Below are 144,179 nucleotides of genomic sequence, written 5' to 3' on the forward strand. Positions count from 1 at the left end.
TGCGTATGCATGAGCAGAACGTAACAATCGGCCGATTGCGGGCGTATTAGCAACTGCAATCCAAGCTGAATCAGGCCCTAAGTGCATTATAAATGCATTAAGGCAAAGATAACTGTTGGTAAAAGCAGCACATAGCAGGGCAATTTTGCACCCTGAGCAAGCCCCAACCCTGCACAAGTGACATCATAACATCACAAAGGGGTCAATCCATTTAGGTGCAAGTTTGGACCTGTGAGCCGTTCTCACGGCGAACTTGCATTGCGAATTTCATTTGCAATCCATCTCCAGACGCTTTGATTTTTCAAAGGAAATTCACATTTGTTTTTGTACACATCCCCTTGAGCAAGTGAAAAAGGTAGGGAAGATCTTTATTTTAAGGTAACAATGTCAGGACAACTACAGAATCTCTGGTACACCTGTCCCAATGAATAATCAAGCGCTTGGAGGGGTTTAAGTAGCCTAATTTAGCCAACATGTCAGTTTTCAGGTGACTTTCTAAAAAAAAAAAAAATTCTATAAAAATTATGTGGGACAGGTATGTGGAGATGTTGTATTGCTGGGAGGGGTTTTTAGAACTTGCATATGTGAGGTAAAAGGGTTTATTCCAACTTTTTATGTCAATTTACTGTATACAGACTTTTTTGTACTCCAAAATGCTGGAAAGACTTTAATTTGCTGAAAAAACACTTACTTCCTATAATTTTTCCACCATTAATAAAAAGTGAAAACGTCAGCCATTTGACACCTTTTAAAATCCTAATCCTAGTTCCCCCTCCGTGTAGCCTAACCCTGACCTTCCCAGGGGGGTGCCTAACCCTAAGTCCCCCCAGGGATGCCCAAACCTAAAACCCAGCGGCTAAGACCTAAGAAGGCCCGCTTACCTTTGTTCGGGATGCCGGCTGTCGGGATTTTTTTGTGTGGGGCTAAAGATAGGCATCAGGATTTCTACGCCTATCTTTAGTCCCGGGTCAGGCTTCCACTGTCAGGATTCCGATGGCCGGCATCCCGGCCGCCGGTAATCTAACTGCATCCCATACGTTCCTTACGGCCACTAGTGGGGTACTGATGTGCCCTGGATGATAGACCCGCTTGTACATCCCTAGTTATGGCCCTAGGTAAAAGTACCAAATGATCTCTATGATGTGCCCCTTCTGCTATCTGCACAATGCAGACATGACCAAGGGTACAGGTCGGGTGCTAAGTGTTACCAGTTACATTGCTGCTAGTTACCAGAAGTAAATACCTGACATCTTATACCCAACCCAACCCAACCGTGCTGCTCTGCTGCTGCTATCTCTTGGGACCAACATCATTTTACACAATTTTTTTAGCTGCTAGAACAGAAAATTTACAATATGTAAATCCCTCCAGGCAAAATTCACTCATTCAGCATTTTATAAGCAAAATTTACACAGGAAAAAAAAATGCTCTCTCTGCCAAAATGTAAAGCTTGTATTTTATTTGTTAATAAGGATACGGATGACCATAAAACTTGAGGTGAAAAGACTTAAGAGGATAATTGGCTGAAAATTTTCTCAAGAAATAGAATGTGGGAGAGAGACAATAGATTACCTCACATGTCTTTTGGGGAAAACATACCTAAACAAACAGCAACATGTCCAGTTTAAACTTCTATTGACCTCTTTTCTGGGAGTCCTCAGAACCTGCCACATCCTGGTAATCCCTTGTATATCACAGTTTGGGTACGGAACAGAGTCGCCGCAAGGGCGCGACTCTGGCGGTGACCATCCTGACGGTCACAATACCAGCAGCAGAATCCCGACGGTTTAAAAAGCTGACGAATGTTGTTACATATTCTAACTCTTACCCTACACCTAACCCACCACTCCTGCAACCTATCCCTAACTGCCCCCCTCCCGCAGCCTAACCCTAACCATCCCCTCCTGCAGCCTAATCCTAGCCCTACCCCTAGTGCCTAATTCTAAAGCTAACCCAAATCCCGTGAAGTGGCCTTGCGGAATTCCCTGTCTCAGCATACCGGCTGGGCAGAGTGATGGGGGGCACAGATGCTCGGCCAGGCCTCCGGCCCAGCCCATCGACCCTTCTAGCATTTGCCAGGAGTGCCAAATGGCCATGCCCCCTACTCCTCGGAGGAATAGGGGGCATGGCCATCTGGCACTCCTGGCAAATGCTAGAAGGGTCGATGGGCTGGGCCGGAGGCCTGGCCGAGCATCTGTGCCCCCCATCACTCTGCCCAGCCGGTATGCTGCTCCCTGTGCGATCCATTGTTGCTTTCTTCAAGAAACCATAGCCAGTCTCTCTATCCTATTCTCTTCTCACCTACAACAGTCACCGTGTTTGGTTTTGTAAATTTATTCATAGTTATCCTTTGTACGTTTCTGCAGACACCTTGTGGAGCCCTATAAATAAGTCAATAACACTGCTAGGAACTAATGTATGAATGTATGTATACATATATATATATATATATATATAATTCTGTGTGCTTGTGCAAAACCTAATCTTAAATATAAATATTATAAAACAAACAGTCCTTATATTAAAAGGTACATTTTTCTAAAGCCTTGCCATTTGGCAGTCTCAAAGTCTCTGCAGGTGTCTGTGCTCATTTGTCAAAGATTATTTTATGATCACTAAACATTAATGAATTGATCATTTTCTTATTTAATCTATAACTAACAGTTTTTTTTTTTAAAGGTCATATTTATTGATTTCTTAAGTATTAGTCACAATTTAAACTTTGACTTGCTTAAACAGTATTTCCATAAATGTTAATAGTGTCTTGGAAATTTAAACCAAGAAAAAAGTAACTATATAAAAGTAGAATAAAAAAAACAAAAAAACATTCACTTCTCTCAGCCCAGCATTCCTACCCTTTGTTGTCACACCTGCACTTATTGTATGTCGCTAACTGTGCACTATTGTTACAAAAGTCTGACTGAAAAGCGTGGCAGCTTACAACAAAAACAACAATATTCATAATAATAATAGTGGCTTAATACACAAAAATAATTAAGATATTTTTTTATGTTTGGAAAACTGAATTGCGCTTTCTATTCCACAATTTTACAACAGACCTGCCCTGTGCACATAGAGGGCCTGATTCAGAGATGTACGCTAACCAGATGGTTAGCACTCATCTCCGATCCTTTGGGATCTCGCTCGCAGACCCCCCCCCCCAAGCCGCAGCATAAAATTGACATGCTGAGGCGTTTGGGGGGTGGAACAGGGGCATGGCTAGCCACCGTTCCTGGACATGGGGGGCATGTCACTCCCCTTTTCTGTGGAGGAAGAATTTCCTGGCCTCACAAGTGACCAGGACCCGTTCAAAGGAGCAACCATCGTGACAGACACCTCCTGAAGCATCAGCGTTTAAAATTCCAAATAAGGTGCACTCACCAGACTTGTATATCAGCAGCAGGGTCATTATTCAGAGAAAAACCATCACTGAATCAATGTTCCAGTCCTCACTGGGACTTTTGTCAAGATATAATGGTCAGACAACCGAACCCCAAATATAGACATCTGAGATAATTAGAAAAATACACCCACAAAATTAAAACCGTAAGGCATCATGAAAACATGCATAGGCACAAATAAGACACTGAAGACCAAAGACAATGGCAGAGCTACAGTATACCTGACAAATTTTACCTGAAGACTCTACTCTACATAATCCAGATCGAAGATCTAAGATAATTAGAAGTAAACAGTCGGCGGCCACAGACTGTAACTGGAAGCCTCACACACTGTCAGGGCGTGTGTGGGCCTACACAGTATACAGACACGGACAACATGAAGTAAATTCCACAGCAGTGGAAAGCAAATAGGAAGTAAATAGAGCCATGTACATGAGATATGAATATAGTCACTTAGCGCTAACCAATAACACCATCAACCTTAATATAAGCATGTGATTGTGGTCATAAAGAACAAACATCTAGAACAGTTGTCAATGGATAATATCAGAGTAAGAAAACAGTATATTAGTGAGCAGTCCCACAGAAGACACCTTGATAAAGAATGGTGCATAAGTGGGTATGCTCCATTTCAGAGCTGTAATCGAATACATCAAAGTCTATACAAACAAACAGTGCTTGAAGTGGGGTGGTATACAGCGGTATGACATACCGCCACTTAATTATTGCAGCAGTAGAGAATGTACCAGCACTGGGATCAAGTATGGGATTCCTATGCTGGAACAGCAGCAGCAATGTGTGAAGATGTGTGCTGGGGACTAATCTCTATCGGCGCCGGCGCTGGGATGGAGCCAGGAGTATCATATGTTCTGGGGTGTCTTCACACACACAATTCCCACCCTGGCAACACAATAATTATTTTTAATATTTTTTATTGTTGTAGGGAGCATGGCTACACCCACTCAATTAGACCACACACCCTACAACACCAGGACCAACACCAACACCGGCACCACTCTCCTCTCTACAGCCCTGTCTGAGTTAGGACTGTGTTTGTTACATGAAGAGACAGAGGGAGTATATGTGCCTTTATGAAGAGCTGTGTGTCTGAGTGGAGGGAAACTGTAAGCTCTGAGGGCCATGTTACGAATAAAAAAGTGCCAGTAAAGATAAAATGGAGACCTTGATTGTCCCTACTTTTAATTCACTGACAACATTGTGGATAGCTGTAATATTTCTCTTCAATAAAATGGATGCTCCTGACACCAAACCTTCTCATTGCTTACAAACCAGGTGTGCTGAGGCCTTGTTCGGGTGATCATACTTTATATCCCAACTTGGACTCTGGCTTGCAGGCCGCTGGCAACTTCTGGAAGGTTTCGAGTTGGAGACTTGTCTATGTTCGGGTTTTGGGATTGTATTAGCTGTGTCATTAGTATTAGGATCAAGATCAGGGAGTGTAGTTGTCATAACCCTACAACTAAAGGCGGGTATCTACTAGAATCACGATATGCTCCATGAGCGATATAGTCTAGTGTTTCCCCGGCAGTGATGTGCTCAATGTCATTAACGACATTGAGCACCCACACTGATCGATATATATTGTTCAGTGACGTCACCCTCCCTCAACCCCGTACTTGTAGAACCTGATATAGTCAGGTGGCCCTGAAAGTACAGGCGATGAAAGATGCCATCAATGACCAGCGGGAGCACGCATCACTGGCCGTTGACGGCATATCCACTGGACGATATTGCGGACGATGAACGATATAGTTATTGTTCGAATCGTCCAATTTATCGTCTAGTGGATACGCGGCTTATAGCTAACAATGAAATTTTATTTCAAAGCAAAAAGCACGTGCTGTTGCTTGGAAGGTAGCATGCAGTCTGGAGGGAGAATAATAGGTTGAAGGAAGTAATAATTACTATGCTCTGCAGGTGAGCTGTACTTTAATAAGTCTACATTTCCTGCAAGTCTGCTCAGAATAAATACTAATCAATTGCAGAAGTGCTTTACTAATCTTATTTGCAACAAATGGCAAAAGTGAATACGAAAAAATACTAGCTAGGAATAGCACTGTCTAAATCTGCAGTAAGTACTAGTAGCTCTCTCAATTCCAATTGCTGCATGCAGTGTGCTGTCGGCAGACAGATGACGCTAACACGTGTGTAACAACTGGATTTTATGAACTGTGGTTTACCGGAATTTTAAAAGCACATTACTAAAAGGTTTGGGAAACAACAAAGACGTGTTAAGTTTGGCATAGGAAACGGCTCCACAGCCTTTGGGCTAATATTGTCTACTGCACAATAAATATTTTCTTTTGTAGCCAATTTCCTTAAGGAAAGTTTTTTTTCCACCATTTTTACTGCTTTGTGGTTACAAACAATTCCGCTGCGAGCCTATATCTAACCTGAAAGAATCCCACTATGCATGTTTATTCAAGTTTTCATTTTGCATTTTCATAAGCATTGAATGAGAATCCAATTATACACATCTGAATGACAGTACACTGACAATATATTGTGAAAACAGTTAAACCACAGGGAAAAAAAAAAAAGAAATTGAATAGAAAGTAAATAGCAAACATATCTGTATCCATTGGCGTTCGGTCACTAACCATTGGATAGGATCCAACAACCCAATTTCAGGAATAAACAGACATGGAAAAGTAAGCAACGACAGGAAATGAAAAAACATTGAGTCAATGAAAGTCACTGGATTTTCTCCACTCCAAATCAAGAAACATCAACAAGTTTTAACCAAGGGAACCATAAAAGGTTTAAGCATTTGGAGATTTTTTTTTTTCCAGCAGATATGAAATCTGTTTTTAAAACATCTCTATGGGATTGAATACAAAAGACACCACAACCGTCTTCCAGGACATAGCAGAAACATGCTACAATACGCAAAGGTTTCAGGAGACATTATGTGTAAATAAATGCCTCCTGACAGCTTCAACTGCTGCATCTGGAGACATCACTGAATCACTTGTGTGACCATCGGACATCTGAGTAATCCTAAGGTTATTCAGGATGTCCGGTGTAATCACACTGCAGAGACCAGGAAATCTGTGTCAGAAGATGCAGACCCTGGCCTCGGTACGCCTTAAAAAAAGGGGGCCGTCGCCTCCCTGTTTTCAAGAACAGAGCCCATCACCGCTCCCTCCTCGGCACAGCATGTTAATCATGCTGTGGCTTAGGGGGCACTGTGGCTGTTGGCGCAGATGCAGGTTGGCACATACACAGTACAGATCCTGCGAATGCGCAGATCGGCAAACATCAGAGTTGTACGTAAACCATGGGGGCCATGAATCATGCCCTTAATGTATATCAGGCAAAATTTATGATAATGGAGAATTAAATGATGGCATTCCTGCTCCTTCCAGCTATGCTTACATCTTGGCATATAACAGATAAAGCAAAGTTGTGTTTTTCTCAAGGAATATAAATTGCAGAACTTTAATTGACCCAAACTTGAGTGCTCCTCAATCTGATAATAGATGTTCAAAAAGACCAGCGCAAGTGACAGGAAACAGACATTTTGGATGAACATAACCCTTTTTCCTATACAGCACAACATGATTTGTTTGTGAAACATTCATATTTTTGTATTCATGGCAGAAGCTTTTAATATTCAAGCTCAAGCAGAACAAAAAAGTGAAAAATATACATATACAGTATACTGCTTCAGCATTATATCTTCTAGACTTGACTTTCCTCACTGTAGGTTTATAAAAAAAAAAAAAAAAGTTAAAAGTTTAAATATTTCTTTACATTTTACACAAACAAGTAAAACCCAATCCTTTAGATCTCAGCTGTAGGGCTCAGTTACTACTACTGAAGAGGAAAGGGATCTAGAAGTCACTATTTCAGGTGACTTAAAGGCAAGCAAACAGTGTAACAAAGCAATGAGGAAGGCAAGTCAGATGCTTGGTTGCATAGGGAGAGGAATCAGTAGCAGAAAGAAAGAAGTGATAATACCATTGTATAGGTCATTGGTACGTCCTCATCTCGAATACTGTGTTCAGTTCTGGAGGCCATATCTCCAGAAGGATATTAATACATTAGAGACTGTACAAAGAAGGGCAACTAAAATGGTGCAAGGTCTACACCACAAAACGTACCAGGAAAGACTAAAAGATCTTAATATGTATAGTTTGGAGCAGAGAAGGGATAGGGGGGGATATGATAGAAACGTTCATATATATATATATATAAAGGGTTTTAACAAGGTAGAGAAGTATTAGAACAAGAGGACATGTTCTAAAACTGGAGGGTGGTAGGTTCAGGGGAAATTTGAGGAAAAATTACTTCACAGAAAGGGTAGTAGACAAGTGGAATAGCCTCCCATCAGAGGTGGTAGAGACTAAGACAGTAGAGCAATTTAAACATGCATGGGATAGACATAAGGATATCCTTCAGAAGAAGTAAAGATCAATAAGGGTTGAGGTAATAATATGTTTAAAAATGGGGCAGACTAGATGGGCCAAGTGGTTCTTATCTGCCGTCAAATTCTATGTTTCTAACATTGCATTTATGGCGGGTATCCACTACCCGATTAAACAGAGCGACTGAACGATAACGACATCATTATCGTTCAATCACTTGTTAATCGGGCACAAATCAGGCATGCAAATGTCAGAAACGACCAGCGACGCGCGCTCCCCGCTGGTCATTTCCGACATCAATCATCGCCCAAAAATGCCGGTCAATCTGCCGATAACGACAGATTGGCCATGTTCGGGGATGATGGAGGGTGCCTGCACTGAACAACTGATCGTTCATTGTAGGCACTACAGGGGATGGGGAACGACGGTACGCTTACGATGTCGTAATCGTACTGTCTTTCCCTAGTCGGCATGTGGATGTGCGCCTTTAGATTCAAAATTCGCATTGACCAATAAGCAGTTTGCATTTATCAGTTTGATGCTACAAAAGAAAATGCAAGTGTCTAATTGGTGCAAACTTTGAAACCAAATGTAAAAGGTTTGTGAATTATAAAGCAGCAGCTAAAGAGGATCTGATCTACTGTAAGTAAAAAAAATAAAATGGGAAATACAAGGAATAATTACATTTGGCACCTCCAAAACCAATGTCAGAGTTAGAAAGTTTCCGAATGCTATCAAATAATGTTCCTTCATCCAGAGCCATTTGCTATTTTAGTGTAGACAACTATACCAGTATTTGTCAGCAGTGGTTCTACCTAAATGCATACAAATAATATGAGATATGGTAAGAACTTACCTTTGTTATCTCTATTTCTATGAAGTCCATAGGGTTCCACAGGATACCTTGGGGTATAGGTGATGACGTCAGGCATCGGGCACCATAGAGTTAAGTTTTCAGCCTCCCAGGATGCACTAGGGTCCCCCTCCTATACCCCGCCCTCAAGCCAAGGCATCTCAGTTACGTACCAAGCCATAGGCCGAAGGAGGAGAAGGAAGAGAGAGAAAAAAGATCTGGACACACACAAGAATCACATTCTCACCAGAGGGAGACGGAAAAACCGGTGACCAGAGCAAAGCCCATCTGCATCACAGGTGCGACAGGGCGGGAGTCCTGTGGAACCCTATGGACTTCATAGAAATAGAGATAACAAAGGTAAGTTCTTACCATATCCCATATTTTCTACTTCAGGGTCCATAGGGTATCCACAGGATACCTTGGGGATGTCTCAAAGCAGTATCCTTCAAGGGTGAGGACGCTCCTGTGCTGAAAGGAGAATCCGCCGCCCGAAGGAAGCATCCTGAGAGGCAAAGGTGTCAAACCTGTAATACCTCACAAAGGTATGGACAGAGAACCATGTGGCAGCCTTGCAGATCTGGACTGCAGAGGCACCACATCGAGCAGCCCACGAAGGACCCACAGACCTAGTGGAATGAGCCCTCACAGAGGAAGGAACCGGAAGGCCTTCATGTAGATAAGCTTCTGAAATGGCCATACGAATCCAGCCTGCCAAAGTCTGCTTTGAAGCAGGCCAACCCTTTTTACGGAAGCCATAGAGGACAAACAAGGCGTCCGACTTCCTAAACGAAGAAGTGCGGTCAACATAAATCCTTAAGACCCGCACAACATCCAAAGTGGCCTCACCCACTGAAAGATCAGGTGAGTTAAAAGCCGGCACAACGATTTCCTCGTTGATGTGAAAACTCGAAACAACTTTGAGAAGGAAACCAGGACGAGTGCGCAGCACTGCCCTGTTCCTATGAAAAATCAGAAAAGGGGGTCTACAGGAGAGAGCCCCTAAGTCAGAAACACATCTGGCCGAAGCAATGGCCAGAAGGAAAATAGTTTTAGCTGTCAGCCATTTGAGGTCCACTGAGTGGTTCAAACGGCGGTCCCTGGAGAGCCCTCAGGACCACAGCTAAATCCCAAGGCGCCACCGGTGGAACAAAAGGTGGCTGAATTCTGAGAACACCTTGCATAAAGGTGCGCACATCAGGGATTGCAGCAATCCTACGATGGAACCAGATGGACAAGGCAGACACCTGCACCTTCAGAGACGCAAGGCGAAGCCCATGGTTCAGTCCCGCCTGTAGGAAAGCTAATACTCTAGACAGACGAAACTCCCGAGGAGCATAACCTCTCGGCCGACACCACTGGAAGAACGTATGCCACACACGATGGTATATCCTTGCAGAGGATGGTTTCCGAGCCCTTAGCATTGTCTGCACTACAGAGCTGGAAAACCCCCCTGGACCTTAACATGGCCGTCTCAACAGCCACGCCGTCAAAGACAGCCGAGTCAGGTCCGGGTGAAGACAAGGACCCTGTGACAGGAGGTCCGGACGTAACAGCAACCGCAGAGGAATGTCCACGGACAGTCCCTGGAGGTCTGAGAACCAGTGCCTCCGGGGCCACGCGGGAGCTATCAACAGGAGCGTCCCTCCTTCCTGTTTGAATTTCCGGATTACCCGTGGAAGAAGGGAAAACGGAAGAAACAGATAAGCAAACCGGAACATCCACCGGACGGACAGAGCATCCACCAGAAATGCCTTTTCGTCTCTGGTGGATGCTCCCGTACACCGGCAACTTGTTGTTGTGCCGTGACGCCATGAAGTCGATCTCTGGAAGACCCCACCTGTCCACCAGAAGTTGAAAGACATCCTGGTACAGAGACCATTCCCCCGGATGAACGTCCTGGCGACTGAGAAAGTCCGCCTCCCAGTTTAGGACTCCCGGGATGAAGACTGCTGATATGGCAAGGAGATTGCGCTCCGCACAAACCAGAATTCGGGACACCTCTACGAGAGCCGCCCGACTTCGGGTTCCTCCTTGCCGATTTATGTAGGCCACGGTGGTAGCGTTGTCTGACTGGACCTGCACTGGGTGACCTTGGAGAACCCGATGTGCCTGCTGGAGAGCATTGAATACCGCACGGAGCTCCAAGATGTTTATTGGAAGCTCTGTTTCCGCCCGAGTCCACCTGCTCTGGAACAAGTGTGGACCCGTGACTGCTCCCCAGCCTCGCAGACTGGCGACCGTTGTCAACAGGACCGAATTCGCCACCCAGAACGGACGACCCCTGTTGAGATGGGTCGTCTGCAACCACCAGGCTAGGGACAGGCGAAACTCCGGAGTGAGCACCATGGTCTGGGATTTTAGACTCTGAGGAAGTCCATTACATTTGGACAGGATCAATTGCTGCAGAGGTCTGGAGTGAAACTGGGCATATTCCACCATGTCGAATACCGACACCATGGAGCCCAGTAACCTCATCGCCGAGTGCAGAGACACACGGCGATTCTGCAGACAACTGTGCACCCTCAACTGCAAGGCAGAGATCTTTTCCCCCGTCACAAAGATCCTTTGCTGTCCGGAGTCCAATAAGGCTCCGAGGTGCAGAATCCTCTGAGACGGGATCAGCCGTGCCGTTGCAGTACCGCAATGGTCAGGTCCAAGTGGCGTAGAAGGAGCTCTGGAGATCCTGCCACCAACAGAAGGTCATCCAAGTACGGTAACATGCGGACTCCCTGAAGCCGCCATGACCGCCATCACCTTGGTGAATACACGTGGTGCTGTCGCCAGCCCAAAAGGTAATGCCTGGAACTGAAAGTGGTCGTTGCGGATTGCAAACCTGAGGAACGGTTGATGGCGTAAAAGAATAGGGACATGCAGGTAAGCGTCCTGTAGGTCCAACGACACCATGTAATCCCCAGGTTCCAGCGCCAGAATGATGGACCGTAGGGTCTCCATCCGAAATCTTGGCACCTGCAAAGACTTGTTGAGTGCTTTGAGGTTGAGGATCGGACGATACGACCCATTGGGTTTCCCGCACCAAAAACAGATTGGAATAGAAACCCTGGCCCCTCTGGGAGAATGGAACAGGCACTATAACTCCAGCCTGGGGCATAGTGTGCAAAACCTTCCGCAGTTCCGCGGCTTTGTTCTGGTCTGATGGAAGACCCGTGGTGAAGAATCGAGATGGGGGCCTGTGCCGAAAGGAGAGGGCGTACCCGTGAGAAACCACCTTGAGAACCCAAGTGTCTGTCGTGGTAACCGACCAACACTGAGCGAACTGCAGCAGGCTGCCTCCCACTCTGGGGTCCCCCAAAGGGAGGCCCGGACTGTCAGGCCGCAGGCTTGTCATCGGGCTTAGGGGCCGGACGTCTGGTACTCCAGGCCTGTTTCCGGGGCTTGGCCGATTTTTTGGGGCCAGCCTGTCTGGGAAAAGACTGCGTCTTAGGCCTACCGTGGGCCCTGTAAGGCCGAAAGGATGACGTACCCGAACCAGAAGGAACCGCAGCAGATGGATGACACGCCGATTTGGCTGCCGCCAGCGTGGCTACGATTTTGTCAGGATCCGGACCAAAGAGGACTTCTCCATTGAAAGGTAAAGCTTCCAAGCCCTTCTTGGAATCAGCGTCTGCCTTCCAAGATCGCAACCATAAGGTGCGACGAGCAGCGACAGCCGCCGAAGAAATCCGAGACGCCAGGGTATTGATATCCAAGGCTGCCTCATTGATATAAGTGGCCGAGTCCCGGAGATTGCCTATCAACTCGGTCTGTTCAGCCAAACAGTCGGAATCGAAAGACTCCTCCAAATTATCAGCCCAGCGCTCCATAGCTCTGGCTACCCAACAAATGGCCATAGCCGGCCTAGCTGCCCCCCCCGCAAGGGAATAAACGGACTTTAGGCAAATCTCTACCTTACGGTCCGTAGCATCCTTCAAGGAAGACATGGAGGGCATGGGCAATGTGGCACTGCGAACTAGGCGTGTTACATGGGAATCCACCTGTGGAGGGGATTCCCACTTAGAAAAATAATTGTCCGCAAACGGATAAGCCACCGCCAAGCACCTCTGAGGCTGATACCGTTTGCCCGGATGTTTCCACGCCTCCTCTAAATGGTCCACTAACTGACCCGAAAGAGGAAACACTGTGGCGTCACCCTTATGGAGCGTACACACGGTCAGATTTGTCAGACTTGTCAGATTTGTCAGATGAACGACTGAACGATTAAACGATTTGAACGATTTGGACGATTTGACCAAAGTTTTGAACGATTTGAACGATTGAACGATTTTTGACTGCATTAAAATGAATGGAATCGTCCAAGTCTGACTGCAAACCCATCAGATGTCAGATATCGTTATCTGACAAACGGGAACGCGCATCGTTGATCGTCCATCGTTCAGGCATGTCAGATATAAACGATTTTCCTTCAGATATGAACGACTGAACGATTTTTATATCGTTATCGTCCATATCTGAAGAAAAAATCTGATCGTGTGTATGCACCATTAATATCCTTAAAAAATGCATATTTAGATTTTGACACCGGAGGATTTTCATCCTCAATCACTAAAACTGTGCGGACTGCCCGAATAAGTCCAGGAATATAAACCTTGGACCTAGCATCCGAGTCTTTAGTACGGAGAGGTTCCTGGTCCGAAAGATCCAGAATCTCCCCATCATCAGACATCACGTCGTCATCCTCATAAGGAGCGGACAGAGACGCTACCGACCGCTTATGCGGCCTCAACACAGACTCCCCTTGTAACACGTCCGACAAGTGCTGTACAGAACTAGTCAGAGAATTAACCCACGCAGGCTCCTGAGAGACTTGGGGAGGGGAAATAGGGAGACTGTGTGGTACCATCAATTATCTCGGGAAGCCCTGCATGGGTGACGACACCACCGACTGCTGGGACAAACCCATCTGTGAGAACGCAGGCTGCGGAGCTAACTGGCCCACAAGGGTTGTAAGCGCTTTGGCGGAACAAGCCCAGGGCCGCTCCTGTACCGGGGCCATGACAGTAATTGGCCGCGCCAATAAATAACACTGCCAACATAGCCCCTCCGCTATAGGTACCTTGCACGTAGTACACAAAAACTGGAGAGGAAAGTCACTCTCAGACATGACGGTAAGTATGTGACCCCTCTCACTGATACTCGTAGTATAGTGTGAGACCACCCTCCAATCACCACACTGCAAGGGCTTTAGCAGAAAAAGATCAGGGACAGTGAAAAGGCTGACAGTAGAAAATAAAAGTACAGGCAGCAGCACTAGCAGAAGTCACATACAATGCAAAGAAAATCAATTCCTGCACTAACAGCGCTGATAATGAACTACGCAGACACAGCGCTGCATACACAGACCTGAACCAAACGGAGGAGAGGTATGCCGGGGGACCCAGACCGCGATGCCACAGCTTCCAAGCTTCCAGCAGCGTTCACCATGCGCTTGTAAAGATGGCCAACGAGGAGCATAGTGGAGGCCGGCTTGGGGGAGGAGCGCTGCCACAGGGCCAGTCAGCACAGTGCAGAGAGGGCTGTGTGCAGCGGGGGAGGCGCCGGCTGTGCTACAGGGAAGGCGCGCTCCCCTGGCATGCAATTAACCCCTGGGACGCCGCAGCGCTACCGCTCAACCGCGGTACGCTGTCCCAGGGGGGTAGTGGAAGCACAGGTTAGGTACCTGGCTCCACGCTGCAGCCAGTCCCCAGGGAGCCCCCTGCCTGGGGACTCTGGACCATGTTTCAGGAGGGTCCAACCGCGGGACCCCGCTGCTTACCTGCTGCCCCCTTGGATCCGGCCATGGTCTAAAAACATCTGGGGTCACCGCTAGCTGTGACCCCAGATGCTTACCAGCATCCCCGGATCGGTACCAGCGTTCTGGTACCGGCGGGGGTGTAGGGAAGACAGCATGGACGTCAGCACTGACTGTCCATGCTGTACTTCCAGATGTGCAGCCACAGCTGCATTGAAGAAACTTCAGGGGCTATTCTTAGCCCCCCTCTAACAGGTGCATCCGACTCTGGCCGGGCACCAAACGAAAACTGGGATGCCTTGGCTCGGGGGCAGGGTATAGGAGGGGGACCCTAGTGCATCCTGGGAGGCTGAAAAGTTAACTCTATGGTGCCCGATGCCTGACGTCATCACCTATACCCCAAGGTATCCTGTGGATACCCCAAGGTATCCTGTGGATACCCTATGGACCCTGAAGTAGAAAGTCATTTTTTATTTGTTTAGAACTAGACTCTAAATTAAATATCTATCCACCCACTAAAAAGCAGCAAAAATTAGTCAGCACTCAAACATTTGCCAGCTTTATCAGCCACTGATTGAAGAAGTCTGCTACATACAAAGTCACAGGGGGGGTTCAATTCGCAGTGAATTACCCACGCCAGCCAATTCAATTAGCAGGGTTTACCCCACGTGTTAAAACCCAGATGTGGACTTTTCCTCGCAGCCTCAGGAGCTGCAAGGTAAGGTCAGCAAGAAAAGGCACCTTCTAGGGATAACCCATTGTAAAGTGCAGAATCAATGTTTTTTCCTCGCGCGTTAACCTCTGGTTTACCGTGTGGGGAAAAGGCTAGTGAATTGAATAGCCTTTCCCCGCCTGGGGCAATCAATTCTCTACAAGGCATATCCTGTGGCTAATTGAATACAGAGTCCAGAGTCCTGTCTGCGTCTTGTAGGTATGTCCCATCAGCCTTCTGGTCTGGCTTAGCTGCCACGGCCCAACCTGGGCTGTATCCTTGGGCAGCACATAGGTAGACCACTGCTTTCCCTCACAGCCATTAGACTGCGCCTCATATCAGTCATACTATCCCAACATCAGTTGTAAGACGGCGGGGCTGGCGGACACATGGTCAAACATTGAGGTGCGTAGTGTGATCAGTTTTCTGCGTCTAAAGGGCACATCAGCAGCTGAAATTCATCACCAACTTGTTGAGGTGTACAGTGATAACATGTCACGGAAACAGGTTTGTGTTTGGTGCACGGTCTTTGATATTGGCAGGAGAGATGTTCAAGATGAGCGGCAATCCGGTCAGCCGAGCACGTCCACCACAGATGACAATTTGTGCCGCACTGAAGGACTGATTCAGGAGAAAAAAAAAAAAAGACACATTCGACTTAGTGATATTTCTGATCAACTGAACATCTCAGTGGGTACTGTGCATAACATTGTTCATTGAGCAGCTGGGGTACAGGAAAAAGTGTTCACGCTGGGTACGGAAGCAACTCACAAAACCAATAAGATGGGATTGTCTCTTGTGCACTTGGGGCCTGATTCAGACCCGCTCGCAAGCGGGTCAATGGCCGGGCGTGTGCGCACTGCACAAGCCCCGGAGCGAGCGAGAAATCACTTGCTCCGGGGCACGCAAACAAAACGGGGCGGCTGTCGATGTTAATCAACAGCTCGCCCCGTTTTGTAGGCGGGGAGGGGGGGTGGCTGGCCATACGGAGGCGTTCCCGAAGGAATGCCTGCCGTTTGAGGGCGGCCCTACTGACATCACTCGTTAAGCAGGAAGCTCACTGGGGCTTGCGGGAACGAGGCCCTACCACAAAGGTCTCATCGCAAGCCCGTTGGTCGCAACCATCTCGACCATCACCTGGCCGCAGCTTAGCCAGCGGCCAGGTGGCCGGCTCCCAAAAAAAAAAAAACAACCTGATTCAGAGCGAGCACTCTGAAAGAGTGTTCGGCTCTGAATCAGGGCCTTGGTGCGGTACCATGTAGGACAGAGTGCAGTCCCGGCAGTCTATTGTTACAGACGATGAAACGTAAGTGCATTATGAGACACTGGAGATGAAGCAAACATGCATACTGTCTAAACATAAAAAAACAGAGCCTCTGTATTTTCATATTGTGTGTATGTGTATTTTTCTATTTTCAAACATCTTTCTCTGCATTTTATTGCCTATACATATGGTATTTATTCATTTCCAGATGTTAAGTCTATTTTTTTAACATTGATGGGGAGTTTGAGGAAGGATTAAGGACTCTGAGCAGGAGGCCCAGAAGCCAAGTAGTAGCTGTCTCAGGCCTCATATTCATTGTAATCATTTTTCTTTTTTGGTCTGCTCCCTGGTGATTAGGACATCAGAGGTTAGTCAATAACTGTATTGAGATGTCTCACCAGCCATGGCTTTACCTTCCCTTTGGCATAGGTGAACACTTCATTCTGGTGCTCTGATCCCATGTTATCGGCTGTTTTCCCGTAAATGTTAACATTCTGCTCCTTAGTGACCCACCTATTGTTGATTTGCCTCTTATTTATATGAACACAAAGGGTACATGAGCTCCTGCTTATGAGAGATCTTACAATCTAAAGGGAAGAGGGCAGAGATGAGGAGACTGTGGCTCAGAGTGGACATATGCAAAGCTGTGAGGGGGCTCTAGTACAAGGTAGGTTCTAATAATGAGTTATAAGAGTATTTAGAATGAAAAGTATCTTAGTCTGAGGGAATTCCTTACTGGGTAGAATAGAAAATTCCACAAATGGTACATGGGAGTCATATGCGGTCATCAGAGAGGGGGTGAGGTGCAATCATAGGTAGACTGTAGAGGGCATGAAGACAGCATTTTGATGAGGTTGTGATATATGAAGGGTTTGTGTTTTAGGCCAGGGTGACAATTTTTATTGGACTCTGGAGGATATGGGGAGCCAGTGTAGGGGTTGGCAGTGTGGTGCTGAGAATGTGGAGCATCAAGAGAGGAAGATTTAAGACAGCATGTAGAAGGAATAGATAGGCGAGAGCAAAGTCAGATAGTGGATGCTTGTAATGAAATGGGATCACAATGTCCTTGGCTTAATATGAAAATGTAGCTACACCAATTTGAATTATATGATACACCATCTTCTCATTCATTAGTGAAGTTAGGGCTGCATGTGACAGGATAATAGTGTGAGTTATGGAGAAGTAGAAACCAAAGACTGAATATAAGAAATTGGATTGAGCAGGATCCTACAACAGCACAGAATAGTGATGCAAGGCTCCGGTCTGATACAGAAGCTAGAAGTGCCAAACGCACCTCTATGTGAAACATTGGTCAAACATCCACCTTATCCTTTTCTGCAGTTCTGCTTTTTTTTTTGTTTTGTATCTTTTATCTAAAACTCAGAAAGGATTTAACATTGACAGCTAGGAGTCAGCGGTTGGTCCTAAGTGTGAGGCACATGATAGGATGTAAGGGATATAAGGTCACGTAATGAGCTCACATCCACTCATGTGCCACCCTAGATTAACATGGGATATAAAACTGGTTGCATTTTAATCCCAAAAGCAAAGTGTTTTTTTTATTTTTAATGAACAGATAAAACTTTTGGAGTATAGATGTTTTAGTATTACAAGTATTGGTAAAACTGAAATGACTGTGTAGGATGAAGCCTATTGACAATAGACAAATGGAAGTGTATTATCTTGATGCTAAGGGGTAAATTTACTAAAGTGAGAGTTTTTAGAAGTGGAGATGTTGCCCATAGCAACCAATCAGATCCTAGCTATTATTTTCTAGAAGGTGCTAGTTAAATGTTAAGTAGAATCTGATTGGTTTCTATGGGCAACTTCTCCATTGATAAAAACTCTCACTTTAGTAAATATACCCCTGAGACTTCATAAATTGCCATTATTCACCATTACCAGGTACCTACAGTATATCCAGCTTCATGCCATGTCTTCTCATGAAGTTTAAAATTATATGATTATTCCTGACAAAAAAATTGACTTTTAATAGCATGTATTTATTGTAATACTGCACAAATAAAATAAACAAATCCCAACATTATATGACATATTATATTATATTACATTATATGACACAGTAAGTATACAAGAGCCTGCGAGCCATTTCTATGTTGCCACTGTTCTGGTAAATCAGAGATAAATTGAAGGCAATCTCTCTACGAAGGTCCACTTGGTCCTCATCGATTCCCTTAAAAGAAAAAATAAGTAAAGTACTATAGTAATACAGTTACGCACGTACATTTATTTAATTTTTTTTTTTAAAGCAATTTGCCTTCCTTTTACTTTACATCTCCTTTTTTGCGTTGCCATAGGACTCATAGGAAGAGGTTGTAGAGACCAGCATGTTTTTTTTATGTATAAATATACTTCTGTGCGACATGGGCTACATAAGATGGGAGTTACAAGTGAAAGATATGAGATTTAACACATAAAAGGTGATACTGATAACTAATAGAAATGGTTTGTTTATGGACACCAGTTGTATGTATGTATGTATGTATGTATGTATGTATGTACAGATGTGTCCTTGCTCATCTAGCCTCAATACTCCATACAGTGCGATATGCCTTGCTTGCGTGAGCTGCCAGGTCCCATGCATCGCTGCTAGCATCGTGCCAAAAAAATTAGCCTAAAGCTGGGCATCCACTATACAATTATCTGTCAGATATCTGTCCAATCTGGCTGGTTGGAATGAAAACCTGGTAATGTATGGAAGCAAATGACAATCGTCTATTTGCTCACAAACACTGGAAAATAGCCAAAAATGGTTGTTCAGTCAAATTGGTTAAAACACACAAATGTAACCATTTTTTTTTTCAGTGTTTTAAACCATATGATCGACTGTCATTTGCTCCCATACAGTACCAGGTTTTCATTCTAACCAGCCAGATTGGCCAGATATCTGACAGATAATTGTATAGTGGATGCCCAGCTTAAGTCGCATTGCGATGTAACTAGGAAGCACCAGGAAACTAGAGAGAGATCGGCACTCACATTTACATTCAATCCAACGCCTGGGGTGCAAACTCAGTCGCCCTGCCCTATGTTCAGCAATAAAAATTTATTACCAGATGTACCATCAAGGAAGAGTGTTACAATAGGTTAGTAGTATCAATAAATTCCAGTTTGCAATAATATTTCTGCTGCGAACCATCAACATTCACATTCCGGGAATTAAGTAAATGTACTGTACATTTTATTAATAATATAATGAATAGGTGTCAAGATGGAGAGCTATGGGTTTCAAAAGGAAAGAAAATTGTGTTTGCAATAGATTTGAATATTAAGCTGGGTACACACTACGCGAGCCATTGTACGATATATCATACGGATGAGGATGAATATCATACGGATCGCATAGTGTGCATGTCCGATCACGCGTGCCCGTGGGCCATTTATCGCATCATACCGTCTGCTGAGCAACACAACAGATGGGATGATGATATGAACGATGCCATGCTGCTTAATGCAACATGGAACTACACATTGCGCCATCATCCACTGCATCGTACAGGGTGCACAGACAGCGCGGTGTCGTGCAGTCGCTGGGTACACGCATTGTGTAGTGTGTACCCAGCATACGTTGTGCAAAAGTGTATTGCGGAGGCCCAACATACAATGCATCAACCCTTCCTAATGATCTGCTGCAAAACCCCTATTTATTCTTTCAGAAATAGCAATAAGAGTCAACGTTTACATTATGGTGATATACATTACATTTAGTACCTCTAACTGAAGTGGTGGAAGCTCCAATGCTTGCCGATAATACTGTATGGTAAGGTTTGTTAGACCCATTTGGTGCAATGCGCGTCCAAGGTTGTAGTAGGTCTCCTGGCAAGGGCCTCGTAAGTCAAGGTATCGATTCAAGAATGAAAACCCCTAAAACACAAATAATGTCATGTATATGTTAACATTAAAACAACAAAAGTTTTAATAGAAAACGTACTGCCTTTGGCATTGATCTCAGTATAGTAAATTGGCAAATTATAATGATATTAAAAGTCAGCAAGGAGCTTGATTATGTAGATCAGTGGTGTCAAAGTCCGGCCATCCAGCTGCATGAAACTACGCATCCCAGCATGCACTGCGACAGTTTTGCTCTTAGGGCATGCTGAAACTGTGGCAGGGCATGCTGGGATATGTATTCCCACAGCTGGATGGCCACGATTATGACACCCCTGATGTAGATCATACAGCCCATCTGTGGTTTCTAATGTCCTTGTAAGAAGTAGGTGAGGCATTATTCCTTATAGCACACTACTTTTTATTTGTTGTAGAACGAAACAAGCTTAAAACAAGCCCAAACACACACAAGTGATATAACTACAAAAAAAAATGTAGAAGTCTGCATCATTCAGGTAGCTCTGCCACTGTGTAATAACTTTAGACTGTTCATAAGTAAAGAGTGCAATAATTGAATAATAAAATAGACAAATATAATTATAAGATAACTGCCTTCCTAATCTACTGACACAAACAAACCATTCGCTGTTGAAGCTATTTTGTCAGTTTTTGGGCTGGTCACATTCCAACATCAATATCAGCAGATATTTATGCAGTACCAACATAAATTAGGTCTCATTTTATTCTGAAGACTTATGCTGCGTATCCACTACACAATTAAACAGAGCGATTGAACCATAACGACAGTTATCTTTCAATCGCTTTTCAACCGTCCGCAAATCGGGCAGTTTAATGTAAAAAAACGACCAGTGATGCGCACATCCACTAGTCGTTTTTGACATCTATCATCGCCCGAACATGCTGGTCAACCGGACGACGTTGTCAGGTTGACCATGTTCAGGGATGATTGCTGTGCCTACACTGAACATTCAGTGTAGGCACATCACAGACTGTGAAATGACTGCACGATTACAATGTCGTAATCGTGTTCTCGTTTCACAGTCGCCTAGTGGATGTGTGGCATTAGAAGTTACAGAAACTATCATCAGTGTGCATAATTCTGCTCATATAGTAATATGGTAATCAGCAGCGGCTCCTACCCTCTTACCTGAGGGGGGTTGCCGCTGCTGCTGGCCTGGGTCCCGGCGCCTGCTCAATTAATCGGGCAGGCGCCGGGACCTGCGCATATGCATGAGCGGTGGTGGCGCTGCGCACACCTAACACCAGCTTCTCGGGGCTGCATTGTTTGCAGCCCCGAGAAGTACTGTAGGGCTGCCCGAAAGGCAGAGCAGCGGCTTCCACTGGAAGAAGCTCTCTACTAATCACAGCCCGGACTGGCAGTCCCAGGAGGAGGAGACACCTCCCCCTGGCTGCCTGTCTTCAGTGTGACTGGCAGGTGACGCTTCCAATAGGAAGCCACCTCCCGTCACAGTGAAGTCGCTGAACAGCGGAGGACTTTACTAGGGGGGACTGCAGCCTCGCAGCCCCTAGGTAAGATCCGCCACTTATGGTAATCATATGCAAATCTACCGAAAAAAGTGATTTTTTTTTTTTTTTTATTGTAAGTGCAAGGAAGTGAACTAAATGCAAATGTGTGTGTTCTTTCCATTCATTCTAACCGCCGCCAAGATATACTTGCGGTTCTTGCTTCAGCAATAATCCACTTCTCCATAACAGCAAAGTCACACTCTACGAGGGGTATTCAATATGGGAGCGAAAAGTCTGTGCTGGACTTTTCGCTCCACATCGGAGATTTTCCTGGGATAAATTATCGGGCGCGCACCCGCTTTATCCCCGTATTCAATATAAAACCTACGAAAACGGGAACCTGCGAAGTGGGATCTGCGAAAAAAAACGGAATTTATCTGGAATAAATTGTAGGACCCCCCTAAAACTGTAAAAACATGGGGGATCACTATGGGTACCCCCGTTTTAGCCTGCAAATGAAAGTTGGGGATTTAAATAGCCGCAGCAGGTGTTTTTTTCCCGACATTGAAGTAGTGATGCAGAAGAGCACTTAGGTTATTTTTTTCGTTTTTTTAAGTGGTCCCATCAAATTTGGGGTACATGAAAATGGGTACTAGCATATTTTTATGTCCCTAAAGTAAGTTTTAAAAAATTCTGCAACTATGCACCTGCCGCTAATAATCTATTCTACAAAACTCCTGCCACATACTTACAGAATAGCCCTGAACCTATTTCCCTATTGTTAAACACTTTTTTCCTGTTTTTTTTTCACCCCAATTTTTTTATTAATTTTTTGGGGTGTCCCTATTTTTTTTTTTAAACTTTTTTTGACAGTTATTTTTAAACTGTCATTCCCAGGCAGGGGCGCCATCAGGGGGGGACTGCCGGGACTGGAGTCCCGGGCCCGGACTAGATGGGAGCCCGACCTTGCTGCCAGGATGCCAGACCTGAAGGAGGCACCTATCTTCCATTGTTTCTGCTATGATCGCCCCCCGGCCCGTCCACCAGGCTGCCGTATTGACACTCATGAAGAAGGATAGCTGGGGGCCGGCTTCGGGTGCAGAGGAGTCCTATGCACCCAAAGCCAGCCCCCAGCTATCCTTCTTCATGAGCGTCCATAGGGCAGCCTGGTGGGCGGGCCGGGGGGCAATAATAGCAGTGGGCGGAGATGTGGTGCAGTATCTGCATGTGGGGACGTGCTATGGGAGGAGCGGGAGCCGCGCGTGAGTGCACTACTGTAGACTGGGAGTGGAGGCAGGCGCGGCAGTGATGGATTGCTCTGCCCGCCTCTCCTTCTCCCCAACCAAACATTGCTGACTATCAGGGAGGCAGGACAGCTCAGAACTGACGTGGAGCGCCAATGGAGGTGTCCCCATTCAGAACTCACAAACAGCAGCATCTTGCAGGCAGAGGACCCTGGTCTCAGCTTTCATAGGGAGCGCAGCTCATCCTGTGCACATGCTGCACCCCCTGTGCTGATCTCCTCTGCCATCTGCTCTGCCCTGTTATCTCCAATGTGTTTGTCTGTGCCCCCTCCCAGGTCCCAGTTTTTGTTTCACTATGTCCCCCAACCCAGGTCCCTGTATATGTGTCATCAAATCAACCCCCCCCCCCCCCGAAACTCCAATGTGTATCACAATGTCATACCCCCAGGCCACAGTGTGTCTCTCTCTGACCCCCAAGGCTACAGTGAATATCTCCATGTCCCCCCAGGTGTGCCTCGTCATGGCCCCCCAGGTGTGCCTCACCATGTCCCCCCAGGTGTGCCTCACCATGTCCCCCCAGGTGTGCCTCACCATGTCCCCCCAGGTGTGCCTCACCATGTCCCCCCAGGTGTGCCTCACCATGTCCTTCCAGGCCCCAGTTTGTCTCCCTGACCCCCTAGGCTTCAGTGTATATTTCCATGTGTATATCTCCATGTCCCCCCAGTCCCTAGTGTGTGCATCATCATGTTGTCCCCCCAGGCCCCAGTGTGTCTCTCTGACCCCCCCCCAGTGTATATCTCCATATCCCCCCAGGCCCTAGTGTGTCTCTTTGACCCCCCAGGCTTCAATGTGTGTCTCCATGTCCCACAGGCCCCAGTATGAATGTCACCTCCCAGGCCCCAATGTGTGTCACTATGTCATCCCCCAGGCCTCAGTGTGTATGTCTCATGCAGTCACCAATATAATATATATGCCCCCCCAGGCCCCGTGTCACCATGTCATCCCCCCAGGCCCCAGTGTGTATGTCTCCATGTCCAGGCCCCAATGTGTCTCTTATCATCCTTATGTATGTCTGCCCTTTCCTTTTCCTCTTTTCCCCTGTGTCATCCATTACTACTCCTAATATCTCTCCCCCTCACACACACTTCTACCTTTTACCCACAACCACCCACCGTGTCTTCACAAACTGCTGTTCCTCTTGTCCTGCACCTTGTCTCTCCTCCCTCTTCCTTCATCCACTTTTGCCCACTTTACCCCTTACCTTCCTCCTCTGCCGCTGAAGGTGACAGAGATGGCGTTCTGCTGGCATGCGGTAAGCAGCGACGTGGAGACACCTGAGAATGGAAGGTACCACAACCTTCCCGCAGTGATTCTCAACTATTGTTAAAAACTGTGAACAGTTAAAATTCAATCCTGTCGTGGGGTTTTTTTTTTTGGGGGGGGGGGGCACCAATATCTTTCTTGTCTCCAGTTGATTGGGACGAAGTTATGCAACTGGGGAGGACACTGGCCACTGGGAGAAAACAAGCCTTCCCTGTGCATTGGCCCTCTGGGAATCATCCTGCAGGTCCGCTGCGCTTCACCTATATGTGATGTCACTTGTGAAGTGGTGCAGCGCAATACCACTCCAAGTGAGCGAATATTACATTGCAGAGAAGAGGACAGAAAGACCAGCCAAAGAAGGTAAGTAATAAAAAAGCAGATCACAATCATAAAGAGAAATAGGTTGTTGTAGGGATAAGGTAGCGGCGTGGGAGGGGGGGGGGGGGGCCCTACCTATTTTGTCAGTCCAGGGCCCCACAATTTCTGATGGCAGCCCTGTTCCCAGGGGTGCAGGCTATTTTTTTTTTAAGCCTGCACCCCTAAACCCCAATTCTGCACTTTTTTTCACCACCTACTCAGTGGTGAAAAGTTAACCCCGTTTTTTTTTCAAAAACTTTTCGAACTTGTGAAAAGTCTTTGAAATTGAATACGGTGTAAAACCAAAACCTGCGAAAATGACGTCATCGGTGCGAAAACATCGCAAAAACTGAGTTTTCGCTCCATATTGAATACCCCTATACATGTAGGTTTTCATAATAAATTCTGCAGGTACAATTACACTGTATGTGTTTATTGATGCTAGGTCCGGGGAGATCTGGGAACCCCTCTGTCTCTGTATTTCATAACCCTATCTATTGTATAAAGGTATTCTTGTCTGGTAATCACAAGACAATAACAACTGTATGATTCCCTCAATCCATGATCTGGTAATGACAAAACCGTAAAGTGCCCGCCTCATCTGCTGACTGTACTAGTATTTTGGAAGTGCAGATTGATATCGTCTGATGATAACCTATGATCAGTAATCACTAAGGGTGCCAGAATAATACTCTCCCAAAAATTCTTGAATAGTTATGGTTGAAGGTGCAAGGAATAAAAGACTTCATCTCAACCCCTAACATGGTGACATTATCAAGCCCCCCCTCCCCCATTAGGTTCTGAATGACAGCAACTATTAGGGGAGGGGACACTTAGGTAATTCCGCCTCCACATTTGAACCCCTGCAGATCTTAGGACGAGTCAAACTTGTCCTTAGTAGTGAAAGGTTTGAACTATGTATAGTTTGCCCCCAATTTATACTTTGTCCCAAAAACAAAAGGCTACTCTAGTTTAAAAAGTCCAAATATATGTTCAGTACCTGTACTAGCAGAGCATGTCTTTTTATCACAAACTTCTGTGACGCCATATGAACAAATGTTAATCCAATACAAAGACAGTGCATGGGATCATCAGGTTTAATTCGAAAGGCTTGGACATACTGAGCTACAATGTCAGAAAAAAAGGAATTCAATATAATTAGACACAGTAAGGAAAATTAAAAAACATAATTATGTTCATTTATAGCAAGGCTGCCTCACAGTTCTAATACCATCCCAAAATACTAAGGGGGGGAATTAAATTCAATGCGATAATGAACAGCCGCGGGGAGGGAGCTCCCGCAGCTATTCAATACACTGCGCTGTTTGCCTGGTCGGGAATTGGTTAAGTCAGAGAATGCCGGTTATCGTGACTTAACCTGGGTGTTTAGTCGCAAGAACCGGCATTCTCCAACTGAAGTGCCGTCTGCTAGCGTCGCACTAAGCCGGCAAACAACTGCGCGTCTGGCACTTTTGTCTGAATTCTCCTCCCATCGCCAGGGGGGTGCGAGAAGAAATTCTTTAGCCCACCTAAACAGCGCAGTGAATTGAATAGCTTCGGGAGCTCCCTCCTGCGGCTATTTATCATCGCGTTGAATTGAATTCCCCCCAAAGAATGCCCCAAAATGGGTCAGTTTGGAAAACAGTATGATATTTATCTATGTAAGTAGATGTCTTCTACAAAGAGGCTACAACATAGCTGTAATTGTGGTCAACTTAAAGTTTTTTTCCTTACCGGTTTCCTAGAGAGCAGAAAACCATGTTTTATTATTACCAGCAGGGCCGGCCCGAGGTAAATATTTTTTAGATAAGCAAATTTTTTGGGGGCGCCCCCAGTGTTAACATGGCGGGCGCCGAAAGCACTTGACCGAACTAGATAAGGGGGCGTGGTCTCGTGGGAAAAGCCATACACATACCTAAAAGCATGTTCATATACGTACATATGCAACTAGCTACACAAATGCCTTGTATTGTTCTCCCTCCACTCTTATATTGTCTTCTCACCCTCCATGCATTGTATTGTTCACCTCCCCTCCATTTCTTATATTGTCCTCCCCCGTGTCTCAAATGGTCTTCTCCCCCATCAAACCTTGTATTGTACCTCCCATGCATTTTATTGTTCTCTCCCCGTTTTATATTGTCTTTTACCCCCCACCATGCCTTGTATTGTGTCCCCCGTACCATGTATTGTTCTTCCCCCTCCCTCTGTTTTATATTGTCCTTCCCCATTTCTCATATTGCCCTCTGTCCCCTTCATACCTTGTATTGCCCTTCCCTCCTAATGTCTTTCCCTCCCTCCATATAATTTACCACTGCCTCCAGTCCTCTTGTGCCACTGCTGCTCTGTCTCAATCGGTGCTCTTCAAAGTACTGGCACAGACTGCAGAGCCGCGGCAGCATCATGTCATCACTTGACAGTGCTGCTGCCTGGGTAGTGTCCGACGGGCGCAGCAAATCTGCGCACTGTGGGAGGTCCTGGAGAAGTAGGGGTCAGTCCCAGCCACGGCCTGCCGCCTAGCGCTTTCACTCGCTAGACAGCTCAGCTCAATGCGGCGCATGCTTGCCCTCGGGACGTCCATCGGGACTAGCGAATAACTCACTGTCCGTGACTGCTCCCGCACCCTCCTCAGTCTGGCACTCTACGCGGCCGCGTACAGGTCGGGCCGGCCCTGATTACCAGTCATTTGTACAGCATACACACGTTCCGCAGCACTTTAGAGGATATTTAGTCATTCACATCAGTCCCTATCCCAGTAGAGCTTATAATCTATATTCCCTAGCATATGGACACACACACATACATTAGGGTTCATTTTCATCAGACGCCAATCAAGGAAACAGGAGTACACGAGGGAAACTCGCGTAAACACTGTAAGAACATACAAACTCCAAACAGATGTAACCATAGTGGGAATCAAACCCAAGACTTAAATGCTGTGAGGCAGAAAGCCAACCATTTGCCACCAAACTGCATTATAGCTACATTATTATTAATAATAACAAAGATAAGAGGCACCAGCGACCCCTTATAATGGAGTGAGTGCACATGAGTATAAGCCAGAGTGGTCACAATTGCAGAATAAGAAATCAGAGCAGTTTTAAACAGTGATTTAATGGAAACAGTAATTCTTTAGCTCACATCTACCAATATTGCCTCAAATGCCTTTATTGTACTCCACTTGTGACCGTTATGTACAATATATCTATATTTTGATGACAATTTTGTCTTTAATATACTTTATATTATAGTATAATGTACTTTTGCTCTGATTAATAAAAAAAAAAAAAAAAAAAAAAAAAATTAAAGAGAATGTATGACACAAAATAAAGAAACTCTCTCATAGTAATGTACAATTGAAGGCAATTTTTCAGCGTTTCCTTGGAGTATAAGAAATTATTTTTTGGACATTAAATTCTGTGATTTGATGAACAAATAAAAATATATATATTTACCAAGAGCATGTTTAAAGCTTCCAGATACAAATGCATTGTGACCACTAAGGACGCACAGGGCCAAGTTATCAGGATTTTTGAGCATCAGTCTCAGGCAGAAGCGATGGTGCCTCACATCCTGGGAATGCATTGTGACTTGATTGAAGATATTCCAGAGTTGAGGTTTGTTCACATTTTCCATCAACATTATTCTGGGAAAGGAAACAGACATAATGATTAGTAACACCTACGATTAAAGTAAACTTAAACCAGCCAACAAACTACAGATGTGTCCTCATACACTATGGCTTCAGTTGCGCTAAACTACCCAGATCCCGGGTGACTCGGCCACGCTTATTTTTCGCTGAAAATGTGCGTCTTATACACATAAGCCAAACTGGAAGCGACAAAATTATACTTTTCTATATTGCACTGATTCATCCGATGTGCAACATTTGTACGTGTGAGAAGGAGTCTGAATCTGTGTGAAAAAGGCTCTGATGCAACGGCCACGGCTGTTTCACACACCAAGTTCCTCTGTGCTTCATCTGTGAATTACATGTTTAAATCAAATTCCTATGCCTTTAAAGTTTCAGCCCAGCATCTCAAGCACACGTACACAAATACAGTACGGCACACCTGTCAGAGCAGCTCAGTCACGCCATAGGACCATTCTTGCCGACAATCAGCTCCAGCCTTCCAGGAGGGAGCTGATTGTCGGCTAATAGCGGGGGCGGGGCCGGCCATTGGGGGCGGGGCGGCCATTTTGTGTCACACTGGGGGCGGGGCCGGGGCCGCACGATCGCGTCATCGTGACTCTGCCCCCTCTTCACAATGCCGTGATTTTCGGCATTGTGAAGCAGAGATTGTCCTTCCACAAATTTAAGAACCAGTTGCCTCTGTGTACTGGAAAAACTATGTGGTCACAACTTCATCTAAAACATTTTCAGTTATGGTAAAGATGCCGGAACTTGAATGTATCCAGGAAAGTTATATATAGTTATACACTTATATACGAGTGACCTGTATTTATGGTTTTGGGGTTTTTAAAAAGTAATGTTTACATTCAAAGATGACCCTTCTACAAAGTGTTTCTGTAGACAAACATGGACACATACACTATGTCGATGGTCATTGTATCATATAGAGCAGGGCCAGATTAAGGGCCAGGGGCTGGAAATGATCAAGGGCCTATTGTGAGAAGGGGAGGAGGAGTGACCAGTGCCATGTGGGCGTGCACACCCCGTACACTGACAGCCCCAAATGTCTCCCTAAATATGTAAATGTATAAAAAATTGCATAATTCTGTGAGGAAAATAGAAATACAATTTTAATACTCATGATTTATGACCGACCGTGTGGCCAGTTGCTGGATAGTAATCATCATGCTGCAATGATGATGGGCCTATTTTTATGTGGAGGTCTGGAGCTGGGGCTCCATCTGCCCCATTGTTATTCTGGCCCTGACATAGAGGGGAGATTGCCGACAGTGTTATGTTATTTAAACGTTGTAATGATGTAAGCATTGTAACTTTAAACATGATCATAAAGCATTGTGGATAGAAGCTATAATGCTGTGACCGTTACAATGCTTTACAACACTTTTGTCAGTCTTCCGTCGACACATTGATTGTCAACAGCATGAACATGAACAAAGTAGCTACTTCCCGACAAACAGAAGCCTGTGATCTCGGTTTGGAAACACGGGGCCTAATTCAGACCCGCTCGCGAGCGCTGAGCGCTCACAAGCGGGTCAATGTTGGCCAAGTGCACATGCGCACGACGGAGGTGCGCATGCGCGAGACCCGAATAACGACGGCCAAGCCATCGTTATGGGTCTCGCACCCAAGGGGGCGTGCTGTCGATGGTGAGTGACAGCACGCCCCCTTTGGTGGGCTTGCCGGGAGCGTGGCTGCCCAGACGGAGGCGTTCCCATGGGAACGCCTACCGTCTGGGGCCGGCCCCACTGACATCACTGAGAGAGCCAAAAGCACTCCAGGGCTTGCGGCAATGAGACCATACCGCAAGGGTCTCGTCGCAAGCCCGATGGTCGCGATGGTCTTGACCATCGCGACCATCATTTTGGCCGCTCGCTATAGCTGTGGGTGGTTACCCACAGCTATGCGAGTGGCCAGGAGGCCGCTCTTAAATTCAGAAGGATGACCCTGATTCAGAGCGAGCGCTCTGACAGAGCGTCCGGCTCTGAATCAGGGCCACTGTTCTGTGCAACAGTCAAACAAGGAAAATATGATGAAATACTAGAATCTAAATGACTTATTTTTCAATATAATAATGTACCTTATATAATTATATGCTTTTCTAAAGTTCTTGTCAAGAATAGCTGTGGAAAGTCCAACATACTCCAACTCTTTCCTTTTTTGGCGGTCATCATAAAATGAATAATATTCCAGTGAAGAATCCACAAGCAGCTCTCCCTCTTTATACCGGGCTAGATCACATAAGGTGTAAATTGCCTTTAAAAGGAGATTCCACCAGTCATCCTTTGGCAGAACACTAGTAAGAATAGCAAAAATGGCTGTGGAGTAAGACACATGTATAACATGTAAGTACAAGAAATGCTAAATGTATACGTGCAGTTGAAGAACACAAAAATAAAATAGATATATAAAGCACACAAGTTCTCAGAACACTGCACAAGAACATGCAATTGCATCAAAATAGCCACGTCACTTTCGGTTGATGCTAGATTAGAGTGGGTAGAAGGTCTGTGACGTCAGGGGGAGGGACAAGTCCAGTGAGCTTGCAGTTTTACTATCCACATGGACACATGTCCTAAGACTTTAGCCTTTATCCTAAGACATTTCATGAAGCCATTCAAGTCACATAAAAAATTGGCAATCACTATAATAGAGTATAAAACAGTTTAATGCTCCATTTGTATGAACACAGTTTGCATCTTTGTGGGAGAACATTAGCAGCAAGTGCTTCTTCTGCCTTGTAATGGACTTCTTGGTCTCTGGTGGCTAGCGTACACAGCACACATGCAATCTGAAAATTACTGTTTAAAACAGACCTCCAATATAGTGGCTAATGTAGTGATTCCCAAACTGTGCGCCGTGGCACCCTGGGGTACCTCAGGTTGGTGGTTCAGCACCAAATCAAATTATTTATGGTCAATGTAATGTAAATATGTGGACAAACTGAACCCAAGGATGACAGGTAACCAAAACTTACTTTTTTTTCTCAACAACTACTTTTGGCTTAGGGGTGCCGTGAAAACAATGCTGATACTCTAGGACACCGCAATTCAAAAAAGGTTGGGAACCACTTGGCTAATGTATAAAATAGACCACCAATATTATGACTAATGAATGAATGAGGTGGCTGGTACAAAACAGACTACCAATCTGGTGGCTAATGTATAAAGCAGACTTCCATTCTAGTGGCTAGTGTAAGGCTAGAACGATATTGGGACAATTTGCCGTATTGGCACAGCAAATCATCTACATCGTGTAGTGTGTACGCTCAATTGCGTGCTCCCGCGGACGATATACGACGTACTGCATGGTCAATCAAATGATAGTGTGTGTGTGGCAGTGCATTTTAATGAAGGACGGAACAAGGTATCGTTCATTAAATTGTGTAGTTTGTACCAGCAATCTGTGATGCTCCGGGGCGAAGGGAAATCGCCCCAACTATCTGCATGATTGTCGGCCTTCCTAATGTGCACCCACCTTAAAACACAGACCTTCAACAGAGTTAATAGTATGCAAAGCAAAACATCAACTTTCAACCCTACCTTTGATCACTTCATCTAGTTACTACCAACTACGGGCCATCCTCTGTTGCCTTTTGTTTCTAGATTATTTATGAGGCTCAAAATGGCCCTGGCACAGGGGACAGTTTTAGTCTCCCTGTGCACACTGATTTGCACTCTTTGTGTGCTCAGATTTCTGCAAAGTGTGTAGGTTTACAGAGAAAGAAGGCAGCATTTACGGTGGAGCAAGCCTTTGCCCAGGTTGGGGGTGGAGTTTGGCTGTGCAAGAGCACTGTTTTAGGCATGTTTATTTGTAGGGGTGTACTACCATTACCATCATTTCTCAAAATAATTTTACACCAGATCAGAGCTGGCGGTCTTCGGGTCTCAGTGTATAGGTTTAATAGGACCCATTCTGAAACTTCATGTTGCCTAGTGGTGAAACAGCACGTTTGTAGTACAGTTAACCTCTCCACACACCATGGTCCATTTCCAGATATCTCTTGGGAACCTAATTTATTAAATGTAAGTGAAACTATTCATAATCCCCATGGACATCATTTCTATTTATTTTTATTGATTTTATGGTCACCCTGCAGGCATAATACATGACATTAGGTCATAATCTGAAAATGTATACATAATCTGACTGCTGGTGAAACAACAACAGAATAAATCTATATAATAAAATCAACTGCTGATAAAAAATATTGAATGTATTAGCAGCTGGTCTGACCCCCTAACCCCACCCACCAGTGTCAGTAATGTTACAGGAGAGAGTGAGGGGATGGTGATAGAGACATTCAGTATCTGTGTGAGAGTGGGAGGGGAGTGAAAGAGAGAGAAAGAGGGGGGAGTGGAGCTGTAGATGGAGAGAAAAGAAATAAAAGCAAGGCAATGTTGGGCACTACAGCTAGTAAATAATTTAATAAAAATATGAATAAATATAAATAGGGAACATGCAATGAATCTGCCACTATGCAAGCCGTGTGCACTGTTTATCTATGTCCACATGCCTATGTCTCAAAGGTGACAGTATGACTTGCAAACAACAACTTTAAAAAAAAAATAATACACTTTTTGATAGACTAAGGAGAATATTCATCATATCATGGAGAGAGAAAAAGTACCAACTAATCAGCTTCTGTCATGTGACAGGGTATGATAGAAAAATGACTGTTCGAAGCTGATTGGTTGGTACTACATCTCTATCCACTTTGTCTCTCCAAGATTTGATAACTCTCCCCCTAAAGGAGCAGATGAGAACATTTAAAAAAAAAAAAAAACAAAACAGCTTGTGTGTGAAATCACAACAGTTAAATGATGCTGCTTACTGTACCTTTTGCATCAGAATTTGCCGTCTCCTGCTCATCATTGTCAGATATTTTATCCCTAGAGACTTTAATAAGATACAAATGTCTTTCCCCAGATTTTGAACTGGAAATCAAACAGACCTGTGCGCGATTCATTGCAATCTAAAAAATATAAGGATGAAACATCACCACAAAATTACTGGTCATAACTAACATTTACAAACATGGACAACACTGATGATTGACTATTTAGTTGATATTATCAGACCTTTAAGACCCCAAACACAATCCTACCAAATTTGAGCCACAAATGCAGTAGCTTTTTGGCCTTTAACTTCTGCCAAGAGGTCCCATGCACAAAGTGGAAGAGTCTATTTTGTGAGCTGTACCAGTTTCGAGCCTTTACATTTGATAGGGATCATTGACATCTCAGTGTCACTTTATTAACAATATTCATGAGCCTGACATTTGTTATTCCATATGCACCACTATTAGCTGAGTCCACAAAATAGATGCCTACACTAGATGTAGACGTTCCAATTGTTTAGGCAAGAAACCATAACTCCCCTTTATGTGTCACCTGGATTCCAAATACTATAATGCCGAACGTGTTTTATACACGGTGCTTTGTCTGTGGCTTGTGCAAGCTATTCAACCTTTCTAGCTAGAAAAATGCTGTAACCCCAGTCAGGCACACCTGTGCAGAGAGGCTGGGTACACACTTGGCAATATATAGTTCATTCTATTGACCAGCGATATATCGTCAGTGCATCGGCGGGTGTGTGCACCCGATATGTCTGTGAATGACATTGTTCATAAACATATCAGGTCGGCCTTGCAGCACAGCCGTTGATTATATATCTGAAAGATATATCCGTGCATTTGGCTGTGTGTATGGGCGACCCGCTGGCTGCAGGAACCCGCCTACACGGACATCTCAACTGGGCAGGCAAATTTAAATCCCCGTCCAGTTGTGACGTCAGTCCAGACACAGAGCGACCGATTGGCAAGTGTGTATAGCTTACCAATCGCCTGCTAGGACGGCAGATCAGTTTGCTGGCAGATATGTCGTTCTAGTGTCTACCTAGCATAAGTAGTAAGTGATAACTTCAACTATGGCAGTTCAAGGGCAGTATAGGATTTGAACCCGAAAGTGATATTTTAAAATTAATAAAGTGAATGATCTTTTCTTTAGTAAATCTAAAAGGAACTCAGAGGACTCTGCTAAGCTGCAACCAATGAATTTGTCTACTAGAGAAAATTCAAGAGGCACGCTGCTTGGAAGAATACAACAGCACATTAAAAACATCTGTTCGCAATCAACATCATGTCATCACATTATATTTTATGTTAGCTTGTAAATTCTAATACCTCACACACTGCAATAGCGACAAGCTACCATGATAAGACCATGACTAATGCTGGGTATACAGTTAACTATGTGTACCCAGATGATGTCTCTTGCGGCAGATCCCAGCATCGTAGAGTTTGTACACACTTGCCGATGCCGGGAGCAATGGCACAATAGCGGGGCTCATGCTGCATTTGGCAGCATGGCTCCCGCTGATGATACCGCCTGTCGGACCTGCATGCAAGTCCGACCGCCGATGTCGCTGACGACGCGCGGGAGCGTGCATAGTCAGCGACATAGCGGGTACATACTTGTTCGGACAACATATCATCTGCCCTTAACCGATCGGATCACTTTTGTACACACCCCTAAATTTGATGCCCATGTTCACTGATCTCTCTGGGGGCCCACCTCCTCATTACCACTCCCAACCCCACCACCTTCGACTCTACACCCACAAACCCTCCCCTGCATGTGTGCTATGTGAAGCATGAAAATGTCAACTGAAAGATATGACTTTAAATAAAGTAAAAATACGCTATGGCTTACCACACTGTCTCCGTCACTAACGACACAGGCGGTAGTTCTGGTCTGCCGTCTCTTCCAAGGTCTTCTTGTTGACAGTGCTGTGGATGTCTCAGGGGTAGGAGGGATGGTGTCTGCAGCCAGCCATCCTCAGTCCTCAGCCCCTCATCACCAACCTCAGCCCCATCATCATCTTTGTCAGCCCTCAACTTCTCATCACCATTCTCTGCCCCCATCCTCAGCCAGCCCCCCATCACCATCCTCAGCCTCCAGCTCCCAGCCCTGTCCATAGCCTGCCGAGTCAGCAGGCACACATGCTTCTTCATTGACAGTTGCGTCTGTACCAGATGATGTACGGTGCCAGCGACGTGACGCCACCGCGTTGCCAACTGCAAGGTCGCGACCGTCCCAGGTTGCGCTCCAACCTGACCAGGTTGCGTCTGAGCTCCCAGCGATGCCCGGCCCTCGGCCAGGCTATAAGTGAGATGCACAGCAGCGCTCGGTATGGGTCCTGGTGGCAGCTGCACTGCACCCACTGGAGCAGTGAGCCCGCTGCCCGTGGACCTCGGGGCACCTCTAGACCCGGTACAAGTGTACCCTTATGCCCCCCCCGTGTCGCCGGGCCTGTAGACATACACAACCCCCATCACCTAGTATAAAAATATTTAAATGGCCTTTCATAGAGCAGTCTTTACTTAGAATTTTTTTTTATCTGGGGCAGTATACAAAAAAAATTTTCCTTTAAAAATGTTCTCTCTCCTTTAAGATTTGTTCTCTTTTGAAGTTAGCACTAAACTTCCAATACTTGCGGCTGGTTTTTTAATAGCCGATTTTTGATTGAATTTGCAAAAGCGCCGGGAGCTTGGTGGTTCATTCTACCTTTGTGGTGTCGATTAGTCTTTACGCAGACACAACTTTACATTAAGGCCTCACGTTTTTTTCCAGGGAGCCAGTCCTGCACATGTGGGGCAGATGTATCAAGCACTGAAAAGAGTGGGCAAGTGGAGAAGAACACCAGGCTCTGAAATAAACTGCAACTCATCAAACAGAGTGTTAATTCCATTTTTCCCATCTAGATTGTATGCACTTGTTAGCATGGGCATCCCCCCCTTGCATAGGAGTTGGGAATTCCAGAGCCGTAACTAGACTTTTTGGTGCCCTGTGCCAGATCGATCATTGGCGCCACCCTATTTTTCAAATAGGGACATAACGCACTCGAAAAAGGGGCATGGCCTCATGGGGAAGGGCCAGGGAAGAGATAGGGAGGCCAGGAGATGCTGGGAATGAAATAAGAGGAAGCTACAAGTGAGAATGATAATAAACACAAAATTGACAGGCCCAAACAGCGCCCCCTGTCCTGTGGTGCCCTGTGCCATAGCACAGGTCGCACTACCCTAGTTACGGCCCTGGGGAATTGTATGTCAGTGTTCCAATTTCCTCTGGTCTACAAGACAGATGTGTGTGTGTTTGAAAGTATATAATGTACAGTAACCCACGTACTTACTTTCAGGAGCATGGCAAGCATAGTGAGTAAAGTATCCACATAATCGTACATCTTTCCCTGAGAGAAAAGTAGGGTTGACCGATGGAGTAGCAGTTTAAGTTCCTAGAAGTAAAAATAACATTTCGCTTTTTAAATGTACTAATGCTGTGCACACAATTGTGGTATCAAGTGTAATGGGGCCCATACATCTGCCATGTATTAGCCGTTCTGCCAACAACAGAGTTGGGGAAATTCATCACGTTAAAAATCCTCGATTCACCGATCCCAACCAAAAAAAAAAAAGAACAGGATCAGGGATTTTTAACATGCTGTTTTCTCCAATCCGCCGGTGGATCGCCGATCATCTATGCCCGCCGATCGGAGTGTAGATCAGCAGACCAGGGAATCGCGGGCATTGATGCATGGCCCGCATTACCGATTTATTTTCATAAAGGCTACATTGTACAATAACTGTCACCTCGACATCAGCATTGTGAACTGCAAAAAGACTACACAAAATGCCTTATAGCAGTGGTTCCCAAACTGTGCGCCGTGGCACCCTGGGGTGCCTCAGGACACTTGCAGGGGTGCCTCCGGTTGGTGCCCTAGCACCAGATTAAATTATTTATAGTCAATGTAATGTAAATATGAGGACAAACAGACATTGACAAACTTTTTTGGCTTAGGGGTGCCATGAAAACAATGATGATACTCTAGGGCGCCGTGTTTCAAAAAAAGTTTGGGAAACCTGCCTTATAGTAAACTGAAAAAAGTTATTTAATTATGTGGAGACCAAGAGGGAACTGTTCTATTTTACCTTCCCGTTACCGTCCCAGGACCTCTGGTTTATCAGAACATAATTTAATTACTGTCCTGTTTTACTGACATAATACAAATACTGTAATTGGGGCAACGGCAGAATCTTTTGTAACCTCATTCACAACAAGTTCAAGTGCATTCACCTCATTCACAACAAGTCTTATTCAAACTTTTCTATTTTTTTGTTTGCATCTGCCCTCCGGAGAGTGAGTGATCAATGATGATGAGCAAACATGGACATTTAAAAAGAAAAAAATTAAAATGCTTTCTGTCCTTTTGTATTCACCGCAAACTACCCCTGAGCTATATAAAAGCTGCATTACTGTACCTTTGTGGCTGTACGTTAGACAGAGGATTTGAGTCTGCCATAAGTGATTAAGCTCAGCTGTGTCTGCATGAGACTGACCAAATGGCATGCGTTACAGTGCTAACAAAAAGTGTTGGCTCTGCATTGAAGGCTCTGGCACCAATACAGAACACATCTTCCTCATTGTGATCTATCTGCCCCAGTAATAGAGCCAGTGCCGTAACTAGAGCATTGGCTTCCCCCCTTATTTTCCAAAGAGGGACATAAGACGCACCCCAAAAAAGGGGAATGGCCTCATGGGGAAAGTCCACTGCCAAATAGAGTGTGAATCCAATGGCTGCAGTGATGATACACAATAATTATACAGCACAAATACACCAGCTCTAGATGTAGGATAGCACTGGTGATGCTGCATCTGCATCAGGATTTGTCCATCAGAACAGCCATGCACAAGCCTGGAGCCGGTAGTGTAGATCACAGACTGAAGGTATAGAAAGGACTAAAGGTATAGAAAGAGTGCTACTTGTAGTGTATATGCAGCAAATATCAGCGGTGGGGAGATGTGTACAGATGGGCCCAGCTAGTTTGTTGCTCATAGCGTGCCATTCAGGCCTCTGTGTCGCGCCATGGAACATTACGTGATGGATGGACTTTGGTGTACCGTGGTATTCTTCAATGAAAGATACGCTATGGCATGTAATACAGCGCTTAACCGCTGGGTGGCGAGTGCTCCACTGATGTAATTTATACTGAATTTGTACTGTTAGATTGGATGGATATCACATTCACGCACTGTATTTGCATGTTCGCACAACCAATCTTTTTAATATCACATAAGCTCTTAGAACGGGATGCAAAACTGTACAGTAGTGTAGTTGCCGTGTTGTTATGACGGTATAACCAATACTGTAGGATTAATAAGATGCATGCACAGCTTTCAATGAGATGGGATAAATTATTCTCTAATGGTGGGGTACTGTGTATATATGTACTAGTATAATATTTAGAAAGGAAGACATTTTTTATTATTGAAAACAGCAGCAGGTGGGTGGAGTGCACAAGGATGAGCCCGCTATGTGCGGTTCTTGATATAGCTGGTGTGTGGGCTAGAGGTTAGGTGATCGCTTTGCAACAGTGCTCGTCCCGGGTTCGAGCCCTGGAATAAGAATCATTTCTTTTGGCACTGTCCCAGACGTACACACTATAGTGAGGCGGTTTAAAAGTGAACCATTGCACACTGATTGTGCGTTTTAAAAGGCACACTTGCGGTACATCGGTGCTGTGGTGGCTGTCAGATCTGGGGGTTGCAATGGGATCTCTGGCGCATGCCCAGTGGAGCCGCTCCATACGCCAGTCGCGCTATGCCATGGCATATAGAGGATCATAGTACTGCGCATGCCCAGTGTGTCGGGGGTCACACACAGTGCATCCCAGACTTACAGTAAACACTATAGTGATTGAATGACTTTAGGAACTACTGTAGTAGTAGGCTGTTTGGAAGAGGGATCTTTGTATTACAAACTGACTGTGCGGTTGAAGTTGCACACTTACGGCACTGTCGGCGCTGTCCCAGACTTAGACACTATAGTGATTTCATGACTTCAGAAACTAGTAGTGGGCTGTTTAAAAGTGAGGTCTCTGTATTACAAACTGATTGTGCGATTTACTGCAGTTTTTAGCATCTATGGCTCAGCCAGTTAAGTAACATCTCCTACTGTATTCCTGCTGCATCTACACCAGGTACTTGCCTGGGGAGCGAGTAGCTTTTGCTACCTACAGTATGCAAAGTTGTGTCTGCAGCGATATCAGAATAGGCAACAATAGACAACAGTACTTGTCGGTTAAATTATATATGTGTAAATCCTTTGTTTAAAAAGGAGGCAACTGTGGTAAAGGAACAGTGATGGACAGTGGATAAGTAAAAGCAGGGTAGGTAGAAAATCAGACCACTGTTCAACAATTAAACAATGTTGCAATATCCTGTGCTAACATTGTATTTTATTTTGTTGAACTATCCAACCTCTTAACCTGCTGAAACTATATGCACTTTACCTATACTAAAAGAACAAAGATCTATACTTAAAAATATCTTATTTGTGTCTAATTATCATATTATTAAATCTTACTCAGGAGACAAAATAAACATATTCCTGGATGATTCTGATTATATATCCAATTATATTACTATGTGACACACACACAATAATATCAGTAACCATCTGTCTCTCACTAATTCTTGAATGAGCAGTTCCTGACTTGGAGCAGCACTTATGGTGCATACACACGATCAGATTTTTTCTTCAGATATGGACGATAACGATTTAAAAATCGTTCAGTCGTTCATATCTGATGGAAAATCGTTCATATCTGACATGCCTGAACGATGGACGATCAACGATGCGCGTTCCCGTTTGTCAGATAACGATATCTGACATCTGATGGGTTTGCAGTCAGACTTGGACGATTCCATTCATTTTAATGCAGTCAAAAATCGTTCAATCGTTCAAAACTTTGGACAAATCGTCCAAATCGTTTAATCGTTCATCTGACAAATCTGACAAGTCTGACAAATCTGACCGTGTGTATGCTCCATTAGGATTAAAGTATACGATTATAGTTCTTATTATAAAAGCTGTTTTGCAACCATAGTGTGTGGTCATACAATAGTGATTCTGACATCTGGTTCTAAATCAGTAATCATAGATAATCCTGAATGTGTGTATCCAATCCAGGTAAATGACAATGGTTGTTTCAACATAACATAATATACACCAGCTTATTCGTGTTACCAACATAATAACAGCCTAAGTGGAAAGTATCATAAAGTTCCCTCCGTCCAGTATATGATGACGGAGGGAACTTTATGATACACTTTTAATTCTAACCTCCTACTTACAGTATGTAGGACTTAACACATAGGCGATTTTTTATTATAAGGGCACAGTCGTGCCCTTATATTAAGGCTGAATCTAAAAAAACTGATTTCTCCATAGATAATTCCGGAGGGGGGGCAGGGTGTGCAAGGGGCTACACCTCAAAAGCTATTAGAGGTACGGATCTGAAATTTGGTATGGCCGGGTAGAACCGTCACTGGGTGCTGCATGCCAAATTTCAAGGCAAAAACATAAAAAATGAGGATTTGGGAGTAATCTAATGTTCCAACTGTCACTTTTTTCTGACACTCAATTAGGAACACTTTTCTGCTGTAGTCTATGGGGTTTTTTTTGGGAAGGCAAAACTCAGGGTAGGGGGCGAATTTAGACTTGGGGTTTGTTTTATTAGGTAGCTATTGTGCCAGGGTACGTGCTTTTGGGGTTCAGGTAAATTAGAAAGTTGCAGTTTTTAAACTATTACCTCAAGAATGCACCATTGTAGCGATATGACTTTTCAACGTGCTGCGCAGCCGCAGTAGGAGCCTCCAGCAGGTGTAATAACTGTGGCTTCACTTGGGTGCACAAAGATGGCCATCGTTTGCGGGCTTTAGCGGTGGTGGGCTCGGGGGAAAGAAGCTGGCGTCAGCTGCAGCGGGAGCCAGCGGAAAGACGTGGTGGGGTAGCTGCGGCCAGAACCCGAAGACAGTAGCGGGCTTTAGCGGCGGTGGTGCGGGTGGCAGTGGGGCAGGCGCTAGGACCCAGGGAAGGCCGCAGCACACAGAATGCAGGCTCGGATCTGGTAGATCCAGGATACCTGCTTCTGTTTTTAATAAAAAAAAATAAAAAAATGGAGTGGCACCCACAGAAAACAACCAGCCCCGGGCTTTGGAGCCCCAGTACTGGTTGTGCTAAATAAAAGGGGACAAACTACGTAGGGGTCCCCCATATTAAGCACAACCAGCACCAGGCTTTTCAGAACCTGTCCTGGTAGCCAAAATACGGGGTACAAATGACGTAGGGGTCCCCCTTATTTAGTACAACCAGCACAGGGCTCTGAGCCGGTCCTGGTTCTGGAAATACAGAGGTAAAAAATGCATAGGGTCCCCCTGTATTTACCAGAACCGGACTCCTCCTAGCAGGGGGGGGGGGGGGTGATGCCACAGCCAGGGGAGTCCTTTCACCGGGCCCCCCAGCTGCAGCTTCACCCCTGACTGCTAGTCAGCCCACGCCGGGGATCCCTGGGGAGTTGGGGATCCCCCCAAATAAAAGGGTTCCCCTCCCCAGGGCACCCCAGGCCCAGGCTGATAGCCCGGGGCTATCCCCAGCACCCCAGGGCGGTGGGTGCCAGGTTGATTATGTAAAGTGTGGTGCATATGAATATAAAAAATTGGCTTTTGCAGTGGAACTACAGTTCCCAGCAAGCCTCCCCCCTGCATGCTGGTACTTGGAGAACCACAAGCATCAGCATGCGGGGCATTAGGGGCTTGCTGGTACTTTTAGTTCCACAGCAAAAGCAATATTAAAAAAAAAACACACAACACACACCGCAGAAAAGTACAATTTTATTAAAACATACATGAATACACACATGCACACACTATCTTGCATACTCACCTATGTATCCATGAAGCCATTCTGTCGTCTTCTCCAGTAGATAATCCAATGGGGAGTATCTGTAATAAAAATTCAATACTCACCTCCTCCTATGTGTGAATCAGGTCCTCTTCACACAATCCAGGGTCTTGGCAAAAAAAAAAAAAAAAAGAAGATACCCAGACCCTCACACATTAGTAGTGTTTTCTAAGAACACTACTACCCGAATGACAGCTCCGCCCGGGATTTCAGTACAGAAATCCCGGTGCAGAGCGCTCATTGGTTGAGAGAGGCGAGCCTACCGCCTCTCAGCCAATGAGCTGTTCTCACCATTGACTTCAATGGTGAGAACCAAGCGTGCCCTTGTCAAAAATGGCCATTTTTGAAGTTCAAAGATGACCGCCATGCGCCAATCACGGCTCGAGACGTCATCGCCCCGTCCCCTTGGCTGGCTTACATACAGCCAGTGTGAGGCCCCGTCCATTTAGTCGTCGGCCGGGGAGATGGAGAGACCCGCTGAAGCATGAAGACGCCGCGGAAGTCCTGGATGAGTGGCAGCCGTGCAAAAGAGCTTAATGGCCGACGCGCTCCAGGTGAAGACGCTGTAGAAGTCCTGGGGGAGCAGCAGCCATGTAAAAGAGCTTAAAAGGCTGCTGCTCCAAAGGTGAAGGTGCGGCATAATAAAATACTTTAAAAAACGGTGTCTGCTTGTTTTCTTTTATTAGTTCTTTTGCAGGGGTACTATAGGTGCCAGCAGGCCCTTAGTGCCCCGCCTGCTGGTACTTGTGGTTCTCAAAGTACCGGTATGCGGGGATGCCTGCTGGGACCTGTAGTACTACTGCAAAAGACTTTTTTTTCATATGCACCACACTTTACATAATGAAACTAGCACCCACCGCCCAGGGGTGCTGGGATAGCCCCAGGTTATCAGCCTGTGCCTGGGGTACCCATCTGCACTGCTCTCTTCCAATGTCCATGCCGCTCTCTTGCACCATCCACATCGTTGTCCCCCCAAACCGTGCTACTCTATTTCCCCCCATCCGCACCACTGTTTTCCACCCCATCTGCATTACTTTGGCTACCCCCCCTCCCTCTGTACTGCTTAATTTTCCCTCCTATACACGCTGTTGTGTCTCACCTATCCACGCTGCTGTCTCCTCCCCCCATCCACACCACTTTTATCCCATCTGCACAGCTCTATTTTCTGCTTTGACCTCAGTTGTGTGTATTCCAATGAGCACACAATTCTGTGAATTAGCAGCTCCACCATTTTGTGAGTGACAGCAATCTCCTTCTGTGAGAGGGCTGAATCTGCAGTTAACCACAGGGTGTGATGGCATACCATACCTGTATTGCGCAAGTAACTCTTCCATTAAGGTGTCAGCCTTAATGATCATAATTTCATTTGCTTTTTGAAGTTTGAATGGCAGAAAATCAATAGGTTTTGTGAATTTTCAGATCATGTCTAAGCAGCCTTAATGGGACATGTGAAACCGTAAGGTTTTTTGTCTATGGAATTATTCTTTAACCTCCACTTTAAATCACACACTAGCGTGATGCCATGGGGCGGTTCTGCTGGGTTGGCTTGGGGGGTCTTGTGCCCTGTGTATTTGTTCCATAGGAGTGTTAGGGTCCTGCCTGAAAGAGGTCATCTGGATATGGTGGGCAGGCCCATAATTATAGCCATCATTATGCTAAGAACCTCTTGGATGCAATTTAGCAGTATTATTATTAAGTTCAGCATGGTTAGAGTGTACATCTGCATTTGTTTCGTTTTCTGCTTGCAGCACTACAAGTCTCAGCAGGTAGCACCTCACATTGTGCTTAGGGTGTGCAATCTAGGGCCCCTCTCCCTATGTAAGAGGTTGGACAGTTCAACAAAATAAAAAACAAACAATGTTAGCACAGGATATTGCAACATTGTTTAATTGTTGAACAGTTGCCAGAAATAGTTGCCAAATATAATATGAAATATCCAGACAGAATTAAATAGGAAAATTTGGACTCTACATATATATTGGCATACTAAACCATTAAATCCCTTATTTAAAGAACACACAATCTTCAACACAAATTTTATTAAAAAATAAAAATAAATATTTCACCATTCTTTTTGAATAAATTCATTTTATATGTAATTAATAAAAGTTACATTTTAATTATATACAACATTTATATGATTTGTGCACATTTACATTATACTTTTTTGCTCATTTTTAGATGTTTGCTTATAGTGGGTAGCACTTCTCCCATAAGGATGATATATATGTGAATTAATATTGGAGATTATATCATATATGAAACTGGTGCGGTTGTATCTCTAAACTTCTACATAGGTAGAAAATCACTCTATTGTAAACATCATCGTGCATAATGCACTAAAGACAATAGAAGTAGTATGTATAAAATTTGTATCATACATAGGCGCATTTTACACCACAATATTTCTGCATTACTGCTCTGTGCCATCAGGGAATCTTCCATTTCAATAGCTCAGCTGATTTCCCGCAGCTTCACACAAGGTCATTCCTGCCACATGCAGCTGTGACCTCATTTACACAATCGCACCAGTGGACGGGTCACTGCATCCCAAAAATCATCACCTCATCTCCTGGTTTTGTAAACATTCCACTGATCTACACAAGCAGAAACTGTCTAATAAAATAAGAGCACTTTGTAATCCTGCTATGCAAAAGGGAATGAGGAAAGTGCAGCATCTCCCGCTTGATACTTATGACCAGTATTCAATTAGAGGCGAAAATCCTCTACAGATGTTGGGATGGGTCCAGCAAATTATATAATAGATATATGTACAGGTACTGTTTTTGTTTTATAACCTCATCATTTGGTCTACATACTTGTTGGGCAGCGTTCGCATCCTGTGCCAGTGTGTCTGGATCATACATAGGTTCCAATGCCTCCAATGCTTTTTCTGGATGCCCAAGTTGCTGCTGAAGTGTAGAGAGAGAGATCCTAGCGTCCAAGTGCAGGGGAGCCATATCCACTACCTTACAGTAACTCTCTGCAGCACTCTCCATGTGTCCCAAAGCTTTTAAACAGTCTGTAAGATGAGATAAATAGCCTGTAAGGATGCATTCAGGTCTTGAAAACATTATTGGGCCGTTTAGTTTAATTGTATACTATTCAAACAATACAAAAATAGGTACAATCTAATTTTTAACACCCCGCCCCCTCCCCCCACAGGAAAATAATAATAATATTGTAATGTAAAAATCAGTTGTACAAGGGTTGTATTTCATGCACCTCTTTGGGCCCTATACTTTCAGGGATTTTAGAAACCTTGTATTGTTTAGCAACTTGGACAAAAAAGATTCCTCAGGTCACAAACAAGAAGGTCAAAACAGCCCATGTTTAATTATAAATCTCTCGTGCCATGCATGCAAAAATTCTCTACCAGTTTAACAGTGCAGGAGATCTCACTAATGTCTTTTCAGAAAGGGTTGAAGAAAGAGTTAACAAAGGTTTTACCATAACTCTCATTTTTTCTTTCTAAGTCCAAAGGGATACCATGGGGTGTAGGTGGTGGACAAGGACTAAACAGTTAAGCTTTCAACTGCCAGGATGCAACGCTCCCTCCCCTCTGAATCCCCGCCTCTGAGCCAAATCAGTTTGTTAACTAGCCCAAGGCAGGAGGAGGAGAGGATAGAAGGAAGACTGGTATACAGAAGAATCACACTCTCACATCAAAGAGATTGAAAACCGGTGACCCGAAAAACCAACCCAGAAAAGCCAGAGGGGTCAGGGCGGGTGCCCTGTGGACCCTATGGACTTCGAAGAAAGAGAGTTAACAGATAAGTTTTACCATAACTCACATTTTCTTCTTCAGGGTCCATAGGGATACCATGGGGATGTCCCATAGCAGTATTCAAAGGTGGGGACGCTCCCGAGCTGAAAGGAATATTCTGCGTCTAATTGAAGCATCGTGAGAGGCAAAGGTATCGAAGGCATAAAACCTAAGAAATGTGTGGACAGAAGACCACGTGGCCGCATTGCAAGCTGTTCAGCTGAGGCGCTACGGTGAGCTGCCCACGAGGGTCCCACAGAGCGAGTGGAATGAGAAGAGACGGTAGCCGGCACAGGAAGGCTCGTCTGTGTGTAAGCCTGTGAGATAGGAAAGCACCCCTAAATTGACACCCTATGGGCGGATGCAAGAGCAAGAAGAAAGAGCCACTTGAGTTCCACAGACTCCAGGGATTCAAACAGAGGGCCCTTAAGGGCCTGGAGAACCACTGACAAATCCCACGGTGCCACGGACAAAGGGAGCTTGAATACGGAGGACACCCTGAAGAAAAGGTGTGAACATCCGGCATTGGAGCAATTCTGCCCAGGAATCAGATGAACAGAGCTGAGACATGCACTTTCAGCAAGGCCAGGCGGAGTCCAAGGTCCAATCCTGCTTGAAGGAAGGCCAGGACTCTAGAGACCCTAAAAACTCGGTGATAGTTCCGGGCATAGGTCGGCTTACGCACCCTGAGCATTGTCTGGGCCACCGAGCTAGAAAATCCTTTGGACTTTAAGAGCCAAACACAGATGGGCCAGGGCCGGATGTAGACATGGACCCTGAGACAATAGGTCCGGACGCTGAGAAAGTAGGAGAGGAGAGTCTATGGAGAGGCTGTGAAGATCGGCGTACTGTCGTCTAGGCCAGGCCGGAGTCACCAGCAGGACAGTGCCTCTTTCTTGCTTGAACTTCTGAAGGACTCGAGTAAGAAGGTAGACTGGAGGGAATAGGTACGCCAGATGGAAGGTCCACTTCACTGAAAGGCGTCTACAAAGGCTGCTTCGGCGTCCCTTGTTCTGGACCCGTACACTGGGAGCTTGCGATTGTGTCGGGAGGCCATGAGGTCCACCTCTGGCAGGCCCCACTTGTCCACTAGGAGTTGAAAGACCTCTGGGTGGAGAGACCATTCCGCAGCATGCACGTCGTGATGGCTGAGGAAGTCCACTTCCCAGTTGAGAACTCCCGAAATGAACACCGCGGAGATGGCCATGGGGGTGACCTTCGGCCCATGCATGAATGCGTAACACTTCTGCCATTGCTGACCGACTTTGAGTGCCTCCTTGGTGATTGATATAGGCCACTTCTGTGGCGTTGTCAGACTGCCCTTGTACAGGCTTGCCCTGAAGAATGTCCTGAGCCAGAGTGAGGGCTCTGTAGATGGCTCGGAGTTCCAATACATTTATTGGCAGAGTCGACTCGACCAATGTCCAACGGCCCTGGAAGGAGTGTTGACCGGTCACTGCGCCCCAGCCCTGGAGGCTTGCATCCATTGTAAGGAGTACCCACTCCGGGATCCAAAAAGGGCGACCCTTGGTTAGGTTGGATGTCTGTACGCACCAGGAGAGGGACAGACGAACCTCTGGAGAGAGAATCATTGTCTGGGATCCAATGGGGCAACTCGTTCCATCTGGAGAGGATTAGGTGTTGCAGAGACCTGGAATGGAACTAAGAGTACTCCACCATGTTGTAGGTGGATACCATGGATCCCAGAATCTGCATTGCTGAGTGCACTGAGGCTCGGCGACTGCGGAGTAAACTGCGCACTTGTTGTTGTGTGGAGATCTTGTCCGTTGTCAGGAAGATTCTCTGAGCTTGAGAATCCAAAAGAGCCCCCAGATGGACCATCCTTTGTGAAGGGTTCAGGGAGGACTTTTTCGAGTTGATTAACTAGCCGTGTCTTGTAGGAAGGCAATGGTTATCTGAAGATGGCATTGAAGAACCTCTGGGGAGCATGCTAAGAGCCAGAGGTCATCCAGGTATGGTAGCAGCCTGACTCCCTGACAACGCAGATAGGCTGCCATTACGCCATCATTTTGGTAAAGACCCGTGGAGCTGTAGTAAGTCCAAAGGGCAGAGTCTGAAATTGGAAATGTTGCTGTAGTACAGCAAACCGTAGATATCACTGATGAGAGGGCATTATAGGTACATGTAGGTAAGCGTCCTGAATATCCAGAGATACCATAAAGTCCCCCGGCTCCATAGCTAGTACAATAGAGCGCAGGGTTTCTATCTGAAATCTGGGCACCGTGATGAATTTATTCAGGGATTTGAGGTTGTGGATAGGCTAAGACAAGACCCATTTGGTTTCTAACAGTTCCCTTGCTGCGGTAGCGGAACTGGAACAATTACCCCCGCTTGTGGCAAAGACTGAATGGCTTTCTGGATAAGCCGGACACTGCTCGGGTCTGATGGAGGGCCTGTGTAGAAAAACTGGTGGGGTAGCCTTCTTAGGAATGAGAGGGCGCACCAGTGAGAGACCACTTCTTGCACCCAAGCATCTGTGGTGGTTTGACGCCAGAACTGGACAAATTGTCGGCCTCCTACTCTGGGGTCCCCAAGGGGTGGCCTCAGATTTGAAAGCAGGACGTCGGGTGGCCCAGGTCTGTCCTGGGCTTGGCGGCCCTTGTGGAAGCAGATTGCTGAGGAAAAGATCGGCCCTTAGGCTTTCCCTGGGGATGAAAGGACCTGAAGGACGTTGTCTGTGGCTTGGCAGTAGTTTTTGAGAGCGGAAAAGCATTTTTTGATGCTGCCAAAGTGGCTACAATCTTGTCTAGATCTGGGTCAAACAGGATCTCACTTGTGTAAGGTAATGATTCTAAGGCCTTCTTAGAGTCTCACTCGCCTTCCATGACCATAGCCAAAGAGTACGGTGGGCAGACACGGACGTAGCCGATGCTCTAGAGGCCAGGAGACTAGCATCCAAGGTTGCTTCTCTGATAGAGGAAGATGCATCTCTTATGTGAGCTATATAAGACATCTGATCCCTAGAGGCTTCTAGGGAGAAAGACTCTTCTTGGGCATCTGCCCAGCTCTCAGTTGCTTTTGCTACCCAGACAATAGCCATGGTTGGGCGAGCAATGGCTCCTAAAAGGGAATACACAGATTTAAGGCCAGTTTCAATCTTTCTATCCGTAGAGTCCTTTAATGAGGAAGACACAGGGATAGGTAATGTGGAGCTTTTAATCAATTGCGTAACATGGGAACCTACTGCTGGCGGAGCCTCCCATTTTGTGCAATGAGCTGCAGGAAAAGGGTAACAATAGGTCAGGCATTTTTGGAGCTGAAACCTCTCACCAGGCATCTGCCAAGCTGCTGCCATGTGTTCGGCTAGCTAATCAGATAGAGGAAACTCTGATGAAGCCACTTTTTGTCTTTTAAATAGTGGGTGCTTTGATTTGGGGACAGGCTCATCGTCTTCTATTTGGAGGATAGATCTGACAGCTCGCACCTAACAAGGTATATTAATTTTAGATTGATGCTCTCCTTCCCCTGAGAGAGATTCAGTATCAGAGAGTTCGTCAGCGTCTTCTGCCTCAGATGATATCTAAGATTCTGAAAGTGGTGTAGACTGAGAAGACAACACAGTACGCTTGGTAGGTTTACTGGATAGGGGCTTCTCACCTTGCAATATATTTTGAAAAGCTGTAGAGGAAGCTGCTAGACTCTGTACTGAAGTAGAGAGAGGAGAGAGAAGGACATCTACCCATAGAGGTACCGGTACTGCCTGTACCTGTTAAGGCACTCCCATAGGGGTAATTATTGCCGGGATTGTCAGGTGGTTCGCAATAGTAGCTAGCACCTGAGTCAGGGATACCCAAGGAGGCTCCTGGGCAAGGACAGAAGACGTACCCGGTGCAATATAACACGTTGTACATAGTCTGTCCTGGAAAACATCCTCCTCTTTCAAGCTTCCTGCACAGGATTTGCATGACAGCAATGTAGATGCAGTCACTTGCTTGCTACTTTTGCCTTTGTTAGACATAGTCGCAGAGTATACACTAATATGCAACAGAATACACCAAATACAAATGGGTATGCAGACGCTATTATGCTACAGTGTATACAAATGGGTATTCACTATAGTGATCCTGCCTATGCTTAAATAAGCTGCCGGAGAGCACAGAACAGAACATGGTACTGTGTAGAGTGCAACCAACAGTATATAACAGCCTTCACATTTATAAGTAAAAGTGAAGTATAGTAGACCCTGAATACACTGGTATGATAGGGTTATAGTGAGAGGAAAGGGAAAGGCAGATTAGAAAAATCATACAGACAGGCAGCGCTAGCAAAAGTCACAGATTATGCAGAAAAACACTAACTGCAAAAGGGCGCTACATTCAACTACTCAGACACAATGCCTGGTAGGCTATAGCGCTACATAACCGGACTCCTGGGAAAGGAATGTAGGGGGACCGGAAACAGCGTTTTCCAGAGAGCTGTGGCTGAGCCTGCAGAAAATGGCCACCTGGAGACCTCTTAGGGGGCGGGGTCCAAGGAAGAGAGCAGCTCAGAGTGTCCAGACTGAGGTGGAATGGCGCCTTGAGCTGGGGATAGGGGTCGCTGTAATAGGGAAAGCTGACCTCCCCTGGCTGATTTTTGACCATCGGGATGCTGGATTCCCGGACCATATTTACCCTGGTGGTCTAGTGGATCACGTGGTCAAGGCCGGTGTTCACTCTCAGCACCTCCGGTCTGTCCCGAGACCGGTGCTAAGACTGCCCAGCCGTGAGCTACTGCAAGCGGTAACCCGCCTTACCTGTCCCCTGCATCCGAGTTGCTATCTGGGGTCCTCCGCTGGGCCAGCTAGCAAAGTCATGGGAGCCCCGCCGAAAGTACCAAGCAATGCTATGGAGTTGCGGCGCCTGGAGGGGTGATGGAGTGGAAGCACAGACGACCTAAGGACAGTCTGATGCTGCACACTCAGTAATAAAGATCAATAAAATTAGAAATCATAAAAATAAAGCTTTGGGCTGTATAAAGCTGCCACTGTTATAAAGGTTATCCGAGCTCTTGCCGGACACCAAGCAAACTGATTTGCCTCGGGCTCAGGGGCGGGGTTTAGGGGGGAGGGACCGTTGCATCCTGGCAGTTGAAAGCTTAACTGTATGGTGTCCGGTCCTTATGCACCACTACACCCCCCATGGTATCCCTGTGGATCCTATGGACCCTGAAGAAAAAATTGTATCAATGAATGACCAAGTTTGATGTTCATATAAAGTCATGTTTGTCTCATGTATTTTGTTGCGGTTTATTTAATTTAAAAAAAAATTAAGTTTATTGAATAAGTAGACCTTATAACCTTATAATTGCCCCCAACACATGCTTGTAGGGACCTGGATAAAAATTGTAGAGACCTTACAATTTCATGTCGACCATCTCCAGAATTAAGTATTTAAACCTGCATCACGTTGTCATGTAACAAATACACGTTGGCGTATAACAAATACATACCCAATTTTACAGGTGCCATACAGTATTTACCACGCAATGCATATAGTAGATGACTGGATTTTTTATTTGTTGGTAAAGATTTTTGAACATAACTGCTTGAAAGTTCAATTCACTTATTAGATGTTACAAGTCTACATTGCATCTGCCCGGTGGATTTCAGAGACTACCCTCTCTTTACATCTCCTTAGAAGAATGGTTGCCGTGTAAAAGTTTTCTTTTCTTATTAAGGTGCACACCCCCCCTCCCCCTCTCCGTAATACATAACCAGCAAATCGGTTTCATTCTCTAGCTGTAAATGGCAGAAGAGGTGTGAGTGGGAGGACCAATCACAAACCGTGTGGAGCAGCCCCTTGGACCTTGATTGGGGGAGTGGCAATTTCATTAAATATTTTACTAGGTAATAGAGCAGCTTTAAATGCATCAAAAACATTATAACATTTACTATGTGAAGACACCTAAATATTTGTTTGCTGGAATGGACAGCCTTTTCGTTATCTATTAAGAGCATGACCAAACCGTGTGTATACACACACACAGATGCTAAGGGGTCAATCCAATTAGCAGTGATGATCTCCAAAGCGCAAGTTATCGCGGCAATAGCTGCACTTGACGGGCTGCAAGCAAAATTCTGCGAGTTATGCTCAGAACAGGCCACGAGAGGTGCGAGATGAAATGCCATTACCGGCGTTTTAAAGCTGTGGCAATGGCAACTCGCACCCAACACAGACAATTGGATTGACCTTTAAAGTCAGAATATGAATTCCACCATCACAAGCAGAGTATACAGATAATGCAACTGTGTTTAAGACTAAATGGCCATCCTCACATTGCATCATTGTCACTATCAGGTTAGGAATATATGGCCATCCTCACATTGCATCATTGTCTCCATCAGGTTAGGAATAGATGGCCATCCTCACATTGCATCATTGTCACTATCAGGTTAAGAATAGATGGCCATCCTCACATTGCATCATTGTCACTATCAGGTTAGGAATAGATGGCCATCCTCACATTGCATCATTGTCACTATCAGGTTAGGAATAGATGGCCATCCTCACATTGCATCATTGTCTCCATCAGGTTAGGAATAGATGGCCATCCTCACATTGCATCATTGTCACTATCAGGTTAAGAATAGATGGCCATCCTCACATTGCATCATTGTCACTATCAGGTTAGGAATAGATGGCCATCCTCACATTGCATCATTGTCACTATCAGGTTAGGAATATATGGCCATCCTCACATTGCATCATTGTCTCCATCAGGTTAGGAATAGATGGCCATCCTCACATTGCATCATTGTCACTATCAGGTTAGGAATAGATGGCCATCCTCACATTGCATCATTGTCACTATCAGGTTAGGAATAGATGGCCATCCTCACATTGCATTATTGTCACTATCAGGTTAGGAATATATGGCCATCCTCACATTGCATCATTGTCACTATCAGGTTAGGAATAGATGGCCATCCTCACATTGCATCATTGTCACTATCAGGTTAGGAATAGATGGCCATCCTCACATTGCATCATTGTTACTATCAGGTTAGGAATAGATGGTCATCCTCACATTGCATCATTGTTACTATCAGGTTAGGAATAGATGGTCATCCTCACATTGCATCATTGTCACTATCAGGTTAAGAATAGCTCTTACCTGCATGTCGTAGCCAAACAACAGCCAGATTGTATTTTTCAGAGCAAACCAGTGCACTAAGGAGAGGCAATGCAGAGTTATATTCTCCAACGTCCAGAAAAGCTTCTGCCACATCTAGATACAAATCACCCATTTCTTCTGGATTCTGCTCCATTAAGGATGTCAACATGGGCTAAAAAAACAAAACAAAAATAAATCATATTTACATAACAAAATGTAGCTCAACTTACTCACATTGTAAGTGAACCCAATGATGGCCCATATAATAGTCACTAGAAGAAACATATATAATTTAGGGGCTGATTCGCAGTCGCATGTGAAGTGGCTGTAGTTGCAGGCAGCCAGATTTACTACATTATACTAATGCGCGATTCCATACAGCAAATGCGAGTATGATCCGTGCGCCTGCAGGCAGGAGGCAGTGCTGCCCATTGATTTTACACCAACCACCGGCACCTGCCCAAGCCCCATACTATAGGTGCAAGAGATCCCCCAGAAACAGGCTTCCCTTTACCGTATGCACGAATCACACGGAGCATTAGATACAGTACACTCCTATGACACTCACATAAGTCAGGGCAGTTACGTGCCCCACCCCAAAATACCCAATTTAACAGAAACAGAAAGACTGATCCGACCAGGTGTTGTCCAATTCAGAATAGGACAAGCATATGCAAAAATGTGTAAATGCAAATCTGTACACACTCTGTATGCAGAAACTCGCCATTTCCATCCGTACACAGAGATCAGCCCCCATAGTATTTGATGAGGCAAAGAACCTCAAATAGGCATCTTGCTTTATCATTACGATTATTATTACTTACACCGACTGGCTCCAGAATATTTAGATGGATCAAACAAAGCATCATCTTTACTGTAATATCTATTGGGACGCCATCTGGTACATGACACAGAGCACTCTCTACAGAGACAAAACATACAAAAAATAGGTCTTACCATACACAGTAGAATGAGTACATACACTGTACCTCCCTGGTGTGTCTCCCTATGGGGGAGATTTAGCAAACTTTCTAAAGAGGAAAAGTGGATGGTTTGCCCATATCAGCCAATCAGATTGTATCTATCATTTATCTAGTACATGATGTAAAATAGCAGCTAGAATCTGATGGTTTGCTCCCCACATACATTTCGTAATTTTCCCTATCATGTCAATTTAATTTGCAGTCCTGAACTTTGCATCAGGGTTTATCAACTTCTAATCACATCTCAATTTATATAAATGTTTAACACGTACCTCTCTAAACATTTATACCAAGTACATCTTCATGTTTGTAAGTGGGTCATTCCATGTCAAGTGACAGTTGCACCTACCCCTGGTCCACTTGACATGGAACAACCCAAACATTTAACAACTACATTGTCATTATGTAATAATAGTCCACTTGTTAAAAAATCAGCTTACTACAGAATACTCTAAGTTTGACTAAAAGGTATGCAAGAATATACTGTTTGAGAAAAACAGAAATGGACAGAGATTATATATATATATATATATATATATATATATATATATATATATACACACACACACACACACACACAGTATAACAAAACAACATAGATAATTCCAGCACAACCACCTAACAAAAATTAGCACCTGTACCCGGTGCCTTCACGAGCATTGCTCACGCTAATTTAAATTCATCCAAATAGGTGCGGCACTCAGAATAAATAATGGCTCACAGCAGCACGATCATAATGTTTCAGTACTATTTATGTCAGTACTGTTATCAGAACAATACATAACAAATGATTTACTGACCTTGAATACCCAAAGAAGCCCGCTGTGCAATCCCCTGCCAGAAACAAAGCTCCGATGCTAACCACCGTCCCCAAGCAGTGACGTCAAAACTCATCGCCCGTCAAACATATTACGGACCAAACGAAAACTATCTCCATAGAAACCCTAAACAATCACTCTAAGATCTTAAATAAAGCCATGAATAAATATGCACATACAGGGATATTACCATAATATTGACATAACATAAATTGCATATTGCGAGAAAGCTCAAAGCATGTAAATACATATATAAATTGCAATGCTAAAAATACCATACTTTATAAAAAGCAGTGTAATCCTAATGTCTCATTGAGACCATAGGGGGCCAGGGTATTCATGCGATGTATTCATCGCGATTCGCATTGTAGCAACTTTTTTGCTCCATTACCCCCCCATATTGAGTATGGGATGTGGTCATCAATAATACTGTAATTAATTGATGCCAAACCATGCCCAGTCTGCTTAAAATGGCGTGCAACAGGTTCACATGTACCACCATTTAATGCCAATCGGTTGGCCGAGCGATGAAGGGCCATCCGCTCCTTAAACATCCTTTCCGTTTTGCCTATGTACGACATATCAAATGGGCAAATGATCTGATAAATTACTAACTTGGTGTTACATGTCAGGTGATGTTCATAAACAAAAAGAAAAAAGAAGAAAGAGAATAGAATATTTTCATATCGTGCACTCTTTATCACCCAACTATTCCACACATTATGATAATTCAATAACTATTAAAATAACAAATCTTTATTGGTATTATATTAAAACTTATATACAAGGGACACCAATACGGCGAAATATAAAAACGATAGAATTATTCCTAAACCGGAATATAAATAGTAGTGTTGTGAATGATATCAATGAATAAAGTGAATTAAAAATTATCCAATTACCACTGTTATGTTATCTTTATTATATATTGTAAAGTGAATTAAATCTCTGAGCATGGTATATCTCTATTCATAAAGACCTTTCAGAACATTGTTACAGTGTCAGTTGCTATCTAAACACCGTAGTATGTATAATACTAGAAACAACTAAGGTCTATGCTTCCCTATTAACTTCAATCCACAATATTGTGACCACTAGTGCTATTATGCAAACTATATCCACCTGTCTCTTTAACTTGTTACTATTACAACAGAGGGAAATTGACAGATAGATTGTATAATTTTATTGCAACAATTTGTTGCCTATATCCAGATTCTCCAACTCAGAGGGAATTTGTAAATACTATCTGCGAGTTATAGATATGTTTAGTGCATTAGTACAATCAGTTCTCCACTTAAATTATAAAGGGAGAAAGAAAAACGACAAAGTGCAATTCTGTTTTATATAGTATATATTGTGAACAACATATCCATTTTTTATATATATATTTAAACCATTAAATTCACAATTTTTACAGAATGCAATCATTCACCCATTTATGGAGTATAATAAGGAAAAGTTCAAGAGAAATATTCAATTTAATCTCTGAGTTATAAATCTGATTGTAATGTAATCAATCAGTCATATCTGTGTCATTATATATCGTGTATACATTTCTCCATCCACGTACTTATTGCGGAAAAAAATATGCAGTATATCCAGAATAACACTATGGCCAGTTTTAAAGCTCAGTATGCTGTGGATGGTCCATCAATCATATTTATATCATTATATACCATGCATACACTTCTCAGTCTACATGTTTGTTGCGGAAGAAGTACACATTATCCCCAGAATAAAGCTATGGTCAGTTTCAGTATACTACGAATAACAAATATGATTGTAATGCAGTCAATCAGTCACATCTGTGTCATTATGTATCGTGCATATATTTCTCCGTCCACACACTTATTGCGGAGAAAATATACAGAATATCTAGAGTGAAGCTGTGGTTAGCTTTAAAACTCAGTATGCTACGGATAATCAATCAGTTGTATCTGGAGGTACGCAGCCAATAGAATATAGAATGGCTAATGATTTTTGAATTGACCAATAGGAGCCAGACTAAGGGGATAAATGAGAACGGAAACGAGCGCTCTGCTTGATCTGCCTTGACAAAGCAGCCCGTAGGCGAAACGTGCGTCGGCGTTTCCAATTATGCCACTGTTTTTAAAATGTTATTAGTTAACTTGTGATTTGTAGTACACTGAGTTCTAAAAGCTGACCATAGCTTTACTCTGGGTATACTGTGCATTTCCGCCGTAACAAGCACATAGACGGAGAAATGTATGCACGATATGTAATGATACAGATACAACTGATTATCTGTAGCATACTGAGTTTTAAAGCTAACCACAGCTTCACTCTAGGTATACTGTATATTTTCTCCGCAATAAGTGTGTGGACAGAGAAATATATGCATGATACAGATGTGACTGATTGACTGCATTACAATCCCATACTCAAACCCCATGGACAGAAACACTATACTGAGAACGCAAAGTTGTCATCCAAAACCTTAAAATATGGGCTTACCATACTCACAGATGTTACGGGTAAGTCGAATTAATAGTGACGATAACGTAGCAATCAAGCAATTTGATGAGATGACACAAATTTCTGCTAAGGGGCTATGATCTAACATTGCTTCTGAAAACCAAAGAGAAGGTCTTAGCTATGGATAGAGCTACATTGTGGTGTAATGTTGGTGAAAGTAAAAAGAAAAAAGGATAACCCTGTAGTACCATGGGTCAAGAAATAAAACAAAAAAAGTAAATTGATCAATTATGGCTGATAATACAATCAGATTCGGTCTTAAACTAAACTAAAAGATACCAAAATTATTGTATGGTGTGGAAGGGGTAGAAATCTGAGGGACATACTTGTCAAACCAGATGTGGCCAAAATGGGTAAAATAAGCAGTACACATTTTATTTAACAAAAGAAAAGTCTGTTTTGGTTGTTCTTGCACTACATGTAGGTATATAATAACGGGACAATCCTTTAACCATCCCTATTCGGGTAAAAAATTATTTCTCAAACATCACCTGACATGTAACACCAAGTTCATAATTTATCAGATCATCTGCCCATGTGGTATGTCGTACATAGGCAAAACGAAAGGATGTTTAAGGAGCGGATGGCCCTTCATCGCTCGGCCAACCGGTTTGCATTAAATGGTGGTACATGTGAACAACCTGTTGCACGCCATTTTAAGCAGGCTGGGCAATGGCATCAATTAAGTACCGTATTGACCACATACCATACTCAATACAGGGGGGTGGGCAATAGAGCAAAACAATTGCTACAATGCGAATCGCGATGGACACATCGCAGGAATACCCTGGCCCCCTATGGTCTCAATGAGACATTGGAATTACACTGCTTTTTATAACGTATGGTATTTTTATCATTGCAATCTATATATGTATTTACATGCTTTGAGCTTTCTCGCAATATGCAATTTATGTTATGTCAATAATAGGGTAATATCCCTGTACGTGTATATTTATTGATGGCTTTATCTAAGATCTTCAAGTGATTGTTTAGGGTTTCTATGGTGATAGTTTTCGTTTGGTCCGTATATGTTTGACGTCACTGCTGGGGGACGGTGGTTAGCACCGGAACTTTGTTTCTGGTGGGAGATGCACAGCGAGCTTCTTTGGGTATTTAAGGGCAGTAAATCATTTGTATTGTTCTGATGACATCACTGAAATAAATAGTACTAAAACATTATGATCGTGCTATTTACCTATTTGGATGAAAATTATATATATATGTATACAAACACACACACTATATATATATATATATATATATATATATACACATACACACACATATACACACACACACTATATATAATTTTTTTAAGCTTTCCCAACAATGAGGCCCAGAGAATCCATAACACAGTCAATCACATCATAAGTCATTGACGATTCAAGGGTTAGCTAGTCTTCGTGTTTATAACACATTGCAGGAAAACAGTATAACTCTCTTAAACAATTTTTTATTTTAAAAGACATACATTTGCATCATAAGTCAGCCATATTTTTCAAGAGGGCATCCGAAAATTACCTGCACTATCTTCAGGGCTGGAGTTGTCCTTTTTATTCAGAGTAATCCCTGAGAACTGTGTAATAACCTTAACAAATAAAATTAACAAACAATTTTCTTATGAAGAATAGATCTAGGAAACTTCACCTTAATGTATAAACAAACATGAACACAGATCTATTTTCCAAATAACAAGGTAATGTAATGTAGTGTGGTGTTTTTTCCTTGCCACACAGCTGCTCAGTTTTTAATAGGGTAAAAAAACAAAAAGACAAAAATCCCATAACAGCTGTAACTTGCTGTCAATATGGATAAAGAACTGCGCTTGTGCTATATTTTCATATACTTGTTGGCATGTCCTGGTCATAGTCCATGTTACATGCATATAAATATACGTATAACTGAGTTACAAGGAACAACTGAAGCGGTTAATATGCTTAAGCGATACTAGTAAATGACTATACAGGTTGAGTCTCCCATATCCAAATATTCCGAAATACGGAATAATTTTAGCATGACTGAGATAATGAAACCTTTGATTTTTGATGGTTCAATGTACACAAACTTTGTCTAAGGCACAAATTATTAAAAATATTGTATAAAATTACCTTCAGGTTGTGTGTATAAGGTGTATATGAAACATAAATGAATTTAATTCATAGTTACCTACTTTCAACAATCTCTTCCCGGGAGAAGCCCGGGTATGAGAAGCAGCAAGGGGCTGATGGGGGCGGGGCCTAACGATTCGCATCATTAAGCCCCGCCCCCTCGCGGCAAAACTGCCGCGATTGGGTAAAATTTACATAGGGGGCAGGGCCTAATGCTGTGATTCATGCAGAATCACATCCTAAGCCCCGCCCCTTCATGGAGACCCGCGATCGCCGCGGTTATTCTCCTCATTCTGCCCACTTCACTAGGAAGTGGGCAGAATGCGGGAGAAATGCCTACCCTTCCGGGGGTGCGGGGGGTTACCCGAAAAATCGGGAGCCTCCCGCGAAAACCGGGAGGGTAGGCATGTATGATTTAATTTCTGTACACAAACTTTGCTTGAGCCACAAAATTATTGAAAATAATTTATAAAATGACCTGCAGGCTGTGCATATAAGGTGTATATAACACATACATGCATTCTGTGTGTATATTGGGCTCCCATTCCCAAGATATTTAATTATGATACGAAAATATTACAAAATACGGAATATTCCGTTTTCCAAAATACCCCTTGTCCCAAGCATTTTGGATATGGGAGACTCAACCTGTACTACACATTTCAATACTATCACTGTACACACTGCTAAATATATATCAAGATGAATAATGATGGATATTTAATGCTATGGGCATAACACTGAGTCACCACCATGTCCATCTTGTCTCTAACACATATACAGGGGTATTCAATATGGGTGCGATAACATTGTTTTTGCGTTAATATCGGAGGTATGACGTCATTATCGCAGGTTTTACTTTTACACCGTATTCAATTTCAAAGACTTATCGCAGTTTTGAAAAGTCTTTACACCATTGAATAGGTGTCGAAAAAAAGTGCAGAATTGGGGTTTAGGGGTGCAGGCTTAAAAAAATAGCCTGCACCCCTGGGAATGACATTTAAAAAAGAACTGTGTCAAAAAAAAGTAAAAAAAAAAAATAGGGACACTCTAAAATATTTAAAAATTGGGGTGAAAAAAAAAAAATGGGAAAAAATTGTTTAACAATAGGGAAATAGGTTCAGGGCTATTCTGCAAGTATGCGGCAGATGTTTTCTAGAATAGAATTATAGTGGCAGGTGCACAAATGCAGAATTTTTAAAAACTTACTTTAGTAACTTCAAAATATGCTAGTACCCATTTTCATGTACCCCAAATTTGATGGGACCACTTAAAAAAACGAAAAAAATAACCTAAATGCTCTTCTGCATCACTTATTCAATGTCGGGGGAAAAAACACCTGCTGCGGCTATTTAAATCCGACTTTCAATTAAAGGCTAAAACAGGGGTACCCATAGTGTTCCCCCATGTTTTTACTACTTTAGGGGGGGTCTTACAATTATTTTAAGGAAAAATTCGTAACTTTACGCAAATCCAACTTCGGAGTTTCCAGTTTTCGTTAATTTTATATTGAATACGGGGATAAGCGGGCGCGCGCACCATACCTTAACGCAGAAAAAAACTCCGATATGAAACGTTAACTTCGACAGTGAAGTTAACGTTTCATATTGAATACCCCTCATAGCCTAGTAACTGTACTTCGATTAAAGACAACATATGGTTGATTGAAATGTATTAATGATTTTTTGTCCTACTAAATATCAGAGTGCCTAGTGAACCTCTCCTCCCTCACTTCTGTCTTGTTTTTAGGAGAATATATCAGCAAGGAGGCGGTATTCCACATGCAGCCATCGGCTGCTGTGGAACTAAACATCCCAGCATGCCCTGACAGTTTTTACAATAACTTACCTGCTCAGTAATGTCCAGAGGTGTCTCCCTGCCTGGTGGTGCCCTATGCTAAGCTTGCCTACAAATGCTGGCAACGGGCTGCCGATTAATGCGAATGCACAAAGGCCATCTGCACATGCGTACAATAATGCAATCCGCTTGGAATCTTCTAAGCCTTGTAGACTTCACTGAAGCAGGAAAGGCTTTGTCAGATCCCCACGGTCGGCAATGGGGACCATATGCTAATGCAATCTATAGATGGCGTAAGCTATACAGTCATAAACAGCAGTGAGCTAAGCTTACAGCCATTTGCTAAATACAGAACAGATGTCATAACCCCTTTATCGAGTGCTAAAGGGGTTACGGCTCATTCTCAACCTAAACATTCTAGGGTTTCTTGAATTAAGTAATAAGCATAGTTGCTGACATTGGCAAATCCCTCTCCAGAAGGTCCATGGAGAGGAGGTACAGGTGGGTGGGTCACCACAATCACATGACTGCGGCCCCACCGCCATGACAGTTTCCCACAATTCCCAGCTTTGCGTCGCTGGCCCACCACCTAAGAAGCGGTGGCAGAGTGTTGCCTACTTTTCCGGGAACCAGACAAATCTCCCCAAACATGGGAGTCTCCCAGCAGTTTTGGGAGAGTGGACAAGTATGGTATTAAGACTTTTATTGTCTATGAGATATGGAACATGATATTGCAGAAACTAACGAGTTATTTCCAAAGTTCCAATTTTCACAATGCAGTAACCCACAGATTACATATTAACGTTTATTGCTAAATGGCTGAGATATTACTAAATACCTCTAATATTACAGTTAGTAGGGATTCTTTTTGACCTCGTTAATTTTTCATAATAAATAATATACACATAATAGTAACCCAGATCGAAGTGGGCAATAAGCTGAGACATAAATTAATTATTATCATCATGTATATATATACTAGTAACATATTCCGCTGTGCTTTACAATTGGTAATAAAAACAAGACTAGGCAGTAACAGTCAGACAGAACAGTAAGAGGGCCCTGCTCGCCATTTTATAATCCAAGTAGCAATTTGATACAAAAGGTACATATAATAAGTGTTTAGTGGGCTGTATGAGCTTATCTTGTCCTGTATCTGCATAAACATGAATATTAAAGAAATATATACAACTCTGTCAATTCTGAAGCAAAAACATTAGTTAAAATAAAAATACCTCCAGTGCTTTATCGTATTGGTTGTTAGAGATGTAAAGTTCAGCAGCAATATTGACGTCCTCTATTGCAACAAGATTCTTGTGTTTGGAAAACGCTTCTTCAATAATAACGATGGCAGAGGAAACATCATTGGCTTCATAGTAACTCCTAGGAAAAAATTTAAGAATAAGGAATTTAGGGACTTATTTACCACGGATTGCTATATCGATCGTAGCTGCAATTACGCACGAAATTCAACTGCGATAGTATGTTAATCGATTGCGATGTCCTCGCAGCACAACATAAGGTCGGCCACTTTATTTACCACACATCCGTAATGTTTACAAGGACTGCGAAACCATCGGTACAATTGAGTACCAACGCAGCCTCTCGGACACTTGCACGACCTCTGACCTTACTCAAGAAATTGCTAACAAACACGCACGCTATGAGACCTCAGACTGCGTAGGCCACCGCAGTGGATAATTTCTGCACGCTAGTGCAATGCCATTGAAACACGCTGGATTGCCTGCGTTCGCCAGACCACCTCCGTCACCACCCACAAACGGCACACTTCCTGTCAATCATTCTGCTATGGGTCTGCGTAGCCTATGTGATCGCAGTCCTGATCGCAATAGCTAGTTCGCGCACTGGGATGCATACACAGAACGAAACAATCGGCCGATTGCGTGCGTAATCACAGTTGCGAGTTAGAACATTAATCTGCGTGGCCCTTTAAGCCTGCCCGATTTCCCTATACATGAAAACTTGTTTATTTTAAGGAAGGAATAATACACATCCTACTGTAAATTATGGATATCAGAAATCCCTTATATATATATATATATACACACACACACACACACACACTACCCATATATCTGTCTGTTATTACCCAGTTTTGTTCTATTAATGTTTACAATTGAAAAGCGCAACGGAATATGCTGCTCTATATAAGAAACTGTTAATAAATAAACATGGAAAAGGTGAATCAACACATGGTTCACCTTAAGGGAGCGCTTAAATGTAAACTTCAAGATCAGATATATTTAATATCACAATTTATTATGGTCAATTAAAGAACATGTAAAATACATGTAATCAGCAATTATAAAACTATATTGAGTATCCCACACAATTCATTACATTCATGACATATGATTAAAAGATGATTCACTTCATTAAGATATCAGCTCAGAGTAATATTGTATCCAAAAGGACTGAAAGCCTCAGGTTCAATATATCAATAACGATGTTTGCAAAGTCATGATAGCTCCTCCTGAGAGTAAAGATTATATATCAATGTTCCACTCCAGTGGTAATTATTAGTACGAGCCACAGTCTATTCCAATGTAACAATCAGCAGCAGCCAGTTGAAAAATAATACTTTAACAGTCAATAAATCCCGGTATATTTACCCAGCTCCCTCTTTGTTTATAGATGTTTAAAGGAGAGATGCCGGTCCGGAAATAGCGTTGGTCACACTTGTAAGGTGTTTCCTTGTGAGTGTGTTACTGTACAAAAAGGACAGTATTGTTCAGTGCAGTCTCACTGCGCGCTGAAGGAAGCTCTTATTTCAAAAGCCGGAGAGGTCTGGCTGCATGCTGTGGTGGCTCGACATCAGAGCCGGAGGTTTAGTATGCAGTAACGTAGTTGCGTGGACTGGATTCAAAGTATCAATATTCTCTTGACGCGTTTCTCTGTCATGTGACAAGTTTCCTCAAAAGGGCAGTATGATAGAGTCTCTATTGTGGTGCTTTATATACCACTCCTCTTTGCTTTTTAATAATACTGCTAATTGTTTAAATGAAAGCAGATGTATCTTGAATCCATGTTTTCCACATTTGTTTAAACCAATTCATTTATATTTCATACACTTGTTAAAAACAAGAAAACATTCATTAAATTAAAAATGTATTAAATATATAACTTATTGCTCATTGAAGAGTTTATCCATTCACATATTAATGATTTCAGAGACAGATGTGTCAAAACTCAATGAGGTTCATACACAATAAGTATATCACATAATCCCCCCTAGGTGTAAAAAAGTGGCTCATGTATTTTCTATGATATGGCATATTAGCTAGATGGCTTTCAATGGAGTTGGTTAGAGCTATCGAAGATTGAAAAGTCCCTACGACTTGTTTTGGTGCCAATTATCAGCAGTTTATTTGTTCCTCTATTATTGCTGCTCCATTGACTTCAAATGATAAAGAAGAGAGAAGACCCCAATAATACTATCTTGGTAGTTGTAGAAAGGTTTAGTAAGATTTCTCACTTTAACACCCTGTCAGGGGTTCCTTCTGCCAGGGAATCTGCATCTTTGTTCAAACAACATATTTCATTACATAGAATCCCTTCTAATAGAGTTTGAGACCGGGAGTTGCCCATTTTTGGTGGTCTTTTTGTGCCATGTTGGATATTAACTTAAGTTACTAGTCAGCATACCTTCCTTACACTAACTGTTAAATCAGTCCTTAGGGGTCTATTTACTAAGCAGTTTTAGGAGACAGAGTGAAAAGTGATAAGAAAGTGATAAGGTGGCAGCCAATCAGCTCCTATCACTTTTCACTCTGTCTCCTAATACTGCTTAGTAAATAGACCCCTTAGTGCAGTATCTCAGAAGTTACATTTTACATTTGAATGAGAACTGGACAGAATCAGTTCCACATGTGGACTTTGCACACAATAGTGCTCCATCTTCGTTACCAAACACCTCTCCATTAATTTGTGTGTAAGGTCAACACCCAAGCAACTTCCTTTACGGATTTTGGACAGACAAGGGCTTCTGGTGGTAGGGGAACTTCGGTGTGTTGGAGGATAATGTAGAGCAAGGTTCGGCCGACCCTTGAGCAACATTTCATGCCATTAATTTTTCTTTTTGCAGAAAAAAAAAGTTGGAAGCAGAGCTTTGTTGTTTAAATTAAATTTTTCAAGTTGACAACTTTTTGCGAAATTTGGTCCTAAGTATATTGGGCCAATCCTGTATGCTATCAGATACATCTAAGTTTGTCCCTGAGAATTCCAAAAACTATCCACTGTTACTTAAACCAGAAGTGTGTTTCATAGTTGGTTTGAGGCCAGGGTTCCTTCTAAAGCACCTGCAGTTTTTCAGAATTTGAAGTGGAAATGAATCCTAAAAAGTGCAAGTGACTTCCTGCTCCCAACACTTGCATCCTTTCGTCCTGTGGTTTTGGTTGCTAGGCAGCCTCTTCCCCTCCTACACATTGCCTGTTGTAACCAATCAGGACCCCCACCCCCCTTCCACATTACTTGCATTCAGGTGCTGCAGATTTAAATGGGAGGAGGCTGGTTCTTCAAGCCATTGGTCTACACAAATAGCCTCCTTTCTCTCCTGCCGGTTCTGGTGATAGGTTGTGCAGCATAGTTTGTGCTTTACTACAGTACATCTGAACCTGCAACTCTGCAGGTTCAGATGTAGCAAAGCACAAGCTATGTTTTTCTTTTTGGATTCTGATGACTTTTCCTCTCCTGACCTGACCTGTTCCAGACTACGTTTGTCTGCCAACAGCCCTGACCCACTACTGCCAAACCATTACTCCCTGTCTGCCGCCAGCCTTAAATACGGTATGCAGTCGGGAAGCCGGCGGACCTAATCCCGACAGCTGGCTTCCTGACTGCTTTATCCCGGCGAGGGTTAAATGACTGGTGTCTAAATGTAGACACCTGTCATTTTACCGACGCCGGGAGACCGGCGCCTGGCATCCCGATCGAAGTGACGGCAGGAGACTTAGGGTTAGGTACCCGCCCAGGAGGTTAGGGTTAGGCTAGGGGGAGGGAGGGTTAGGCACCCCACAGGGGGGAAGGTTAGGGTTAGGCACCCTAAAGGAGGGTTTGGGGGTTAGCAATAGGTTAGCTAATGCTTACCTTCGACGATCGGGATTTCCTCCTCTGCCGGCCTCCTGGTGTCGGGATTCCAACCGCTGGGCAAGGGTCCGACGGTAAATCATACCGCTTCCCTAAATACAGCAGTATTTAATCATTACTGCCTGTACACCGCCAGGCCTGACCCTGCAGTATCTAATAAATCCTGTACGAAGTATCAGACCGATCAGCCATGGAACAATATATAGTATGATGGATCGTATAGTGTGATAAACTTCAAACAAAGGGCATGGAGACCGTAAAGCAGTGTTTCCCAACTCCAGTCCTCAGGGACCCCTAAAGCTGGCCACACACTAGACCAACTTACATCCAACCATCCAACTAGTTGATTGGTTGGAATGAAAATCTGGTAAGGGATGAAAGCAAATGACAATCAGCAATTTGCTCCCAAACGCCGGAAAATGGACAAAAACTTTTGTTTGAACAAATTGTTTAGATCAAACATTTAACAAATTTGTCTGACCGACCAGTTTCATCTGTTTTCTAGCATTTAGGAGAAAATTGCTGATCATCATTTACTCCCATACGTTACCAGATTTTCATTCCAACCAATCAACAAGTTGGATGAAAGTTGGTCTAGTGTGTGGCCAGCTTTACAATGCATGGTTTTACAGATCTCCTAGGTAAAGCTGGCCACACACTAGACCAACTTTCATCCAACTTGTTGATTGGTTGAAATGAAAATCTGGTAAGGGATGAAAGCAAATGACAATCAGCAATTTGCTCCCAAAGGCTGGAAAAGAGACAAAAACTGTTTGTTAAATGTTTGATCTAAACAATTTGTTCAAACTTGTCTGAACGTCCATTTTCATCTGTTTTCTGGCATTTAGGAGCAAATTGCTGATCATCAGTTACTCCCATACTGTACCAGATTTTCATTCCAACCAATCAACTAGTTGGATGGTTGGATGCAAGTTGGTCTAGTGTGTGGCCAGCTTAATGCTCAAGTGAACTCATTACCCACTGACATTTTAAAAGATCCACAGCTGGTGCTAATAATTTCACTCAGTGATAGTGGGGAGACCTGTATAACATGTAATGTAATGGTTCTCTGAAGACTGGATTTGGGAAACACTGCCTTAAATTAGACTCTTTAGTAGTCACAATTCTTAAGATCAACCACTAGAGACTGGGGATACCAGGGGCATGGTATGATTGGCATGAGCAGAGACAGTGGAGGGTGAAGGCATGAAAAATGAACTAGTCTTTGTAGCAATATAAAAAAAAGCCAGTTGCTGGCAACCATGATCATCACTCATGTACTGGTGTGACATTTATTTTCTACGTAATATATTCCCTTAGGAACTGGCTAACAGCTGCTTAAGAGCATTTATTTCATGGTTTACTAGATTGTTACAAGTGTTAAGTACTACAATGCAAAAGGTTACAGTTATCCTACTTGGCACAGGAAAACAGGGATAAAGTATATGATATTTTATTACAATTAAGGTATTTTATATTATTCTATTTGTATGTTCATTTTGCTTTTTGATTGATATATTATTTACCAATTTCAGCAGTGCCACCTGTTCTCTGTCATTAAATTGCTTGGATGCCAACATTGTGTTCTCCAGATAGAGCATCTGGTGATGCCATAAACCGTATCTGAACGTACTTAGGCTACAAAAGAAATACTAGATCTTCTAGCATCTGTGGACCTGTGCAATAAACCTAGATGACAATCTTATCGGTATCCTGTAGCTGGATTCCCCCACTTCTCTAGCTAAATAAATGACCATCTTCTGTTAGATTCAGCATTAACCACTAATTCACCTGCACACAGTGGTGCTGATGCAGAATAATATATGCCTGGTACATGACGTGTAATAAACCAGGAGCATATACTGCTGATGTAGAGACGTACGTATGTCAAGAGATTCAGTCAATCAGTGTCTTCTTCCCTCCATTACCCTCTTAATATCAAAGGCACTGTCTGTGTCACTTCCTGACAAACTAGTGAACAGGTAATTGCCACCCACAACAAGATCAGTGCAGATTATTTTACCCCTAGTAATGATAAGTTACCATGCTGCCATACCAGGCAAGAAATGACTCCTCAGTTCTAGGGGTAAATTTACTAAGATGGGAGTTCTATTAAAAAGGGATCTTGCCATAGCAAACCCAACAAGAATTCTACAGTCGCACAAGAATCATTAATGGAGTAGAATAAATGGAACCCTCATATTGTATATATATATATATAGGCAATCAGACAATTCTTAAATTGAGGGGTGCTACCACTGACACCAATATCAAATACACAGAAAAAGAAAGATAGACACGAAATGTCATATGTGGTGCACTATTGTTAAAACGTAACTTTTATTAATGTCACAGGTTAATATCCTATTGGGAAAGAGGAACAGCGAAAATAGTTTAAAAATTATTAGGTGTAATAAAGAAAGAAAAATGTGATTAAAAGATAATACGTGACATGTGTGTCCCGACCTACTACGTTGTAATAAAGATTAATTGTAGATGTTTGTGACCGTGTGTCTGATTACTTCAATAGGACCATATACTTAATTCAATTCGTGAGAATAGCACACATAAGTCACACATAATCCATTCAGTATCAAATGCTTTCAAAATTCAATTAATTATTGATCAAGTGTGTTGGAAATTGTTTCTGAGGGATATTAGCATATTATATAATCATGTATCCACATAAATATAAGCTCTCTAGTTAATTGTCAGTCCACCAAATAGCGTGGCTCATTGTGTGTTACCACATTACAAGATATTATCATATTATACAATCACTCCTATGGGGAATTCCTACATGGGCTTATGAATGCCCATTCATCAAATAGCGTGGTTCGTTTGTACATCAACACAGTAATATGCACCTCTGTATTCATACAATTCTGTTCTTCACAATTAAATTGAAATTAACATCTGGGAGTAGTTATGCTCATACACAATTAAAATCAAGGTGTATGGAATTCCTAATTGCTAGTTGGATAATATCCGCCAGAATATTATGTGCAAAAAGATCGTTTATTGATCACACTATTTGGATGGAATCACCCTTCAATAAGCTTGCTATTGGTCTCAAATTGTCCAGAACGGAGATCTCTCCTTTTACAGCTAATGCTTCTGGGAAATATGCAGAAACAATATAACACTATCAGCGTCCCTCATTTTTCATGTATATGATTGCCCATGAGAGTTCTCATGTATTGTGGCTCATGCTATTCAGTTGCTAAGACGGTCTTTCATCAAGCACATATCATAACACACTTAATTCATTGATTCTGCAGCATTGTTAACATTAGGTCGGATCACACATGCCGCTGCCAACGCAGCGTTTCGCTAACCAGCTTTATCAAGGCAAGCCAAATCACACGTCAGGGCATCCTTATGTACCCGGACGTACTATCCCGCACCAATCATGAGTCGTCCCAAAACAGACTGTCCAATCGCAGTCAGCCCTGTTCCGGCCAGCTCCGCCCATCTCTCGATGATTGACTGCCGGGAACTCCCAGGGAGAACACTGACGTCAAGTCCAGTCATCCATTAGTTAGGATAAAACAGACTCAACCAAAGGATCACTGATCCGCATCTCCGATTAGCACCATAACAAGACATAGAGACAGGCAAATAATCCCCATGTCCTTTGTTTCAAATACGCAGATCATGAGAACCTAGTTGACCCATATGAATGGTTAATTGTTAAACTGGAAATATGATTAAATATCCAACCATTCAGGTCACGTGACCCCCCCATAGTAATATCTATAGGGAGTTATACAGACCAACTTAATGGATGCCTCATTGAATTGATCATTTCAATCTTTCATATACCAATCCCTCTAGTATTCTATCCAAAATAGATGACACTCTTAAACATATATAGATTGACAATCATATAAATATATATACTTATACATTCTTATAATTCCTGTCTAATTCATATCCAAATAATCATAGTGTGTCAAAATTGAAGTGCTGAATTATAAAGTTAAAGTGTATATATGAAATTCATATATGTACAAATATTATTGAAAAAAAGAAAATTATGAAGTGATAAGATAAGTGCAAAAGAGCATTAGTGGACCAAAAAACAGTAAACAATAATATAAAAGAGGCCATAGGGGGCTCATATAAATAATATATATGAACAAATATATATATATTATATACATATATATAAATTAAATTATTATAAAAATACCAAAAGTGAAAAGGTGATCAAAAATAATGTAAGAGAGGCCGTAGGGGTCTCATGCAAATAGTGAGTATAAACGAAAAAATTAAATAATAAAAATATTAATATATATGAATAAAAATTGTAAAAATATAAAAATAACATAAAAGAAAAAAATAAAAATAAAATATATATAAATATCGTACAATAGAATATGATTATATCAAACATAAAAAGTGGTATAAAAAATACATGTAGAATAAAATGTATACATAATTCAAATCAAAAAATGTGCATCCATTATAGAGAGAATCGTAGAAAAAGAGTATACAATGATATCTAAATGTCTTCAGGAAACTCTGTTCCCTTATTATAGTCCAATTCTATATATTACTCATGTAAATTATAAGCCCATCACTAAGGGTCTTCATATTCATATTGAAAACTTTTAATCAAAAAAGAAGGATTAATAAAAGGAGATCATCCTCGTCTACCATGGAATGGAAAAGAAATTAGATATTAATATCCGCACTGCACAATATGTAATGATATCTAAAGATACTTAGGAAACTTGGTTCCCTTATTATAGTTCAATTCTATATGTTACTCATATAAATTATAAGTCCATTGCTAAGGATCTTCATACTTGTATTCAAAAATAACTTATTAATCAAAAAGGACTAATAGAAGAAGATCATCCTTATCTACCATAGAATGGAAAAGAAAAAGAAAAAAAGAGGCAGATAACTTCATAGCTATTTATGTAAGTATGTTGAGCCTATGATCTTATCTCAGAAAAGCCATGTAACTATTCTCTTCATTTAACCCTTTTGGTGTTAGGGTATCCATAAGGAAAATAAATCTAGTCTCCTGCTTCAGAAGTTCACAATCCATGTCACCACCCCTGATGTTAGTTTTAATCTTCCTCATTCCATAAGCTCTCAAACCTACAGACTTTCCTTCATGATGTTTCAAAAAATGCTTTGCTACTGATGTCAATGGTTTAAAAAGCAACTGATCACGTTTGGCGTTTCTTATATCTCCCAGATGTTCTAAAATTCTTTTTTTTTGAGAGGTCTGATCGTTTTGCCAATGTATTCCTTATCACAGGGACACCTCAGATTATAGATTACAGCCGTGGTATTGCAATCAATATAATCGCCTCTAACAACATCTATAGGTGGAACCGCACGAACAAAGATACTTCAAACAATCGTTTGAATTATACCACCTCTGATGTTGATTCATCAGATGAGTTCATGCATGAAAGAACACCAATTGGCAAACAAGAAAAGGATTTTTTAGGGGTAACTCCCAGAGAAACCAGGGACAATATAGGACAATCTTTAATAGGATCAGAAGGGGAAAGAAGAGGAAAACGAAGATTCAAGGATTGGAGGGAAGAACCCAGGGATTACAGACGATACAGGAAATAGAAGAATCTGATTCCCTGAGGGTTGTCAATTTTACGGATAGAATACTTACAACATCTCAGATAGAAGTCCTTAACAAGGGACTATCCTTCTCACCTATGCAGACATTTGACAGGTTTGAATATGAGAAGGATATTAACCTTTTTGCAAGGAAGCTCCTTCTAAAAAACTTTTTTAGAAATACGAGAAATTTTGATGAATTAATATCGATCCCCATGATCCTCTCAGAGGAAGAGTCAACAGCTGTCTCGATATTAGAGGAGTTAGGTGGGACACAAATGTCTTTGGAACAAACTAAAACACCAGTCCCATATGAACCATTAGGAATTAAAGCCACCTCATTGAAAAAGAAATCCACTTTTTGTCCTGATCCATCAATCTGTCCCCAAGTTAAAATATTTGTTGATCTTGTAAGCAAGGATTTGGACGTTTTGGAGGTTAATAAGAAGATCATGAAGAATGATTATAACTTGGGAAGAGAAGAACGAAAGGCACTAAAAGAAATACAGACATGGAAGGATACTATAATTAAACCATCTGATAAAGGTGGTAATGTGGTTCTATGGTCTAAGGAAAAATATGTAAAAGAATTAAATCGACAATTGGAGGATGTCTCTTGTTATAGGCGTTTGATTTTCAATCCCATCAATGACTTCATGGAACTATACAATAGGATCATATTGAGAGCTAGAAATGAAGGTGTCACAACGAAGAAGGATTATGATTTTTTGAAAACAGAACACCCAAGGATACCGACCCTATACTTACTACCAAAGATTCATAAAAATGAGACTAACCCACCCGGGAGACCGATTGTCTCTGGGATGGGTAGCCTCACAGAAAATGCCAGTAAATTCTTGGACTTTCATCTAAGGGATTATGTCTTGGGATTACCATCTTTCATTAGAGATACGTCTGATGTATTGAATAAAATCCAAGATGTGATTTTAAACGAGAGTACTTGGCTAATAACTTGTGATGTAGAGAGTCTGTACACGAGTATTAATCATGAACATGGGATCAAGGCGGTGGAATACTTTTTAAGCATGGATCAAAATACAGCTCTCAATAATTTTCTTATTTCTCTACTACGATTTGTACTTTCTAAAAATTTCTGTGTGTGTGATAAGAACTTCTACCTCCAGGTACGAGGTACTGCAATGGGGACCACATGTGCCCCCACGTATGCTAACCTCTACCTGGGGTGGTGGGAGAGAGAACATGTGTTTAATGAGGAAAATGATATCTACACAAAACACATTACTCTTTGGCTAAGATATATTGACGATCTTCTGATAATTTGGGAAGGAGAGGTGAAATACTTTGAGGAATTCCTAATGAAGTTAAATACCAACAAACTTAACTTAAAATTAACACATGAAGCAAGCAAAGAGAGTATAAATTTTTTGGACATCTCCCTCACCATTGAAAGGGATGGACACATATCAACGGATTTGTATTGTAAGAAGACTTCGACTAACAGTCTTTTGAATAGCAAGAGCTCTCATTTTCCTCCGGTTATGAAAGGATTACCTAAGGGCGAATTCTTACGTATGAAGCGAAATTGCTCAGAAGATCATACATTTCGGAAAAGATCAGATCAACTGAGTGGAAGATTAAAATCTCGTGGTTATAGTAACAGAATGATAAAGAGAGCCTGTGAGGAGACTGTCAAATATACAAGAGATAAACTATTGACACCTAAGACAAGAAAGGAAGAACCAGAATGTGTGAGGTTTATAGGGACCTTCTGTCATGAATGGAGACAGATACAAGAGATGCTTCAGAGACATCTGAATGTGTCGAAAACAGATCGAGACCTTACAGAATGTGTTGGAGATAAGATCAATATAAGTTGGAGACGGTCTAAGAACTTGAAGGATATCCTAGTCCGGAGCCATTTTGAGGAACCTAGAAAGCCATTGTACTCTAGGAAGGGATCCAGGAAATGTGGAACTTGCAAGGCATGTTGGACAATGATTACGACTGAAACTTACAGAGACAAATTTAACAAGACCTGGCAAATTCCCGATTATATTGATTACAATACCACGGCTGTAATCTATAATCTGAGGTGTCCCTGTGATAAGGAATACATTGGCAAAATGATCAGACCTCTCAAAAAAAAAGAATTTTAGAACATCTGGGAGATATAAGAAACGCCAAACGTGATCAGTTGCTTTTTAAACCGTTGACATCAGTAGCAAAGCATTTTTTGAAACATCATGAAGGAAAGTCTGTAGGTTTGAGAGCTTATGGAATGAGGAAGATTAAAACTAACATCAGGGGTGGTGACATGGATTGTGAACTTCTGAAGCAGGAGACTAGATTTATTTTCCTTATGGATACCCTAACACCAAAAGGGTTAAATGAAGAGAATAGTTACATGGCTTTTCTGAGATAAGATCATAGGTTCAACATACTTACATAAATAGCTATGAAGTTATCTGCCTCTTTTTTCTTTTTCTTTTCCATTCTATGGTAGATAAGGATGATCTTCTTCTATTAGTCCTTTTTGATTAATAAGTTATTTTTGAATACAAGTATGAAGATCCTTAGCAATGGATTTATAATTTATATGAGTAACATATAGAATTGAACTATAATAAGGGAACCAAGTTTCCTAAGTATCTTTAGATATCATTACATATTGTGCAGTGCGGATATTAATATCTAATTTCTTTTCCATTCCATGGTAGACGAGGATGATCTCCTTTTATTAATCCTTCTTTTTTGATTAAAAGTTTTCAATATGAATATGAAGACCCTTAGTGATGGGCTTATAATTTACATGAGTAATATATAGAATTGGACTGTAATAAGGGAACAGAGTTTCCTGAAGACATTTAGATATCATTGTATACTCTTTTTCTACGATTCTCTCTATAATGGATGCACATTTTTTGATTTGAATTATGTATACATTTTATTCTACATGTATTTTTTATACCACTTTTTATGTTTGATATAATCATATTCTATTGTACGATATTTCTATATATTTTATTTTTATTTTTTTCTTTTATGTTATTTTTATATTTTTACAGTTTTTATTCATATATATTAATATTTTTATTATTTAATTTTTTCGTTTATACTCACTATTTGCATGAGACCCCTACGGCCTCTCTTACATTATTTTTGATCACCTTTTCACTTTTGGTATTTTTATAATAATTTTATTTATATATATGTATATAATATATATATATTTGTTCATATATATTATTTATATGAGCCCCCTATGGCCTCTTTTATATTATTGTTTACTGTTTTTTGGTCCACTAATGATCTTTTGCACTTATCTTATCACTTCATAATTTTCAATAATATTTGTACATATATGAATTTCATATATACACTTTAACTTTATAATTCAGCACTTCAATTTTGACACACTATGATTATTTGGATATGAATTAGACAGGAATTATAAGAATGTATAAGTATATATATTTATATGATTGTCAATCTATATATGTTTAAGAGTGTCATCTATTTTGGATAGAATACTAGAGGGATTGGTATATGAAAGATTGAAATGATCAATTCAACGAGGCATCCATTAAGTTGGTCTGTATAACTCCCTATAGATATTACTATGGGGGGGTCACGTGACCTGAATGGTTGGATATTTAATCATATTTCCAGTTTAACAATTAACCATTCATATGGGTCAACTAGGTTCTCATGATCTGCGTATTTGAAACAAAGGACATGGAGATTATTTGCCTGTCTCTATGTCTTGTTATGGTGCTAATCGGAGATGCGGATCAGTGATCCTTTGGTTGAGTCAATTTTATCCTAACTAATGGATGACTGGACTTGACGTCAGTGTTCTCCCTGGGAGTTCCCGGCAGTCAATCATCGAGAGATGGGCGGAGCTGGCCGGAACAGGGCTGACTGCGATTGGACAGTCTGTTTTGGGACGACTCATGATTGGTGCGGGATAGTACGTTCGGGTACATAAGGATGCCCCGACGTGTGATTCAGCTTGCCTTGATAAAGCTGTTTAGCGAAACGCTGCGTTGGCAGCGGCATGTGTGATCCGACCTAATGTTAACAATGCTGCAGAATCAATGAATTAAGTGTGTTATGATATGTGCTTGATGAAAGACCGTCTTAGCAACTGAACAGAATGAGCCACAATACATGAGAACTCTCATGGGCAATCATATACATGAAAAATGAGGGACGCTGATAGTGTTATACTGTATCTGCATATTTCCCAGAAGCATTAGCTGTAAAAGGAGAGATCTCCGTTCTGGACAATTTGAGACCAATAGCAAGCTTATTGAAGGGTGATTCCATCCAAATAGTGTGATCAATAAACGATCTTTTTGCACATAATATTCTGGCGGATATTGTCCAACTAGCAATTAGGAATTCCATACACCTTGATTTTAATGGTGTATGAGCATAACTACTCCCAGATGTTAATTTCAATTTAATTGTGAAGAACAGAATTGTATGAATACAGAGGTGCATATTACTGTGTTGATGTACAAACGAACCACGCTATTTGATGAATGGGCATTCATAAGCCCATGTAGGAATTCCCCATAGGAGTGATTGTATAATATGATAATATCTTGTAATGTGGTAACACACAATGAGCTACGCTATTTGGTGGACTGACAATTAACTAGAGAGCTTATATTTATGTGGATACATGATTATATAATATGCTAATATCCCTCAGAAACAATTTCCAACACACTTGATCAATAATTAATTGAATTTTGAAAGCATTTGATACTGAATGGATTATGTGTGACTTATGTGTGCTATTCTCACGAATTGAATTAAGTATATGGTCTTATTGAAGTAATCAGACACACGGTCACAAACATCTACAATTAATCTTATTACAACGTAGTAGGTCGGGACACACATGTCGCGTATTATCTTTTAAACACATTTTTCTTTCTTTATTACACCTAATAATTTTTAAACTATTTTCGCTGTTCCTCTTTTCCAATAGGATATTAACCTGTGACATTAATAAAAGATACGTTTTAACAATAGTGCACCACATATGACATTTCGTGTCTATCTTTCTTTTTCTGTGTATGTTGCCATAGCAACCAATCAGATTCTACTTCTCAGTTCTCTAGCACCTTCTAGAAGAGAATATCTGGAATCTGATTGGTTGCTATGGGCAACATCCGTTTTTAATAGAACTCCCATCTTAGTAAATTTACCTCCTAATGTCTAAAAGTGAAACTATATCTTAATGTAGCATGAAACTTAGGGCCTCATTCAGGGATGTGCTAAAACCCGATGGTTTGCGTATATCTCCAATGTTATAAGATCGGCGCAGTCACAGGATCTGTACTGCACATGTGCCGGTCTTTTACTGTGAGATCTCACGCAGTTCCCCAAAGTTGCAGCCTATTCAGTTTGTGGGCGGGGAGATGCAGGGCTTCCTGACCCTGGCTGAGCAGATCCATTGCCCATCCTAAGTAATATTAATTATATTGACCGATTTAGTTATAAATATATATTCAAACTTCAAAAAGCTGTGCAATTAAAAATAGCCATTATTTTTAATAAAACAGTAAAACGTACACATATGTGCCAGTATCCCTGTAAAGGTAAAGCTTATTCAGATGAGCGATTACGGAGACGGTCACAATGGTAATCTGCTGTTGCGTGTTCAGACGCAGCACTTGGATCGCAGACGCCTCCTTCTGCATTACCATTTTAGTATCGATCATGCGTCCAAAAATGAAGTAGCGTTGCTAATTGCGTCCATCGCTGATTCACGCCCTAATGCAAGAGCATGTTTATCAGGATAGAAATCCCGGAGGCACATATGGTATATAACCAATAATGCAGTGGATTCCAGCAAGGCTAAAGTCCCATGTCCTCTTTGTGCAGCCATGTTATGAACTTGGCAATGGTAGAAAAGTAACCACAATAATTACACATGTTCAAAACTGATGAAACTGTGAAAGAACTTACTTGGCCATATCCCTCGCCAGCTGCATAAAGCGATCGCCATCAGCAGGAGACAACAGATTGAGGATACGACGATATCCATCCATGGCCATCTTATGGTCTCCCACCTGCTCATACAGGCTGGACCTTTCCCACAAGTATCGAACGTTGGTGGGATTATATTTCAGTGCTGGAAAACATGAAAGATAATTATCTTTTTGTTCCTTACTTATATTACATTGTGGATATAAATATATAATAATTTGCCTGATGTGTCCTTGAAAAAAAAAAAAAAAAAATGGAAAAACACAGAGCCTGATGCTGATTCACACACAATCCACGCGCAATGCCGCCTGTTACTGTAGTAGCGTGATTACTTGCAACTGCGCATGCGCAACAATTTCTGAAAATCCCTACAGCGACAAAGTGTACATCAGACAGGCAACGGCCAATACAGATTGCTGCGTTCACTTTTGTGTCCAACTAAAAAATCAGGCGCATAGTGCCAGCAAATCTATAGTGCATTTTTTCAAGATTTTGCATAAGCAGAACAAACTAAAAAAAACAACACGTAAGAATATACATAAAAAGGTTTTTAGAGAAAAGTTAAATAAAATTAGCAAATTCCCCATTCAAAATTATAGAAGGAAAAAAAAAACAAGTATGCACTGAAAACAGAGCAGACACGTGATATCATGCTGGTCACTCTGTTCTATTGTAACATGCAACAAATAAGCCACCGAGGAGAAATGTATGACATCTTCTCAAGAGTGGACTTGTGGAGAAGTTGCCCATAGCGAACCAATCAGCTTTGAAGTAGTCGAGTACATTCTATTAAATGACAGTCAGAAGCTGATTGGTTCTGTGGGTAACTTCTCCACTCTTAAGACGACTGGATACATTTTCCCCCAGGTGTATTACGGAAGAAGCCACTAGGAGCATTACATACACCTATACCCTTCCCTGTCCACTGTATTGTAATGCAAGTCTGTATTTTAACACAGACAAAGATCAAACTGCATTGTTAGTAGTTGGGTACACACTGTACAATAATTTGTCAGATCAGGTGATTTTCGGCTGCTTTGTCCAATAAGTGTACGCAGCCACCCAGGGCCAAGCAGAATGACCTGCTGCACAAAATTTCTCAAACAATGAGCAGACGTTGTGCACATTTCATAGTGTGTCTTTCCCAACATCTGTCCAACAGTTCTCTTAATTTTAAGACGTCACCTTTGTGATGATCTTAGGATAGATAATCATTCGGACTGGAACGATAAATCACTGGTGTGTGCGCTGTGCACTCAAATCAGATGTTCAAGATTGTTTTAATCCCTCTGAAAATCATAAATTCGGCCGAATCATTCAGTTGTGTAACTATGTTCAATCAGATTAGCTTTTCTCAAGATGACCATACACACACAAAGATTTTTCCATGCAATCTGACAAAAGGTACAACGGGCTGAGGGATGTAAAAGATCTTTAACTCCATACATTGAGAGAACGATTGTCTGACAGATGGTGCATGCACAAAAGATTAAATCAAAAGATCACTATCGGTTTTGCGAGTTTTTGATTGTTGGCAGATTATTTTTCAAATACATACACTGAACGATAATCGTTAGCATGCCGGATTGCCTGTAAATATCTCTAGTGTATGGCCCGCTTTAGAATATTATATACCTTTAGAGTAGCAAAATATGGCCTGCTTAATGTTGTCTTGTTCTAAAGACATCTCTGCTAGTCGGACCCATTCTTCTGTGTCGCTGGGGTTCAGATGAGCAGCAATCAGCTCAAACTGCAGCGATTTTTCCATGTCCCCCTGGTCCTCATAGATCATTGCGAGCGTTGAGAAAGGTTCATAAGCCAGTGGAGCTGTTACAATGAAAACAGAAAGCTATGATAGGCAATATATTAAACATAGATGACTGTACTGGTATAGGATTTAAACATTCAATTTGGCCTATGTTTATATTTGTAATAATTGTAAAATAGACCACAAAATGTATTCAGCTACTTCCACAATTATATGGTAGCAAATATGTGGACTGTACTTCTGATCTAGTTATTGGGTCTGGGAACAATGAGATGCATTTACAGTAGCATGACTGCATACCTTGTCTAATGATTTCCATGCACATTATTATGGCTTCCTCTCCCTCTCCACGGGCAAACCGAATGTTGGCCTCTCCCATGAGCCCTCGGAGAGCTCTCGGAAGCTTGCTGCGAGGTCTTTTTGCCTAACCAAGAAAGTCAAAGTGACATTAATCCACAAGCCTATGATCATAGAAAAATGTATTTCTTTTAAAACTATTTACTATTGCTGTACGGTCAGCTTCCTTCCTAAATGAGTGCTCTACTGCAGCGTTAAAGGACCCCATCAGTGGAATATGGATTAGATGTTATTTACAACATGTGTCAACTCTGTAAGGACCAGAGATGCTACCTTTTGGAGAAAGTTTAATTACATAGATAGATTTGGACTAGGAGTGCCAGTTCTTGTGGTTTGAAGTATATACTGTATATATATTTATTAAATTACAGTTCATCCAACAACAGATCGTCTCCTAATCTTGAGATTCATTCCATTCAAGATTGGATTTTATTTAACACTCTTGAGATTTTCATGTACACCCCTGAAGAAGACCCCTTTATGGGAAGAAACGCTGTATCTACTTGCCACGGTCGAGGTTCCTGTCATCAAGCTCACACCTGGAAGGGTTTTAGCAGGATATTACACACCCTTTAATTAATTAATATAAGCAATTTTATATAATTGACAAATACTCTATCAAGAATAAAAGATATTCTGATATCTACTAATGAGTGCCTATTGGCCTTCTTATTGGGTTATTTTTGGTGAGTGGGTATAATTCCCGACGACATTGGATTCCCAAAAGATTTAAGAAAAATATTTGGTGACTCAAGAAAGAACAAACAACACTAAGAAACATTTGGGTTTGCAACCGTTTTATTTATAGACACACTGATGGACATGTGGGATCATCATTAATCAATATTAAAAAACATTATGTGCGATTCTAGCGCCCTCTAGTGTTGGTTTTTAGAATACATACACATATACAGTATAATTATATATATATATATATATATATATATTATACACACACACACAGTATATATTACATAGACGCACACACTTACCAGATTGAACAAATGACAACACAATTCCTCAACCCCGACATCCGTTTCAAACATACCATGTGACGGGCATAACATACCTTTCCAGTAGCAGAATAATGACATCCGATAACTAGATTATAACACAGGTATAATACTTGCATGACTCACAGTGGTGGATATACCGCTCGGCACATGAGTTATAGGCGGGAGGAGGGGGGGGGGTGAGCATGGGACAGACTTGGCTGTCTGGACGGAGGCATCAGGACGAGCCCTGACATAAATACGGCAGAGCAGATAGTGACGTGATGTGTATGTGACAGGTAGCCTGCTGCTGTTACTGCTATTATACTGCCTGCAGCACTCTTTAAATAAAAGCTGTTCTGTGAGGCATCTGAAATCCCATAATGAAACTTTCAGGTAAGTTCTGTAATATATATTACATTTAAAGATGAGTGGTTTTACTCAGTTATGTTGGATCTCAAAAACGGCATCTTATTTGCTATCCTGCGTCCGAAATGTTTTGGATAGCCAATAAGATAAATCTGAACTTGCGCCAATTGCCAAAAAGAACCAAGTTGCTAATCTTTAATTAAATTATACAGATCTCAAAGTTAATTCTGCACCAATTTTTCCAGTTTTCTATAGTCATAAGTGACGCTGCTAATTTTTTATTTATTTCCAAATTACTTTTTATTGTTTTTGCTAGTAGGTTTGTTGCCTGTAGATGTTTTCACCATTTTCCAACGTCTAATAATGGTCGGATTGTCAAGTACAAAATAACATAACATCCAAAACAGTAAACGGAATTTGATGAGGCACTCATTAAGAACAGAGTACACTATGCTATGGGGGAGGGGCGGCCAGACCCCTAAATCTGCCCCTGACAACACAATGATATTAAAATGTGTATGAAGCATTTCTTAGACAACGAAATAGCAACCTAATCTGCACCCTTAGGAATTCTGTGTACAGACAATCATGCCACTGTTGGAAATAGTCTGCACAAAAGTGTAATATAATGTACTACCGAAGCAAAGAGAATGAACAAGAGCACCCAAGCTGCTTGCAAACACCATTTGCTGAATGTGCACTCTTTGGATGCTAAACCAGCAATAATATTCCTTCTGAATGTACAACTTATACACAGCTACTAAAGGAGAGTTTACATACAACTTTCTCTGAATGTTCTTTCCAGCAGGAGTATAATTCATACTGGTATTCCAATGCATTACTTATGCGATTTGAATATAATAGTTTTCAGTGGCGGCTCCAGAGGTGTGGCTGCAGCACAGTCCAAAATTCAAATAGTGAAACCACACCAACTGCCTTTTCAAATGCTGCCAAACATAGGGTGGTATTCAATTAGATTCGAGTCCGCGATGAAGTTTTGCCTACCCGACTTTCTGAACCCCCCAAAAAGATACACTAACATTGGAGATCAATATAGAGGAGTACTAATATCCCTAATAAATATATTTTGGGTACTTAAGTTTTGACAATTGCTTGCGTCCTTATAAAAGTGGTGAAGAATGGCATTAAGCAGTATTTTTTGGTAAAAATAAGTAGTCCTGTCAAATTTGGGGTACTTGAAAATTAGAGATGCCCGGGCTCGGATTAGTTCGGATTTTCATGCCAAGTTCGGATTTTTCCCGACAAAAATCGGGTCTCAGAAAGAAGCAAAACATCATCTTTCATAGACATACATCATCATTCCTGGACTTTTGTCCAGGAATGATTATGTTTGTCCATGAAAGATGACGTTTTGCCTCTTTCGGAGACCCAATTTTTAGCCGGAAAAATCAGAACTAATCCGAGCCCGCACATCTCTATTGAAAATGGGTGCTAGCATATTTTAAAGTCTCTGAAGTGAAGTTTAAAAAAAACGTGAAAAACGCACCTGTTGCAAGCACCTGCAATCAAAAAAACACCTGCAACAGGCTCGCACAACATCCAAAGTGGCCTCACCCACTGAAAGGCCAGGTGAGTTAAAAGCCGGTACAGCTATTTCCTCGTTAACATGAAACCGGGAAACAACTTTGGGAAGAAATTCAGGACGAGTGCGTAGCACTGCCCTGTTCCCATGAAAAATCAAGAAAGGGGGTCTACAAGAGAGAGCCCCTAAATCAGAAACCCGTCTGGCCGAAGCTATGGCCAGAAGGAAAACAGTCTTAGCTGTTAGCAATTTAAGATCCACTGAGCCCAGTGGTTCAAACGGCGGTCCTTGGAGAGCCCTCAGGACCACATCCAAGTCCCAAGGCGCCACAGGTGGAACAAACGGCAGCTGAATTAGAAGAACGCCCTGCATAAAGGTGCGCACATAAGGGATTGTAGCAAACCTACGATGAAACCAGACAGACAGGGCAGAAACCTGCACCTTCAAAAAAGCAAGGCGAAGCCCACGGTCTAGTCCCGCTTGTAGGAATGCTAGTACTCTAGACAGACGAAACTCCCGCGGTGCATAACCTCTCGGTCGACACCACTGGAAGAACGTATGCCACACGCGATGGTATATTCTCGCGGAAGACGGTTTCCGAGCTCTTGGTTCGCACTACAGAGCTGGAAAATCCCCTGGACCTCAACATGGCCATCTCAACAACCACGTGCCGGAAGGAGAGGGCATACCCGTGTGAGACCACCTCGAGGACCCAAGTGTCTGTCGTGGTGACCGACCAACACCGGGCGAACTGCAGCAGGCGGCCTCCCACCTTGGGATCCCCCAAAGGGAGGCCCGGACCGTCAGGCCGCAAGCTTGTCATCTGGCTTAGGGGCCGGACGTCTGGTACTCCACGCCTGCTTCCGGGGCTTGGCCGATTTTTTGGGGCCAGCCTGTCGGGGAAAGAACTGTGCTTTAGGCCTACCCTGGGCCCTATAAGGCCGAAAGGACGACGTACTTGAACCGGAAGGAACTGCAGCAGACGGGAGACATGCCGATTTGGCTGCCTCCAGCGTGGCTACAATTTTGTCCAGGTCCGGACCAAAGAGAACTTCTCCGTTAAAAGGCAACACTTCCAAACCCTTTTTGGAATCAGCGTCCGCCTTCCAAGATCGCAACCACAAGGTGCGACGAGCAGCTACAGCTGCCGAAGAAATTCGAGACGCCAGGGTACTAATATCCAAGGCCGCTTCGTTGATATAAGTGGCCGAATCCCGGGGATTTCCGATCAACTCCGTCTGTTCAGCCGAACAGTCGGATTCGAAGGACGCCTCCAACGTATCCGCCCAGCGCTCCATAGCTCTGGCAACCCAGCAAATGGCCATAGCTGGCCGCGCTGCCCCCCCCCGCAAGGGAATAAACGGACTTTAGGCAGATCTCCACCTTGCAGTCCGTAGCATCCTTAAGGGAGGACATGGATGGCATGGGTAAAGTGGCACTACGTACGAGGCGTATCACATGAGAATCCACCTGTGGAGGGGATTCCCACTTAGAAAAATAATTATCCGCGAACAGATAAGCCACTGCCAAACGCCTCTGCGGCTGGTATCGTTTGCCAGGCTGTTTCCACGCCTCCTCTAAATGGTCCACCAACTGACCCGAAAAAGGAAAGACTGTGGCGTCACCCTTAACATCCTTAAAAAAGGCATATTTGGATTTAGACGCCAGAGGAACTTCGTCCTCAATTACCAAAGCTGTGCGGACTGCCCGAATAAGTCCAGGAATATATACCTTGGACCTAGCGTCTGCCACCTTAGTACGGGGAAGTTCCTGGTCGGAAAGATCCAGAATCTCCCCATCATCAGTCGTCACTTCGTCATCCTCATAAGGAGCAGACAGAGACGCCACCGGCCGCTTATGTGGCCGCAACACAGACTCCCCTTGTAACACCTCCGACAAGTGCCGTACAGAACTAGTCAGGGAATTAACCCATGCCGGCTCCTCAGAGAGCGGGAGAGGGGAAATAGGGAGACTGCGGGGTACCACCAATTGCCTCGGGAAACCCTGCATGGGTGACGACCCCACTGATTGCTGGGACAATCCCATCTGCGAGAACGTGGGCTGCGGAGCTAACTAGCCCACCAAGGTTGTAAGCGCCTGAGCGAAACAAGCCCAGGGCGGCTCCTGTACCGGTACTGTGACCGTAATTGGCCGCGCCAATAAAAAACACTTCCGGCATAGGCCCTCCGCACTACCCTCCCCCTCCACTATAGGTACTTTACACGTAGTACACTGAAGCTGGAGAGGAAAGTCACTCTCAGACATAACGGTGGAAAGTATGTGACCCCTCTCACCAATACTTTAAGTATAGCGAGAGACCACCCTGCAGCACCGCACCGCAAGGGCTTTAGCAGAAAGAACAGGGACAGTGATAAGGCTGACAGTTAGAAAATAAAAGTACAGGCAGCAGCGCTAGCACAGTCACATACAATGCAAAGAAAATCAATTCCTGCACTAACAGCGCTGATAAATCAACTACACAGACACAGAGTCTGGTAGGACACAGCGCTGCATAAACAGACCTGACCACAGCGGAGGAGAGGTATGCGGGGGGACCCAAACCACGATGCCTCCGATCATAGGCTTCCAGCAGCGTTCACCATGCCTTGGGAAAGATGGCCACAGAGGAGCATAGAGGAGGCTGGCCTGGGAGAGGAGCGCTGCCACAGGGCCAGTCGGCGTGGGCAGAGAGAGCTGTGTGCAGCGGGGGAGGCGCCGGCTGTGAGACAGGGAAGGCGCGCTCCCCTGGCATGCATTTAACCCCTGGGACGCCGCAGCACCACCGCTCTGCCGCGGTCCTGCTGTCCCAGGAGGGTAGTGGAGGCGCAGGTTAGTACCTGGCTCCACGCTGCAGCCAGTCCCCAGGGAGCCCCCTGCCTGGGGACTCTGGACCATGTATCAGCGGGGGACCCACCGCGGGACCCTGCTGCTTACCTGCTGACCCCCTTAAATCCGGCCATGGTCCTAAACATCTGGGGTCACCGCTAGCTGTGACCCCAGATGCCTACCAGCATCCCCGGATCGGTACCGGCGTTCTGACTGTCCATGCTGTACTTCCAGATGTGCAGCCACAGCTGCATAGAAGAAAACTTCAGGGGCTCTTCATGGCCCCCCTCTAACAGGTGCAACCGACTCCGGCTGGGCACCAAAGATGCCTGGGCTCGGGGGCGGGGTATAGGAGGGGGACCCTAGTGCATCCTGGGAGGCTGAAAACTTAACTCTATGGTGCCCGATGCCTGACGTCATCACCTATATCCCAAGGTATCCTGCGGATACCCTATGGACCCTGAAGTAGAAATAAAAAAATTGCACCTCATTTCTCCTTCTATTCAGAGGCGAATCTTTTTCGCCTATTACATTACATTGACCGTCCGCGTAAGCGAAAAGCAGCTGAAACTGAATACAGAGATAAGTTCCGACCACACGAAAAGCCAAGATCGGCTATACTTTTCGCGTCTAATTGAATACGGGTCATAGATGGCTGGGACTCACTGGCAGTTGGTGTGGCTGCCCTATATGAATTTTGGACTGTGCTGCAGCCCCACCATTGGAGCCGCCTCTGATCGTTTTGATTATTCATGTTTCACATGTTAGAATACATTGACTCTATATACATCTTTCCGGTCTGTATAACAATTTATTCATTTTCTATTCAATTTGGCTAATTAATTATGATAGATGCAAACAATCCAGCGCCGTTTTCTTTATTTCTTAACAAGGGACCTCTTTATACATATATCTTTATAAATGTTATTTTGGAAATTTTACCAGTTAGCCAATAGGTCGAGCTCTTTATGTAAATATCCTATAGCAGAGCTGCTGCAGCCATCTTTGGGAATGGCCACCTGCAGGACCTTTGGTGCCTGGCTTATTGTATTTCTGACCACTGAGACCAGTATCTTTACCAATATTTAGATAAAGCATAACATCTGGGGACTTCAAATAAAAACAAAAATGTTCAGGTGATGTTTAGCAGAAAGAAATTGACTGAAAATGACGCAGTTTTAAATCACATTCAGTAATGCTTTTAAGTTTCAGCTTTAAGTCTGTCCTGTGCAGCTTTGTGTGTAGCTTAACCGGACCTGTAAAATACCTTCATCATCTTTTTGTTTTCTCTATCAAGTTCCATTTCCAAGGCAAAGACATCCCCAGCAGATGGTTGCTGACCGGTATCTTCTCCATCCTCCTCCTCCTCATCTTCATCCTCTCCATCATCCTCCCCAAGCATTGATGCAAATGCACGTTGAACGGACTTGCTGACACCATCTGCTGTGTCCTCTTTGAAAAATTCACAAAGAAACATATATTACAGGGGCAAATTAAATTTTAGAGACAATAGTATGAGAACTTCAATTAGATATATCCTGCATAACATCACACTCACCAACTTTTCTTTTTCCTGGGAGAAACCTGCAGGGGAGATGAAGGGGGACAGCTGATGGGGACGGGGCTGAGTGTTGTACAAATTTAGTCCCATCCCCCCTCACAGAATAATGTCACTTATTGACGGTCTATGAAGGGGAGATGGGACCAAAATGATGCGATTCTCATAGAATCACACCGCTCTCTCCCTTATGGAACCCCCGATTCATGGCATTATGCTCCCGTCTTGCCCCCTCACTAGGAAGGGGGCAGGATTTGGGAGGACAACATGCTATTGGGGTCTGGGGGAGTCTCCCGTACATTTCGGAGTAGAGAAGTTAAAGTTAAACTCTGAAAATGTAAACCTACATTAAACTGCAAAGTGCACAATCTAAAGACACTTGCATCTTTAATCTTTATGACGAGGATCTGCATGGCATCCTAGCACTCCTCGGATTAGCTACAACAAACCCACCACTTACACACAGTTTTATTGCCCGCAGCCAGCACTGTGTGCATCACAATTCTATAGAGCGGAGGACCAAGGTGCACAAAGGTTCCATATCATACTAGCCTAAAGAGGTTACAACAAGCCGGCTATCTCTTTATTACAGCAGAAGATTTAGACAAGAAATACCCGTTCTCCAAGCCACAAAAAAAACAAAACACCATAAAATAGCAAACAAAAAAAGGTTGTTTGAAGTAGATGATCCTAATATCTAGATTTGTTTTTGATTTACAGACATTCTGCATGGCTTCATCAAAACTTTTCAAAATGTATTACTGTACCACACTATCGTGGTGTGAGTTTATGTAATAAGTTCGGAATTGGGTCTTATTGGCCAAGTATAAAAATACAAGGAATTAATTTTGGCAGCTGCTCCTCCCATAACATAAAACAACAGCAACCATAACCATACTTGCGTACCCTCCCGATTTGGTCGGGAGCCTCCCGAAAATCGTGTGCCACTCCCGACCTCCCAGGAAAGCAGGCAAGCCTCCCGCTATCAGCGACACGCCCCCCCCCCCCGCACTTACTATAAAAATCCCGGCAACGGAGGGGCCAGTGACGCGGTGCGCTGAATCGCGTCATCACGGCCCCGCCCCCTGCCTCACAATGCCTTTAAAACCGGCATTGTAAAGAGGGGGCGGAGCCGCGATCGCGATGACACGCCCCCATGCTCCGCCTCAAAATGCACGTCACCCCTGGGCCACGCCCCCTTTTCGCCGTGACCCGCCCCCCGCCGAGAAAGCCCAACAGCTCCCTCCCGGAAGGAGGGAGTGAAACATCGGCATGTATGACCATAACACACCCATAAAATAAAGAACACTCATATGCTAATAATATGAGATATGGTAAGAACTTACCCTTGTTATCTCTATTTCTACGAAGTCCATAGGGTTCCACAGGATACCTTGGGGTATAGGCGATGGCGGCAGACGTGGAGCACCTCAGAGTTAAAGTTTTCAGCCTCCCAGGATGCACTGGGGTCCCTCTCCTATACCCCGCCCCCGAGCCACGGTAAATCAGTTACGTAACAAGCCATAGGCCGGAGGAGGAGAAGAAAGAGAGAGAAGAAAGACTGGAACACACAAGAATCACATTCTCACCAGAAGGAGACAGAAAAACCGGTGACCAGATCAAAGCCCATCTGCAGTACAGGTGCGACAGGGCGGGAGTCCTGTGGAACCCTATGGACTTCGTAGAAATAGAGATAACAAGGGTAAGTTCTTACCATATCTCATATTTTCAGGGTCCATAGGGTATCCACAGGATACCTTGGGGATGTCCCAAAGCAGTATGTTTTAAGGGTGGGGACGCTCATGTGCTGAAAGGAGAATCCGCTGCCCGAAGGAAGCATCCTGAGAGGCAAAGGTATTAAAAGCATAATACCTCACAAAGGTATGGACAGAAGACCACGTGACTGCCTTGCAAAGCTGAACAGCCGAGGCACCACGGCGAGCTGGCCACGGAGGCCCCACAGACAGAGTTGAATAAGCTTTAACAGAGGATGGAAGACCCTCATGAATGTAAGCCTCAGAAATCGCCATGCGAATCCATCCTGCCAAAGTTTGCTTAGTGGCAGGCCAACCCTTCTTACGGAAACCAGAGGACAAACCAGGAGTCCGACTTCCGAAATGAATTGGTATGGTCAACATAAATCCTTAGAGCCCGTACTACAACCAAGGAGGCCTCACCAGTTGCGAGGTCTGGGGAAATAAAGGCTGGTACTATAATTTCTGTATTAGTGTGGAAACCAGATACCACCTTAGACAGGAAAGGGCGAATGCGAAAAAAGAGGGCGACATGAGAGAGCCCCCAAATCGGACACCCTTCTGGCCGAAGCAATGGCCAGAAGAAACACAGTCTTAGCTGTAAGCCATGTTAAATCCACTGAGCCCAGTAGTTCAAATGGCGGTCCTTGGAGAGCCCTTAGGACCACAGCCAAATCCCAAGAAGCCACTGGTGGAACAAAGGGAGACTGAATACGAAGTACACCTTGCATAAAGGTGCGGACATCAGGAAGAGTAGCAAGCCTACGCTGAAATCACACTGAGAGGGCAGAAACCTGCACCTTCAGGGAAGCAAGGCAAAGACCGTGATCTAAGCCCATCTGTAGGAAAGCCAAAACCCTGGATATCCTAAACACCTGAGGATCATAGCCTCTAGTGCGACACCATTCAAAGAAAGTATGCCACACTTTGTGGTAAATTCTTGCAGAAGCAGGCTTCCAAGCTCTGAGCATGGTGAAAAAACACAGAGCTAGAGAAACCCCTGGACCTTGAACGGGCTGTCTGAACAGCCACACCGTCAAAGACAGACGACCCAGGTCCGGGTAATGGCAAGGACCTTAAGATAATAGGCCAGGACGTTGAGTCAACAGCATTTGAGTGTCTATGGAGAGACTCCGAAGATCTGAGTACCAGTGACGTCTGGGCCACGCTGGAGCCATCACCAGGAGCGCGCCTCCTTCTTACTTGAACTTCCGAAGTACTCGAGGAAGAAGGGAGAACGGAGGGAGAGGTATGCAAACTGGAAGGTCCACTGGACCAACAGAGCGTCTACCAGAAGAGCCTCCTCGTTTCTTGTTGTTGACCAGTACACCGTAAGGAGACCATGAGGCTTATCTCTGGAAGGCCCCACTTGTTCACTAGGAATTATAACACCTCCTGGTGAAGAGATCATTCCCCTGGATGCACGGCCTGATGGCTGAGGAAGTCTACTTCCCAGTTGAGGACTCCTGGTATGAACACTGCCAAGACAGCTGGGAGACTGCCTTCCGCCCAAGCCACAACGCAGGCTGAGGGCCCAGTCTGAGATCCAAAAGGGGCGTCCCTTGATGAGGTGGGACGTCTGTAGCCACCAGGCCAGAGACAGCCGTACCTCTGGAGAAAGCACCATTGCCAGTGTCTTTATCTGATTGGGCAACGCGTTTCATCAGAAGATCAACTTCTGCAGAGGTCTGCTCATTGCTGAATGAACACTCGCCGACTCTGAAGACAAATATAAATCTTTGCCTGTAACGCAGAGATCTTTTCCTCTGTCACAAAGATCCTTTGTTGTGTGAGGAACCACTTTCAGGTTATCAGCCACTGAGAGTAAGTGAGCTAGTTTCCGTTACCAGAAGTGACGCTTGGATGCATTATGATTGATGGGAGGTGATTGAAAAAATGCTCAAGGGGTGTGTACAATCAACACTAGGATAAAAGAGACAGTTGTGTCAAGGTAAGCTATACCCTTGTATCCTTTGTTGTAGATGCTGATTTGTTTATAATCTGTGTTGCTACTCCTGAATAAGGTCACAGATTGTGACCGAAACGTTGAGTGAGGTATTTGTGAATTAAAACTGGATTAACTTTTTTCAAGCCTGGTGAGTGCCCCTCTTTATATATATATATATATATATATATATATATATACACACACACACACACTATAGGAGCAAAGCACAACGCTAGTCCTGTCTGATGCTTGTCTAGCCTCAGGTACTTACTGCATGAATATGGCAGAGTGCAATACCAATTTCCACAAATACATATGTCATATAAATGTGAGAAAACCCGCAGTGCCCACATCACCCTCCGCTAACAGTACTGAGCATGTGGTACGTTTTAGCTGAGAAGAATAATCACGTTCACTCACAGACAAGATGAGTGTAAACGATGTGTATGTGACGCACCACACGGAAAAACAGTTTTCATTTTAACTGTGAGGTAATAAGCACCCTGCAGCAGCGCACCGCAAGGGAGAGAAAGACAGGGATAGTAAAATGGCTGACAGTCAGAAGTGCAATTACAGTCAGACAGCGCTAGCATATAGTCACATACAATGCAGAAATAAACCTGCACTTCAGGCACTATGATCAACTATGCAGACACAGAGCCTGGTAGGAAACAGTGCTGCATACACTGACCTCATCGGAGGACAGGTATGCGGGGGACCCAGACCGCACTGTCCCCTGTATCAGAATACAGCAGCGTTCGTCACTTGTATAAAATGGACACCGAGGAGCTGATAGGAGACAGGCCCGGGGGAGGAACGCTGCCACAGCTGAGGAAAGGTATGTGCAGCGGGGGAGGCACCGCTTGTGAGACAGGGTAAGCACATACCCCTGGCATGCTATTAAACCCTGGGACGCTGGAGCACTTTCCATACTGCTGCAGCCCACTGTCCCTGGTGGTCTAGTGGAAGCGGAGGATCAGTACCTTGCTCCACGCGCAGCCTGTCCCCAGGGAGCCCCCTGCCTAGGGACAAATAAGACTGTGAATCGGCAGTAACCCACCACGGGTTCCCGCCGCTTACCTGAATCCCCCGTGAATCTGGTCACAGTCTGGAATACGGGAGTCCCCGCTAGCTGAGACCCTGGTACCCGCCAGCATCCCCGGATCAGTACCGGCGTTCTGGCCCGGCGGGGTGGAGGAGCGGCAGCATGGACCTCTAATTAGCTTGTCCATGCTGCCCGCTCATATTCATCGCAGCAACGCTGCTGGAAGAAACTTCAGGGCTGTTACAACAGCCCCACTCTGAAGAGGTGATCTGACTCCGTGCCGGGCACCTACGAAACTGATTGATTTGCCTTGGCTGGGGGCGGGGTATAGGACAGGGACCCCAGTGCATCCTGGGAGGCTGCAAACTTTAACTGTAGTGCCCGATGTCTGCCGCCATCGCCTATACCCCAAGGTATCCTGTGGATACCCTATGGACCCTGAAGTAGAAAATACAATACATCGCAGATGCCATAGACCTACTATTCTCTAGACTAATCCTTGATTATTCAGCAAAATAAGTTGATGAGCCTTGTCCATTTTAAAACACACTAAAGGTGACCCAAGAATGCAAGGAGAGCATAAATGTACTATGCACCAAATGCAAGCTAATGGTCTAGACACAGAGCCCTCAGGCAATGTACTTACATACACACTGTGCTGAAACAGAGTTAACAACCACTAAATAAGCATTCCCTTAGGACTTTTGTAATCTATAGTTATAGTTAGATCAATAGACAAAGAGCCCTCCGAACCTTATATCTCACATCTATCCTTGCCTGTCTAACTGCATGATCATTACATAATTTGCATGTTTGGAATTGTATCGTCATACCTGTCATAATAACTTACACACGTTGCACAAATGTTCTCTTATGACTTATACAGTCATGTCTGCATTTCCTTAATATATGGTGCTGCAGAAATTTTGTGAGGTCTTATAAATAAACTTTGATGACGACCATAGTCCAAACCATAGTCACATTACAATCCAAGCATGTTAATAATGAGCTAAAGAAAAACTTTCAAAGCTCCAGTGTGGTCAACCATGAGTCAGTGCATCCTGACAAGCGACTGCTAAGCAGTTAGTGAGCGTGTTCCAACAGACCCCAATTGTATTTTGACCTCACACAACACTTCTGAAGGCAATGCTGTAATAGATTCCATGACAAAGTCAGTATGTCAGAAACTGGGTATGCAACCCTGTTCACGACATATCGCATTGGCTGTGCTGCACACCCGATGGACAGATAACACCGCCAACCCGGGACCAGAGGGTCCAAGCAGATGATGGCCGTTCAGTGTGTACGAATGACCATCATCTGCAGATATTATCTGTCAGTTGTGTACCCACCTTTAGGACACCGGGGGCTCAGTTACTCCTTTGGTCCCAGCAGCCCTGCTCTATCATTATGTCATCATGGTGACACATGTTTGGTAAGGGGGAAGGGGGCAGTGGGCACAGGACGCATTATCGCCCTGCACAAGGTTGTTATGTTAAGGGAATATTTACATTTGAGGCTTCAGTGACCCTTTGCATTGTCAGTTGTTTTCAGTATTTAAATCAGAGGGGTCCAGTCCTGCTTTAAAGTCTGCTGGTGATTAGAATGCCCCAGCTTTACTTCATCAGAGGGTCAAGTTACTTACATTGTCGCTTTCATTTACTAACATATCAATAATCAAAATAGATCAGTAAAGAAATTGAATACTCTTTAATGTTACCAGTGGCACATGCACTGCATTTTAAGCTCTGTAGCATAGGAATAGGCAACCAGTTATAAAGATATAATAGAAGAAAACAAATAAAAAAGGTAAACAAATCTGTAAACATGTTGAAAAAAAAATACCTTTGTCCTCATTGTACACTGCACATTTTGATGTGGAAGGACCACTAGGCTCATTAGAGTCACCAGCTGTAGTGTCTGTAGGTATTACACTTGAAACATCCTAAATACAACAAAATAGTGTGTTAATCTATTAAACATAGACTTCGGTACTTACCAGTTAAATCCCTTTCTCCGATTCCACTGGGGACACTGGAGGATAAAGACACTGGGGTATAGACGGGTGGATGAGTGGAGCTGGCACAATAAATCTTTAAGTGTGAGTAATTCCTCCCTCTCTATCCCCAGCCCCAGTTAGAGAAATGGAGGCCGAGGAGACGGAAACAGAATCAGAAGACAAACTGAGGAGAAGGAATCAAACAAGACGGCAAAAGCCGAACAGAAAACACACACACAACACGAATGTAAAACAGAACACAATGGCAGTGTCGGAGAAAGTGCTTTTACTGGTAAGTACCAAACTCCTATTTCCTCCTTGATCCACCAGGGGATACTGGTGATCAAGACATTGGGGACGTCCCAAAGTTTTGTACCATGTGACCGCACGGCATAACAGAGTTGCTGAGGCTCCACGACGGGTAGCCCAAGAAGCACCCACCGCACGAGTGGACTGCGCAGGAAGAGAAAACGGCGGAAGCCAGGCACGTAACATCATACGCCTATCGGCCAAACTGATCCATCTGGCCCTCGTCCTGCGTAGAAGCAGGCCAACCACGTTAGCAGAATCCTAAAGGACAACAAGGAAACTGGGCCACAATGCTGCGGTATGGGCCACATAAATCCGAAGAACCCGCACCACATCCAAGGAGAGGGACGACAGAGAGCCATCCGACCACACCGGAACACAATCGGCTGGGTGATGTGGAAGGCTGAAATCACCGTAGGCAGGAAAGACAGCAAGGTATGGAGTTCTTTACAGACATCATGAAAAATGAGATAAAGGAAGCCGAAAAAAGATGGCTCCCAACTCTGAAACCCGCCTGGCCAAAGCCAAGACCAATAAGAGAGCCCTCTTCCGAGAGAGGAGTTTCAGCTTCACATCCTAGAAAAACTTGCACAGAGAAGACTAGAGGAACAACAGAGATGTAGGCGGGACAAACGGAAGCTGTATTCAGAGAACTTCCCTGAAGGAAAGTTTTAACCTGAGGGAACAAAGCCAGGTGGCGCTTAAAAATGTTGACAATGCCAAAACCTGAACCTAGAGAGAACCGAGGCGTAACCCAGCGTCCAAGCCCCGAAGTAGAGGAGACGGGACAACAGAGGAAGTGTTGGGAAACACCAGGTCACATAAGATTACCAGATGCGATGATAATGAGCTGACGTAATGGCGCGCTAGCCTATTGCATGGTAGGAACCATAGAGTCCGTGAACCCCGCTACAACTAAAGATAGCAGCCTCAACAGCCACGCCATTAATGCAGCCGCTGTAAGTCTGGGTAAAACAAACTAACTTAAAAGCAGGAGGTCCGGGCGAAGTGGTAGTAGCCAGGGATCCTCGACGAGGAGCAGTTGGAGATCTAAGAACCAGTCCCAACCGGACTAGTTCGGAGCCACCACGATGACCATGGCCATTCTAGCTTGAAACACTTGAGGACTCGCGGAAGAAATGGAAAAGGAGGAACACAAGATCGTAGCTCCAAGGCGCTGTCAGAGCGCCTACCGCCTCTGCACTTGGATCCTGAGTACTGAAGCAGTATCCACTGTGAAACCATGCCAGATATAATATATATGAAACACATATACGCATGTATACATATATACACATATTACATTACATTTACCAACCTGTCATAGGAAGAAAACCTGTGACAGAATCGCAGTGAAGCTATAGCACCAGTTTTCTATATATAGTGGGGGCAGAGCCAGAAGGACTCCTAATAACTCACTGCCCTTGAGAAGACCTGGCTCCAAACAGCGGTGGATACAGCCAGCGATGCAGCAAACCAGCGCCTTGTAGGACAGTTTGATGTCTTAGGTGTGATCTGAATAAAATGGCGCCAGTCTGTTGTACTGCGCGCCAACTGAGGGAGAGGCTGTGAAGAGGGCGGCGCCTGCTCCTACTCCCAGGAGCAGTAATGGTCGTCGGACCTAAGCCCCTCCACCTCACCGCCAGGAACAGAGCCCCGGCGCAAACCCCGGCCGGTCTGAACAGGCAAACAAACTACCACCGCTGCTCACCACCAGGCATTAGACCGCGGCCATGTGAAGGAAGTAGAGTCGCTCCCCGCTGGCTTTCTGTCACTCCTAATGACAGCCGTGGCAAGGCACCGCGCTGTCACAGTGTAAACACTCAGACCATCGTGCAGGGGTGCTGAGTACATACAGCACAGAGGGTGCAGGGATCACCTGCACACTAAAGACATGGCAACTGCCGTACAGTCTCCCCTTAATGGGAGACACTGGCGGAACTTGGGGACCTGCGACTACGTGCGGTAGCTCCGCCTCCTTTAGTTCACGCTGGCATCACACATGGAGCATTTCAAGCGGGTGGGGGAAGATCTCTCTCAGTCCTCCGCTACACATTATACTTGCCACTGCCGGTGAACAGGTCTGCGGCGAAGCATGGGGTAGCACGGACGCAGCTTCTGCAGTAAGCTATGGCGTGTCCCTCCCTGATCTACTCCCAGATTGCCTGGGACCCGGACATCCACTCTAGCGGAGGCGGGTCCCTCCAAGTGGTAGGCTGACAGATGCAGCTCTCTTTTCGCCTGTCCTCAATGCTGTGGGAAGCTCGAAAATAAATAAAGTTAAAATAAAGATAAAAAATATTAAGTATGGGCTGAGCTCCGCCCCAAGTGCTCGGCTCCCTCTGGGGATAGAGGGGGAGGAGTCACTAGACAATTAAAGATTTAAAGTGCCAGCTCCTCTCATCCACCCGTCTATACCCCAATGTCTTGATCTTCAGTGTCTCCTGGTGGATGAAAGAGAAAAAAATATTCATATCATTACAGATTTGTTAGATTTCCAGCACTGCAGAAAACTCACGGTATGACTAACACACATATTCAAATAATGAAACTAGTGTAAAGCTGCTCTCTTTTTTTTTTTTTATCTTGAGTAAAAACACACCACTCCAATTACTGTATACACTAAAAAAATAACACTCTCTATGTCTACATTATTAGGTAATACACCATGACTTTAAATGACTGTGCATCAATAAAGATCTGTTGGCTAGAACAAACCCAAGGTTCAGAGCAAATAAAATGGACATGTCTTAAAACTTTGCCCTTGACTGCCAGGAGTGATTTGCATCAGGTTTGTGTAGCAGATGTAACCTCACACAAGATTAGGCAATTGCTGAATATACACTGATAAGCCATAACATTAAAACCACCTTCCTAATATTGTGTAGGTCACCCTCGTGCCGCCAAAACAGCTCTGACCAGTCGAGGCATGGACTCCACAAGACATCTGAACGTGTACTGCAGTATATGGCACCAAAACGTTAGCAGCAGACCCATTAAGTCCTGTAAATTGCGAGTTTAGAACCTCCATGGCTCAGACTTGTTTTTCCAGCAAATCCCACAAATGCTCGATCAGATTGAGATCCGGGGAAATTGGAGGCCAAGTCAAAGCATTCCAGATTAATTTTTGCAGTGTGGCAGGGCGCATAATCCTGCAGAAAGAGGCCACTGCCATCAGAGAATACCAGTGCAATGAAGTCGTTTACTTTACTGCAACAATGTTTACGTATATGGTACATGTCAAAGTAAAGCCTGGTACACACCATACGATTTCTTGAACGATATGCCAGATTCCAACGGATCAGAACGACATATCGTCAAAATCGTCTAGTGTGTACCCACTATGTCAGCTGTTGTGCACTCCCGTTGCATCGTCAGATTGTCCCTACATGCAGCTCAACCTGACGATGACTGATGACCCCATGCAGTGGGATGCGGTAGGGGCCAACATACTGGGCGGTCGAGCACCAGATAGTGAAATGTGTACCGCCCGCCCGATAGGTTGGCCTGTCGGCGAGGGGAGGGTGTCTCCCGTCGTATCGCTGGGTACACATATCGTATTGTGTGTACCCAGCTTCATCCACATGAATGGCAGGACCCAAGGTTTTCCAGCACAACATTGCCTAGAGAATCACACTGCCTCCGCCGTCTTGCCTTCTTCCATCCTGGAGACATTTCTTACCCAGGTAAATAACGCATGGGCATTCTGACCGGCATTCTACGCAGCAAGCAGTGCGTTCTGACTGGAGATGAGTAGGTTCGGATCTCAGAGATCCGAACCCACCCGAATTTTGAGATCAGGGGCGAGAACCGAACGTGCGTTCGGTTCCCCCGCCGGCCCCAGATCTCAAACAGAGGCAAAACCATAGAGACAAAATCTTGCGGCTCGCAAGCTTTCGTCTCTATGTATATAAGGGACCACGCGGCGGCCGCCATTTCACTCCGTCTGTGGAGACTGAACAGGGAGGGTGGGTAGTGTAGGGCTGGGAGAAGTAGTACTTACCTGTGCTGGTGCTGTGTCCTGGGCTGGTGCACTGCTGATCCATCTGGTGCTGTCACTGCTGTGCTGTCTGCTGTGTTCATCTGGGCTGATGCTGATCCATCTGGTGCTGTCACTGCTGTGCTGTCTGCTGTGTTCATCTGGGCTGGTGCTGATCCATCTGGGCTGGAGTTCCGGACCCGAAAAAAAAGTGTCTTTTGTCTATTTTTTTTTCTGTGTGTGCAGGTTAGGCTTAGCCACACGAGATACAGCAACGCAAGTTGCAACCTAGTGCTACCCGACTCCAGTCGTCATCAATCTGTGCTCTGGGCCCAAGTTCTGGACACGAAAAAAAAAAAATATATAGTGTCTTTTGTCTATTTTTTTTCTGAGTGCGCACGACTGCACGTGTGTGACTTTTGTAACCGCACCTTGGCTACACTATTGGAGCTTGTGACACTGCTTCATGACCACAGAAAATATGGAAGGCTGTCAGATGAGAGGAGAGCAAGGCCAAGAACCACATGTTGTAGCTGCCGCCAGCAGTCATCATGATGATGCAAGGCCGCCAACTTCCTCGTCCTCTATGAAAGCCCATGCCCCAGGGCTTAAGTCACGCCATGGATATGGTAAAGCTACTTTTACTGTAGTAAAGAAAAAAAAAAAACTAAAGGCAAGTTGCCTTTAGATAAACAAAAAATTGGCAATATGCCATTCACTACACAAAGTGGCAAGGAAAGGATAAGGCCTTGGCCTTTATTTATGATGACTGCTGGTTCTGAAAGCCCTTTTGTTTGTAGTGGTGGTGGTACCATTAAAAAATTGTTAAGATGAGTAAGACAGCTACGGAAAAACCAAGTGTGTGCCCTGAGAAATCCTAATCACAAATCCTCGAGGAGAGTGCAAGTGTGTCCGCGGTTGCCATGTGTGAGCCAGACCTAAATACTAGTGTACTGGAGGATCATCCAAGTTCCAACATTTGTGTGCCATCTGTAAATGTGGGGAAGGGCAGTCAACATCTTGCAGACGTAGTCAGTGAGGATGCTTCTGTGGAATTTCACATGGAGGAGGAAGATATTTTGGTAGTTGAAGGCGCTAAGGATGATGAGGATGTTGATGATGAAGATGTTGGTGATGAGGATGTTGATGCCGAGGATGTCCTTTGTGTAAGTAAGGCAACAGCTGTTGCCCATGGATTGAAAAAGCCAAAGCCCATTGTTGTCATGCCGGGGCAAAAGACAAAAAATCCACTTCTCGCGTGTGGAATTATTTCCACCCAATCCGGACAACAGTTGTAAAGCCATATGTATCATTGCCAAGCAAGAGTGAGTAGAAGGAGGGACCCAAACCACCTAGGAACCTCCTCCTTGTTACGTCACTTGGAGCACATTCAAATATCAAAGTGTATGTCGCCAAGTTCCAAAACTCAACAAGTCCAGTGTCACCTACCTGCTCCCTCTCTGTGGGATCCAAGCGCCTTCGATCTCCACCATCAACATCCTCATTCTTCATCGGGAGTAGTCCTGCTGCATCCAATGTTGTTATTCAAAGCATGATTGACTCCTCTCCTATCCGCGATTCCTCAGAAGGATCCTTGATAACTACGCCTGTTGCTGCTGCTGTGAGTGGATCTTCATTCCAGAAGGGGACCAAGAGGAAGACTACTTGAAGTGTATCCTCCAAATAACAATTAACTGTCAAACAATTGTTTGCAAGGGCAAATAAGTATGACAGCAATCACCCAGTTGCACAGCGGATTACCGATGTCATAACAGCTATGCTGATATTAGATGTGCGTCCAGCATCCGCCATTACTGCAGTGGGTTTTCAACAGTTAATTGAGGTCCTGTGTCCTCGCTACCAGATCCCTTCTAGAATTCACTTCGCTAGAACAGCCATTACAAGTCTGTACAAGGATATTAAAAAAAACCTTATTAATGTCCTCAGAAATGCCGTTGTACCCACTGTCCACTGATATGTGGACAAGTGGGACAGGGCAAACTAAGGATTACATGACTGTGACAGCCCACTGGGTAGGTGATTTGCCTACAACAGCAACATCTACCAAAAGACAGCTGATACAGAGGCAGGCTACTCTTTGTATAACTGGTTTCACTAAGAGGCATACAGCTGAGAACCTCTTAGAAAAACTCAGGGAAATCATTGCTAAATGGCTTACCCCACTTGGATTCTCCTCGGGATTTGTGATTTCGGCCAATGCCACCAATATTGTGAGAGCATTACATGTGGGCGAATTCCAACATGTCCCATGTGTTGCTCACACAATTAATTTGGTGGTGCAACATTTTAAAAAAAATGACAGGGGCGTGCAGGAGATGCTCTCGGTGGCCAGCAAAATATCCGGACATTTTAGACATTCAGCAACCGCTTGTCAAAGATTGCATGACCAGCAGGTACTGTTAAGTTTGCCCTGCCAGCAGCTGAATCAAGAGGTAGTAACTCGGTGGAATTCTAGCCTCTATATGCTTCAGCGGATGGAGGAACTGCAAAAGGCCATCCAGAGCTATACAACAGACTATGACATAGGCCGTGGAGGGGGAATGCACCTTACTCAAGCGCAGCGGAGAATAATTTCTGTGTTGTGCAAGGTTCTCAAACCCTTTGAACTTGCCACATGTGAAGTTAGTTCAGACACTGCCAGCTTGAGTCAGGTCATTCCCCTCATCAGACTTTTGCAAAAACATCTGGAGAAACTGAAGGAGGAGCTGAAACGGAGTGATTGCGCAAGGTATGTCGGACTGGTGGATCAAGCCCTTGATTCACTTCACCAGGATCCAAGAGTCGTCAATCTATTGAAATCTGAAAAATATACTTTGGCCACCATTCTGGATCCTAGGTTTAAGTCCTACCTTATGAGTTTTTTTTCCAACAGACTGAAATCTAAAACTATGCAAAGAGCTGTTGGTAAAAGAAATTGTCAGCTGCAGCCGCAAGTGAAACGCCATCATCTCCTCCTTCAGTTTCTATAGCTGCCATGAAAAAAACTAAATTTTCCTTACAGAATGCCTGCTGGTCATGCAGATGTTCACCAAAAAATGACATCTGGTCGGGCTTGAGAGAACTCCCTACTAGTGACATGTCTACAGTGATTATGTGTGATACAGTCTCTATTCACAGAATGGTGGAGGACTATTTCAGAGATAACATCCTAATAGGCATGTCAGATTGCCTCTTTTTCCTGCCAGTACTGAAAGGGACTATTTGGAGTCCCATACACAAACTGGCTTTGCATTACTTAAGTTGCCCACCCTCCAGTGTGTACTCCAAAAGAGTTTTCAATGCAGCTGGCAACCTTGTCAGTGATCGGCGTAGGAGGTTACTTCCTCAAAATGTGGAAAAGATGATGTTCATTAAAATGAAATACAAATTCCACGAGGAAGACCTCTACCAACAATTACATAAAAAAATTACAGAGGTGCCTATGGTGGATTACAGCGGGGACAAATTAATATTATGTGAAGAAGAGGATGACGAGGACGACGACAACTTGTAATGTAAAGCCAATTTGTGTATGGGATCATTTTCATTTCCATATCCAATGCACATTGGCAGCTTGTTTTATGGGGGTCCAAACAAACCAATAATTTCAGCCACAATTGGCAGTCCTTGTCGCTGCAATGATCGGTTTGTTAAACTGTGAATGTCCTGTTTCGTATACATCATAAGGGCGGGTGGGAGGTCCCAAGGACTATTCCATCTTACACCTTTTTCCTTTCCATTATGTGATGGTTGGGGTATTGCTGACTGACATTTTAAATTAATGTTATGGTTGGTTCAGGAACCAATGATTTGTTTTTAAATTAATTTATTATCAATTTTACAGTCAGGGGCTACACCCAATTAATTGTTTTTTTACTTCTTTAATTCAATTATTATTCATTATTCAGCCCGGGGCTGCACCAATGAATTGTTATTTAATTTATTTACTATCAATTTTACAGCCAGGGGCTGCACCAATAATTGTTTATTAATTAATGTATTATCAATTTTACAGCCAGGGGCTGCACCAACTATCAATTTTTCAATCCTCAAGGGTATCACAACCATCATCTTTGCACAGTCCTCAACTCTATTAATAATTATATCAATCAGTTTTGAGCCAGCAAGCTGGATGCAACCTTTTGGCCCTTTAACTAGATGAAAAAAAAATCAATATTGTGAGTTGTGAGGTGGTCAAAATTTACTGGAAACGAGTGGAAATAAATATTATTGAGGTTATTAATACCTTAGGAACAAAAAAAAAGCCAATTTTATGTGATTTTAGCTGTTTTTTTGATTTTATAAGAAAAAAATCCAGATCCAAAACCAAAAAACACAGAGGTGAGGTTTTGGCAAAACCAATCCAGATCCAAAACCAAAACACGGGGGTCGGCGCACATCCCTAGTTCTGACACCTCTCTGTCATAGCAAGCATTAGGACCAGAAGAGCTAGCCTTCGCTCGCCACACGCATCAGTGAGCCTTGGGTTCTCATGAGCCTGTTGCCAATTCACAGGTTGTCCTTCCTTGGGCCATTTTTGGTAGGAACTAACCACTGCATACCGGGAACACCTAACAAGACCTACTGTTTTGGAGAGTCTCTGACCCTGAATTGAATGCAGGGCGATGTGGTCTTCAGATCTCTACAAGGTTCAAGAAAGGTAACGTCATTTAGTAATCTTCAAATGAAAAGATAAAAACAAACCACCCCTATGAAACAAACAAATTAAAAATAGGAAACTATTTGGAATAGCATAAATGCTGTCTTTGAGGAGAAAAATGTTAAGGCTGAAGTTCATTCACTACTGTATGCCATTTCTAGGTGCTATGTTATTTTTATTATGTGAATACAATTCACATTTTTTAAAGGTTATGAGAAATCAATTTACTCCTGAAACAAAGGAGAGGGACGTCAGACACATACATGCTAATTACATGTTCACCCTGCGACATGTCTCTATGACAAAGATGACAAACAAGATCCACATGAGCCAAGATATACCTGCAAAGCCAATTGGAGAGGACTGGTTCCTACAGATGTGTCCTCATACACTATTGATGCAATCAAGCCAAACAGATCTTCTCAGCGTGCCAGGTCCTGTGTGACTTGACTTGCGCTGAGCGTCTTTTTTACCAGAAAATTGTGTCTAATTTGAAATGTGACACTGAGATATCCATATGGGACTGAGGACCTCATTCAGAGTCGGTCGTTGCGGCCGCATGGTCGTACGCCACCGATATTCGCTGAACTGCGCATGCGTAAAGTTCGCAATGCGCGTGCGCAAACTAGCTGCTACGATCAGAAATTTCTCTCTCCTTGAACACAGCCAGGTCGGTAGTTTGAGTGACAGAATGAGGCGTTTGTGGGTGGTAACAGGGGAAGGTGCTTGAAAACGGGGGAGTGGAGATCCGAACGCAGGCGTGCCTAATTATGCGAACGGCGTTTTATGGGAGTGCATAATTAACAAAGTAGTGTCATGGCACACGTGACATGGGTGGTTTGTACACTGACCTGATCGTAGTGTTTAAGAGAGGGTATGGTCAACCTTAAAGCTCTACGACCAGTTTCGATGGTTCCCGATGGTCTCGATTAATCCTTATATGCCCGGAGATGACGTGTAATGCCTACGAGAAGGGAGCGTATTTTTTGTCTTCCGGCCGCTTCCTCCCCTTGGTCGGCCAGCTAACGATCCGATCTTAAGAACGCAACATGCGAGTGCATCATTTGCATATCCGGCCCCTTTTCCCGTACGACTGTGCGGCCGCAACGACCGACTCTGAATGAGGTCCTGAGTCTGCACCTGTATACGAAATGCTATGATGCCGCTGTGTTTATTCTATTGTGTGTTGTACACAGACTCAGACGCACACAGATATAGAAGTGTCGCATATCAAATTAATAAGTGCTGTCTCATGAAGCGGTTATGTTGCATCAGATTTTCGGGCGAAATACATGAAAAAAATAAAGACACTCAGCACAAGTAAAATGGCACCAGAAGAGGAGGCTCACTCACACAATACTAAACTAAACAATTATCGGGTCGTTCAGCCAAAAATTGTATGATAGATGTAATAATTGTATAGTGTAAACATTGACTTTTGAAATTCATATGGGTTATATTGCGCTATACAGTGCCTATACCTTACAGCTGAAGACATCCATTTAGCCCAGCTGAATTTCTGGGCTCCACATGCTGCATGGGCCTGGGGGCACCATACTGTATGTTGTGGCATTAGTGGGATTCTCATAACTGACTAACATGACTGTCATACAGCCACTTGTGGTGCTGGACAGGTCGCGGTCTTCAGTATGGGATCATCTATACGTCCAGGAAAATAGTGTCTTCCCATTACGGACCACCTGGAAGTTTCACTAATTGCTATATCATTCAGAATTTGGATATTATCTTGATTTACAGTGTTTATTCTGCAGTGGTATCTAATACCTTTCTTCATATTACATCAGCTGAAGGTTATCATCAAATGGGTAAATTACCTCTCCTTGGAGGAACTCTATATATTGTGTATCTTTTGATACTTAATAAGACATTTTGATATATAAATTCTGCACAAGGTTTTTTCTTTGCATTACCGAGCTAAAAATTGCTCTGTCAGTTCCCAGAGTTTATCAGATCTGCAGAATTTATTTGCCAGGTGTACCCAGCTTTAGAACAATGTATTGCAGAAGTCAGAATTTCTCTGTTTTACCATAAACTTGGGGACATTTATGAAAACTGTTCCATAGATGCAGAAAATATGGTGCTTCCATCACCCCTCCACTGACCTGTCCAAAACATGTACCCTAAATTGCCGTCCATTATTTCTATGCAAGAGACAAGTCGATGTTTAACTTTTGCTTGTTTTTACTACCATACCTTTTTATCACGAGTCTGTCTTTCTTCTCGTCGCTTCTCAAACTCCTCAAAGGAAATTTTACCTTCCAGGTAATCTATGAGCTCAGGACTAAAACCAGACATTTTTATTTGCTGTACATACAGTATTCATCTGCAAAGAAAAACAAAAACACATTCAATAAAAAAAGTTCTAAAGAATAAACATACAAAACACTGGATGTAAATCAGTAGCTGCAATTGAGGCTAGAGAACTGTAATGCTGGTTACACTAAAGACGATATACTGGACGATTTGTCATTATGGGACCATCAGAACGACAATTCAGCCAGTGTGTAAAGCTGGCCACACACTAGACCAACTTACATCCAACCAGCCAGCTTGTTGATTGGTTGGAATGAAAATCTGGTAAGGGATGAAAGCAAATGACAATCAGCAATTTGCTCCCAAATGCCGGAAAATGGACAAAACCTGTTGTTTGAACAAATTTTTAGATCAAACATTTAACAAACTTGTCTGACGACCATTTTCATCTGTTTTCTGGCATTTAGAAGCAAATTGCTGATCATCATGTATTCCCATACCTTACTAGATTTTCATTCCAACCAATCAACTAGTTGGATGGTTGGATGAAAGTTGGTCTAGTGTGTGGCCAGCTTTAGAGGGGAATTCAATATGAAACGTAAACTTCGCTGTCGAAGTTTACGTTTCATATCGGAGATTTTACCTGCGTTAAAGTATCGGGGGCGCGCGCGCCCGCTTATCCCTGTATTCAATATGAAATTAACGAAAACGGGAGCCTGCGAAGTTGGATTTGCGTAAAGTTACGAATTTTTCCTTAAAAAAATTGTAGGACCCCCCTAAAGTTGTAAAAACATGGGGGATCACTATGGGTACCCCTGTTTTAGCCTTTAAATGAAAGTCGGGGATTTAAATAGCCGCAGCAGGTGTTTTTTCCCGACATTGAAGAAGTGATGTAGAAGAGCACTTAGGTTATTTTTTTCGTTTTTTTTTAAGTGGTCCCATCAAATTTGGGGTACATGAAAATGGGTACTAGCATATTTTTAAGTCCCTAAAGTAAGTTTTTTAAAATTCTGCAATTGTGCACCTGCTGCTATAAATCTATTGTAGAAAACACCTGCCGCATACTTGCAGAATAGCCCTATTGTTTAACAATTTTTTCCCATTTTTTTTTTTTTCACCCAATTTTAAAATAACATTTTTTGGGGTGTCCCTATTTTTTTTTTTATAAACTTTTTTAAATGTCATTCCCAGGGGTGCAGGCTATTTTTTTTAAGCCTGCACTCCTAAACCCCAATTCTGCACTTTTTTTTGACACCTATTCAATGATGAAATGTTATCCCCGTTTTTTATCAAAGACTTTTCGAACCTGCGATAAGTCTTTGAAATTGAATACGGTGTAAAAGTAAAACCTGTGATAATGACATCATAGGTACGATATTAACGCAAAAACGATGTTTTCGCTCCCATATTGAATACCCCTATTAGTGTTAATGCGAGCTCCAGCGCATCATGTGTCACATCTTCAGATCTGCCTGCAGTGCAGGCCAATCTAAAGATCTGACGGCCGACACCATGGTTCTAGAATGCGGCAGGGGAACGAAATTAGGCAGTTCGTACACCAGATTGTGCAGTGTGTACGGACACTGCGGCCCGCGTGTGGGACAGTCCAAAAAAAACGGGAGGTATGGGTACACAATGCTCTGCCCCTGGATTTCCCACCTAATTTATTATTGCCGTCACCTGTGTTAAAACACTCTTCTCATCAATTAACTAGCTCACCACAGGTGGCGGCAATCATAAATTAGGTGGAAAGTCCAGGAGCAGAGCATTTTGTACCTGATGGAAGGGGTCATATCGGAGGGTAGGAGTCTAGTGTGTACCCATCTTAACAAAATAAGGACTGAAAAATCCATTCCTGCTTAATCCAATGCAATTAACACATTGCTTAATATACTGTAAAGTTATTATTCTGAAATATACAAAAATGCAACTTGGTTTCCCCTTATGTACAAGAGTATGTCTATTATTATTATTATTATTATATTACTAGACAATGCTAATACAATTTATGAGTTACAAAATTGAATAACCACACAATAGCCTTCCCTTTATGTATATAAGTAGCTCAGTACTGAGCCATTCTTGTCAATTTTATTTTGACACAATGAAAGATTTGCATGAACAAAACACACATAAAACAGACCATGCTCTGATAACTGCCATTATGTATTAGAGAGCAACTAAATAAAACAAGTCTTCAGAGACTCACCATGCATATCAGTTCCTCTATTAGCTGAAACTACGATATGCACAAAACAGATTGACACAATCTTACCCCGCTGTGACAATAACACAATTTGCAGCATAGAACATAAGCAGCACCAGTTCCTGTACACAGTGGAGCTCTGCAGAGTAGCCTGCACCATCACGTGATGCTCCCGGGTGTGACGTCACTGCCCATGATGCTGTCCCGCCCGCCCTGTTATTAAAGTGATAGTACATACTGTGTAGTGTACATAAATACATGATACATCATGAACTACGTAGGTATTGGGGCTGTGTGAGATGCTGAGTAATTTACAGGATAAATGTAGACGCTAAACAATGTGAAGCAAGTTTATTTAGCTGTTGGATTTACAGGGGAACTAAGTAACATACGTAATTCCTGGTGCTAGATCAATTTCTTTAGCTTTGTGTGCTAAATGTTTACGACCCCGAGTATCACTATGCAAGAGCTTAATAAAATGTCACAGATGTGTCAGACATATTTGCTCTAATCGCACCAAGCAGGCACGTCACAGACTTTGCAATATAGCTGCGCCAAGCTTCTCACAGAGTCTATTTACTAAGCCTTGGATGGGAATAAAGGGCCTTATTCAGCAAGGATTGCAAGTTCTAAGACACACGCATGCGAGTCATTGATAGGAAGTGCTGTTTCTGGGTGGTGACGGGGGAGTGGGCGAGCAAACGCAGGCGTGTCAGTGCGTTTGAACGCTGTTACAGGGGCGTGCATGAATTATCCACTGCGAACCCATACGCAGCCTGAGCACTCACTGCATGCAGGAAGTTTATCAATTCCTGAGTGAGGTCAGGTCAACCAATATATTGTGTATGTGTCCGATGGTACTCGATTGTACCAATGTTTTCGCAATCTTGCTAAGTATGTAAGATGTGAGTAAACCATTGAGATCGTATTCATTTGCATATTTTCGCAGTGGCCGGGTGCGTGTGATCCTTGCTGAATCAGGCCAAAAGTACCAACCAACCAGCTCCTAACTCATTTTTCAAACAGCCTGTGACATGGCAGTTAGGAATTGATTGGCTGATACTTTATCTCCGTCTAAGGCTTAGTAAATAGACTTCAGACACTTTTTAGAAATATGTTTCTTATTCGCATCACTAATGTGACAAATGCATGGTTACCCTGACTACTTGCACTAGCAATTCATGTACTTCTGTGCGTAATTCAGTCTCTAGTCTGGGGTACAAAAGGTTCCGATATGAGTGACTGCGCCATGGCTCGCACACAACGCTTCACTTTTTCCACATTTTGTTATGTTACAGCCTTATTCAAAAATGGAATAAATTCATTTTTGTCCTCAAAATTCTACACACAATACCCCATAATGACATTGTGTAAAAAGTTTTTGAGATTTTTGCAAATTTAATTAAAAAAAAACACTAAGAAATCACATGTACATAAGTATTCACGGCCTTTGTCATGAAGCTCAAAATTGAGCTCAGGTGCATCCTGTTTCCACTGATCATCCTTAAGATGTTCCTACAGCTTAATTGGAGTCCACCTGTGGCAAATTCAGTTGATTGGACATGATTTTGAAAGGCATACAGCTGTCTATATAAGGTCCCACACTAGACAGTGCATGTCAGAGCACAAACCAAGAATGAAGTCCAAGGAATTGTCTGTAGACCTCCGAGACAGGATTGTCTCGAGGCACAAATCTGGGGAAGGGTACAGAAAAATATCTGCTGCTTTGAAGGTCCCAATAAGCACAGTGGCCTCCATCATCCGTAAATGGAAGAGGTTCGGAACTACCAGGAATCTTCCTAGAGTTGGCCGGCCGTCTAAACTGAGCGATCGGAGGAGAAGGGCCTTAGTCATGGAGGTGACTAAGAACCCGATGGTCACTCTTGTCAGAGCTACAGCATTCCTCTGTGGAGAGAGGATAACCTTCCAGAAGGACAACAAAGCAATTCACCAGTCAGGCCTGTATATTAGAGTGGCCAGACAGAAGCCACTCCTTAGTAAAAAGCACATGGCAGACCACCTGGACTTTGCCAAAACCAAAACGCACCTGAAGGATTCTCTGGTCTGATGAGACAAAGATTGAACTCTTTGGTGTGAATGCCAGGCGTTATGTTTGGAGGAAACCAGGCACCGTTCATCACCAGGCCAATACCATCCCTACAGTGAAGCATGGTGGTGGCAGCATCATGCTGTGGGGATGTTTTTCAGCAGCAGGAACTGGGAGACTAGTCAGGATAGAGAGAAAGATGAATGCAGCAATTTACAGAGACATCCTCGATGAAAACCTGCTCCAGAGCGCTCTTGACCTCAGACTGGGGCGACGGTTCATCTTTCAGCAGAACAACGGCCCTAAGCACACAGCCAAGATATCAAAGGAGTGGCTTCAGGACAACTGTGAATGTCCTTGAGTGGCCCAGCCAGAGCCCAGACTTGAATCTGATTGAACATCTCTGGAGAGATCTGAAAATGGCTGTGCACCGACGCTTCCAATCCAACCTGAAGGAGCTTGAGGGGTGCAGCAAAGATGAATGGGCAATACTGCCCAAAGATAGGTGTGCCAAGCTTGTGGCATCATATTAAAAAAACTTGAGGCTCTAATTGCTGTCAAAGGTACATCAACAAAGTATTGAATAAAGGTTGCGAATACTTATGTACGTGCGATTTCTTTTTTTTTTTAATGAAATTTGCAAATAAACTTTTTACACGTCAGTATAGGGTATTGTGTGTACAATTTTGAGGACAAAAATGTATTTATTCCATTTTGGAATAAGGCTATACTGTACAATAACAAAATGTGGAAAAAGTGAAGCGTTGTGAATACTTTCCGGATGCACTGTATATTTTCCATGCTGATAGGGTGCAAATAAGATGCAAAACTTAGGAAAAAGTACAAAGCAAGACACATTACTTCTAAGTCGCTCTAAGGGCTTGATTCAGCAAGAAACGCAGTTGCTAATACAAACACAATCAGCCGATTGTTGCGTACTGTGCATGCATATGCGCGCAAACTAGCCATTGCGATCGGGACTGCGATCGCAGTGATTACACAGACTCATCACAGAGTGATTGACAGGAAGTGCCGTTTGTGGGTGGTAATGGGGGGGGGTCGGCTGAACGCAGGCGTGCCGGTGCGTTTGATCGCCGTTGCAGGGGCATTCATAAATTATCCAGTGTGATGCGGTACGCAGCCTGAGGCCTCATAGCGTACGTTGAAGTTAGCAATTTCTGAGTAAGGTCTGACTTTGTGCAAGTGTGCGTGAGGCTGCGATGGTACTCGATTGCACCGATGTTTTCGCAATCCTGCTAAACATTACGGATGTGTGTAAGGTAAAGTGGGCTTCCTTATGTTGTGCTGAGATTGTATTGCGTTCGCAATGGATTAGCATACATTCTCAGTTGAACTGCGTGCATAATCGCTATTGCATTCGCATCTGCGTTCCTTGCTGACTTAGGGCCTAATTCAGACCAGTTCGCGAGCGCTGTGCGCTCGCAAGCGGGTCGATGTTGCCCAAGTGTGCGTGCGCACGACGGAGGCGGCTTCGTCGTGCGCATGCGCGAGACCAGAATAACGACATGGGTCTCGCACCAAAGGGGGCGTGCTGTCGATGGTGATTTACAGCACGCCCCCTTTGGTGGGCAGGCCGGGGGCGTGGCTGCCCAGACGGAGGCGTTCCCATTGGAACGCCTACCGTCTGGGCCGGCCCCACTGACATCACTAGTGATGTCAGTGGGAGTGCTTTTGGCTCTGATAGAGCCAAAAGTACTCCAGGGCTTGCGGCAGCGAGACCCTACCGCAGGATCTCGACGCAAGCCCGATGGTCGCGATGGTCTTGACCATCGCGACCATCATTTTGGCCGCTCGCTATAGCTGTGGGTGGACACCCACAGCTATGCGAGCGGCCAGGAGGCCGCTCCAAAAACTGGGAGGGACGGCCCTGATTCAGAGCGAGCTCTCTGCCAGAGTGACCGGCTCTGAATCAGGGCCTTAAAACCTAAGGGCCAAATGTAATAGGGTGAGAGTTTAGAAAATGTGAGAGTAGCAGTAATCTCTCACATTGTTCGAGTTTTCCTTGTCATACTCCCTCCCCTTTCATACTCCCTGTCATGCTCCAGAATTTTGATATAAAAAAAATGTGTTTTTATACATGTGTGCCTCCCCAGCCATTGATCTCACCGCACGTCGCTGGTGTCTTGTGCCATATAGCACAAAAATGCTAGGTGAATGAGGACACATTTGTATAGAGGTGTCCCTAAAATAGATTCTGAGGATCCAATTAGGATCCACTTCTGAACTAAGGCCCTCATTCAGAGCCGTACGCTCTGAGCAGAGCGCACGCTCTGAATGAGGGCCGGGCTCCATGAAAATGGAGCGTCCTCCTGGACGCTCGTATAGCTGTGGGTCACCACCCACCCACAGGCTATACGAGCGTGCATTGTGATGGCCGCGATGGTCGTGACCATCGCGACCATCGAAATTGCGAGCCGGAGCCTGCGGTTGAGGTTTTCAACCGCAAGCTCCGGAGTTATTTTGGCTCTATCAGAGCCAAAATCACTCCCACTGACATCACTAGTGATGTCAGTGGGCCAGCTTTTGACGGGAGGCGTTCCCGTGGGAACGCCCCCGTCAGGGAGGCACGCCCACCAAAGGGGGCGTGCTGTCAATCAACATTGACAGCACGCCCCCTTTGATCGGACACAACGAGCGAAGGACTTTCCTTCGCTCGTCGCGTCTGGCGCATGCGCACGACGGAGCTCCCTCCGTCGTGCGTATGCTCAGTCCATAACATCGACCCACTTGCGAGCGGACAGCCGCTCGCGAGTGGGTCTGAATCAGGCCCTAAATGTTTAGCATTGCTTTAACGTTTCCTATTTATTTTCAAGCTGTAAGAAACTTGGAATTCTTTAATGTTATAAATACCTTTAACTCTAGCTAATTTGTTGGGAAAAGCAGAAATAGACTATCATCACCACATTGTGGAAAATAGGTTTGCTAACTCTGTATTATAAGCCTTGGGGGTTAATTCATTTGCAGATGATGTGCCTCGCTCGACTGTGCACATAGATTCTGCAAGTTTTATTGCGTTTCTTTATAGGCTTTATGTGGATTCAATTACACATGAGCTGCACATTTTGCAGCCCTTACAGTAGGTTGATCCTGCTTGCACCTCCATAGGCTGCGAGCAGAATCAGCGTGACTTGTTATGCCAGCTTCCGCACCTAATGTGAGGGAAAACTTGTGATGGGGATGAAAGCGATGGGCCCATGGCTGTTATCTTCATGATTCTGGTCGGGGCAGGGGGCTTCTGCCACGATCGGTGGCGTGGGTTTCGAGACGGAGAAGTTTTCGACAATGCGACGGCCAATTTTCTACTAAAATATTTGGGGAGGGGGGCAGAGAGGGCAGGCTCGTACAGGAGATGTGTGCACTTTCCATTATATATGCCCCCGTAATTAATAACACATTTCATACATCCACACACTACATAAAGAGTGGTTTTACACTGACAATTGCAACTAACTTAAGGGGCATACACACTAGACTATAAAGTGAACGATATGGACGATAACGATATCGTTATCGTTCATATTGTTCAGGATTGTCCAGTGTGTATGCAGAATATCGTTAACGATGCGCACTCCCGTGGATCATTAACGATATCTTCCATCGCCTGAACTTGCAGGCCAATCTGACTATATCGTCAGATTCTGCAAGTTCGGGGATGTGACGTCACTGAACGATATCGTTCAGTGTGTATGCTGAAATTGTTTGCCCGGGACAGCCCGGGAGTTCAAGGCCAAACACTAGACCAGCGTTTTTCAACCGCAGTGCTGCGGTTGTTTATTGTGCCGCACGGTCAGATCCACCGGTCAGAGCTGCCGGTCAGATCTGCCGTACTGCGGAACGGGCAGCGCTGCGCTCTTCTGGGAGTCTGAGACTTGGCCCGGGCCATCACCTATGCAGACGCGGCGGCATGACATCACAGGTCACGCACGCTGCGTTTCTAGACAGTCAGCCCACCTGCCCGCCAGCTCCGCAGCCCCTAGAGATGCCCTGCATGAAGGCCACCACCACCCACAGTCAGTCTGCCTGCCTCACCAGTCAGCCCCGCGGCCACCAGCACCGCCAGCCAGCCTGCCTGGCTCACCAGCCAGGCAGCCCTCCCCATGCCCACCAGCATACCCTCGGCCACCAGCACCCCCAGCCAGCCCTCGGCCACCAGCCAGCAAGCCTGCCTGCCTGCCGTACTCTGCTGACAACTCTGCCGATGAGGGAACAGTTAGGGGCAGAAAGATGTAAATTTATATATTATGTGTACTTTGTTTTTTTTGAAGGGAGCAATGTGGGTTTTTTTTTCTTTGGGATCTAGCCAATGTTATTTTGTTTCTGTGGGGGTCAATGTATGTGTTTTATTCCTGTGGGGGCCAATGTATTGCGTTTTATTCCTGTGGGGGCCAATGTATTGCGTTTTATTCCTGTGGGGGCCAATGTATGTGCGTTTTATTCCTGTGGGGGCCAATGTAAGTGGTTTTTATGTCTTTGGGGCCAATGTATATGTGTTTTATTCCTGTGGAGGCCAATGTGTGTGTGTTTTTTTTATGTGGGAGCCAATATGTATGTTTAGGTTGCGCAAGCCGCATCACCAAAAGGTGTGCCTTGGCAATTTTAAGATCTTGCGTAGTGTGTCTTGAGTTAAAAAAAGGTTGAAAATCACTGCACCATATGATATTGCTCATGGAGCATATCGTCTAGTGTGTATGAGCCTTTAGAATTACTAAGCTTCCTATGCAGAAGCAAATAGTTCATGTGTAAGGTGGGCGACTGCGGTGTATGAGGTTGTAAGTCCTGGGTATGACATGGTGAGAAATTAATCTTTCAAATACAGGGGGTTGTAACTAAATGACAAAATTCACACTATTGAATTTAAATGTATGAATATGGTATTGGTGTTCTGAAAATAAGTTTGTTATAAATGTGATTTTTATTTTATTGTGTTTTCATTTATGGTTATGGTTCTTTTGTCATGCATCACAAGTTGTGCTTGACGTGGAGGATGTGATGATGTCACTTTACAGCACTGCCGGATGGGTAGGGAAAGCCATCGACCATCGACTCATAATCATCGTTGTTTTATGGTCGATGTCGAATGTTTTTGCCATCGATGGGGAGAACCAGATGGTTACCCTCCATCGATGTCTAAGCATAACCGGGCCAGTCAGTCTTAAAACAGGGATGACCATTGGTGAAAACATCGACGGTCATCCATTGCATAGTTGATAACCATAGATTGTTACTTTCTATTTTGACATCGATGATACTTAAGTGTATCATTTATATTTTTAATTAAAAACTGTGATGATGAGCTAATTATTATAAAGGGATTAATTATGTTAAATGGGATTATTACTATGATGCTGTAGGAGTTAATGATGATACCATATTGTTCACGCAAGAATGTGCTTTATATGGTAGTCACTAGCATGTTATCCTTTTTGTATTGTGATTACTGGGATGGTGTATATATTGTATAGCAGTCACTGATGCTCTCTGTGTTGTATGGTGGTCATTGTGATGCTCTCTGTATTGTATGACAGTCACTGGGGTGCTTTCTGTATTGTATGGTGGTCACTGGGATCCTCTTGGTATTGTGTGGCAGTCACTGGGGTGGTGTTGGTATTGTATGATGGTCATTGCGATTGTGTCTATATTGTATGGTGGCACTGGGATGGTGTGTATTGTATGGCAGTCACTGGGATGGTTCTCAATTGTATGTGTGGCCTGGGAAAGTGCCTGTATTATATGGCAGCACTGGCATAGTGTCTGTATTTTAAGGCGGTCACTGGGATGCTGCCTCTATTTATATAGGTTCCTAAAATGACTACCATTGCGCATCACATAGGTCTTTCCCACCAGCAATGTGGATACACATAGCTACGTGTAGCTGTGCCTACTTTTGTGTTGAGCCCACCTACAGTTGATTTGGTTCTGCCTATGGGCCTAATTCAGAGCCGCTCGCAAGCGGCTCTATGTTTGGACCCTGCGCATGCTCCGTGTCCGGCGTGTGCATGCGCAAGCCCCGATGAGCGACTGAGCTTCAGTCGCTGCGGGGCTCGCTACAAGACGGGGTGGCTGTCGATTGTGAGTGACAGCTTGCTCCATTTTGTAGGTGGGTAGGGGGGGTGGCTGCACAAAAGCAGGTGTTCCCTTAGGAATGCCTGGCGTATGTGGGAGAACCTACTGACATCACTAGTGATGTCAGTAGGTCCTTCCACATATGCCAGGCGTTCCTAAGAGCAGGGAGTCCACTCGGGCTTGTGGCAGCTGAGACCCTACCCAAGTGTCTCGTCGCAAGCCCGATGGTTGCGATAGTCGCGATGGTCTCCAGCCCGCTTGCACAAGCTGTGGATGGACACCCACAGCTTTGCAAGCGGCCTGGAGAAGAAAAAAAACGCCCACAGTCCCTGCGAGCTGCCTGCGGCAGCGAGCGGGTCTGAATCAGAGACTGGTAAAAGCTGGGTAAGGCGCGCTCTCTATATGGTGGGGCAGTGTGTAAAGTGCTTGGGTAAGAGTGATCTGTATGACAGAGAGACGTAGACGGTGGTGTTGGGTCAAGGTAATTTTATTGGTTTAAGGTAGGTAGGCACAATGCTACTAGAGGGTAATTGACCCAGGAGCAGTCTTAAGACTGTCGACCAAAGGTCCAGCAGGGACAACGTGCTGGTCCAGAACTGCACGGAAAAGGAGCCCCCTAAAAGGGTCTACCCACCTTCCCCCCCGTGCACCCATCCTGCTCTTCCCCCCACTGCTCCTGGGTCAATTACCCTCTAGTAGCATTGTGCCTACCTACCTTAAACCAATAAAATTACCTTGACCCAACACCACCGTCTACGTCTCTCTGTCATACAGATCACTCTTACCCAAGCACTTTACACACTGCCCCACCATATAGAGAGCGCGCCTTACCCAGCTTTTACCAGTCTCTAAACTAGGTAGGAACAGGTACTCCTACCACAGGCGCAGCACTCTTACACCCCCTACCCCCATACCTCCAGATACACGCACATCCCCTCCCCCCATCTCTCTTCCCCCCCATTACTCTTTCCCTCTCCCTCCTGCCTCAATCCACCCCCACAGCCATATCAGTGAGCGCGGTTCACCACCTTTTATTCGGGTCTGAATCAGAGCCTATGTGAGGCCACTTTCAGATTTTTTTCCAGGGCCACTTTAAGTTTCCAATCCGCCCCTGTGCACAACACAGTATGTCAGAAAATAAGGGTTGCTAGAGGTGAAGATCTCATCAAGTGAAAATGCTGTAAAGTAGATGAGGGTGGGCTGTGCAAATAGTATGGATACCTACTTAAAACCTTCTAAAATCCTGCCTATACCTTATAAACTTGTTGCTATTTAGCGTAATGAGTCGCACAGTAAATAAATGCTTTTAGACTTTGAGTGTGGTTCCAAAGCACAAAAAGTTATTATTCAATATAAAAAAAACAGATGGTTACACGCTGTGATCTAAAGACAATTAGCGCAAATAAATCATACAGACCCAAGGAACAGTTGTTATATACGCACGCGCTCTGGGCCCAGATACCAGCATCAGCATAGAAAACTCTGTCAACAGCACAGCAAGAAGACTCTCGACTGGGGTCAGAGAGCGCACATATATACTCTTACAGGGATAGGCAATACAATAGACAAGTTTGGCATGATTTCATTGGTTCTTCTTAAAGGTGCTTCTGTTACAGGATAGTTCATAGGTCAATTTGAATGGACACAAACAGCCTCTAACAACCCTTTGTGTCCTTTTTCCTGCTGCATGCTAATCTAAGCTGCTAACATTACAGAGTACATTTTAATGTTTTAACTCTCTGTAGTCCATAGTTTGCAGATGCATGTTGCGATCTTCTCACGATGATACCGGAAATCTGTGGAGACACAGTGGATCAGTACAACACCAAACACGATCTTCTTACCATGTAGTAAACGTTCGATATCAAATAACCTTTATTACACAACATTAATAATTACTGCATAAACATTGGATATTACACATTAATGCTAGGGAACCTTTTATGTAAGTGTGCAGTGTGTAAGTATGGGGAATTGGGAAAATACGCTAGTTAGCGCTATGCGACTATCTGTTTTGTGGAGTACACCATGGTACGTGTTTTGCAGGGATAATCATTTTATATGTATTAATGACTGTCTGTATTTATGTGGTGAGGACTTTTAACCTCTTTCTATTGCGTGGGAATCGCATGACGCTAAATAATAGCATCGCCGTATGTACTTATAATGGCGAGTTTCACTAAAATGGCGCTGGGCGGCCAGTCGCAAAATGGCATCTCATTGCCATTCGCAAGATGGCGTCGCCCCGATCTAATTTTAAACCGATCCTGTCTCAGCCAATTATCCGGCTTCGACAATAGTCGACTGAACAGCTAGGTAGGGACATGTTGAACTGTAAAACGCATTGGAATATGCAGGTGGAAATGGAGAGAAGGACACAAGGAGTAAAATGGAGAGACAGAAAAGTCAGCAGGAGAGGTAGATTTTGATTTGCCGTCTGCATAGAAATGATACTGGAGGCTGAAGACCTGAAAAAGATAAATGCATCGGGACAACAACATAGCATTGGGGAACTCCAACAGAGGGAGTATGGGATAGTAGAGAGAATACAACCCAAATGCTTAGCTCTCTTTTATGTACACTGGGCTTGATTCAGCATGGATTGATATCGTGATAGCATTCGCAGACGGCCAATTGTTGTGTACTGTGCATGCGTGTGCATCACAGAGCACGTGCGCAAGTTAGCATTGCGATCGCTCTGCGTTCACCTACGCAGATACAAAGCAATCACAGACAGAGGGACGGGACGTCAGCGTTTGGGGGTGGCAATGGGGGAGTGGTCAAAGAAACGCAGGCGTGGCTGTCCGTTGAACCCCGTTGCATGGGCGTGCATAAAGTAGCCACTGCAATGGCATACGCAGCTTGAGTACTCACTGCGTGCGATGAGGCTAGCAATTTCTGAGTAAGGTCAGACCTGGTAATTGTGCGTGAGAGGTCGATGTAACTCGATGTTCCCGATGTATACGCAGGACTGCAAGGTATTACAGATGTGCGAAAGCGTTAGCGAGTGTCTCTATGCTTAGGAGGTTCAGAGAGCGTTAGTTGGACAGATGAGGGATGACGCTTCCTATATTGGGGAAGCATCTTTGGATGCCAGTCTTCTGACTTCCAGGGTTTTGGCGGCAGCAGTCTCTGCTCATCGGTCTTTGTGGCTTCGTTCTTGGAGAGCAGATGTGGATTCCAAGAAGGGCCTGGAGGCCTTACACTTTAATGGGGAGATTTTGTTCGGTCCTGACCTAGACAAAATTGTTGATACCTTGGCAAAATCTAAGTCGGCATTTCTGCCGTCAGCAACTGTGCCTTCTAAATCTAGGACCTCAGCCTTTCGGTCCTTTCATACTCAGGGTCCAAGGGTCAGTCCAAGGGTCAGTCTTTCCCCAGGCAGTCAAACAAGGCTGCCCCTAAACCAAAGAAGCAGGCCTGGAGCACTAGACGCCCTGCTTCCAAGCCAGACGATAAGCCTTCAGCCTGATGGGACGGGCCTCTCTTTGGGGGATCCCAGAGTGGGGGGCCGACTTCTTCATTTCGCTCAGTGTTGGTGCAGTACCACCACGGATGCTTGGGTACGAGAAGTGGTCTCTCAGGGGTACGCCCTGTCCTTCCGTCACAGACCCCCCCAACAGTTCTTCTGCACGAGTCTTTCTCAGGACAAGATCAAGGCCTTGCAGATCCAGGAAGCCATAGAGTCCTTGCTGAAAGCAGGGGTTGTTGTTCCCATTCCGCTTTCTCAACGCGGGATGGGTTACTACTCCTCTCTGTTTCTGGTTCCGAAACTAAAATGGGTCTCATCGGCCTATTCTCAACCTGAAATCGTTGAACAAGTTCCTCAGAGTGCCCACTTTCAGGATGGAAACTTTGTGTTCCATCATTCTGGCTATGGAACCGGGGGATTATATGGTCTCCCTGGACATCCATGACGCCTACCTCCATGTTCATATAGCCCCTTCACTCCAGCGGTATCTGAGGTTTGCTTTACACCAGCTTCACTTTCAGTTTCAGGCTCTGCCCTTTGGTCTTTCCACGGCTCCAAGGGTGTTCACCAAAGTTATGGCTGTCATGGCTGCCCATCTGCGCAGCCAGGGAATACGCCTTATGCAGTATCTAGACTACCTCCTTTTGCTTCTCTACAACTACGAGCAGCAGTTGTCTAAAGAGTTCCCGGGTGTCGTTCACGCGGCAATGGAGGGTTCTGGGGTCCATGGTGTCAACATTCAACATGGTGGAGCATGCCCACTTTCATTCAAGGCCCCTGCAGTGGCTGATTCTATCCAAATGGAACGGGTTACCACACCGGATCAGGATTCAGATGCTGGTGTTGTCTCTGGAGGTGCACCTGTCGCTGGCTTGGTGGCTTCAGACATCTCATCTCACCAAGGGCCGCCCCTTTTGGATCCCGGACTGGGTTCTGCTCACAACAGATGCCAGTCTCCGGGGTTGGGGGACAGTGTCGGTTCCACTTTCACTTCAGGGCCTTTGGACAACGGAGGAAGCAGTTCTTCCCCTCAATATTCTGGAACTTCGGGCCATGTACAGGGCCTTCCAGTTGTCCAGTCATGCTCTTCAAGGAAGGGCAGTGCAATTTCAATCCGACAACGCCACCACGGTGGCGTACATCAACCGTCAAGGGGAGACTCGCAGTCGAGCAGCAATGTCGGAAGTGTCACGCATCCTATCTTGGGCGGAGTGCCACCTTCCGGTCATCTCGGCAGTCTTCATTCCAGGAGTTCTCAACTGGGAAGCGGACTTCCTCAGCCATCACGACGTGCATCCCGGGGAATGGTCCCCTCACCCAGAGGTATTTCAACTACTCGTGAACAGGTGGGGACTGCCGGAGGTGGACCTCATGGCCTCCCATCACAATCGCAAAATGCCTGTGTACGGGTCCAGGACAAGAGACGCCGGCGCGAGCCTGGTGGACGCGCTTTCAGTGAAATGGACATTTCAGCTGGCTTATCTATTCCCTCCGATATCACTGCTGCCTTGGGTCCTTCGGAAATTCAAGCAGGACGGCGGCACGTTTCTGCTGGTGGCTCCGGCTTGGCCCAGGTGTCCCTGGTACACCGATCTTCGGGGCCTATCCATCGACGTTCCGTTTCTTCTGTTGTCTCAGGGGCCCTGCCTTTACTCGGATCTGGGATGTCTGTCTTTGACGGCGTGGCTCTTGTGACATCCGTCTTAAAGTCCCGCGGTTTTTCCAGCTCAGTTATAGCACAATGCTACAGGCGCGCAAGCCTGCTACCGCCAGAATTTACCACAGAGTGTGGCATACTTATTATCAGCACAATGCTACAGGCGCGCAAGCCTGCTACCGCCAGAATTTACCACAGAGTGTGGCATACTTATTTTCAATGGTGTGAGTCCAGAAAAAATGTTTCGGGTTTCTAGGATTTTGGCGTTCCTTCAGTCTGGATCTGGATTGGTGTACGCCTCATGTCTTTGAAAGTTCATGTGTCTGCAGTTTCTATGTGGTTTCAGTGTAGGATTGCTACTCTGTATGATTTCCGCACCTTTTTCCAGGATGTTCTCAGGATTCAGCCAAGGGCCGCCCCTTTTGGATCCCGGACTGGGTTCTGCTCACAACAGATGCCAGTCTCCGGGGTTGGGGGACAGTGTCGGGTCCACTTTCACTTCAGGGCCATTGGACAACGGAGGAAGCAGTTCTTCCCTTCAATATTCTGGAACTTCGGGCCATGTACAGGGCCTTCCAGTTGTCCAGTCATGCTCTTCAAGGAAGGGCAGTGCAATTTCAATCCGACAACGCCACCACGGTGGCGTACATCAACCGTCAAGGGGGGACTCGCAGTCGAGCAGCAATGTCGGAAGTGTCACGCATCCTATCTTGGGCGGAGTGCCACCTTCCGGTCATCTCGGCAGTCTTCATTCCAGGAGTTCTCAACTGGGAAGCGGACTTCCTCAGCCATCACGACGTGCATCCCGGGGAATGGTCCCCTCACCCAGAGGTATTTCAACTACTCGTGAACAGGTGGGGACTGCCGGAGGTGGACCTCATGGCCTCCCATCACAATCGCAAAATGCCTGTGTACGGGTCCAGGACAAGAGACGCCGGCGCGAGCCTGGTGGACGCGCTTTCAGTGAAATGGACATTTCAGCTGGCTTATCTATTCCCTCCGATATCACTGCTGCCTTGGGTCCTTCGGAAATTCAAGCAGGACGGCGGCACGTTTCTGCTGGTGGTTCCGGCTTGGCCCAGGTGTCCCTGGTACACCGATCTTCGGGGCCTATCCATCGACGTTCCGTTTCTTCTGTTGTCTCAGGGGCCCTGCCTTTACTCGGATCTGGGATGTCTGTCTTTGACGGCGTGGCTCTTGTGACATCCGTCTTAAGGTCCCGCGGTTTTTCCAGCTCAGTTATAGCACAATGCTACAGGCGCGCAAGCCTGCTACCGCCAGAATTTACCACAGAGTGTGGCATACTTATTATCAGCACAATGCTACAGGCGCGCAAGCCTGCTACCGCCAGAATTTACCACAGAGTGTGGCATACTTATTTTCAATGGTGTGAGTCCAGAAAAAATGTTTCGGGTTTCTAGGATTTTGGCGTTCCTTCAGTCTGGATCTGGATTGGTGTACGCCTCATGTCTTTGAAAGTTCATGTGTCTGCAGTTTCTATGTGGTTTCAGTGTAGGATTGCTACTCTGTATGATTTCCGCACCTTTTTCCAGGATGTTCTCAGGATTCAGCCTACCTTTGTTCCACCAGTGGCTCCTTGGGATTTGGCAGTGGTGCTTCGGACCCTACTGGGTCCTCCATTTGAACCTCTTGAGTCGGTGGAGCTCAAGTGGATGACAGTTAAGACTGTTTTTCTACTGGCGATTGCTTCGGGCAGAAGAGTGTCAGAATTGGATGCGCTTTCTTGCCGTTCCCATTTTCTGATTTTTCACCAGGACAGGGCAGTGCTTCGCACCCTTCCGGGTTTTCTTCCTAAGGTGGTCTCTAAGTTCCACATTAATCAGGAAATAGTTGTGCCAGCATTTCAGTCACCTGATCTCTCGGCTGGTGAGGCTTCCTTAGATGTTGTCCGTGCTCTCAAAGTTTGTACGGACCGGACTAGTTCCTTTCGGAAGTCTGATTCTTTGTTTGTCCTCTTTGGTTTTCACAAGGGGGTTGGCCTGCCAACAAACAAACTTTGGCTCATTGGCTTCGTTTGGTTATTATTCACAGGAGGGTTTACCTGTTCCGGCCTCTGTTAAAGCTCATTCCACTCGGTCTGTGGGTCCCTCTTGGGCTGCTGGCCGTGGCGCCTCGGCTGTTCAGCTGTGTAAGGCGGCCACCTGGTCTTCCATACAGACTTTTCTAAAGTTCTATGTATTTGACACCTTTCGCCGCTCAGGATGCATCCTTCGGGCGCCGGATTCTCCTTTCAGCGCAGGAGCCCTTAGTTGTACTGCTTTGGGACATTCCCAAGGTCAACCCTGTGGACCCCTATGGGACCTGAAGTAAAAACAAGAGCTCTGGTAAGAACTTACCTTTGTTATCTCTGTTTCTACGAGGTCCATAGGGTCTACAGGGCGCCCACCCTGATGCACCTGGCTTCATATGGGCTATGTGGCTGGTCACCGATTTTCCGTCTCCCATTTCTGTGAGTATGGTTCTTGTGTGTTCCAGTCTTCCTTTTCTCGTTTTTTTTTTCTCCTCTGGGCTTGGCTACTTACCAACTGATGTGCCTGTGGCTGGGGCAGGGTATAGAGGAGGATGGACCCAGTGCATCCTGGGAGCAACAAAAGCTTTAACTGCATGGTGCCCATGGATCCAGATCCAGCTATACCCCAAGGTCAACCCTGTGGACCCTATGGACCTCGTAGAAACAGAGATAACAAAAGGTAAGTTCTTATCATATCTCTTGTTTTACTAACAGACAATTTTTTGACTTTTAAAGTATTCATAAATATGTGATTTAGCCCCAGAAACACAACATCAATGTTGATCGATTTTCATTGATTTTTTTAAATAGATTAAAGTCAACTTTTAGTAAATATACCCTACTAACCATCAAAGAAAAACAAACATGTTTTTGACATACATACCGACTTTGCAGCCCCCTACTCCCGCCATTTTCGGGAGAGTAGGCAAGTACGGTTTATGAGCACAGCCATGCTCACTCAATTAGGGATGGCCTGTGCTTGGATGATTATTTTCTCACTAAACAAGTAAGAATATTGAAATAATCCAATAATGTCCTCATCTGTTTTGCCCGTTTCCTGTAATTTCCATTTTAGTCTGGTTGCTATAGTAGCAACCTGTCAAACATTTCCTTGTTGGATACTCTGACACTGAGGGCCTGATTCAGACCCACTGGCAAACCGTCGCTCTGGGTCTCGTACCAAAGGGGGCGTGCTGTCGATGTTGAGTGACAGCACGCCCCCTTTGGTGGGTGGGCCGGGGGCATGGCCATGGGAACGCCTACCGTCTGGGGCCGGCCCCACTGACATCACAAGTGATGTTAGTGGGAGTGCTTTCGGCTCTGTTAGAGCCGAAAGCACTCGAGCTTGCGGCAACCAGACCCTATCACAAGGGTCTCGTCGCAAGCCCAATGGTCGCGATGGTCTTGACCATCGCGACCATCTTCCTGGCCACTCGCTATAGCTGTGGGTGGTCACCCACAGCTATGCGAGCGGCCAGGAGGCCGCTCAAAAAAAACTGAGGGCCGGCCCTGATTCAGAGCGAGCACTCTGTCAGAGCGTCCGGCTCTGAATCAGGCCCAGAGTTGCATTCCTGACTTGCATCAGTGCTTCGTCATTGCTGTCTTGAGTGCTCTTATTAATGTCTGATGGGGTTATTACATGTGTTATAAATATAGACATGCCCATCCATGCGGCTGCTATAGAGATAGGTGTCCAGAAAAACATGTTCGTAGAGCCTCCTCAGTCTAGTTGCATTTTACTTCAATCAACAATTGGAAGTAACAGTTATAAAGGAATATGTGTTGGAGTGAGTGCGCTCCTGTGCTGCCTCCCTCCAGCATCCTGTAGGTGGAACTAAGCTGACGGTCACTAGGACCCGATGCAGCTTAGTCAGGAGTACTCCGGCCTCTGACAAGCGCTACTGCATGGAGATTACTAAAGATCAATGGGTCTATTTAGTAAAAACAGCTATAGACAGCTGAACATTTGACATTTCGGCAATTGCTTTGTGCCGTATTTGTATAAGACTACCTGCCGGGAACATTCCATGCCAAAGCGACCTGTCCAGGCGAGAAGAATACTGCCCTGCGTTTGCGAAAGACGGCAACATATACATTTCTCTTTCATCCACTAGAGGACACTGGAGGTGCTTACGCTGGGGTATAGAGGTGTGGATAACTGGAGCTGGCACTTTAAATAATTTAGAAGTGTGAAGCTCCTCCCCCTCTATGCCCCATCAGCCCTCAGTTTAGAAAATGCGCCTACGGAGCTGGTCACAACCTGCTGTGCTCCAGCAAGACACAATTTATTTATTTTATTTAACATATTTATTTATTTTTTCTTTATTATTTTAATAACATCTTTTACATTTTTTTTAAGTACCCTTCAAGACCTCTCTAAAGGTGGGGTCCGGGTAACTGGCGCCCTGTATACCTTCCTGGGTTAACGGAAGGAGTGTGCAATGCTTAACTAAAAGCAACTGACAGCTCCTTAACGCCACACACACACACACACACACACACTGCAGACTGCCTTCAGGAAGAATCTGTGAGGAAGTGCTGTTCAGAGGGGAGCGCAGTGAGTACAATCACATGCACATCCACCATCTCCTGCCCCGCGGCCAGTGCTGTCTTTAGAGGGCGCTATAGCGCTGCTCTTCAAGATCATAATCTCCTCTTTCCCCGCTGATGAGCGCGGCTAGCGGCTCCTACTCAGCGGGGCTAGCACAAGCGGGAGGTGATTACTGCAGCATGGCTGCCATAGTAGAGTCCTTTGGGCTTGAGGAAGGGGGTGCAGAGCCTAACAGCACAGGTTCCCTGTCTCAATTAATGCGGCAGCAGCTGTGAGAACAGCATGGCTACCGTGTTGAACCTGTTGTTTGCCTGCATCTCTCCACTACAGGTAGTGTGCAGCACACACAGAAGGCTGATTCTCCTTACTACATCCCTGGCAAGAGGCTGTGAGTAACACTGGGGCGTAAGTGCAGGGAATCTAATCTGTGGGAAGAGAGTGGTGGGTACCTCTTCCTCTGTGTCCCAAACCAGCCTTCTGTTTTATTTCTAATTCACTTCTGTTTCTACTGTGTCTGGGTGACTGTGTGTATCTATGTCAAACAGAAGAAAAGCTTCTCAAAAGCTTTCCCCTCTAGAACAGAAGTGGCCCATAAATGTGTGGAAGCTCAGAGCGATTTACAATGCTCTGATAGAAACAAAAAAATATATGTACATAAACCCAGCGCTATATCTAATAGAAATAATAATAAATATATATATATATATATATATATTAATGATCGACATTAATCAATTAAAATATACACATTTATTAAACATCTAAAATAAAAAATAATATAACATGTCTAAAAACTGACAAATGAGCCACAGGGATGTGGAAAAATAGGTATGAACACACAGTAAAAGTCTGCTCCTGGGACAATGAGAAATGTGAAGAAATGAACGATATAATATTCTTGATAGTGGCCCTGATTCAGAGCCGGACGCTCTGACCAGGGCCGTCCTATTTAAATGTGGAGCGGCCTTTTGGACGCTCGCATAGCTGTGGGTTACTACCCACAGTTTATGCGAGCGTCCATGATGATGGTCGCGATGGTCTTGACCCTGCAGTAGGGTCTCGTGGCCGCAAGCCCTGGAGTGATTTTGGCTCTATCAGAGCCAAAATCACTCCCACTGACATCACTTGTGATGTAAGTGGGGCCGGACCCAGACGGTAGGCGTTCCCATGGGAACGCCTCCGTCTGGCAGCTACGCCCCCGGCACGCCCACCAAAGGGGGCGTGCTGTCAGTCACCATCGACAGCACGCCCCCTTTGGTGCGAGACCCGGAGCGACAGCTTGACTGTCGCTGTCCGGGTCTCGCGCATGCACACGACGGAGCTCCCTCCGTCATGCGCATTGGGGTAACATCGACCCGCTTGCGAGCGTCCTGCGCTCGCGAGCGGGTCTGAATGAGACCCAGTGTCCCAATTGAAACGTTAATTAGCAGCAGAATAAGCTTTACCAAATTGATGGCTGAAATGGTTTGAAGGGAAATCCTCTGGCATCCAGCAAGTCCGCAGGGAGAGCTGAAGCACAATCCACAAAGAGAAATCCACTACCGCAATGATATTGTCAGAAGGGCACAAAGAATCTGAAAGTATTAGTCCAAGCAATCCCAGGAGTCCGGATACTGGGCCTGATTCAGAGCCACTCGTAAGCGGCTGCTCGTTTGCTCCGAGCGATGTTTGCACATCTGCGCATGCGTATGGGTCGTAATAATGCGCATGCGCCAACCAGTCATTGCGGTCGGAAATCGAGCGCTCGCAAAATAGCGAGTGCCTGCTAATGTGAGTGACAGGATGAGGTGTTTGTGGGTGGTAACGGTAAGGTGCTTGAAAACGGGGAGTGGTGATCCGAACGCAGGCGTGCCAAAAGGTCAAAACGGGCGTTTTAAGGGTGTGCATAATTAACAAAGCAGCGTCATCGACCACGTCACTTGGTTGTTTCTTAGCCTGAACTGTTCGCATGATTGCGGTAGGAAAATCCTACCACAAGCACTGCGATGTACTCGATTAATCAAATAAATAGCGGAGATGACGTAGGATGCGAGCGGCCAGGGGGCGTCTTTACAAAATAGCGAGCGCATGTTTCGTTCGCTCACTCAGACATAGAGGCGTCAACAGACCGCAAAGAGCGAGCGCTCAATTTAAATAGCCGGCCCCTTTTTCTGAACGAGCGAGCGCAAATAGCGTCTGGCTCTGAATCAGGCCCACGGTGTTTAAAATGTCAACACGTTTCCCTGAGCTATGGACGCTCAGCTTCCTCAGGAGATAGAAGCAACAGAGTTTCTAAAGGCTCGTCTGGTAAGAGTTCAGTCTGACAACGCGATGTCCATCGCTTACATCAACGCCAAGGAGGGACTCGGAGTCGCAGGGCCATGCGAGAAGTAACTCACATCGACCGGTGGGCCGAAAACCAGTCAGTAATCTGTCGGCGGTATTCATCCCGGGTGTGGACAACTGGGAAGCAGCTTACCTAAATCACCAGAATATCCATCCCAGGGAATGGAAGCTTCATCCAGACGTGTTCAACGCAGTGATAGGTCGATGGGGATATCCTCAGGTGGCACAAAGACACAGCTTTTTGACACAGCGAAAAGCATCAGGGATTTGTTGCCTATTCTCCACCATTCTTCTCAACCAAAGGAGCGCTATCCATTTGGTATACAGCGTGCTTTCCAGCTGTACCAGCAACTGCCATACCTTTTGCCCAGGGGACCGGATCCATGCAAAAGCCTGTCAGCACTGCTAATTAGGACCCCAGCTTAATATTGGACACTAGACTTGGTAATTATTTGGTCTGGACTATACAATAATAGCACATTACTTTACCACAATTGGATTACAAATATGCCTACGAGCATTCACGGATGAGATTTATGATTGGTGGATTATCGCTTTTAAACTGTGTTCTTGATTCTATGTATTGAATGTATCTATATGCTACTTATTAGCTATGAAATATCTTAATTTTATTATTTGAGCGCTGTTATCTTGTTGTTTTATGTCCTCATGGCGTCACAATTGAATCGTCAGCTCCAAGTATACGTGTCAAGAACTCGAGATCCGCAGGCAGAAGCAGTAGATGCTCTGACAAGTCCGTGGATCTATGACTTCGTTTACCCTTTTCCTCCGATTTCGCTTCTTCCTCGTCTTCTAAAAAGGATAAAACACGAGTCAGCCTCTGTCATTCTTGTGGCTCTGAACTGGCCTTGGAGACGTTGGTTCTCGGACTTTCAGTCACTATTGTCAGAAGATCCTCTGCACCCGGATCTTCTACAGCAGGGTCCTTTCGTACACCCCAACTTAGCGCAACTGTGTTTAACGGGGTGGCTCTTGAAACCGATATCCTAAGACGCAGAGGCATCCCAGACGCAGTTATTCCCACCATGCTACGCGCCAGGAAGCCAGTTTCGGCTCCGCATTATCATCGCAGATGGCATTCTTATATCTCATGGTGTTCCAGTCCTGGTCTTCCATCTAGGACTTTTCGGTTGTCCCGGTTTCTGCTTTTCCTTCAGATGGGTCTTGGTTCTGGCCTTTGTCTTGGAACTTTAAAAGGTGCAGGTTTCTGCCCTTTCCATTTTCTTTCAACAGAAATTGGCTCTCATTCCTGAGGTGAAGACGTTTCTTCAGGGAGTCTTGCACGTGCAGCCTCCTTTTGTACCTCCGATAGCTCCCTGGGACTTAAACTTAGTGCTTCTGTTTCTTCAGTCGCCCATGTTTGAACCTTTGGAAGAGGTTGATCTTAAGTACCTGTCTTGGAAAACGGTCCTCCTCCTGACTCTAGCTTCAGCTTGTAGAGTTTCAGAATTGGGTGCTCTGTCCTATAAGCCACCTTACCTTGTGTTTCATGCTGATAGGACGGAACTCCACATGGTAGCTGCCTTCCTTCCCAAGGTTGTGTCGGCTTTCCATATCAATCAGCCTATTGTGGTACCGTCGTAGGTGGAGGACTCTGGTGGTTCTTCTACCTTGGATGTAGTTAGAGCTCTCCGCATCTCTGTTGCCATGACAGTGTCCCTACGTAAGTCCGAGTCGCTTTTTGTCCTCTATGATGCTGTATGGAGGGGTTGGCCAGCGTCTAAGCAGACTTTGGCACGTTGGATCCGGCTGACTATTCATCAGGCTTATGTTAGTGCCGACCGTCGGCCTCCTTCATCCATTTCGGCTCATTCCACACTTTCTGTGGGTGCGTAATGGGCAGCCAGTAGAGGAGCCTCCACGTCACAATTGTGCCGTGCGGCCACTTGGTCTTCAGTTCACACGTTTTTCAAGTTTTACAAATTGATACATTTGCTGCTTCGGCATTCCGTTTTGGCTGCCTTGTTCTGCAGGTGCCGCAGAGCACTCCCGCCGGTGGGGAAAACTTTGAGATGTCCCCAGCGTAAGCACCTCCAGTGTCCCCTAGTGGATGAAAGAGAAAATGGGATTTTGGTACCAACCGGTAAATCCTTTTCTCTGATTCCACAGGGGACACTGGACGCCCACCTCTGCGCTCTTAGCTTCCCTGTTCGGCTTGTTCCGTATGTTGTATGATTTGGTTATTTTACTCTGCTTGTTCTCCTCTTCGTCTTCATTTTCTAAACTTGAGGGCTGATGGGGCATAGAGGGGGAGGAGCTTCACACTTCTAAATTATTTAAAGTGCCAGCTCCAGTTATCCACACCTCTATAACCCAGCGTAAGCACCTCCAGTGTCCCCTGTGGAATCAGAGAAAATTATTTACCGGTAGGTACCAAAATCCCATTTTTAGCAAAGGGATCATGCACCTATTGGCGCAAGTGCAAAACGGGACGGGGGACCCACAAAAGCACTGTAGTGGGGGAGAAAGTAGGAAAAGAGAGGTCTCTTCCCTACTTTTTCTCCAGTGCTAGCAGACATACATAATGATATCCAGAGATGGCTTTGCTTCTCTCCTCTATAAATATTGTTTGTGTACAGCCACAAACGATACCTATGGGGGCTACAGGAATATGCACACACAAACGAAAAGGTGGATACATACTATATAGAGAAACTATGTGTCATGACCTGGGCTGTGTGTGACCAGGGCCAGCAAACCTTACCTGTCCGGATGTTATGGCGGGGTCCCTCTGGCGGGGGTGCAGGCATCTGGAGATCAGCGCTGCATACCTCAGGGTCATGGAGGCCCAGAGTCCTGAATACAGGTGTGAGTATGGGTCACTTTAGGCTGCGCGACATGGGTGCCGCCATCTTGGATTTCATCAGGTGACTCACTTCAACCAATCCAGCCAGAGCATTATCGGGAGTCCTAGCAACCATTATGCACTTCCTTTGGTATTTAAGGGCTGCTGTGCAGTTCTTTCTTTGCCAGTGCAACGTTATTCCCAGTGCAAGCTGGGTACTAGTTCTCTGTGCTCCCCTGCTGTTACCTGCTCCAAGTGGTTTACCTTCAGACCCTGCTGCTCCAGGCTCCAGCCATCCTCGTCTGATCTCTGTGAGACAGCAGTACTACTCCAGGCTACCACCCCTAGTGGGACCTTGCTGAGATCCGAACTATCTGTGCTCCTCACCGGTCACCCAGTTACCAGTTCGTTCCCTACATACCTATCGGGTATACCTCCGTCTGGGTCTCCACCTGCCAGTGGGCCACTCATGAATAACACCCCTCTTAAACCTGCATCCTTCCAGTACCAGCAATCTGCTCTGAAAATCTCTCCTAGTTCCACTCCGGGTCCAAGTCCTCATCCATCCAATCACTATGGGGAGGGATTTACCAAAACGTGCAGAGAGGTAGAAGTTAGGGATGTGCGCCAGACCATTTTTGCTGGATTTTGATTTGCCAAGCCTGCCGTGACTGGATTTGGATTTTTTACAAAATTAAAAAAAAAAAAAATCTAAAATCACATAATTAGGACCTTTTTTTGCTCCTAGATTTTTATTAACCGCAATAACATTAATTTCCAGTCAATTTAGACCACCTCACAGCTTATAATATTGTTTTCACCATTATTGGCCAAACGTTGCAGTGAGCTGACTGGTTACTAAGTAACAGGGCAGCGGTGCAGACACCACAGGGTCACAGTGCTTGTATACACAGAGGGCTAAGGCCCACAAAATCATGGTACGTGTATTTTATACACAGAGGCCTAAGGCCCACAAAGTCATGGTGCTTGTATTATATACACAGGATGCTAAGGCCCAAAAAGTCACGGTGCGTGTATTTTATACACAGAGGCCTAAGGTCCACAAAATCACAGTGCTTGTATTTTATTTATACAGAGGACTAAGGCCCACGGAGTCACGGTGCTTGCCGACTAATTAATTGCCCAGGGAGGTAAAGCAGGTAGGCGGAGTTGGGGGTGGGACTGGATGGATTGCGTCATTAAGCCCCCCCATGTGGGAATTCAGTGCGATTATACATATTTAAAACGGGGCGGGGCTAAATGACACAATTTTAATAGAATTGTATCATTAGGCCCCGCCCCCAATGCGCAGAACCACTGATCCCCTTTAATATTCTCCCCATACTGTCCACTTCACTAGGAAGTGAACAGAATGCGGGAGAAGTGCCTACCCTTCCAGGGATGCGGGGGGGTTACCCGAAAAATCGGGAGCCTTCCACAGAAACCGGGAGGGTAGGCATGTATGGCTTGTATACACAGAGGGATAAGGCCCACAAAGTCACGGTGCTTGTATTTTATACACAGAGGGCTAAGGCCCACAAAGTCACGGTGCTTGTATTTTATACACAGAGGGCTAAGGCCCACTAAGTCACAATGCTTGTATTTTATACACAGAGGACTAAGGCCCACGGAGTCACTGTGCTTGTATACACAGTGGGGTTCAGCACCAAAAAAATATGTTTTATTTATTTATTTTTAAACTTTTAACTTTCTTTTCTTACTTTTTTAAACTTTTTTGTTTTTTTACACACAGCCACTTGTGAGTCTCGACACTTTAATCAGTATAGCGGAGCATGCATCAGCATGCAGTGTGCCCCCTTACACAGTCACTTTTGCCAGCACAGCCACTTGTGAGTCTTTGGACACAGCACTTAATCAGCAGAGTATAGCGCAGCATCAGCGTGCCCCCTATACAGCCACTTGTCCCACTCAGCCAGCCAGTGATCTGCATGCCCCCTATACAGCCACTTGTCCCACTCGGCCAGCCAGTGATCAGCGTTCCCCCTATACAGCCACTTGTCCCACTCAGCCAGCCAGTGTTCAGCAAGCCCCCTATACAGCCACTTGTCCCACTCAGCCAGCCAGCCCAGTAGCAGAGCAGTGCGCAGGAGAAATGGCGCCAAGCCACAGGACTCGGTGCCTTATGTAGAGGCGAACTCTCGCCTCTCACAAGAGTTCGCCACTCTCACGAAGATCCGACATCAGGATGCTGATGTTCGGCTCGTCGTGGGGATCCGAGTTGGCGGGAACACCTGAGCCTCGACTCAGGTGGGGCTCTGATCCCCATGTTTGGAGCGGGTCGGATTCCACAGAATCCGAACCGCTTATCTCTAGTAGAAGTTGCTCATAACAACCAATTAGCTTCTAACTGTCATTTTATTCTAGCACTCTGGACACAGCAATCAGCAGAGTATAGCACAGCATCAGCGTGCAGTGTGCCCCCCACAGCCACTTGTCCCACTCAGCCAGCCAGTGATCAGCATGTCCCCTACACAGCCACTTGTCCCACTCAGCCAGCCAGTGATCAGCATGGGACAAGTGGCCCCTATACAGCCACTTGTCCCACTCAGCCAGCCAGTGATCAGCGTGTCCCCTATACAGCCACTTGTCGCACTCAGCCAGCCAGTGATCAGCGTGTCCCCTATACAGCCACTTGTCCCACTCAGCCAGCCAGTGATCAGCGTGTCCCCTATACAGCCACTTGTCCCACTCAGCCAGCCAGTGATCAGCGTGTCCCCTATACAGCCACTTGTCCCACTCAGCCAGCCAGTGATCAGCATGCCCCCTATACAGCCACTTGTCCCACTCAGCCAGCCAGTGATCAGCGTGTCCCCTATACAGCCACTTGTCGCACTCGGCCAGCCAGTGATCAGCATGCCCCCTATACAGCCACTTGTCCCACTCGGCCAGCCAGTGATCAGCGTTCCCCCTATACAGCCACTTGTCCCACTCAGCCAGCCAACCCAGTGGCAGAGCAGTGCGCAGGCTGGAGCGTGCAGGAGAAATGGCGCTGGGTTGCGGGACTTGGCGCCTTATGTAGAGGCGAACTCTCGCCTGTCACGAGAGTTCGCCACTCTCACGAAGATCCGACGTCAGGACGCTGACGTTCGACTCGCAGTGGGGATCTGAGTCGATGGGAACGCCTGAGCCTCGGCTCAGATGGGACTTTGATCCCCATGTTCAGAGCAGTTCGGATCTCTAGTAGAAGTTGCTCATAACAACCAACTAGCTTCTAACTGTCATTTTATTCCAGCACTCTGGACATAGCACTTAATCAGCAGAGTATAGCGCAGCATCAGTGTGCAGTGTGACCCCTATACAGCCACTTGTCCCGCTCAGCCAGCCAGTGATCAGCATGTCCCCCATACAGCCACTTGTCCCGCTCAGCCAGCCAGTGATCAGCATGTCCCCTATACAGCCACTTGTCCCACTCAGCCAGCCAGCCCAGTAGCTGAGCAGTGCGCAGGCCGGAGCGTGCAGGAGAAATGGCGCCAGGTTGCGGGACTCGGCGCCTTATGTAGAGGCGAACTTTTGCCTCTCAGGACGCTGACGTTCGGCTCGCAGTGGGGATCCGAGTCGGCAGGAACATCTCTAGTAGAAGTTGCTCATAACAACCAATTAACTTCTAACTGTCATTTTATTCTAGCACAGCCTGTAAGCTGATTGGATGGAATGGGCAAATTCTCCACTTCTTGGTTTGATACATCTACTCCTATACTTTAGGCTTTCTCCAGCTAAAATGATGGAGAACAGTCTTCCTTATTTCCCTTTAACTCATAAACCCCCAGCCCGGACCCGGAATACTGAGCTTGGGTTGAAGTCGGGGTTTTCTGTACTTACCCCCGTTCACACATGGGTGATGACTCGGGTTATCTTTAGTGTATCTTTAATGGTGTGTATCTTTAATGTTGGAGCAGAGCGAACACCAGAGACCCTCAAAATCATTGCTATGTAGCTAATTAATTTGCAGTTAAGTAGTTATAACTCTGAATTTGTGTTACGTCTTTAGTGTGTATAATCAAATTATATTAGCCGATTTTGCTGGGGGATGTGAACATTGAAATCGCATTAAATTGGAACAAATAATGGGCAATACCAGAGGAGGTGGCATGGAAAACATAAAAAGGCACAAGACAAAAAGGCTTTATATTAAAAGTAATATAAAGGATGTGAACAATGGATTAGAAGGAAGTATTGTCACAGTATGGAGTATAGGAAGGGTGAGTTTAAGGCTGCGGATGGCCCTGCATCACAAATGTACACAATGGACAACACTGGGATAACATACAAGTTTTAAGGCGCATAATTAATAGGCGCCCAATGTTGCAATTCAATTGTTTTTGGGCATCAATTATCACGCTTGTTGCGCCCAATTAGTAAAACGGCTAAACATGTCTAAAGTCCTGGTTAGGGCACCAAAAATGCCGGTGCTGGCGGCTGTTTATGCCCGAATGGAGCAATAATTGAATTGCACCCAGCACTGACAGCCGCCGGTGCTAACAATTGCATCTCCCCCTTTATGTGAAGACGGTAATTAACTCTCATAGACGGGATGACTATCGGAATACTATAGGAATGCTAAAAGGTTTCTCTACTTAGATGTTTTGTGATAGTCCATCCAGTGAAGTCAGGTGGTAAAGTGAAATACGGCCATTGCAGCCAATGTTAGATCTTCCTTTCGCTGCATTTTTTTTAACAGTAATTAAGCGTTTTACAGACTGCAACTGCAAACATCATCCCATTTCCTCTGTGTATATAAAGCTGGAAATATTTAATGTTAATCCATTCTATAAATGATTGTGCAAATTGAATAGATTAGAACCTGTGTTGTTCCCGTACAATAACAAAATTAATAATTGGTATAATATGCAAACTAATTAGGGAATATTCTATCCTTACTACTTATTTTTTATTAGCTAATGCTTTAGCTTTTCTTCATTGACTCCCTCTATACATCCAGAGCAGCCACTCAGCCATACGTTGTCTCAAATGGAGCAGAATTAAAAATGACTGACTTGTCGATTCAATATAGTTAATAATGGTTAACAAGGTTGTTAAAAAGAAAAGTGAACATGTCATATGAATATCCTATACTGCAAGTCAGTGACTTTGGTGCAAACCTTGACATGTTCTTGGCTCGTTTCAAGAATCAATAAGCAGGTGATTAGAAAATAATGTATGCAAGTTTGGCACAATACTGATTAAATTAGAAGAACACCACCTGATTAAGATTACAATCATGTTATCATACCTAATTGCTTTAAGAAAAGGTCATATTATAATTAGGGGTGTGCACCGGCCACTTTTCGTGTTTTGGTTTTGGATCTGGATCTTTCTTCGTGTTTTGGATCTGGATTGGTTTTGCCAAAACCACCCTTCCGTGTTTTGGGTTCTGGGTTTTGTGTTTTGGATCTGTATTTTTTTGTAAAAAAGCATAAAAACAGCTAAAATCACAGAATTTGTGGGTTTTTCTGCTCCTATGCTATTATTAACCTCAATAACCTTAATTTCCACTAATTTCCAGTCTATTCTGAACACCTCACACCTCACAATAGTGTTTTTATGTCCAAAAGGTTGCACCAAAAGGTAGCTGGATGACTATGCTAAGAGATACGAGTGGGCGGCACAAACACGTGGTCCATCTAGGAGTGACACTGCAGTGGCAGACAGGATGGCAGTTTGAAAAACTAGGCCCCAAACTATACATAATGCAAAGAAAAAAAGGAGGTGCAAGATGGAATTGTCCTTGGGCCCTCCCACCCACCCTTATGTTGTATAAACAGGACATGCACACTTTAACAAACCAAACATTTCAGCGCCAGGGTCTGCCACACGACTGTGGCTGAAATGATTGGTTCGTTTGGGCCCCCACAAAACAAGCTGGCAATTAATCTGTCCCTGCACAAACTGGCTCTACGGAGGCAAGATGTCGTCCTCATCCTCCTCATCCACCGATTCCTCACCCTCTTCAGTGTTGTGTACATCCTCATCCTCACAGAGTATTAATTTGTCCCCGCTGGAATCTACAACCACAGGTCCCTCTGTACGTTCTGGAGGCTGGTCTCCCTGGAAGAGTTGATAATTCATTTTATGAACATCATCTCCACATTTTGTGGAAGCAACCTCAGGTAAAATAGAGCCAGTTTGTACAGGGACCTCCAAATTGCTTCTTTTTCCTGCCAGTACAGGTACGGACTGTCTGACATGCCTACTTGGATGCTGTCACCGATATAATCCTTTAACAGACAGACGCACGCTTGTCGCTGCTGCTTTGAGGACAGTATCATATGCAGTGACAGTAGACTTGTCAGAAATTGTTGGCACGTCCTTCAGTCCGGACCAGATGTCCAAACCAGCCCTTGACTTATGACACAGGCGCACGCTTGGCGCTGCTACTATGTTGATGCACGTGCGGCTACATCGCCAACAAGTCACAAACACATTAAAAAAATAGTTTTTTATTTTTTGGAGCACTTTGAGGGTTACACCACCCTTTAACAGACAGACGCACGCTTGTCGCTGCTGCTTTGAGGATGCAAGTGCGGCTACAGCCCACACAATTCACAAAGACAGAAAAAAAAGAACAATATTTTTATTGTTTGTGTAGCACACTTTGAGGGTGTCACCACCCTTTAACAGACAGACGCACGCTTGTCGCTGCTGCTTTAAGGATGCAGGTGCGGCTACAGCCCACACATTTCACAAAGACAGAAAAAAAAGAACAATATTTTTATTGTTTGTGGAGCACACTTTGAGGGTGTCTCCACCCTTTAACAGACAGACGCACGCTTGTCGCTGCTGCTTTGAGGATGCAGGTGGAATCTAGACGGGATTTGGAACCGGGGACACACTACCTCCATCAATTGTCTAAATCCCACTGCACTAATGGCGGATACCGGACGCACGTCTAACACCAACATAGCAGTCAAGGCCTCAGTTATACGTTTTGCTTCAGGATGACTGCTGTCGTACTTCATCCTCATCGCTAGGGACTGTTGGAGGGTCAATTGTTTAGTAAAAGTAGTGATGTTCCTACTTCCTCTCTGGGATGATGAACAGCTCCCAGCAGCAGCAACAGCACTAGGAGGAAGTGGTTCTTGATCTTTCCCTATTTTATTTTTATCGTAGAAAGTTTGGTCCTCCATTTATGTTATACTGATATATACGTGCGGCTAAGGCGCACACAAACACAGAAAATATTTTTTTATTTTTGCTGGAGAGTAGTGCACTTTGTGGGTTACACCACCCTTTAAGAAATGAGCCAGCCGGCTCTTTACTTATGGGACACAGGCGCACGCTTGGCACTACTTGGTTGATGCACGTGCGGCTACTGCGCTCACAATTCACAAACACAGAAAATATATATTTTTTTGGTTTGGAGTGTACTTTGGGGGTTACAGCACCCTTTAACGGTCAAGCCAGCCGGCCCTTTACTTATGACACAGGCGCACGCTTGGCACTACTTTGTTGATGCACGTGCGGCTACTGCGCACACAATTCACAAACACAGAAAAAATATTATTTTTTTAGCACTTGGGGGGAGCACCCCTGATGGACAGAGCACCCCCTGGACAACACTACAGCACCCCTTTAGGACTGGGACACTGCACAGGACTTTGGAGTGGACACAGCCCCTATGGAGAACTGACTGCACAACACAGTCCAGCCAGCCCCTATGGACTTTGAAGTAGTGGACACAGCCCCTATTAACAACAGCAGCACAGCACAACACAGCCAGCCCCTATGGACTTTGAAGTAGTGGACAACAGCAGCGCAGCACAGCACAACACTACTCTGCACTACACTACACAGCCCAGCCAGCCCTAACTCCCACCCTCCCTCTTCACTGTCCACAGCCGAGTGAGAAAATGGCGCCGACGCGGGTACCTTATATAGGATCCAAAACCCGCGAGACCCGGAAGGCGGGATGATGACGTTTTGCCTCGATTTCAGATCCGAGTCAGGCGGGAAAAGTCGAGCCTGACTCTGATCTGACTCGGATCGGGGGGGGTTCGGATTTCAGAAATCCGAACCCGCTCACCCCTAATTATAATGTTATAATATGTATAGAAAGCATACAATGAAATTATGAGAGCTTGCAGGGGTAGTATCTGATATTAAATAGAACCCAGGGCCAGATTAAGGTTAGTGGGGGCCCCAGGGCAACTAATATATGGGGGCACCCTACCAGTTTAATTGCCAATAAGATATAATGGCGATGTTATTAAAAAGTGTAATGTGTAAATACCCCCAGCACCACAAAAGGTGTTAAACACACTGTATTGCCCCCAGCTCACATTATGCTACAGAGAAAGCCCAGTTTCAATATGTAGCTATGTGTGGGGGGCCCTGGACAAATGCACCAGCTGCCCTGTGGTTAATATGGATCTGATAGAACTAGGGATGTGCGCCGGACCATTTTTGCCGGATTTGGATTTGGTTCTAATTCGTCGTCCGGCTTTGGATTTGGATTTGGATTTGCCAAACTGCGGTGACTGGCTTTGGATTTGGATTTGGATTTTTTTACAAAAATTGACAAAAAAAGCTAAAATCACATAAATTGGTCTTTTTTTTCTTCCTAGAGTATTATTAACCTCAATAACATTAATTTCCAGTCAATTTAGACCATATCACAGCTTATAATATTGTTTTCAACATTATTGGCCAAAGGTTGCAGTGAGCTGACTGGTTACTAAGCGACAAAGCAGCGGCACAACGACACAGACACCACAGTATAAAGCACATCTATGACACATTGCCACACAGCAGTGGCAGAAATGAAAAGTAGTGCACCCACCCAGTGGGGTACGGCCAGCAGAGTCACAGTACTTGTTTACAAAGTGGGCTACGGCCCTAGGAGTCACAGTGCACAATCTTATTAGCATTACACCGCACATAGGGCCTGATTCACATTAGACACAAAGTAGTGTCTCTTATTTATGTTACGACACACAGTAGTGCCCCTTTTACACAATGCCCACAGTAGTGACCCTTTTACACAATGCCCACAGTAGCGGTGTCCCTTACACAATGTCCCCCAGCAGTGGTGCCCCCTATGCAGTCCCCTTAGTAGTAGGGTCCACTATGCAGTGCCCCCAGTAGAATGCCCCCCAGTAGTATGCCCCCCATTAGCAGGCCCCCCCCAGTAGTATGTCCCCCATTAGCAGGCCCCCCCAGTAGTATGCCCCCCATTAGCATGCCACCCAGTAGTATGCCCCCCCAGTAGTATGGCTCCCCCAGTAGTAGGCTGCCCCAGTAGCAGGCCCCCCCAGTAGTAGGCTGCTCCAGTAGTAGCCCCCCCTGTAGTATGGGCCCCCCCTGTAGTATGGCCCCCCCTGTAGTAGGCCCCCCCAGTAGTATGGCCCCCCCAGTAGCAGGCCCCTCAGTAGTATGGCCCCCCCAGTAGCAGACCCCCCCAGTAGTATAGCCCCCCCCAGTAGCAGGCCCCTCTGTAGTATGGCCCCCCCAGTAGTATAGCCCCGCCCAGTAGCAGACCCCCCCAGTAGTGCAGACCCCCCCAGTAGTATAGCCCCCCCCCAGTAGCAGGCCCCTCTGTAGTATGGCCCCCCAATAGTGCAGATCCCCCCCAGTAGTATGGCCCCCCCCAGTAGCAGACCCCCCCCAGTAGTATAGCCCCCCCCAGTAGCAGGCCCCTCTGTAGTATGGCCCCCCCAGTAGTATTGCCCCCCCCAGTAGCAGACCCCCCCCAGTAGTGCAGACCCCCCCCAGTAGCGCCCCCGGACCTTTGACAAGTAAAAAAATAAAACTTACCTGTATCCCCGCTCCCGCGCCGTCCGCTCTGTCACACGCTGAGGAGGGAGCCGGAAGACGGAGCTCATGTGTGAGCTCCAGCCGGCTCCCTCCGTGCAGCAGCCAATGAGAGTCTGTGTGACTCTCATTGGCTGCTGTAACAAACACACAGCTGCCGCTGGCGGCTGTGTGTCTGTGTCTGTGTAGGGCAGAGCGCTATCACTGCGCTCTGCCCTACACGCGAGGAGACCTGATGTCGGATTCTCTAGTGAGAATCCGACATCAGGCGGCCGCCGTTCGGCCCCGAACGGGGATCCGAGTCAGGCGGTGAACACCCGAACAGGGTTCGGGTGGACTCGGATCCCCAATGTTCGGAGCGGTTCGGATTCCACAGAATCCGAACCGCTCATCTCTAGATAGAACTGATCATTTCTTAACACTTTGTGAACTCTGCTACTCCCCCTAAGTATCATCCCTGGCCTAATATACCAATTTGAGAATAAAGTTATTTTTATCAGGGTACTGCCAGAGTAATTAATTTGGCAATCTAATACTGCTTTTACATCTGTGTGCTGGGTCGCACCCGGGATTTTGTTAATGCGGCTATCCCGGATGAGACCCGGCTGGGACCCCTTACAGACTGACGGCCTGACCAGCACTAATGCCAGGTCGATGACGCTATCAGCATCATGTGATGAGATGGCGCTTGGATATGAGATCATCTCCGAGCACTGGCTTTTTCTATGTAGTGACCCCAGTTTTCCTATGTAGTATATGCACAGTAGTTTTCCTATGTCCAAAAGTTTTGAGAATGACACAAGTATTGGTTTTCACAAACTTTGCTGCTTCAGTGTTTTTTTAGACCTTTTTGTCAGATGTTACTATAGTATACTGAATTAAAATTACAGCATTTCATAAGTGCCAAAGGCTTTTATTGATATTTACATTAATTGTATGCACAGAAATACCCACAGGTGTGATATGTGTATGTTGAAATCAGCAGGAATAGGTAAAGGCAAACTGCTAAATCACCAAAAAAGAACCCAAAAATCACGAATAAAGGAACAACACATGATTACATACAAACAGTTTGTGGTTAAAAAATACGCAAAATAAAAACATACCGGTAACCAAAACGGCAGATCCCGAAGTCCCTCCATCTTCATCCTCGGAGGAGGCTTCATTCCCCAAAGAACGGGGCGGGGTTATCACGGACTCCGGGGAGGGGGTAATTGGAAGAGGGGTGGTTGGAGGAGAGGGGGAAGGGGGACGGAGGGGAAGGAGGCCCGACAGTTCCGGGAGAGGCTCTTGGAAGGCTTGGGAGGAGGGGGGAATAGGGGAATTATTTGGGGTGGAGTGTTGGCTGGGGGTGGGTGAGAGTGGGCGGGACCGCCGTCTGGCCGGACGGTGACGGCGTAGTCTTGCCTGTCCCCCTAAAAGATGTCAAACAAATTGTGGTTAGTTTCTGGCCAAATCCTGCCCAAATAACATTTTAAAATCACCCACCACCAACAAAAAACATGCAAATATGAGTAGAATGAATATATCAGAAATAGCGGGAAAACATGGTCATGCAGATATGAGGAGAATGAATAAATAGGACAGACATAAAAACATGCACACGCAGATATGATGAGAATGAAAAAATAGGACAGACATGAAAACATGCACACGCAGTTTGCCCCACAAAGACAAACATGAAAACCACAATACATAACACTTACTTTCCAATATCTGCATGCGAAAGCATGCCAGCAAGCGGGGCGTTCGCCGTTGCAGGTCAGACCACCTGCGCTCCAGCTGGCCGATGTTGCGGCGTGAACCGAAGGAGCGCAGGCGGGCCCGTGCCTCCGCATACGCGGAACGCTTCTGCCGGTTGGTGATGGGTGGAGGCTGGCTGGTGATACGCCGATCCAGCACCTCCGTTAGCACCAGCAGCTCGCGCCTGGTGAATGCGGAGGCTCTCATGATGGCAATGGTGTTTTTCTTAAAATTCATTTTTGATAAAGTGTGGCAAAAATTTCTGATTGGCTAATGTAGCTTGGAAATTAACAGGAGCAATTTGATTGGTTAGTGTATGAGTCATGTGTTCGACAGGGCCAGAAATCTCTGGAGAGTTATGATAGGCTTGATGCAGTGACATGCGTAAGCAAATTTAAATAAAGAAATGAACCCCGGAAAATATGCGGGGATCCACAGCAATAGAACAATTGTCTCATTGTGGCTAACATGTTTTTTGAGCAATAAAAGCGAATGTTTAAGCCGTACGTATTCTGCGGGTAAACACAAACACGGACAAGAGTAAAGTTTCTTGCATTGTGTTGAAAAAAAAAAAACATTAAGCTAATTGATACATTGATTGGCATGATACGATTGATGGAGGTAGGCAGAATAAAGGAGCAGGTAATCGACATCTGACATGGCCTCTTCCGGTTTATACTTGTGCGTGCGTTCCCTTCAAGCCATTTCGGGGATGTACGCTCGCTATTTCGCACGCTCGTTAGTTAGAGGAGGGGTCGTCTGAGTTTGGGGAGGATTTTTAGATGCGATCGAAAATACGAGCGAGCCCTTGAATTTAAATATTTTTGTACGTACGCCTAACGTACGTGCGCCCGCTTGCGAGTGGCTCTGAATGAGGGCCTAAGGTCGTAATAGTTTTATCAAACATTCAACTATTTATTGCTCAGAACAGATTTTTAAATAATTAGAAGAACTGCATCTCTAACTGTTAGTAGCACAGAATAATTTTATTGTAGCATTCTGTATTATGGAGATTATACTGTAGCTACTAGATTATAACTTTCATTTTATGCTTCTGGGTATCTATATTGTAATGTGTAATTAATGACATACATGTACAGCATGTTAATTTTCTTAATTTTATCCCACAACCAAATTCCACCCTGGAGACTGCAGGTTCATTTTACATCTGGCCAGGACAGACACTTCTGTTGGCAATGCTATTGCTCTCAAGGTCATTGCCCAAGCCAAAACTATTACAAAACCAGATGGGACAAAGATCTGTCCCATCCCAATGAAACAGAAAACTTTTGTTTAATGAATAACTATTCCTATTGAAATTCACAATATTTGCAAAGCATACAGGGGAGTGAGAAAATATGGTATGCTCCTGTGACACATCAGCAGCTTACAGTCCCTTTTTTCTCCTAGTATGCTGCTATAGGGAACCTAGGGTGCGCTATATACAGTACGTTACTATGTGCACACTAAACATTACACTGTGCGCACACTAGACATTACACTGTGCGCACACTAGACATTACACTGTGCGCACACTAGACATTACACTGTGCGCACACTAGACATTACTGTGCGAACACTAGACATTACTATGTGCACACACTAGACATTACTATGTGCACACACTAGACATTACTATGTGCACACACTAGACATTACTATGTGCACACACTAGACATTACTATGTGCACACACTAGACATTACTATGTGCACACACTAGACATTACTATCAGCACAAACTAGACATTACTATGAGCACACTAGAATTTACTATGCACACACTAGATACTTATCTTGTTCCACAATGATCTTGTTACCTGCTATTCACAGTTTTCAATCACTTTTCCTTCTCAAACTTCACCTATTCAAACCCTTTTACCACCTTAAATAAAACGTACAACCTTCACAGAATATATCCACCAATTATTACTCAATTAAAGTGATAATATGCATGTTATAAATAACCACACTCCCCATGGGGATGTAGTTCTCTCAATACCGACAAGGGACTTTAGATAGTCGTCGAAATACTGATGCCTATCTTAATCCTGATGCCAGAACGCCAAAGGATGCCTGCCTGAACGAGGTAAGTCCGGGCGCCCTTAGCGTTAGCCATGGGGGGAGGGTTAGGTTTAGGGAGCGTAGTGGGGTTAGGCACTAAGGGGGAAGGATTAGATTTAGCCACATAGGGGGAGATTTAGGTTTAGGCACTAACGGGGATGGTTAGGGTGGGTTAGGGTTAGG

The 144,179-nt window shown here is 44.5% G+C and overlaps 1 protein-coding gene across 2 annotated transcripts; it reads right to left on the minus strand.

Annotated features, from left to right (window-relative positions):
- Nucleotides 1-18,352: 18,352 nt before the first annotated feature.
- Nucleotides 18,353-107,635, minus strand: GTF3C3 (general transcription factor IIIC subunit 3). 2 transcript variants are annotated; one of them, XM_088467157.1, is made up of 19 exons: nucleotides 107,519-107,635; nucleotides 105,184-105,313; nucleotides 93,868-93,967; nucleotides 86,985-87,169; nucleotides 79,931-80,054; nucleotides 79,498-79,689; nucleotides 77,842-78,007; nucleotides 62,403-62,550; nucleotides 58,784-58,850; nucleotides 53,790-53,887; nucleotides 52,966-53,137; nucleotides 44,903-45,105; nucleotides 36,474-36,575; nucleotides 33,120-33,255; nucleotides 30,361-30,598; nucleotides 28,084-28,274; nucleotides 25,632-25,756; nucleotides 20,103-20,255; nucleotides 18,353-18,564 (listed from the first exon to the last, which is right to left on the minus strand). In XM_088467157.1, exons 2-19 carry the CDS (start codon nucleotides 105,283-105,285, stop codon nucleotides 18,442-18,444), a joined length of 2,625 nt encoding a protein of 874 aa, XP_088323283.1. In that variant the 5' UTR covers nucleotides 105,286-105,313; nucleotides 107,519-107,635; the 3' UTR covers nucleotides 18,353-18,441. The 2 variants fall into 2 exon arrangements, with proteins under 2 accessions (XP_088323283.1, XP_088323293.1); XM_088467167.1 differs by having other exon boundaries at nucleotides 107,453-107,635.
- Between the last annotated feature and the right edge of the window lie 36,544 nt (nucleotides 107,636-144,179).

The sequence above is a fragment of the Taudactylus pleione genome, unplaced genomic scaffold, assembly GCF_031769625.1.
Source record: "Taudactylus pleione unplaced genomic scaffold, aTauple2 ptg000009l, whole genome shotgun sequence".
Classification (NCBI taxonomy): Eukaryota; Metazoa; Chordata; class Amphibia; order Anura; family Myobatrachidae; genus Taudactylus; species Taudactylus pleione.

Coding starts and splice junctions, on each gene's coding strand:
- GTF3C3 (XM_088467157.1), bottom strand. CDS start 105,285: ATGTCTGGTTTTAGTCCTGAGCTCATAGATTACCTGGAAGGTAAAATT. Junction 62,551..77,841: donor CTGGCGAGGGATATGGCCAA/GTAAGTTCTTTC, acceptor ATTTTTTCCTAG/GAGTTACTATGAAGCCAATG. Junction 30,599..33,119: donor GGCAAATTCTGATGCAAAAG/GTACAGTAAGCA, acceptor CTTACTCCACAG/CCATTTTTGCTATTCTTACT.